Here is a 113,206-nt window from a genome sequence, read left to right on the forward strand (position 1 = left end):
TTATTAGTGGATAGGGACGATCCCAATAAGGTGGCAACTACTCCTCTCTTCCAGCATGTTCCATTTTCGACTTCAGATTTGTTGAATTGGAAATTCCACTATGGTCCTTATAGTGACAAACCCAATGAAGTGGCGGATCTTGTCAAAACAATCATTGACACTCACAATCCATCCTGGATGGATTTGCAACAACTTATGGGGACTTTGTTTAATCCTGAGGAAAGAGAGAAGAGCCGAGTTGCTGCCACCCAGATTTTAAAGCCGGATGTGCCAGTTCCGTATAATCTCATGGACTGGGTTGAGCGAAGGTTCCCGTCTGCCGACCCTAAGTGGGACCCGTATGACAACCGTCACATGGCTGAATTACAAGAATATCAGAGACTATTTGTTCAGGCAGTAAGAGCGGGAGGGAAACCGGCTACAAATATGTCAAAACCTTCCTTGGTTATACAGGAGCCCAATGAGAGTCCTGAAGCCTTTTACTCTCGTTTGATTGATTCTTACCGTATGTATACCCCCATTGATCCAATTCTGCCAGAAAATGCCAGAATGTTAGCAATGGCCTTTATTTCACAAAGCGCCCCAGATATTAGGAAAAAACTCCAGAAACTCGAAGGGGCATTGGGCAAGCCACTGAGTGAATTGATGGAGGTCGCTAGAAAGGTTTTTGTTAACCGGGAAGTTCGTGAAGAACAAAAGAAGGACCAGAGGATGCAAAAGAAGGCTGAATTGTTGGCGGCTGCCATGATGAGTGGACCCAGAGATGGCAGAGGTCTCCGGGGCCGAGGGACGGGAAGGACTTTGGGGCCTAATCAATGTGGCATATGTAAACAGGAAGGCCATTGGAAAGGTGAATGTCCCAATAAGGAAGATTTTGCCCGTCCTAGTAGCCGCCCCTGGAGTCCCCCTACTGGATTGCGAGGTGTTCGAAGAGGTCCTCAAAGGGGTCGAGGTCGCCGTGGCCTATTCCCGAGATCTCCCCTCCTCGGTTTGGCCGAGGCGGAGGAGTGGCAATGAGGCCGACCGGGTTTGGAGCGCCTCCCCGAACCTGTGGTCCGCTTGACAGTTGGAGGCAAGACGATCCCTTTCCTTGTCGATACTGGTGCGACTCGATCTGTTTTGACTCTACCCTTGACTCAGCCGTCCACTTCTTCTATCAATATCCAAGGTGTGAGTGGCGAGGCAGTTGAAAGACCTTTTCTACAGCCCCTTCATTGTGTTGCAGGGGGCCACACCATTAGTCATCAATTTGTTTATATGCCAGACTGCCCTATGCCTCTTTTGGGTCGTGACTTACTTTGTAAATTGCGGGCGCAAATCTCCTTCTCAGAAGATGGCTCAATGCATTTGAAATATGGCAAAGTTAATCTGGATATTCCCCGGGAGGAAGTGTGGAGATTGATGGTGGCCGTGGACGCCCCGCAGGGTGGGAAGTGGATGGACTTTGCTGTTCCCCACCTGTGGGCGGAAGATAATCCTCCAGGTTTTGCTGGCCACCATCCTCCTATTGTGATTGAGGAAATTCCCCGAAGGAATCCAGTCCGAATTCGTCAAAGAGCCTATCCCAGACACATTGTCGCGTCCATTCAGAAAGTTATTGAGACTTACCTTACTTACGGCATTCTGATACCAATAGACTCGCCATGGAACACTCCCATTTTACCAATCCCAAAAGGAGATGGCCACTTTAGGATGGCGCAGGATTTGAGGCGCGTGAATGACGCAACTGTTACCATCCACGCAACCGTGCCCAACCCATATGTTCTTTTGGGACTAATACCCCCTACTGCTTCTTGGTTTTCGGTCATCGATTTAAAAGACGCTTTCTTCACAATACCTATTCACCACCAATCTCAGCACTTGTTTGCCTTTGAATGGGAAAGCCCTATAACCGGACGGAAACAACAATATACCTGGACTCGTTTACCACAGGGGTTTAAGAATTCTCCCACACTGTTTGGGGCTGCACTTGCTCGGGATTTGGAGGCTTTGGAGATCCCTCCTCCTGATGTAGTCTTACAATATGTTGATGATCTCCTTGTGACTGGGACTTCTGAAGACGTTTGCTGGGAGAACACTTCCCTTTTACTACATCTTTTACAGGACTTGGGTTACAAGGCCTCCAAGAAGAAGGCCCAGTTGGTTTTACCCAAGGTCCGGTATTTGGGTTATGATATTCAGCAAGGCAGCCGCACCTTGGCCCATGAGCGAAAGGAAGCTATTTGTCAATTGCCAGTTCCTAAGAATCGCAAGGAGCTGCGGGGTTTTTTGGGGGCAGCCGGTTTCTGTCGAATTTGGATTCCTAATTTCGCCATTCTGGCCAAACCATTATATGAAGCCACCAAAGGGGCGGATAAGGAACCATTGAAGTGGGAGAAAGGGGAACAACAAAGTTTCACCAATTTGAAGCTCGCTTTAACTCAAGCACCTACTCTTGCTTTGCCTGACTTGGAGAAACCTTTTCAACTTTTTGTCGACACGAAACGAAACACGGCAGTTGGGGTGCTCACGCAGAGGATGGGGACATGGTTTCGCCCCGTCGCGTACCTGTCTAAGCAGTTGGACACTGTTGCGAAAGGATGGCCCACCTGTTTGAAGGCAGTTGCGGGGGCAGCCCTTCTCACGCACGAGGCCAATAAATTGACCTTTGGCCATGACTTAGAAATTCATACTCCACATACTTTACGTGCTGTGTTGGACAATAAGGGACACCTTTGGCTTACTGACCCCCGAATGTTAAAATATCAAGCTATGCTTACTCATAACCCTTCAATTCGCCTGGTGCATTCTAATGTATTGAATCCGGCCACCCTGCTTCCGGAACCTGACTCGCAGGCCTCCCATGATTGCCTGCAGACGATTGAGGAGACTTTCTCGAGTCGCCCGGACTTGAAAGATGTGCCCCTTGTTAATCCGGACTACACGCTTTACACTGATGGTTCAAGTTTTCTTCATGATGGTGTTCGGAAGGCTGGATATGCCGTCGTGACACTGGAGGATGTTTGGGAGGCTCAACCACTACCCCCTGGCACTAGTGCCCAATTGGCTGAACTACACGCCTTAACGAGGGCCCTTGAAATGTCCTATGATTTGCGGGTCAACATCTATACGGACTCTAAGTATGCTTTTCTAACTGTCCAAGTTCATGGGGCCCTTTATAAAGAGCGGGGAATGTTAACAGCAGGTGGCAAGGATATAAAATATGGATCTCACATTCTGCGGCTCCTAGACAGTGTATGGGCTCCCCGAGAAGTTGCAATAATGCATTGTAGAGGTCATCAGAAAGGGGTTTCTGATATTGATCGTGGTAATAATAAGGCTGATCGCACCGCCCGCTCTGTTGCTCTTGCATTTTTGCTATCTCAGACTCTTTGTCCCTTGTGGACGCCTCCGTCCACGACATCCCCGTCGTATACTCCAGTGGAAGTGACTCAGGCTAAATCGTTAGAGGCCTCCTTGGTTGACGGTTGGTTTATCCTGCCGGATGATCGTGTTTTTGTTCCCCAACAGTTGGCGTGGGACGTTGCTTCTTCCTTGCATCAACAACTACATTTGGGGAAGTCTGCCTTAGCACAAGCCTTGCTCGAGAGGTGTATATTGATAAGGTCCACAGTTTGGCAACTAATGTGGTTCTTCGGTGTTCTACTTGTGCTGCCAACAATCCTCGGCAGGGACCCTCTTTGCCCCAGGGCCACCAACCTAAGGGCTGTTATCCCTTTGAGTCCCTCATGATCGATTTTACAGACATGCCACGATCAGGGCCTTATACTGCTATGTTAGTTATTGTTTGTACCTATACCGGCTGGCCTGAGGCTATTCCCACTAGAACGAAAAAGGCGGCTGAGGTTACGAAGGCCTTACTTCAAGTTGTAATTCCACGTTATGGCCTTCCAACACGCATCTCATCTGATAATGGCCCTGAATTTATTCACCAGGCAACTCAGAAGATTTCTCGTATGTTAGGTATCAACTGGAGATTGCACTGTAGCTTCCATCCGTCTTCTGGAGGCTTTGTTGAAAGGTTTAATCGAACCATTAAGGATAAGGTAGCTAAAATTTGTCAAGAGACTCATCTTAAGTGGCCGGATGCCCTCAACATGGCCCTTCTTGCTGTTCGTTGTGCACCTCGTAAGACCCTCAATGTTTCCCCTTTTGAACTTTTATATGGCAGAATCCCGAATCTGGTTGCTCCTACAGGCCTTCATTTGACGACTCCTCAGTTGGGTGATACTCTCAAATGGAAACAATTGCAAGCCCTTAATGCCATGGTCCGCCGTTTGCAGACGTATGTGTTGTCTTGTCGTCCCCATGTTATTGTCACTCCAGTTCATAATATTAAACCTGGCCAAGAGGTGTGGGTCAAACATTGGAAGCAGGAGCCTTTGGCCCCTAAGTGGAAAGGACCGTATACTGTTGTCATGTCTTCTCCCCTTGCTGTTAAGGTTGCTGAGGTCAAGTCGTGGATCCACTGGACGCGCGTGAAATTGGCTGCTCCTGGTTCCTGGTCCGTCACCGCTGATCCGGCACATCCCTTGAAGTTGGCTTTTCGTAAGGCTCCCTCTCGCCCGGCTCGTCTTCGCCCCGGAGTTGACATCTCCCCTGTGGGTATCACTCCGGAAGCTGATACTCGCACGGGCCACTACAATCTTCGTTCCGGTGCTCGCTCCGGTGACAAACATGGACTCCGCTTCTAGATTACGGGACACTGCACGCATTAGGCGTTACCTTGTGCCTTCAGTATGGCTTATGACAGTACTTCTTTTCTTATGCATTGTTATTAATACTATGTATCTTTTTAAGGTTTTCTATTTTGATCGGCACCCGGGGTTGTCCCCTATCTCTGATCCGGTCAACCTTACTGGCTGGGATGACTCCTTTTCGCCTGGGGGGAATGGGGTCCCGGTGGATGGCCATGGGCCCTTTCCTCCTTGCTCCCAATGTTTTCTGTATCTCCCTAATTCTATTCACTTTACATATAGTCAAATGCGGATCCCAGACTGCCAAATGGAGGAAGGCCTCTCCCCGTGTGAACACGAGGGGCGGCGGTTTTGGCGTTGTAGGCTGCCCTTGAATGGGACCCTCTGGGATTCTTGGGATGGTTACAATTCTACCGTTATGTGCCATGTGCTTGACATCCCTTGGACTCCGAAACGGTCCCCACGGAGGGCGCGTTCAGTAAGTTTCACCTCCTCGGTGTCCGCTGTGTCATCACCCTTGACCCTTGCTTGGGACCGTAATTCGTATTTTTTGGACGTACAAAATATATCCCGTATAGTGAATAAGACGGATTGCTGGATTTGTATGCATGTTCCTCCACATGCAAAAGGGGGACTTATAATACATGCCATCCCATTTAATAAAACCATCTGGCTCCAGAACAATTGGAACTGGTTTCGGGGTAGAGCAGGTATTTTGCAAAGTGATGATGTTCCTGCTCCCGTTCTGGCTGTTGCCAGCAGAATCCAAGAGGAGGCAGCATTCTGTTGGGAATTTACTACTACTACGGGACTGCTTCGCTGGCGGTGGGAAAATACCCCAACTGTAGGACCACATTTGTACTGACTCCCATTATGTATAGAAACAACACCTATCTCAATGGCACATACACTGAATACCTCCATAACTTTACTGAGTTTGCCTGCACCAACCAGCTAACTGGTGGCTGCTCAATAAGTATAGGCTGTCCGAACTACCAAACATCCCGGGAGTTGGCTAAAGTCCGGACTTCCTTTCCCCTTTGTAATATTATAAGGGCCATGGTCCGACAGGTCACTGCGGAGCAGAATCACACAATAAATATAATAGGTGATTTTTGGATGTTGTGTGGGAGGAGGGCATACCAACGTATCCCGCCATGGTGGTCTGGTCGTTGTACTCTAGGACACGTTGCCCCGTCTGTTATAATATCTGACAGCCGTCCAAAGGGCCGGCTAAGGAATCGTAGAGATACAGATGTTCAACAGCCCATTAATTACTATCTTGAAACCCAACTTTCCCGAGCTGCTCTTCCCCCTTTGGGGGTGGCCATGAATTACAGGGATCTACATGCTTTGTCAAATTGGACTACTGTTTTGTTTAATGATACTATCAAGGCTTTGAAAATGATTAATGTGGAAATTGCACAAATCAGGGAAGTTGTTTTGCAGAACAGGTATGCTTTGGATATTATTTTAGCTGCAAAAGGGGGGGTCTGTGCTTTGATTCATTCTCATTGTTGTGTGTACATCACAGACTACAAGGTGAATATTTCCGCTACTGTGCACCACATGGAAACTGTGGTTGCTGAGAACCCTATTGATACTACTGTATTACAGTCCCCTTGGGATTGGCTATGGTCTTGGCTTCCTGATTTTGGGTGGGTGAAGCGTATTATACCCATTGCTTTTTCTATCATCATTGCTTTGGTGGGTTGCTGTTGCTGCATACAGTGTATCCCAGGTCTCTTATCTTTGTTCAGGCCCCGGTTCAGACTGAGGAAACGCCCCCCCTCAACTACTGTGTTGTATGCTTGGGATGTGGAAAGTGACTCTCCCTATGTTGAAGTTTCACGTGATTGGTCTAATTGAATCTTCAAAAGGGGGGAATGAGACGGGAATGGCCGAGTGATCCCTAAATCCATAAGTTGTTCTCCCTTTAATAGGTTACCTGTACTTTTTACCTATCTCTTGATATTCAATTGCCTTATATTTTATATACTTTATGATTAGCCGCTTTGTAACCTCAATATAAAAGAGGAACTAAAGGTACCAGCTGTACCGGAACATTTCTGAAACTTACAAGAAATGGAACATAACAGGAAGCCATGTGGGTGGTGTATGATATTTGCTCAACCGTTACCATGTTAGGATATTAGGTGCTTTTTGCTACACGCAATGTATTGTTTGACATGAAACTGTATTTTCTGTAATTTTCCATAGTTACTTCTGCTTTTTGAATTAAGGTCTATAAGAACACCTGCTCGGGCGTATCCTGGGCAGTCCAGATTTTGCTGTTTGAATGCACTGGGCTCTGATGCATCATTAAAGTCTGTTTCTCTCACCTTCCTGGTCTCGAGTCTTCCTATGGGTAACATGTGGCAGTGACTGGACACTTGGACTTTGCTGCTACAATCTGACTCGCCATCAGAGGATCCACCCAAATGAAAAAACATAGTTGCATGCAGTTTGGAAAGAGATTCACTGAGAGTAGTGATACTATTTGCTATCAAAGGATCAACAGTGGATAGATCATACAAATGCCTGGAGTGTGGAAAGAGCTTTATTGTCAAATGGCGCCTTACTTTCAACCAAAGGATGCACACAGAGGAAAGACAATATAAATGCAAGGAATGTGGAAAAAGCTTTCATTGGAACATCGATATTATCTCTCATGAAAGGATCCACACTGGGAAGAGACCATATATGTGTACAGTGTGGAAAAGCATTTACTCAGAAAAGTGGTCTAAGTCCTGAAAAAATCCATACAGGGGAAAAACCATTTCAAAATACAGAATGTGGAAAGAGCTTTGCTCAGAAAGGACACCTTAATTTTCATGACAGAATCAACACTGGGGAGAGGTGATATAAATGCATGGAGTGTGGAAAGCTTTATTAATAAATGGCGTCCTTGACTTTCCTCTCAATTTACCTAAAAACCTCTAAATAAATTAGAATTCAAATAAATTTATCAAATTTAGAAAGCATTTCAACCTACAGAGTTATGTTAATTCCCACAAAATGGTCATATTCTTTTCTTTCTTCTTAAGATTTATTTAACTAAATGTTTTCATTTCCATTTGTTATCTTCTGACCAGACAAAGAAGTGAGATCAGATCCAGAAAAAAAGTGCTGAGGCAATTATTCCTCACTACTTGAGCTTCCCAACATATTTTGAGTAAGAAACTCCTTATACTCTTACAGTTTGGAACATTAATAAACTCTTATGACCTGCAATTCTCCTTCCATGTATTCTTTTTTTCACTATCTTATCCTGTGAACATGACGAACAATACTGAGCCTCATGTTTGAGTCCCTCTACGGGACAAACACACTTCTGGATATCAGTTTCTCAGTTTTTTAATGTAACACAGCCCCCTTGAAACCAGATTAATTCTACAAGAATCTACCAGCCTGGAAAGATCAAACAAAGATGAACAGAAAGTCAAGACATCAACAGAAAAGAAATAGATACAAAACAGAAAAGCTGTAGGGGAGATTATACTTTATAGGAAAAGGGGGGGATTCCTTCTCAGAATCTGTGGAGATTCTCAATCCTCCAGCACAGAGGTTCCCCAACCTTTCCTACTTTGTGGCCAAGGGTGGGGGTGAGGATGGTTTTGCCAGAGCAGTGGGGAAGCTCGTGAACAGCTCCCTTTGCACTCGCCCACTGCTTGCGTAAGTGGGGATACAAGAGCACACTCGCCCGTCACTTCTGTGACCCAGTTCTGAACAGCTCAATTACCGGTATTAGGCCACAGCCCTGGGAGCAGGAGTGAAATGCTACCATTTTGGGCGGACCGGTAGTAATAAAAACTACTGGTTTGGGCGAACAGGTGGTGAAAAAAAGCTACCAGTTCCTCCAAAGGTATTTCTGATGATCAGCTGTGCTGCGCGGTTTAGCTTTGCTAGAAAGCAGGAAATCCTGCTTTCTAGGCCTAGCTGATCCGCACCTCTCGCTGATCTACTTACCTTCCAAGCCGCCTATTGGTATGTACTGCGTGTGCGCACAGTGCTGGTTTGGTGTGCATTGCACATGCGCACGCACCGTGTTTGGCGCACCACGCATGCACGCACATTCGGCACATTGTGCATGTGCAGCTAGCGAATCAGTATCAAACCGGTTCAGATTTCACCACTGGCTGGGAGGTTGGAGACCCCTTATCCAGGTCATGCTTGTTCCACAGGTCATCTTTCAAAAGGCAACTGGACTTTATTTTCGCTTCCCATCCCAGAAGCCGAGAACCGAAGCGGGTTCTGGGATGAGAAGCGAAACCACCTTCAACCAAGTTCAAAGCCCAGTTGTCTCTTGAAAAAGCACCTTTGGGAGTCCTTCCCTGAGTGGCCCTGCAGATAATACAGATAACAGGACGAGCAGACAGCTGTGAAGGAACCCCCAAAGCATGTACTGGTTGCATGTTTCTTTCGTAATAAATGTCGCCGTACGGCTTCCCTGCGCTCTTTCCTTTCCCCCCATTGGAAGCCTCATCCATCTCCTCTCCCTCCCCTTCTTCCACCTGTTCCAGGAGAACATCCACATTTCGAAGAGGATTTGCGGGAGAAAGAAATCCCAGGTGTCCAGAAACAACAATCCAACCAGGTTTTATCCAAAGGCGCTTTGCTCATTTCAGCCCCAGCTCAATCCTCCCCGCACCCATCAGTCTCGGTCCCTGTAGCCCGTCTCAAGGCTCGCATCCCCCGCCGCTCTCCCCCAAACGCCCCGCCACCAGCCGAACTCCCAGGGCGTCTTTTAAGCGTCGCTTTGGAACAGGGCATGCGCAGAAGAGCTTTGTCAGCCCTGGATGCCGGGAGAGGACAGGAGAGGCGGTAGTTGCCTTGCGAGACGCTCTAGCCAGGAGCAGTGAACGGGAGTGGGGTGGGGGCGCTTGTAAGGGTTTGCCTCTCTAGGAAGCAGCACTCGCTGGCTGGCAGAGTCAGGGAGATCGGGAGGGCGCGTGAAGTTTTGGCGGCAGCGACTTAACGGCTGCTTTTCTCCGCCTCAGGAGCCCTGAGGGAGCGGAGCCCCCCATTCTCCCCCCGCCCCCCCGTGACCGAAGGCGGCCTCTGAGGGAATTTCCTCCCGTTGGGGCTGCGCGGAAGCCGGAGAACGAATGGAGGCCCAGGGGTCTCCCCTTCAGGCGGGGAGCGGCCTCCCCGAGGAGCCCCGGCGGTTCCGCAGCTGCCGCTCCCTGGAAGCCGAGGGGCCCCGGGCGCTCTGCAGCCGCCTGCACGGGCTGTGCCGGGGGTGGCTGCGGCCCGAGCGGCGCAGCAAAGCCGAGATGCTGGACCTGGTGGTGCTGGAGCAGCTGCTGGCCCTGCTGCCCCCGGAGCTGTCGGGCTGGCTGAGGGAGTGCGGGGCGGAGAGCTGCGCCCAGGCGGTGGCCCTGGCCGAAGGCTGCCTCCTCGGCCCACCAGCCGCCCCGGAGCCCGCAAAGGAGTGGCAGGTGAGGGAATTTTCTAATTCTTCTTTTTCTTTTCTTTTCTTTTTTTAATTCAAAAAGTTTTACAAAAAATTTCCCCTTTCCCCCAACCCCTCTCCTTCACAAACCCTCCCCTCCCCTGACTTCCCGGAACAAGCACAAGGTATAGTTAAAATAAAACAAACATATGCTAAAAAAATTTTTCCCAAAACTATTATACCAATTTTCCCTCTCTAGCTCTGACTTCCTCCTTACATAACCAAAATCCTTCAAAAAATTAACACTAAACAGTAATAAAATATATAGATCAATAGAACAAATTAATCCTAAAGTATTTAAAACCAGCTAAAGCATAAAAATCCAATCCAATTCAGAGAATATCTCCTTATAGCTTCTATAACCATATAATTTTCCCCCGAAGTCTTTCTTACATAAGATCTTTCGAGAATATTCTATTTAAAATTCAAGACAACAGATTATAAAATTTCAATACAAGGAAATTACAATATCCATTCAATTTTAGTCCTTCCTCGTCAAAATCGAGTATAAATCCAAATTTCTAGTCTTTTATGATGGTTATAAAACATATAATCAACCCATTTCTTCCAGATCTTCCTCACGTATTGTCTTTCAGGAACGCTAATATCTTTTTCTGTTAATATTTCAAAAAAAAAAAAATTCTTTCAAGGATGATACTTTTGTCTCTTGCCATTTTTTTTGATGCATTAGTCTCTGTCTTTCCTTCATTACTCCTTTTGAAAAGTCAGTCACAATATTTCCTAATAGTTCCTTATGTCCAAGAATCCACGAGTTACTGCCGTATATTCCCTCAATCCGAAAAGAGAACTCTTGGAAAGCATTAACCCTGTGAATTTTTCCATTTCGGTAGACAGCCTCCTGTAGCACAAATTCAGGCATTTCATCCAAACTTTTTAAAAAAGGCTTCTTTACATCAACTTGTTTATTCAGGATCCTATCTTCATATTTATCCACTTTTGTTATCTCCTCCATTCCATATTCCAAGTCCTGATTACATTGGTTAATTTCCTCCAAACTCTCATCCAAAACGCCTCCATTTTTTTCCAATTTGTATTTTTGAGTAATTAAATACATTCTTTCTGTATAATCCTGTATAAAGTCACGAATCCATTCTTCTGAAAAAACCTTCATGGCAAAGTTCTTGCTGAAAATCCCCTTATAAAATACTTAAACAAACTAAAATAATCCAACAATCCACAGTCCAGTACAATAAGATAAAATCTCCATTCAGTTTCACTTTCTCAACAAGTAAATGCCTTCTTTTTCTTCTTTACAGATAATCCCAGACAAAATAGATCCAGACAACCCGTGTGGGGATGGTGTAAATAGTATGTGGGGATTGCTTTATAGGATGGGGACAAATCATAGACTGGATGCCATAAGTTAAAAGATAATCTCAATTCCCACATGGTGATGGAGGTGGAGGGGGTGGGGAAAAATTATAAAAAACCCTCCTAGCTTTTCTGCAAGTAAAAGGAGAGAATGGGAAAACATACTTTGAGAATCGCAATATTCTATTAATGTGACTTTATAATGAAGATAGAGATAATCTTCATTGTCATGGTTCTTGTCTGGACTATTTTGAAGGAAAATAGTGTTGTCCCCAGTTCAGGTCTGAGCCTGGTGCCAAGGCCAATGAAGGACGCCAGACATGAGGTGCAGGATTTGATTGCTTTTTATTGGGGTACCCCAAGGAAAAGGGCTCCTGGGCTAAATGCCAAGAACAAAGGATTAAGTAAACTTTATACATTTTCACTAAAGGAGAAGGCAGGGCAAAGTGAGATAAGAAATATCATCTAATAACCTTTTTAATAATTCTACAATTTGTTCTATTGGTCTCTAGCTGTCCCTATTCCTAAACCTTGGCTAATGAATGCCCCAGGAGTTACCTAATACACATTTTATTTGCTGCAGGCCATCTCTAGTCCTAAACTTTAGCTGAGTTCTGCAATGGAATTATTACAAGCTTTACAAAATATGCATATTTCCTGTGGATAAGCATTCTTTGTTCTTGCCAGACATACTCCACAATTACAGGCTTCTTGATTTACTTTCAAGTGTGTGCCATGACCTGGCTTTATTTTAGCAAACAGCCCATCAATAGGAAATAAAGAAACAATGAAATATTTCACAAAAATGGCAGACATTTATCCAGAAATAACAGCAACCTACAGAGTAGGAAATTTCAAGTTCTCCCATTTTGACTTAGGTTGCAAAAATAAAATTGGAGGGGGGAAAAGTAATGCAAGCGAGCTAACATGGTCACAGACATTTGAAAGTGGATCATAAAGCAGGCTATTCTTTCAGTTGCAGGAGCCATATATGGGGGAAATCTTAGCAGAGCACCAGGGAAGAGATCAATCAAGTCATTCAGTAGAGCTTTTTTTCAGGAGGATCCAACTGGGGACAGCTTGCCAGGTAAGTGTGGGTTTCTTGTGAAAAGTTCAAACTCCTTTAGTTCATGAGCCACTTTGAAAACTAAAACGCTGAGTCTGTGTGCATTTGAACTTGGTGTCCCCAAAGAATGACCCAGTGAGTCTCATTTAACTTTCAAGATTGTTCTGGGGATGAAAATGAAGGATAATTCTCAAGAGTCATGTATTAGGAAGTGCTATTTATATATTGAAAGACTTTAATCTTTCTTAACATTTTTTCTAAAGACTTTGGGAAAGCAATTAAAAAGTAGAAGCCATGAAGCGAAACAATATAAATTCCACAAATAGGCCAATATATCCACTTAAGAATAAATTATGGGAAGGACAAATTTCTCACATAAAAACCCCTAAAACTGACAGATAAGATGACAGGTAAGACTGATGGTCAAATGAGTTGATATTTCCAGGGTCATTTACAACATTTTGAAATAGGGCAGATAAAAAATTCTTAGTAAGCCTGTCCTGTTTTCTAACAAATTTGTAGTTTGCTTGGCAAGGGAGATGAGGCCATGGGATTCCTCTGCCCAAAACCTCCTTGGTGAGTTATTCCAGGCGAAGGGAGCGGGGTCCCCAAGTAGTGCCATTCTACCACTTGGATGCATGTAAGCTATGTTTCCAACAGGTGGACGAAGGAGGTGGAAGGAGGCTTCCCAGCTTTAAGGACCTTGTGACCTGCAGGACCTAAGCCTGTCCTATAAGAAAATGTCCATTTGATCTCTTGGAAAGCTCTGTTTTCTTTTTTGGAAGTAAGAAAGAAACTATAGGATTATCTACTAATGAAAATTTTTCCTTTCTAGAGCTATGTTCCCTTTGAGGAGGTGGCTGTGGAATTCACACAGGAGGAGTGGGCGCTGCTGGATTCTGGCCAGAAAGCCTTGTGCAGGGAAGTCATGCTGGAGGTTTCTAGGAATATAGCTTCTCTGAGTAAGGACCCCTTTTGCTCTCAGTGCTGTTCATTGGGCAAGGTGTTTCATAAGGAGGTAAACGGGGAAGATACCTGGACTAAATTGCATAAGAGACCTGACCACCACTTGTAAAACAGGGGTGAAATCTACTTACCGTCCTTACCGATTCGGAAGTGCACGCGCCATGGGCATGCCGACCCTCTGGGCATGCGCAAACCCTTCTGCGCATGCGCAGAGGTTAAAAAACAGGTATCTTCCAAGTTAAAACCAGGAAGTAACGACCAAGCGGGTGGCTGGAGCCTTGAGTTGCCATCACTACCGGTTCTCCGAACCACTGGCTGTCATCGCTAGTGGATCAGCCAAACTGTTCCGAAGCGGGAGCATTTAACACCTGCTGTAAAACCTTTCTAACCTCAGGAAAATCATAGTGAAAATACTTAGTGTATAACTAATATCCAGTTGAGGAGCCACTGCCGCAAAGAGCCCCCATACATATCCCCTTGATTCCCTTTAACTGCCAGGGTGGCCCCGTATGACAAACCAGCTGAGGTATTCCGTGAGCAGTTTTGTCCGAGGTTCTCATCACAGCAACTCTTCTAGAACACAACTAGAGCCTTGGCAGAAATGCTCACCATAGCTTTGTATAAGGCCTTAGATGCTCCATGGAAATGCCTGGGCAGTTTGACGTCAACAGCAAAACCTTAATCTGGTTCACGGATGAAAAATCTCTTGGCTACCATTAGAGTCACCTGAATAACAATTTCCACCTACCGTCTCCTAGATGATACATAGCTGGTGCCAAATCTGATGCTCTGATGGGCATATTTTTCACTGGGGAGGACCCCCCCCCTTTCTCCATTATTGTAAATTCTAATGAGAATTTATGTTTTCTTTTTTCTAAGCAGGTGATGGTGATTGTAATGGGCTAGAGAATAAGAAGGACGAGAAGCTATGGTTACTGAAACCGCAAAGAGGAGTAACTGCAGAGAGCCATTCCTTTTCTTTTACTATACCTGAAATACTGAATACGGAAGATAAACCACAAAGTTCTGTAAAATATGAGAGGGATTTCAGTCCAAGCAAAAAGTTGAAATTATGCATGAACTGTGGGAAGAGCTTCAGTAGCAAGAGTAAACTTCATTGCCATCAGAGGAGCCACATAGGTGAGAGGCTATATAAACGTCCAGAATGTGGAAAAAGCTTTTGTCAGAAAACAGAGATACTTTGTCCTAAAAAGATCCACATAGGGACCAGACCATATAATTGTCTGGAATGTGGAAAGAGCTTTTTTGAGAACAGTGATCTTACTCGACATCAAAGGATCCACACAGCAGGCGAACCGTATAAATGCCTGGAGTGTGGAAAGAGCTTCACTCAGAAAGGAAAACTTAATTCTCATAACAAGATCCACACTGGGGAGAGACCATATAAATGCTTGGAATGTGGAAAAAGCTTTGCTCAAACATCTCATCTTAATTCTCATAACAGGATCCACACGGGGGAGAAACCATATAAATGCTTAGAATGTGGGAAAAGGTTTAGTTGTAACAGAAATTTAATACATCATGAAAGGATCCATACTGGGGGGAAACCATACAAATGTGTGGAGTGTGGAAAAAGATTTATTTATAACAGAAGTTTAATACTTCATGAAAGGAGCCATACCGGGGAGAAACCATACAAGTGCGTGGAGTGTGGAAAAAGCTTTGCTCAAGCAACACATCTTAATTCTCATAACAGGATCCACACTGGGGAGAGACCGTATAAATGCTTGGAATGTGGAAAAAGCTTTGCTCAAACATCTCATCTTAATTCTCATAAAAGGATCCACACGGGGGAGAGACCGTACAAATGCACGGAGTGTGGAAAAAGCTTTCCTCAAACAAGACATCTTAATATTCATAAAAGGATCCACACGGGAGAAACCATATAAATGCTTAGAATGTGGGAAAAGGTTTAGTTGTAACACAAATTTAATACATCATGAAAGGAGCCATACCGGGGAGAAACCATACAAGTGCGTGGAGTGTGGAAAAAGCTTTGCTCAAGCAACAATTCTTAATTCTCATAACAGGATCCACACTGGGGAGAGACCGTATAAATGCACAGAGTGTGGAAAAAGCTTTGGTCGAACATCTCATCTTAATTCTCATAAAAGGATCCACACGGGGGAGAAACCATATAAATGCTTAGAATGTGGGAAAAGGTTTAGTTGTAACAGAAATTTAATGTATCATGAAAGGAGCCATACCGGGGAGAAACCATACAAGTGCGTGGAGTGTGGAAAAAGCTTTCCTCAAACAAGACATCTTAATATTCATAAAAGGATCCACACTGGGGAGAGACCGTATAAATGCACAGAGTGTGGAAAAAGCTTTGTTCAAACATCTCATCTTAATTCTCATAAAAGGATCCACACGGGGGAGAAACCATATCAATGCTTAGAATGTGGGAAAAGGTTTAGGTGTAACACAAATTTAATACATCATGAAAGGATCCATACTGGGGAAAAACCATACAAATGTGTGGAGTGTGGAAAAAGCTTTATTCATAAGAGAAGTTTAATACATCATGAAAAGAGCCATACTGGGGAAAAACCATACAAATGTGGGGAGTGTGGAAAAAGCTTTGCTCAAGCAAGATGTCTTAATATTCATAAAAGGATCCACACTGGGGAGAGACCGTATAAATGCACAGAGTGTGGAAAAAGCTTTGCTCAAACAGCACATCTTAACACTCATAAAAGGATCCACACGGGGGAGAAACCATACAAATGTGTGGAGTGTGGAAAAAGCTTTATTCATAAGGGAAGTTTAATACATCATGAAAGGAGCCATACTGGGGGAAAACCATACAAATGTGTGGAGTGTGGAAAAAGCTTTGCACAAGCAGCTCATCTTAATTCTCATAAAAGGATCCACAGAGGAGAAACCATATAAATGCTTGGTGTGTGGAAAGAGTTTCACTTGGAAAGTATGTCTTACTCGATACCAAAGATCTCACACAGGAGAAATGCACTTAGTGTTGTAAGAGCTTTGCTCGGTGCAAGAAATAAGAATTATTCCTGTAAAGAAAAGAGTGGAACCATATTTATTGTTTATGTAACCTAAGACTCCAGCAGTTAGACATTAGATATGGAGTTGGATAAGAAGGGACTTTAGTGGGTAAAAACAGAATTATAAATTGATTAGTACATTCTATGTCAGGAATGTACATTGGCAGGAAAGGAGAGGTCATGCTAAAATAGATAGTTGTTATGACCGAAGTAGGGCAGTTATCGGGAATGTGCTTGTCCAGGAAAAACAGCGGTTATGTAGTTATGTAACTTACGTAAGAAAATGAGCATTAAAGAGGAGGTGGTTTTGACTCTGAAACTGTATTTAAACTTGTAATCATGTATTCTTTGCTCTCTTGTTGCTCTACACATGAGCACAAGGGGGGTGTATTTTTGCAAAAGTTAAATAAAGCTGTCTTTATTGTTCATGTCTCCCCTGATGTTTAATTGAATGGTTTAAATCTCACAATTGGATAGGAAATGTTTATTCTCACAAAAGAACCCACGCAGAGGAGAGCCCATATAAATGCTTGACATGTGGAAAAAGTTTTAACTGGAACAGAGATCTTACTTGTCATGAAAGAATCCACACTGGGAAGAGATCATACAAGCGCACGGAGTGTGGAAAGAAATTCAATCAGAAAAGTGCTATTAATCATGAAAGAATTCATATGGGGAGAGACCATATAAATGCACTGTGGAAGAAACTTTGCTTAGTTAAAGGTAAAGGTTCCCCTCGCACATACGTGCTAGTCGGGTGCTCATCTCGGTTGCAAAGCCGAAGAGCTAGTGCTGTCCGAAATTACGTACCTTTGAAAGTGCTAGGTTGGCAGAAGCTGGGACAAGTTACACGGTAGCACTAGGGATTCGAACTGCTGAGCTGCTGACCCCTCAATCGACAAGTTCAACGTCCTAGCCCCTGAGCCACCATGTTTTGCTTAGTTAGATTAGTTTAGTTAGATTAAATTAGATTAGTTAGGTGCACTTAATTCCCATAAAACGATCTACAGAGATTTGGGACCATATAAATACACGTAATGTGGAGAAAGGTTTAACAATCACAAGACGCTCATGAAAGAATCCACACAGGGAAATTCCATATTAATGCATGGACTGTGGAAGTAATTTTGCTGCGAAGGAACATGTTAATTGTCAGGAAAGGATACATGGCAGGAGGAAACCTTTTAAATGGACAAAATGGAAAGGCCTCTAGAAGAAATTTATCTGACTTGCCATTAGAGGATTCACAACGCAGAGTACCGAAAAAGTTTTACTCAGGAAGGACACCATAATTCTCAAAAGAAAGCACCCACAAGAAACCATGTAAGTCCATGGAAGGAAGTTCAGAACAACCTTTCTGATCCCAGATACTGGAATTCATTCAGAGCAGCCAGCTCTTCTGCTCTCTAGTTTGACCTGCATTTTTCTTCTCCATGTGGAAAAGGATGCAGAATAGCAATGGAGCCCTTCAGTTTCCCCCGCTCCCCATCACTATCTTTTTCAACCAGAGGACTGATGGCTTAATTTCCTGGGGAAAAAAACCTATATAAAATAAAACTTGCATCATCATCATGCTAGCCTTTGTGTATCCACTGCAGGAAGGTGTCTTCTGCATTTTTTCCAACCAATATGGTCTTGAGCTTTCCTTTGCCAGCTGTGCCTGCAATACTTGCTGATGTCATCACTCCCTCCTGTTGTAGGTTTTTCATGGATGCCTTTTAACAACTGAAATCCAATCTATGTCGGCCTTAGTTTACCTGCCATCAGTTCTATTTGCTAGGTAACCAGCAAATAGATGTCAATTTGTTTTGATGGCATTGTACATTATATTTTCATTCGTTCTGTAATCTGGGCGCAGGTTATGAGAACTATCTTGTCTTGTGATGCTGAGCATGTATCTGAAATTGCCTAAATTATCTAAATTTAGAAAGGCTTTCAATCTGCAGATGTTAATTCCTGCAAAATAGTGCTAGGTTTTTTTTCTCCCTTTCTTTAGTTAAAGAAATCTTACGGTTTCCTTTTCTTATCTTCTGACCAGGAGAAGTTGAAGGAGTGAGATGAGCCCCAGAAATTCTGCCTCCTTTTGAGCAGTTGCCAAGGCAATTATTAACCACTTGAGCTTCCTAACCCATTTTGGAGCAGAAACTCTTTATACTCTTGGAATCAATAAACTCTAATGACGTGTAGTTCTTCCGTTGTTTCCTTCCGGGTGTTCGTTTTTTCATTTTCTGACCCAGTTGCCATCATGGCTAGTAATACGGAGCCCCAAACTGGAGTCCACCATGGGGGGAAACCAACTTCAGGAGGCCAATTTCTAGGGTTTTTTCTGTAGGGCAGTCCTTTGAAACCAGATCAACTTTCTAAGCATCAATCAATCAGGAAACAGCAAACAGAAAAGGTGAATAAAAAGTCAGGCCTTCAATAGAACATAAATAGCAACTAAAAAGATATTAAGTTTATACTCTGTAGAAAAAAAAGAGGGTCATTGTGGAATAGACAACATAGAGGACAAATAAAGTATCCTGAGGGAATCCCAAAGCATTTATTGCTTATATATTCCTTGAATAATATACAAATTTACTGTCGGGATGCCAGCCATAGGACTCCCCATCTCACCCCACCCCGCTTCTTCCACGGGTCCCATGAACGCATCCATATTTTCGAGAGAAATCCCAGGTATCCAGAAGCAGCAATCAAACCAGGTTTCAATCTAAGTAGGTTTGCTCATTTCAGCCCCGCTCAAGCGCCACCGCAGGCATCATTCCCGGCCTCCTCCCCCCTCGCAGCCCCCCCCCTGCTCCCGACTCAGTTCCAACTGAGCTTCCAGCGCTCTTTAACCGTCAACACGGAACAGGGCATGCGCAGAGCCCAGCAGAGGACTGCAAAGGGAGGGCGGGGGAACCTGTGGAGGGAGCGACTTGCAGCTGCTCTTCTCCGCCTCGGAAACCCTGAGGGAGCGGAGCCCCGCCCCCTTCTCCCCCCTCAAACCGGGAAAGGGGCGGGGCGACCGGGTGGGGGAGGGTCCGCCGTGACCGAAGGCGGCCTCTGAGGGAATTTCCTCCCGTTGGGGCTGCGCTGAAGCCGGAGACCGAATGGAGGCCCGGGGGTCTCCCTTGAAGGCGGGGAGCGGCCTCCCCGAGGAGCCCCGCAGCTCCGAGGCTGAGCGCTGGCGGTTCCGCAGCTGCCGCTCCCTGGAAGCCGAGGGGCCCCGGGCGCTTTGCAGCCGCCTGCACGGGCTGTGCCGGGGGTGGCTGCGGCCCGAGCGGCGCAGCAAAGCCGAGATGCTGGACCTGGTGGTGCTGGAGCAGCTGCTGGCCCTGCTGCCCCCGGAGCTGTCGGGCTGGCTGAGGGAGTGCGGGGCGGAGAGCTGCGCCCAGGCGGTGGCCCTGGCCGAAGGCTGCCTCCTCGGCCCACCAGCCGCCCCGGAGCCCGGAAAGGGGTGGCAGGTGAGGGACTTTTATAATTCTTCTTTTTCTTCCTTACAGATAAATACAGAGAAAATAGATCCAGAGAACACGTGTGGGGATGGTGTAAAATAGTATGTGGGAATGACTGCAGGATGGGGACAAGTCATAGACTGGATGCTGTAATTTAAAAGATAATCTCAATTCTTACATGGTGATGGAGGTGGAGGGATGGGGAAAAAAATCATAAAAAGCTTTGCTAGTTTTGCTGCAAGTAAAAGGAGAGAATGGGAAAAATTATATAAATTATATAAAAAAAAATACCTTGATGAACGTATCTTTTCTTTTATGTACACTGAGAGCATATGCACCAAGACAAATTCCTTGTGTGTCCAATCACACTTGGCCAATAAAATTCTATTCTATTCTATTCTATTCTAAAACGCAATATTCTATTAATGTGACTATAATGATGTTATAGCTAATATTCATTGTCGTGGTCCAACTTGAAGACCTGATAAATGGTTTCCGGACCAGGGACTCATTCCCCAATCCTGTACCCAACAATAAGGTAAAGGTTTCTCTCGTACATATGTGCTAGTTGTTCCCGACTCTAGGGGGCAGTGCTCATCTCCGTTTCAAAGCCAAAGAGCCAGCGCTGTCCAAAGACATCTCCCTGGCCGTGTGGCTGGTATGACTCAATGCCAAAGGCACACGGAATGCTATTACCTTCCCATCAAAGATCGTCCCTAATTTTCTAGTTGCATTTTTTATGTGCTTTCGAACTGCTAGGTTGGCAGAAGCTGGGACAAGTAATGGCACTAGGGATTCGAACCGCTGAATCTCTTGCCATCCTTTCCATAGACAAGGAAAGGCCACTATTGCTAAAGGGGAGGAGATAAAGAAGCAGCTCCTGTTCAGAAGGAAAATAGGAAATAAAAAAAGAAGCAACTCACAAAAGTGGCAGGCGTTTATCCAGAAATAACAGCAACTCACAGAGTAGGAGTACTCAAATTGTCTCATTTTGACTTTGGTTGGAAAAGTACAATTGGAGGGGGGAAATGTAAGCCAAGCGAACTAAGATGGTTAAAGTCATTTGAAAGTGGATCATAAGCCAGACTTTTCTTTCAGTTGCAGGAGCCGTTCATTGGGGAGATCTCAGAAGAGCTCCAGGGAAGAGGAGATGCATCCAATGATTCTGAAGAGATTCTTTTCAGGAGGATCCAACTGGGGACACCTTGCCAGTTAAATGTGGGTTTCTTGTGAGGTTTAAACCCCTTTTGTTCATCAGCCACTTTGAAAACCAAATGCTGAGTCTGTGAATTTGAACTTGGTGCCCCCACAGAATAATTCAGTGAGTCTCACTTATTCAACCTTCAAGGCAGGGGTGAAATCCAGCAGGTTCTGACAGGTTGTGGAGAACCGGTAGCAGAAATTTTGAGTAATTCGGAGAACCAGCAGATACCACTTCTGGCTGGCCCCAGAGTGGGGTGAGAATGCAGATTTTGCAATATCCTTGCCCCTGGAGTGGGGTGGGAATGGGGATTTTGCAGTATCCTTTCCCAGCCACGCCCACCAAGCCATGCCCACAGAACTGGTAGTAAAAAAAATTGGATTTCACCTCTGCTTCAAGGTTGTTCTGGGGATGCAAAGGAAGGACAATTCACAAGAGTCTTGTATTTGTAAAATGTAATTTACAAAGTTGAACCCGATTGGGAATTGGAGGTGAGAAAGAATGCCCTATCCAAATTGCCTTTTAATGACAGTAACAAAGTTTTCAGGGGGTGCATTTTACCCCCGAAAGGATCTCAGTGTTCATTCCAAGATCTCCCCCTGAAATGTCAGGTTGGTGGGCTCCTCACTGCAAGAGGCACAGAGAAGCCACTCCAAAACAAAGGGCGGATTGCTCCTGTCCCTGTCGGGAGATAAAGGCCTTGAAATCTAAAGGAGAAAAAAGAGGAGATTAGATTAGATTAGATTTATTGGATTTTGATACCGCCCTTCTCCCGAAGGACTCAGGGCGGTTCACAGCCAAAATAAAACAACAATTATATACACAATAAAACAATAGTTAAAAAACTTATTAAATATAAGGCCAAAATTAAAACCATTTAAAACCGTAAAAACCCCATAAAATTTATATCAAATATTAAAAACTATTAAAATTTCTATGCCAGTCCTGCGCGAATAAATAGGTAAGTCTTCAACTCGCGGTGGAAGGTCCGAAGGTCAAGCAGTTGACGAAGTCCTGGGGGAAGTCCTGGGGGGAAGTTCATTCCAGAGGGTGGAAGCCTTGCTTGGCGGACGGCACCCTGAGGAGTTCCTCTCTGTGCGAGCGCACGGGTTGGTGGGAGGCATTCGGTAGCAGTAGGCGGTCCCGTAAGTACCCCGGCCCTTAGCCATGGAGCGCTTTAAAGGTAGTAACCAAAACCTTGAAGTGCACCCAAAAGACCACAGGTAGCCAGTGCAGCCTGCGCAGGAGTGGTGTTACATGGGAGCCATGAACGGCTCCCTCTATCACCCGCGCAGCTGCATTCTGAACCAACTGGAGCTTCCGCGTGCTCTTCGAGGGGAGCCCCATGTAGAGAGCCTTGCAGTAATCCAAGCGAGAGGTAAGAAGAGCATGAGTGACCGTGCATAGGGCATCCCGGTCAAGGAGAGGGTGCAACTGGCGAATCAGGCGAACCTGATAAAAAGCTCTCCTGGAGACGGTCATCAAGTGATCTTCAAAAGACAACCGCCCATCCAGGAGAAAGCCCAAGTTGCGCACCCTCTCCATCGGGGCCAATGATTCGCCCCCAACAGTCAGCCGCGGCTGCACAGCCACTCCATCTTGGAGGGATTGAGCTTGAGCCTGTTTTTCCCCATCCAGACCCGTATGGCTTCCAGACACTGGGACAGTACTTCGACAGCTTTGTTGGGATGGCCTGGGGTGGAAAAGTACAGCTGCGTATCATCAGCGTACAGTTGGTACCTCACCCCAAAACCATTGATGATCTCACCCAGCGGCTTCATATAGATGTTGAACAGGAGAGGCGAGAGAATCGACCCCTGCGGCACCCCACACGTGAGGCGCCTCGCGGTCGATCTCTGCCCCCCTGCCAACACCGTCTGCGACCGGGCAGAGAGATAGGAGGAGAACCACTGATAAATGGTGCCTCCCACTTCCAAACTCCCCAGCCGGTGCAGCAGGATACCATGGTCGATGGTATCAAAAGCCGCTGAGAGGTCTAATAGGACCAGGGCAGAGGAATAGCCCCTGTCCCTGGCCCTCCAGAGATCATCAACCAACGCAACCAAAGCCGTCTCCGTATTGTATTCAGGCCCAAAGCCGGACTGGAACGGGTCTAGATAGACAGTTTCATCCAGGTATTGGGGTAATTGACGTGCCACCACACTCTCTACAACCTTCGCCACAAAGCGAAGGTTGGAGACTGGACGATAATTTCCCAAAACAGCTGGGTCCAGGGAAGGCTTCTTGAGGAGGGGTCTCACCACTGCCTCTTTCAAGGCAGCAGGGAAAACCCCTTCCAACAAAGAAGCGTTGATAATCCCCTGGAGCCAGCCTCGTGTCACCTCCTGCGTGGCCAGCACCAGCCAGGAGGGGCACGGGTCCAATAAACATGTGGTGGCATTCAACCTCCCCAACAACCTGTCCATGTCCTCAGGAGTCACAGGGTCAAATCCATCCCAAACAGTCTCAACAAGACGAGTCTCCGACCTCTCACCTGGATCTACCCAATTTTGATCCAACCCATCCCGAAGCTGAACGATTTTATCGTATAGATAACCACTAAACTCCTCAGCACGGCCCTGTAAGGGGTCCTCCCGCACCTCCTGTTGAAGGAGAGAGTTGGGTCACCCGAAAAAGGGCGGCCGGGCGGTTATCTGCCGACGCAATGAGGGAGGAAACGTAAAAACGCTTCACTTCCCTCAATGCCACTAGGTAGGGTCCTACTATAATCCCTAACTAGTGTCCGGTCAGCTTCGGAACGGCTGAATCTCCAGGCACTCTCTAGGCATCTTCTCCGGCGTTTCATCTCCCTCAGCTCCTCGGAGAACCAAGGAGCTGGTTGAGATCTACGCCGGGTTAGAGGCCGCAAAGGCACGACACGGTCTAGAGCCCCAGCCGCGGCCAGTTCCCAGGCCGCGACTAGTTCTTCAGCCGTGCCATGGGCCAGATCCTCAGGAAACGGCCCAAGCTTCGTCAGGAACCTCTCCGGGTCCATCAGGCGCCTGGGACGGAACCAACGTATTGGTTCCGTCTCCCTGCAGTGTTGAGTGGCGGTCCGAAAGTCCAGACGAAGGAGAGAATGATCTGACCATGACAAAGGCTCAGTAACTAAATCTCCTAAATCCAGATCATTTAACCACTGTCCAGAGATAAAAATCAGATCCAGTGTGCCTCCCCCAATGTGAGTAGGGCCATCAACTATTTGCATCAGGTCCAAGGCCGTCATGGAAGCCATGAACTCCCGAGCTACTGTCGATGACAAGCCGGTCGATGAAGTTGAAATCCCCCATGACCATAAGTCTGGGGGTCTCAACCACCACCCCGGCAAGCACCTCCAACAGCTCGGGCAGGGCTGTAGTCACGCAGCAAGGAGCCAGGTACGTGATCAACAAGCCCACTTGCATCCTATGACCCCACTTCACAAAGAGGGATTCACAGCCAGCTATCTGAGATACAGTGGTCTCCCTCGGTTCTAGACTTTCCTTAATAACAACCGCCACCCCTCCACCTCTACCTTGGGCTCTCGGTTGATGAAAAGCTCGGAAACCCGGTGGGCACATTTCAACAAGGGGAACTCCCCCTTCCGTGCCCAACCAGGTCTCCGTAATGCCCATAAGGTCCGTGGACCCCCCCTGTATGAGATCACAAATTAGGGGGGCTTTGCTAACCACAGACCGTGCATTGCACAGCATCAACCAAATGCCCAAGCTCTGAGGATCCTGGCCGCCCGGGGAACGGGAGAAGTCTGAAGGGCCGGGGTGCGCGATCGCTTTTAGACAGCGAGCACGCGCCCCCAGGGATCGATACGGCCCCTCACTTCCGCCATATCTGCCCCTCCCACTTACCGTGCAAATGGAACCACCCTCACAAACAGGAACATAATCCTCCCCCGTTGCCTTCGTACCTGTTGAAAAAACGCCACGAGCGCATGCAGGAACTGCCCCCCCCCCCGGCATGTTACTCCCGACACCCGCCCTTTCCCTCCCTCCCCTTAAAAATTCCCTATCTAAAAATCGCCACAGGTTCTTTCTGGACGCATGCCACCTCTGTGGGTCCCAAGACCCGTCATTGAGGCCGGCCCTAGGTAATGTGGAGGGCCATTCCTGCGAGGCGGGGGCACCTCGCAGGCGCAAGAGTTCACATGAAGAATATCGCATGAAGATAAGAATCGGCGAAAAAATGGCTCCATCTCAGGATTGGCAAGAATGTTAATACTAAGATGGTTCTCCAGTTAAGGACGGGCATAAGATGAAGAACAATGGAGAGTCTCGATGGTATAGTCCCGGTCAATTAATAGACCAAGGTCTTAATTAGGTCTAAATAATTATAAGGTCTTAAATCCAGGATAAAGTACTATTAATCTGTCCATAGCCAAGTCCAAAAATCATGGAGTGGGGTGGGGTGGGGTGGTGCTTCCGTTGCCGCCGTCGGTGTCCTCCGCTGTCCCCAAACGAGTCTCCCATCTGCTCCCAAATAGTCCAAAAAGGACCAGTAGCGGCCATAAGAGTCCCAAAAGACCAGGGAGAACCGCAGATGACGTTGCAATAATCAGGGAAAAGACAGGCCGAGATAGAATAGACATAAATACATTCACAAAGAAGGAAAGGCCATTATTGCCAAGTAAAGGTTAGGAGATAAAGAAGCAGCTCCTGTTCAAAAGGAAAATAGGAAATAAAAAAGAAGCAGCTGACAAAAGTGGCAGGCGTTTATCCAGAAATAACAGCAACTCACAGAGTAGGAGTTCTCAAATTGTCTCATTTTGAATTTGGTTGGAAAAGTACAATTGGAGGGGGGAAATGTAAGGCAAGCGAACTAAGATGGTTAAAGTCATTTGAAAGTGGATCATAAGCCAGACTTTTCTTTCAGTTGCAGGAGCCGTTCATTGGGGAGATCTCAGAAGAGCTCCAGGGAAGAGGAGATGCATCCAATGATTCTGAAGAGATTCTTTTCAGGAGGATCCAACTGGGGACACCTTGCCAGTTAAATGTGGGTTTCTTGTGAGGTTTAAATCCCTTTCGTTCATCAGCCACTTTGAAAACCAAATGCTGAGTCTGTGTGAATTTGAACTTGGTGCCCCCACAGAATGATTCAGTGAGTCTCACTTATTCAACCTTCAAGGCAGGGGTGAAATCCAGCAGGTTCTGACAGGTTGTGGAGAACCGGTAGTGAAAATTTTGAGTAGTTCGGAGAACCGGCAAATACCACCTCTGGCTGGCCCCAGAGTGGGGTGGGAATGCAGATTTTACAATATCCTTCCCCCAGAAATAGGGAGGGAATGGGGATTTTGCAGTATCCTTCCCCTAGAGTGGGATGGAAATGGAGATTTTGCAGTATCCTTCCCCTGCCACGTCCACCAAGCCACACCCAGAGAACCGGTAGTAAAAAAAATTGGATTTCATCACTGCTTCAAGGTTGTTCTGGGGATGCAAATGAAGGACAATTCACAAGAGTCTTATATTTGTAAAAGGTAATATGTTAGATGATTTTAATCTTTCTTAATATTTTTATAAAGACTTTGGAAAAGCAAAATAAAAGCCATGAAGCAAAACAATACCAATTGTACAAACACGGCTTCAGAAGTACCCCAAAGTCCCCACTGAAAAATAAATTACGGGAAGGACAAATTTCTCATATAAAAACCTCTAATTCAAAGTTGACACATTTTAACGGTAAGACTGTTGATCAAGTGATTTGATATTTCCAGGGTCATTTACAACATTTTGAAATAGGGCAGATAAAAAACACTTAGTAAGCCTGTCCTGTTTTCTAACAAATTTGTAGTTTGCTTAGCAAGGGAGATGAGGCCATTGGATTCCTCTGCCCAAAACCTCCTTGGTGAGTTATTCCAGGCCGAGAGGGGGGGGTCCCCAAGGAGTCCATTCTTCCACTTGGATGCATGTAAGTTATGTTTCCAACAGCAGCATAGAGGAGATGGAGTGGGGCTTCTCACTCTTCAAGACCTTGTGGATCTGCAGGGCCTATGCCCATCCTATAAGGAAATGTCCATGTGATCTCTTGCAAAGCTCTCTCTTCTCTTTTGGAACTAAGAAAGGATGCATGTAAGGTAAGATAAGGATGGATTGGTAAATAGATACCAATGTAAATATAAGCATGTAGAGGAACGACTGAATAAGAACAGAGAATATATATTTATGCCGATACGGCAAGCTGTAAAATATGTAACGTGTTTTTAATGTGCTTTGTTTTTTGTTGTATTTTTCTTTATTCTGTTTTTAAAAGTTAAAAGTTTAATAAAAATTATTTTAAAAAAAGAAAGAAAGAAAACATTAGAAAGGACTGTCTTATGGGGAAGGTTTTCTTTTTCTTTCTAGGACTCTGATCCCTTTGAGGAGGTGGCTGTGGACTTCACAGAGGAGGAGTGGGAGCTGCTGGATTCGGACCAGAAGGCCTTGTGCAGGGAAGTCATGCTGGAGGTTTCTATGAATTTGGCCGCTCTGGGTAAGAATCCTTTTTGCTCCGCGTTCCAATCATTGGGAAAGGTGTTTTCATTGAGTGGTAAATGGGGAAGTTACCTGCACTAAATTGCATAAAGCGGTTAGAACTCTACCTGGCCCTCACCTTTAAATCCTTTCCTAATTTCACAAAAATCAGAGTCAGAATGTTTAGTATGTAGCTAATATCCACTGGAGGAGCCACTGCCTCAGGCAGCCCCATTCAATTCCCTTTGGTTCCCTTTAACTGCCAGGGCCCCCAGATCATAATAAACCACCATTCATGGGCAATTTTGTCCAAGGTTGTCTACACAGTCACCTTCTTAGAACACAGCAAAGGCCTTGGCAGAAATGCTCACCACAGCTTTCTAAAAGGCCTTAGATGCTCTGTGGAAATGCCTGGCCAGATTGACCTTATCAGCAGCAAAACCTTCATCTGGTTCAGGGCTGAAAAATCCCCTGGATACCATTAGAGTCACCTGGATAACAATTTGCACCCACCATCTCGTAGCTGACACACAGCTGGTGCCAAACCTGATGCTCAGATGGGCATTTTTCACTGGGGAGACCCCCTCCTTTTCCATCATTGTAAACTCTAATGACAATTTCTTTTCATTTTTCTAAGCAGGCGATGGTGATGGTGATGGTGATGGTGATGGTGATGATCTGGGGAATGAGAACGAAAAGCAGCCACCATTATTGACGCTGCAAAAAACATCATCTGCCAAGAGTCCTTCCTCCTCTCTTACATTACCTAACATACCACATTGGAAACCAGAGACATTTTCAGAATATGAGGGCGAGTTCAGTCTAATTTGCACGAACTGTGGAAAGAGCTTCATTAGTTCGAGTAATCTTAATAGCCATCAGAGCAGCCACATAGGTGAGGGGCTATATACCTGTCCAGAATGTGAAAAAAGCTTTTGCCAGGAAACAGAGATGATTTGTCCTACAACGATCCACATAGAGACCAGACCATATAATTGCCTGGAATATGGAGGGAGCTTTTTTGAGAACAATGATTTTACTCAACATCAATGGATCCACACAGTGGATAAACCGTATAAATGCCTGGAATGTGGAAAAAGCTTCACTCAAGAAGGAAAACTTAATTCTCATAAAAAGATCCACACTGGGGAAAGACCGTATAAATGCTTGGAGTGTGGAAAAAGCTTTAACTGGAGCAAAGATCTTATTTGTCACAAACGGATCCACACTGGGGAGAGACCATATATATGCTTCGAGTGTGGAAAGACTTTTGCCCAGAAAGGATGTCTTACTAGTCATGAAAGGATCCACACAGGGGAGAAACCATATAAGTGCACAGAGTGTGGAAAAAGCTTTGCTCAAACAGCACATCTTAACACTCATAAAAAGATCCACACGGGGGAGAGACCATATAAATGCTTGGTGTGTGGTAAGAGTTTTGCACGGAAAGAATGTCTTGCTGGTCACGAAACAATTCACACGGGGGATAAACCATATAAATGCACGGAGTGTGGAAAGAGGTTTGCTCGGACAGAACATCTTTATTCTCACAAAAGAACCCACTCAGTAGAGAAACCATATACATGTTTGGAGTGTGGAAAAAGCTTTGCTCAAACAGCTCATCTTAATTCTCATAAAAGGATCCACACAGGGGAGAGACCATATACATGCTTGGAATGTGGAAAAAGCTTTGCTCAAACATCTCATCTTAATTCTCATAAAAGGATCCACACAGGGGAGAGACCATATAAATGCACGGAGTGTGGAAAAGCGTTGGCCAACAAGCACACCTTAATTCTCATAAAAGGAGCCACACAGAGGAGAAACCATATAAATGCTTGGTGTGTGGAACGAGTTTTGGTTGGAAAGTATGTCTTACTCGACACCAAAGATCTCACATAGGAGAAACCATATAAATGCACGGAGTGTGGAAAGAGCTTTGCTCGGTGGGAGAAATAAGAATTATTCCTGTAAAGAAAAAAGCAAGAGCTGAACTATATTTATTGTTTATGTAACCTATGACTCCAGCTGTTAGACATTAGATATGGAGTTGTGTAAGAAGGGATTTTGAATTATAAATTGATTAGTACATTCTATGTCAGGAATGTACATTGGCAGGAAAGGAGCGGTCATGCTAAAATTGATAGTTGTTATGACCGAGATAGGGCAGTTATCGGGAATGTGCTTGTCTGGGAAAAACAGCTGTTATGTACCCAAAACATATCTAAGAAAATAAGGGGCGCTAAAGAGGAGGAGGTTTTGACTCTGAAACTGTATTTAAACTTGTAATCATATGTATTCTTTGCTCTCTTGTTGCTGTACACATGAGCACAAGGGGGGATATTTTTGCAAAAGTTAAATAAAGCTCTTTTTATTGTTCATGTTTCCCATGATGTTTAATTGAGTGGTTTAAATCTCACAATTGGATAGGAAATGTTTATTCTCACAAAAGAACCCACGCAGAGGAGAGCCCATATAAATGCTTGGCATATGGAAAAAGCTTTAACTGGAACAGAGATCTTACTTGTCATGAAAGAATCCACACTGGGAGAGACCATATAAATGCACGGAGTGTGGAAAAATTCAATCAGAAAAGTGCTATTAATCATGAAAGAATTCATATAGGGGAGAGACCATATAAATGCACTGTGGAAGAAACTTTGCTTAGTTAAAGGTAAAGGTTCCCCTCGCACATATGTGCTAGTCGGGGAGCTCATCTCGGTTGCAAAGCCGAAGAGCTAGTGCTGTCCAGTACGTACCTTGAAAGTGCTAGGTTGGCAGAAGCTGGGACAAGTTACACGGTAGCACTAGGGATTCGAACTGCTGAGCTGCTGACCCCTCAATCGACAAGTTCAACGTCCTAGCCCCTGAGCCACCATGTTTTGCTTAGTTAGATTAGTTTAGTTAGATTAAATTAGATTAGTTAGGTGCACTTAATTCCCATAAAGCGATCTACAGAGATTTGGGACCATATAAATACACGTAATGTGGAGAAAGGTTTAACAATCACAAGGCGCTCATGAAAGAATCCACGGAAATTCCATATTAATGCATGGACTGTGGAAGTAATTTTGCTGAAGGAACATGTTATCATCACGAAAGGATCCATGGCAGGAGGAAACCTATGGAAGGAAGTTCAGAACAACCTTTCTGATCCCAGATACTGGAATTCATTCAGAGCAGCCAGCTCTTCTGTTCTCTAGTTTGACCTGCATTTTTCTTCTCCATGTGGAAAAGGATGCAGAATAGCAATGGAGTTTCCCCCGTTCCCCATCACTATCTTTTTCAACCAGAGGACTGATGGCTTAATTTCCTGGGGAAAAAAACCTATATAAAATAAAACTTGCATCATCATCATCCTAGCCTTTGTGTATCCACTGCAGGACGAAGGTGTCTTCTGCATTTTTTCCAACCAATATGGTCTTGAGCTTTCCTTTGCCAGCTGTGCCTGCAATACTTGCTGATGTCATCACTCCCTCCTGTTGTAGGGTTTTCATGGATGCCTTTTAACAATTGAAATCCAATCTATGTCGGCCTTAGTGTACCTGCCATCAGTTCTATTTGCTAGGTAACCAGCAAATAGATGTCAATTTATTTTACCCTTGATGGCATTGTATACATTGCCATGCATGTATACATGTATACATGTATACATGGCATTGTATACATTGGAAACTACAGCCACCTATCTCCACAACCCCCATTGCAGACACACCAACAACAGCCAAGCCTCCTACAACTGACCCCATTTCATTGGGTTCACAACCCCTAGTGATCACAGAAAAGGAAGTGCAGGACCTATTTCACAGACAAAAGTCAGGAAAAGCTCCAGGCCCAGACAAGATAATGCCTTCTTGCTTAAAAGTCTGTGCTGACCAATTGGCCCCCATCTTCACCCATATTTTCAATAAATCAGTAGAGATGTGCTATGTTCCTTCTTGCTTCAAACACTCTACCATCATCCCAGTGCCGAAGAAGCCCACCATCAAGGAACTGAATGACTACAGACCAGTTGCTTTAACATCTGTAGTCATAAAAGGTTCCACACTGAGGAGAAACCATATAAATGCACAGAGTCTGGAAAAAGCTTTGCTCAAACAGCTCATCTTAATTCTCATAAAAGGATCCACACTGGGAGAGACCATATAAATGCTTGGAGTGTGGAAAAAGCTTTAACTGGAACAGAGATCTTACTTGTCATGAAAGAATCCACACTGGGATAAACCATATAAATGCACGGAGTGTGGAAAGAGGTTTGCTCGGACAGAACATCTTTATTCTCACAAAAGAACCCACTCAGTAGAGAAACCATATACATGTTTGGAGTGTGGAAAAAGCTTTGCTCAAACAGCTCATCTTAATTCTCATAAAAGGATCCACACAGGGGAGAGACCATATACATGCTTGGAATGTGGAAAAAGCTTTGCTCAAACATCTCATCTTAATTCTCATAAAAGGATCCACACAGGGGAGAGACCATATAAATGCACGGAGTGTGGAAAAAGCTTTGGTCAACAAGCACACCTTAATTCTCATAAAAGGAGCCACACAGAGGAGAAACCATATAAATGCTTGGTGTGTGGAACGAGTTTTGGTTGGAAAGTATGTCTTACTCGACACCAAAGATCTCACATAGGAGAAACCATATAAATGCACGGAGTGTGGAAAGAGCTTTGCTCGGTGGGAGAAATAAGAATTATTCCTGTAAAGAAAAAAGCAAGAGCTGAACTATATTTATTGTTTATGTAACCTATGACTCCAGCTGTTAGACATTAGATATGGAGTTGTGTAAGAAGGGATTTTTGTGGGTAAAAACAGAATTATAAATTGATTAGTACATTCTATGTCAGGAATGTACATTGGCAGGAAAGGAGCGGTCATGCTAAAATTGATAGTTGTTATGACTGAGATAGGGCAGTTATCGGGAATGTGCTTGTCTGGGAAAAACAGCTGTTATGTACCCAAAACATATCTAAGAAAATAAGGGGCGCTAAAGAGGAGGAGGTTTTGACTCTGAAACTGTATTTAAACTTGTAATCATATGTATTCTTTGCTCTCTTGTTGCTGTACACATGAGCACAAGGGGGATATTTTTGCAAAAGTTAAATAAAGCTCTTTTTATTGTTCATGTTTCCCCTGATGTTTAATTGAGTGGTTTAAATCTCACAATTGGATAGGAAATGTTTATTCTCACAAAAGAACCCACGCAGAGGAGAGCCCATATAAATGCTTGGCATATGGAAAAAGCTTTAACTGGAACAGAGATCTTACTTGTCATGAAAGAATCCACACTGGGAAGAGATCATACAAGCGCACGGAGTGTGGAAAAATTCAATCAGAAAAGTGCTATTAATCATGAAAGAATTCATATAGGGGAGAGACCATATAAATGCACTGTGGAAGAAACTTTGCTTAGTTAAAGGTAAAGGTTCCCCTCGCACATATGTGCTAGTCGGGGAGCTCATCTCGGTTGCAAAGCCGAAGAGCTAGTGCTGTCCGAAATTACGTACCTTCGAAAGTGCTAGGTTGGCAGAAGCTGGGACAAGTTACACGGTAGCACTAGGGATTCGAACTGCTGAGCTGCTGACCCCTCAATCGACAAGTTCAACGTCCTAGCCCCTGAGCCACCATGTTTTGCTTAGTTAGATTAGTTTAGTTAGATTAAATTAGATTAGTTAGGTGCACTTAATTCCCATAAAACGATCTACAGAGATTTGGGACCATATAAATACACGTAATGTGGAGAAAGGTTTAACAATCACAAGACGCTCATGAAAGAATCCACACGGAAATTCCATATTAATGCATGGACTGTGGAAGTAATTTTGCTGCGAAGGAACATGTTTATCATCACGAAAGGATCCATGGCAGGAGGAAACCTATGGAAGGAAGTTCAGAACAACCTTTCTGATCCCAGATACTGGAATTCATTCAGAGCAGCCAGCTCTTCTGTTCTCTAGTTTGACCTGCATTTTTCTTCTCCATGTGGAAAAGGATGCAGAATAGCAATGGAGTTTCCCCCGTTCCCCATCACTATCTTTTTCAACCAGAGGACTGATGGCTTAATTTCCTGGGGGAAAAAACCTATATAAAATAAAACTTGCATCATCATCATCCTAGCCTTTGTGTATCCACTGCAGGACGAAGGTGTCTTCTGCATTTTTTCCAACCAATATGGTCTTGAGCTTTCCTTTGCCAGCTGTGCCTGCAATACTTGCTGATGTCATCACTCCCTCCTGTTGTAGGGTTTTCATGGATGCCTTTTAACAATTGAAATCCAATCTATGTCGGCCTTAGTGTACCTGCCATCAGTTCTATTTGCTAGGTAACCAGCAAATAGATGTCAATTTATTTTACCCTTGATGGCATTGTATACATTGCCATGCATGTATACATGTATACATGTATACATGGCATTGTATACATTGGAAACTACAGCCACCTATCTCCACAACCCCATCTCAGACACACCAACAACAGCCAAGCCTCCTACAACTGACCCCATTTCATTGGGTTCACAACCCCTAGTGATCACAGAAAAGGAAGTGCAGGACCTATTTCACAGACAAAAGTCAGGAAAAGCTCCAGGCCCAGACAAGATAATGCCTTCTTGCTTAAAAGTCTGTGCTGACCAATTGGCCCCCATCTTCACCCATATTTTCAATAAATCACTAGAGATGTGCTATGTTCCTTCTTGCTTCAAACACTCTACCATCATCCCAGTGCCGAAGAAGCCCACCATCAAGGAACTGAATGACTACAGACCAGTTGCTTTAACATCTGTAGTCATGAAAACCTTTGAAAGGCTAGTGTTTTCCTACTTGAAAACCATCACGAATCCGCTGTTAGACCCCTTGCAATTTGCATACCGAGCAAGTAGATCAACAGATGATGCTGTTAATATGGCTCCGCAGTACATCCTACAACATCTTGAGTCTCCAAAGACCTATGCAAGGGTCCTTTTTGTAGATTTTAGTTCAGCATTCAATACCATCATTCCAGACATTCTTCTAACTAAGCTAAACCAGCTACAGGTACCGGAACAGACTTATAAGTGGATCACAAGCTTCCTAACAAACAGAAAGCAGCAGGTGAAACTAAGCAAGATCACATCAAATACCTGTACAATTAGCACAGGGGCCCCCCAAGGCTGTGTGCTCTCCCCACTTCTCTCTGTATACCAATGACTGCATCTCCAACGATCCATCTGTTAAGCTACTGAAGTTCGCAGATGACACAACAGTGATCGGTCTCATTCGAGACAATGACTAATCCGCATATAGACGAGAGGTCGAACGACTAGCCTTGTGGTGCAACCAAAACAATCTGGAACTGAACACACTCAAAACCGTAGAAATGGTGGAAGACTTTAGGAGAAACCCTTCCATACTTCCACCTCTCACAATACTTGACAACACAGTATCAACAGTAGAAACCTTCAAATTTCTGGGTTCTATCATATCGCAAGATCTCAAATGGACAGCTAACATCAAAAACATCATTAAAAAAGGACAACAAAGAATGTTCTTTCTGCGCCAACTCAGTAAACTCAAACTGCCCAAGGAGCTGCTGATCCAGTTCTACAGAGGAATTATTGAGTCTGTCATTTGCACCTCTATAACTGTCTGGTTCGGTTCTGCAATCCAACAAGAAAGACACAGACTTCAAAGGATAATTAGAACTGCAGAAAAAATAATTGCTACCAACCTGCCTTCCATTGAGGACCTGTATACTGCACGAATCAAGAAGAGGGCCGTGAAAATATTTACAGACCCCTCGCATCCTGGACATAAACTGTTTCAACTCCTACCCTCAAAATGACGCTATAGAGCACTGCACACCAGAACTAGACACAAGAACAGTTTTTTCCTGAAGGCCATCACTCTGCTAAACAAATATTTCCCTCAACACTGTCAAACTATTTACTAAATCTGCACTACTATTAATCTTCTCATAGTTCCCATCACCAAGCTCTTTCCACTTATGATTATATGACTGTAACTTTGTTGCTGGCAATCCTTATGATTTATATTGATATATTGACCATCAATTGTGTTGTAAATGTTGTACCTTGATGAACGTATCTTTTCTTTTATGTAGACTGAGAGCATATGCACCAAGACAAATTCCTTGTGTGTCCAATCACACTTGGCCAATAAAAAATTCTATTCTATTCTATTCTATATTTTCATTTGTTCTCTAATCTGGGCGCAAGTTAAAAGAACTATCTTGTGTTGTGATGCTGAGCATGTATCTGAAATTGTGTAAACTACTCAAATTTAGAAAGGCTTTCAATCTGCAGATGTTAATTCCTGCAAAATAGTGCTAGGTTTTTTTTCTCCCTTCTTTAGTTAAAGAAATCTTGTGGTTTCCTTTTGTTATCTTCTGACCAGGAGAAGTTGAAGGAGTGAGATGAGCCCCAGAAATTCTGCCTCCTTTTGAGCAGTTGCCAAGGCAATTATTAACCACTTGAGCTTCCTAACCCATTTTGGAGCAGAAACTCTTTATACTCTTGGAATCAATAAACTCTAATGACGTGTAGTTCTTCCGTTGTTTCCTTCCGGGTGTTCGTTTTTCATTATCTGACCTAGTTGCCATCATGGCTAGTAATATGGAGCCCCAAATTGGAGTCCACCATGGGGAGAAACCAACTTCAGGAGGCCAATTTCTAGTGTTTTTTATGTAGGCCAGTCCTTTGAAACCAGATCAACTTTCTAAGAATCAATCAACCAGGAAATATCAAATAGAAAAGGTGAATAAAAAGTCAGGCCTTCAACAGAACATAAATAGCAACTAAAAGGATACAAAGTATATACTCTGTAGAAAAAAAGGGTCATTGTGCAATAGACAACAGAGGATAAATAAATTAGCCTGAAGGAATCCCAAAGCATTTATTGCTTATATATTCCTTGAATAATATACAAATTTACTGGCTGGATGCCTGCCATAGGATTCCCCATCTCACCCCACCCCACTTCTTCCACGGGTCCCATGAACGCATCCATATTTTCGAGAGAAATCCCAGGTGTCCAGAAGCAACAATCAAACCAGTTTCATTCTTTTTTTTTTATTTCTTTTTGTCACAACAGTAAACACAAACAATTGTCATAGATAAAACAACATATTTTGAAGAAAATATATACATATATGTAAAAAAATATATGCATCAACTATATCAATTTGATATGATGAAGGGAACAATAGGAAAGGAACAGTAGGCACTTTTGTGCTCTTATGCACGCCCCTTATAGCCCACTTAGGAATGGGGTGAGGTCAATAGTAGACAATTTTTGGTTGAAGATTTTGGGATTTTGAGTAGAGACTATAGAGTCAGGTAATGAGTCAGGTAATGCAATCAAGATCGAAGTGGTTACCATTAAGTTTAAATCTATTGTTTGCTCTTGTATTGTTGCGATTGAAGCTGAAGTAGTCTTCAACAGGAAGGACATTGCAATAGATGATTCTATGGGTTAAACATAGGTCCTGTCGAAGTCGACGGAGTTGTAAGTTTTCTAATCCTAGGATTTTAAGTCTGTTGGTATAAGGTATTTTGTTGTTTTCGGAGGAGCGAAGAACTCTTCTAGTAAAATATTTCTGGACTCTTTCTATTGTATTTATGTCAGAGATATGTTATGGGTTCCAGACGGATGAACTGTATTCAAGAATAGGTCTGGCAAATGTTTTGTATGCTCTAGTTAGTAGTGTAGAGTTTTTAGAAAAGAAGCTGCGTAAAATTAGGTTTACAACTCTTAGGACTTTTTTCGCTATGTAGTTGCAGTGGGCTTTGGCATTAAGGTCATTTGATATGAGAACTCCAAGATCTTTGACAGAGTGGGGGGTCATCAGTTAGGTAATGTCCATCAAGTTTGTACTTGATGTTAGGGTTCTTTTTTCCAATATGTAAGACTGAGCATTTGCTGGTTGAGATTTGGAGTTGCCAAGTTTTAGACCAATCGGAAATTAAGTTGAGGTCTTCTTGAAGGGTAGAAGTATTATTAGTGGTATTAAATAGTTTGACATCGTCAGCAAAGAGAACACAATAACTTGAGATGAGGTCGCAGAGATCATTTATGTATAGTATAAAGAGCGTTGGTCCAAGAACACTACCTTGGGGAACGCCACTTTCGACAGGAACAGGATTAGATATAGCGTTGCCAATTTTGACCACTTGTCTGTTTGACAGGAAGGCATTTATCCAATTGTGAAGAGGTCCCGAAATGCCGTAGGATTTTAGTTTGGGGAGTTTATCATGTACTACTGAATCAAAAGCTTTGCAGAAGTCTATGTAGATTGCATCTATTGCTTTTCCTTGATCGAGGTTGGTAATCCATATGTTTTTGCAGTGGAGAAGTTGTAGATTACAAGACATTTTTTTTCTGAAACCAATTTGTTTATTTGAGAGAAGATTGTTTGTTTCGAGATGGAGTGTAATGGATTGGTTTATGATGGATTCCATTACTTTGCATGAGACACAACATAAGAGAGATAGGTCTGTAATTTTCAACAAGGCTTGGATCTCCTTTTTTGAAGATAGGGATGACTGTGGCTAGAGACCAGAGTTTTGGAAGGGAACTAGTTTTGAAGGCTTTATTAAAGATAATGCTTAGGGATTCAGCTATATTAATTGAAAGTTTTTTTAAAAAAGTATGCACATAGTCCATCTGGTCCAATAGATAATGATGGTTTCAGGTTGTGAAGGGCTTTTTCAACATTATCTTCCGTAAAGTCTACGTGTGTTAGGTCATTGTTTTCTTCTGTGGAGTCTATATGTATTGAGTCGTCGTTAACATTTTTGATGTTAACAACATTCTAAGTAGCTTTGCTCATTTCAGCCCCGCTCAAGCTCCATCGCAGGCATCATTCCCGGCCTCCTCGGTCTTCTCCCCCCTCGCAACCCTCCCCCTCCCGACTCAGTTACAACTGAGGTTCGGTCGCTAGTAAACCATCAACATGGAACAGGGCATGCGCAGAGCCCAGCAGAGGACCGCAAAGGCCGTCGTTGCTTTAGGAGACGCTCTAGGCAGGAGCAGTAAAAGAGGGGCTCTAATAGGGCTTTGCCCCTCTAGGACGCAGCCGCGTCTGGGCGGGCGGGGGAACCTGTGGAGGGAGCGACTTGCAGCTGCTCTTCTCCGCCTCCGAAGCCCTGAGGGAGCGGAGCCCCGCCCCCTTCTCCCCCTCAAACCGGGAAAGGGGCGGGGCGGCTGGGTGGGGGAGGGTCCGCCGTGACCGAAGGCGGCCTCTGAGGGAATTTCCTGCCGTCGGGGCTGCGCTGAAGCCGGAGACCGAATGGAGGCCCGGGGGTCTCCCTTGAAAGCGAGGCAGCCTCCCGAGGCCCCAGCTCCGAGGCTGAGCCCGGGGGGTTCCGCAGCTGCCGCTCCCTGGAAGCCGAGGGGCCCCGGGCGCTCTGCAGCCGCCTGCACGGGCTGTGCCGGGGGTGGCTGCGGCCCGAGCGGCGCAGCAAAGCCGAGATGCTGGACCTGGTGGTGCTGGAGCAGCTGCTGGCCCTGCTGCCCCCGGAGCTGTCGGGCTGGCTGAGGGAGTGCGGGGCGGAGAGCTGCGCCCAGGCGGTGGCCCTGGCCGAAGGCTGCCTCCTCGGCCCACCAGCCGCCCCGGAGCCCGGAAAGGGGCGGCAGGTGAGGGACTTTTCTAATTCTTCTTTTTCTTCCTTACAGATAAACACAGAGAAAAGACATCCAGAGAACACGTGTGGGGATGGTGTAAAATAGTATGTGGGAATGACTGCAGGATGGGGACAAGTCATAGACTGGATGCCATAAATTAAAAGACAATCTCAATTCCCACATGGTGATGGAGGTGGAGGGGTGGGGGGAAAAATCATAAAAAGCTTTGCTAGTTTTGCTGCAAGTAAAAGGAGAGAATGGGAAAAATGCAATATTCTATTAATGTGACTATAATGATGTTATAGCTAATATTCATAGTCGTGGTCCAACTTGAAGACCTGATAAATGGTTCCTCCAGACCAGGGACTCATTCCCCAATCCTGTACCCAACAATAAGGTAAAGGTTCCCCTCGTACATATGTGCTAGTTGTTCCCGACTCTAGGGGGCAGTGCTCATCTCCGTTTCAAAGCCAAAGAGCCTGCGCTGTCCGAAGACGTCTCCCTGGTCGTGTGGCTGGTATGACTCAATACCAAAGGCGCACAGAATGCTATTACCTTCCCATCAAAGATGGTCCCTATTTTTCTAGTTGCATTTTTTATGTGCTTTCGAACTGCTAGGTTGGCAGAAGCTGGGACAAGTAATGGGAGCTCACCCTGTTACGCGGCACTAGGGATTCAAACCGCTGAATCTCTTTCCAACCTCTCCATCGACAAGGAAAGGCCACTATTGCTAAAGGGGAGGAGATAAAGAAGCAGCTCCTGTTCAGAAGGAAAATAGGAAATAAAAAAAGAAGCAACTCACAAAAGTGGCAGGCGTTTATCCAGAAATAACAGCAACTCACAGAGTAGGAGTTCTCAAATTGTCTCATTTTGACTTTGGTTGGAAAAGTACAATTGGAGGGGGGAAATGTAAGGCAAGCGAACTAAGATGGTTAAAGTCATTTGAAAGTGGATCATAAGCCAGACTTTTCTTTCAGTTGCAGGAGCCATCCATTGGGGAGATCTCAGCAGAGCTCCAGGGAAGAAGAGATCCATCCAATGATTCTGAAGAGATTCTTTTCAGGAGGATCCAACTGGGGACACTTTGCCAGTTAAATGTGGGTTTCTTGTGAGGTTTAAACCCCTTTTGTTCATCAGCCACTTTGAAAACCAAATGCTGAGTCTGTGTGAATTTGAACTTGGTGCCCCCACAGAATGATTCAGTGAGTCTCACTTATTCAACCTTCAAGGGAGGGGTGAAATCCAGCAGGTTCTGACAGGTTGTGGAGAACCGGTAGCAAAAATTTTGCGTAGTTCGGAGAACCGGCAAATACCACCTCTGGCTGGCCCCAGAGTGGGGTGAGAATGCAAATTTTGCAATATCCTTGCCCCTGGAGTGGGGTGGGAATGGGGATTTTGCAGTATCCTTTCCCAACCACACCCGCCACGCCCACCATGCCACGCCCACAGAACCGGTAGTAAAAAAAAATTGAATTTCACCTCTCCTTCAAGGTTGTTCTGGGGATGCAAACGAAGGATAATTCACAAGAGTCAACAAAAACAACAACAGAGTTGGAAGGGACCTTGGAGGCCTTCTAGTCCAACCCCCCAGGCAGGAAACCCTACACCATCTCAGATAGATGGTTATCCAACATTTTCGTAAAAATTTCCAGTGTTGGAGCATTCACAACTTCTGCAGGCAAGTCGTCCCACTTTTTAATTGTTCTGTCAGGAAATTTCTCCTTAGTTCTAAGTTGCTTCTTTCCTTGATCAGTTTCCACCCATTGCTTCTTGTTCTACCCTCAGGTGCTTTGGAGAACAGCCTGACTCCCTCTTCTTTGTGGCAGCCCCTCAGATATTGGAACACTGTTATCATGTCTCCCCTAGTCCTTCTTTTTATTAAACTAGACATACCCAGTTCTTGCAACCGTTCTTCATATGTTTTAGCCTCCAGTCCCCTAATCTTTGTTGCTCTTCTCTGCACTCTTTCTAGAGTCTCAGCATCTTTTTTACATCGCGGCGACCCAAACTGAATGCAGTATTCCAAGTGTAGCCTTACCAAGTCATTATAAAGTGGCATTAACACTTCACATGATCTTGATTCTATCCCTCTGTTTATGCAGCCCAGAACTGTGTTAGCTTTTTTGGCAGCTGCTGCACACTGCTGGCTCATATCTAAATGGTTATCCACTAGGACTCCAAGATCCCTCTCACAGGTACTACTATTGAGCAAGGTACCACATATACGGTACCTGTGCATTTTGTTTTTTTGCCTAAATGTAGAACCTTACTTTTTCACTGTTGAATTTCATCCTTCAAGGTTGTTCTGGGGATGCAAACGAAGGATAATTCACAAGAGTCAACAAAAACAACAACAGAGTTGGAAGGGACCTTGGAGGCCTTCTAGTCCAACCCCCTGCCCAGGCAGAAAACCCTATACCATCTCAGATAGATGGTTATCCAAAATTTTCTTTAAAATTTCCAGCATTGGAGCATTCACAATTTCTGCAGGCAAGTCGTTCCACTTATTAATTGTTCTGTTAGGAAATTTCTCCTTACTTCTAAGTTGCTTCTTTCCTTGATCAGTTTCAAATCATTGCTTCTTGTTCTACCCTCAGGTGCTTCGGAGAACAGCCCGACTCCCTCTTCTTTGTGGCAGTCCCTGAGATATTGGAACACTGCTATCATGTCTCCCCTAGTCCTTCTTTTTATTAAACTAGACATACCCAGTTCCTGCAACCGTTCTTCATACGTTTTAGCCTCCAGTCCCCTAATCATCTTTGTTTTATCTTCTCTGCACTCTTTCTAGAGTCTCAGCATCTTTTTTAGATTGCGGCGACCAAAACTGAATGCAATATTCCAAGTGTGGCCTTACCAAGGCGTTATAAAGTGGTATTAACACTTCACATGATCTTGATTCTATCCCTCTGTTTATACAGCCCAGAATTGTGTTGGTTTTGGCAGCTGCTGCACACTGTGGCTCATATCTAAATGGTTGTCCACTAAGACTCCAAGATCCCTCTCACAGTTACTACTATTAAGCAAGGTACCACATATACGGTACTGGTACATTTTGTTTTTTTGGCCTAAATGTAGAACCTTACTTTTTTCACTGTTGAATTTCATTTTGTTAGATAGCGCCCAATGTTCAAGTCTGTCAAGATCCTTCTGTAACCTGAGCCTATCTTCTGGAGTGTTGGCTATTCCTGCCAGCTTGGTGTCATCTGCAAATTTGATGAGTTCCCCATCTATCCCCTTGTCCAAGTCATTGATGAAGATGTTGAAGAGTACTGGGCCTAAAACAGAGCCTTGGGGTACTCCACTGCATACTTCCCTCCATGTGGATGTAGTTCCGTTGAGGACTACACGTTGAGTGCGGTTGGTCAGCCAGTTACGAATCCATCTGGTGGTGGTGCTGTCTAACCCACATTTTTCTACTTTATCTAGTAGTAGGTTATGGTCTACTTTATCAAATGCTTTACTGAAGTCCAAGTAAATTATATCGACAGCATTCCTCTGGTCTACTAATTTTGTCATTTTGTCAAAGAATGCAATAAGATTAGTCTGGCATGATCTGTTTTGACAAACCCATGTTGGCTTTTTAACAGCTGCTGCACACTGCTGGCTCATATCTAAATGGTTATCCACTAGGACTCCAAGATCCCTCTCACAGGTACTACTATTGAGCAAGGTACCACATATACGGTACTGGTGCATTTTGTTTTTTTGGCCTAAATGTAGAACCTTACTTTTTTCACTGTTGAATTTCATTTTGTTAGATAGCGCCCAATGTTCAAGTCTGTCAAGATCTTTCTGTAACTTGAGCCTATCTTCTGGAGTGTTGGCTATTCCTGCCAGCTTGGTCTCATCTGCAAATTTGATGAGTTCCCCATCTATCCCCTCGTCCAAGTCATTGATGAAGATGTTGAAGAGTACTGGGCCTAAAACAGAGCCTTGGGGTACTCCACTGCATACTTCCCTCCATGTGGATGTAGTTCCGTTGAGGACTACACGTTGAGTGCGGTTGGTCAGCCAGTTACGAATCCATCTGGTGGTGGTGCTGTCTAACCCACATTTTTCTACTTTATAGTAGTAGGTTATGGTCTACTTTATAGTAGTAGGTTATGGTCTACTTTATCAAATGCTTTACTGAAGTCCAAGTAAATTATATCGACAGCATTCCTCTGGTCTACTAATTTTGTCATTTTGTCAAAGAATGCGATAAGATTAGTCTGGCATGATCTGTTTTTTTCCTTTTGTGTAAAGACAGATGCAAAATATGAGTTAAGTAGATCTGCTTTCTCCCAGTTGCTTTTCACCTTCTTGCCATTTCCTCCCAGCAATGGGCCAATTGTTTCCTTGACTTTTTTCTTGTTTTTAACATGTTGGAAGAAGCTTTTTTTGTTATTTTTTTACTTTTGTCACTAGCCTTTGTTCGTTGTGAGCCTTAGCTTTCCTCGCTTCATCTTTACAGGCTCGGGCTTTTTGCTGATATTCTGCCTTAGTTATTTGCCCCTCTTTCCACTTTTTATACTTGTCCTTTTTGTCTTTCAATTTGTCAGATAGTTCTTTATGCATCCATGCTGGTTTCTTTTGAGATCTATTATTTTTCTTCTTCATTGGTATTGTGCTAGACTGCGCTTTTATAATCTCACTTTTCAAAATTTCCCAAGCTTCTTGAGTTGTTTTCCCCTTGAGGATTCTCATCCATGGAATCCTTCTCAAGCTCTCTCTAAGTTTATTGAAATTAGCTCTCTTAAAGTCCAAGACTCTAGTTTGACTTTGTTCTACTACTTGTATTTGCTTAATGTCGAATTCCAATACTGCATGATCACTTGCCCCCAAGGTTCCTGTAGCTTCAACACCTTCTATCATTTCATCTCTGTTAGTGAGAATTAAGTCCAGTATGGCTGATCCCCTTGTTCCCTTCTCTACTTTTTGGGAAACAAAGTTGTCTGCTAGGTTTGTTAGGAACCTGTTGGATCTTCCACTTGGTGCAGAGTTTGTTTCCCAGTTGATGTCAGGGTAGTTAAAATCCCCCATTACTACTGTGATGTGCCTCCTACATACCTTAGTTAGCTGACTAGCAAAAAGTTCATCTACTTCCTCTGTTTGGTTGGGTGGCCTATAGTATAGACCTATGACAATATCATTTTCCCCCTTTTATATTGACCCAAATGCATTCAAGATGATTTTCATCATTGTTGTCCTCTATTTCTGTAGAGATGTAGTTATTTCTTATATATAGTGCAACTCCACCTCCTCTTTTATTTGGTCTATTTCTTTTAAATAATTTATATCTCTCTAGCTGTATGTTCCATTTGTCAGTTTCATCCCACCAAGTTTCCGTAATGGCAACAATATCATATCTGCCCTCATTTACTTGAATTTCTAATTCACCCTGTTTATTCCTCATACTCTGTGCATTGGTGTATAGACATTTGAGTCCATTTGGATTGACCTTGTGTTTACTCTCTACATAACCTGTGTTGTGCCTGACTGCCCCTACTTTCTTGCCACCTGTTGGATTAGTGCACATGGTATGGCACTCACTATTAAATGCTTGGTTTTGCTTGATAGCGGGGCTGATAATCTTACCCACACAGACATCTATGTTACTTGCACTGATAACCCTATTAATTTTGGATTGCTGGGGACAGAAATTTTCTGTATCAATTAATTCTCTGTCCCCACTGTTCAGTTTAAATGTTTATCCAGAAAATCTGTGAATTTATTGCTAAGTAACTCAGTTCCTTTCTTTAATGGATGCAATCCATCTCTTTTGTACAGTTTTTCATTGGACCAATTGCAGACATTGTGACTAATAAAACCAAAGCCTTCCCTTTTGCACCACTCCTTTAGCCACACATTAAACTCTACTACACGCTGGCCTGCCTTTACCTTTTTGTTTCTTATATACTGGTAAAACCTCTGAAAAGATAAGCCTACAACCTATACTATTAAGTTCATACCCCAAGCTCTGGAAATCATTCTGCACAGAGAGTATATCCTTTTGGGACAGATCATTTGTGCCAAGATGTATAATAGCATCAACATCAGAATCCTTACTGGCATTCTTGACTATCTTAAGAATACACCTCTTGTCTCTGCTGGCAGTAGCACCAGGTAGACACCTGACCTCTTTCAAAACCTCCATATCCTTTCCTAAATTTACATCCCTTATAATTGAATCACCAATCAGAAGGTGGCTTCTCTTTTTGGGTACCGTGCTCTTCTTGTGTGACCGACCTGTAATACCTGATTCACACTTTTCCAAAGTAAGTTCTTCATCTCGGACCATGATCCCCTGCTTGTTTGAGTTATCAGTATCACAACTACCTTGATCTGTCACTTTAGTGTCCCTATTAAGGTCAGCAAGGCACTATATTATTATACTGGGACACTGCAAGAGCTTTGTTTTTATGGTTCACAGTTCTCACCCTGCCAGATCCCACGGTTGTCCATATTGCCCTTCTCCTGCAGGATCTTTGTGGTAGAGGGGGCTGATGGCATGGCAGCTGGAATGGCTGAATTGGGCACCTAATTTCTGCTTGGAGAGCAAGATTAGAGATTCTAGATAGGTAATCTGTCCACGTAGACTGCTAATTTGTTTACAAAGAGGACAGTACCCAAATTTGAATAGAGTACTGCGAAAGACAGCTGCAAAACAAGTGTTGCACTGAACTAAGTCAGTCATTTTGAAATAGGATAAAATCAGAATCTCAAGTGGACTAACCCTGAATATATTATTGCTACTTTTGATTTATAGTGATTAGATTAGATTAGATTAGATTCGCGCGCTGTTAGAGAATGAAATGGAGGCTTTTTTGTCTGAACTCAACCCCAATCTGTCCTCACAACAGCAGCTTCACCCATGTGCTTTTACAATTCACGAGTCTTGTATTTTACAATTACATGAGTCTTGTATTTGTAAAATGTAATTACTATGTTAAACGATTTTAATCTTTCTTAATATTTTTCTAAAGACTTTGGAAAAGCAAAATAAAAGCCATGAAGCAAAACAATACCAATTCTAAAAAAACGGCTTCAGAAATACCCCAAAGTCTCCACTGAAAAATAAATTACGGGAAGGACAAATTTCTCATATAAAAACCTCTAATTCAAAGTTGACACATTTTAACGATAAGACTGTTGGTCAAGTGATGTCTGTTACGTGTTTTTAATGTGCTTTGTTTTTTGTTGTATTTTTCTTTATTCTGTTTTTAAAAGTTAAAAGTTTAATAAAAATTCTTTTAAAAAAAGAAAGAAAGAAAACATTAGAGAGGACTGTCTTATGGGGAAGGTTTTCTTTTTCTTTCTAGGACTCTGATCCCTTTGAGGAGGTGGCTGTGGACTTCACAGAGGAGGAGTGGGAGCTGCTGGATTCGGGCCAGAAGGCCTTGTGCAGGGAAGTCATGCTGGAGGTTTCTATGAATTTGGCCGCTCTGGGTAAGGATCCTTTTTGCTCCGCGTTCCAATCATTGGGAAAGGTGTTTTCATTGGGTGGTAAATAGGGAAGTTACCTCCACTAAATTGCATAAAGCGGTCAGAACTCTACCTGACCATCACCTGTAAAACCTTTCCTAATTTCACAAAAATCAGAGTCAGAATGTTTAGTATGTAGCTAAGATCCACTGGAGGAGCCACTGCCTCAGGCAGCCCCATTCAATTCCCTTTGGTTCCCTTTAACTGCCGGGGCCCCCAGATCATAATAATCCAGCACTTCCTGGGTAATTTTGTCCAAGGTTGTCCACACAGTCACTTTCTTAGAATACAGCAAAGGCCTTGGCAGAAATGCTCACCATAGCTTTCTGAAAGGCCTTAGATGCTGTGTGGAAATGCCTGGCCAGAATGACCTTATCAGCAGCAAAACCTTCATCTGGTTCAGGGCTGAAAAATCCCCTGGATACCATTAGAGTCACCTGGATAACAATTTGCACCCACCATCTCGTAGCTGACACACAGCTGGTGCCAAACCTGATGCTCAGATGGGCATTTTTCACTGGGCATTTTTCTCCATCATTGTAAACTCTAATGACAATTTATTTTCATTTTTCTAAGCAGGCGATAGTAATGGTGATGATCTGGGGAATGAGAATGAAAAGCAGCCACCATTATTGACATTACCTAACATACCACATTGGAAACCACAGACATTTTCAGAATATGAGGGCGATTTCAGTCTAAGCAAAATGATGGAAATTTGCATGAACTGTGGAAAGAGCTTCATTAGTTCGAGTAATCTTAATTTCCATCAGAGCAGCCACATAGGTGAGGGGCTATATACCTGTCCAGAATGTGAAAAAAGCTTTTGTCAGTCAACAGAGATGATTTGTCCTAAAAAGATCCACATAGGGACCAGACCATATAATTGCCTGGAGTGTGGAAAGAGCTTTTTTGAGAACAGTGATCTTACTCGACATCAAAGGAGCCACACAGTGGACAAACCGTATAAATGCCTGGAGTGTGGAAAGAGCTTCACTCGGAAAGGAAAACTTAATTCTCATAAAAAGATCCACACTGGGGAGAGACCGTATAAATGCATGGAGTGTGGAAAGAGATTTATTGACAGCTGGCACCTTACTTTTCACCAAAGGATGCACACAGGGGAAAGACCATATAAATGCTTGGAGTGTGGGAAAAGCTTTAACTGGAGCAATAATCTTATTCGTCACGAACGGATCCACACTGGGGAAAGACCATATAAATGCTTGGAGTGTGAGAAAAGCTTTAAATGGAGTAATAATCTTATTCGTCATGAAAGGATCCACACTGGGGAGAGACCATATAAATGCGTGACGTGTGGAAAGAGTTTTGCTCAAACAGTACATCTTAATAATCATAAAAGAATCCATACGGGGGAGAGACCATATAAATGTTTAGAATGTGGGCGAAGGTTTAGTTGTAGCAAAAGTCTAATACATCATGAAAGGATCCATACTGGGGAGAAACCATACAAATGTGTGGAGTGTGGAAAAAGCTTTGCTCAAGCAACACATCTTAATTCTCATAAAAGGATCCACACTGGGGAGAGACCATATAAATGCTTGGAATGTGGAAAAAGCTTTGCTCAAACATCTCATCTTAATTCTCATAAAAGGATCCACACGGGGGAGAGACCATATAAATGCATGGAGTGTGGAAAAAGCTTTGGTCAACAAGCACACCTTAATTGTCATAAAAGGAGCCACACAGAGGAGAAACCATATAAATGCTTGGTATGTGGAATGAGTTTTGGTTGGAAAGTATGTCTTACTCGACACCAAAGATCTCACACAGGAGAAACCATATAAATGCACTGAGTGTGGAAAGAGCTTTGCTCGGTGAGAGAAATAAGAATTATTCCTGTAAAGAGAAGGAACCGTATTTATTGTTTATGTAACCTAAGACTCCAGCTGTTAGACATTAGATATGGAGTTGTGTAAGAAGGGACTTTAGTGGGTAAAAACAGAATTATAAATTGATTAGTACATTCTATGTCAGGTATGTACATTGGCAGGAAAGGAGCGGTCATGCTAAATTTGATAGTTGCTATGACCGAGGTAGGTCAGTTATCGGGAAAGTGCTTGTCCGGGAAAAACAGGTGTTATGTAGCCAAAACATATGTAAGAAAATAAGCAGCATTAAAGAGGAGGAGGTTTTGACTCTGAAACTGTATTTAAACGTGTAATCATATGTATTCTTTGCTCTCGTTGCTGTACATATGAGCACAAGGGGGGGGTATTTTTGCAAAAGTTAAATAAAGCTCTTTTTATTGTTCATGTCTCCCCTGATGTTTAATTGAGTGGTTTAAATCTCACAATTGGATAGGAAATGTTCATTCTCACAAAAGAACCCACGCAGAGGAGAGCCCATATAAATGCTTGGCATGTGGAAAAAGCTTTAACTGGAACAGAGATCTTACTTGTCATGAAAGAATCCACACTGGGAAGAGATCATACAAGCGCACAGAGTGTGGAAAGAAATTCAATCAGAAAAGTGCTATTAATCATGAAAGAATTCATATAGGGGAGAGACCATATAAATGCACTGTGGAAGAAACTTTGCTTAGTTAAAGGTAAAGGTTCCCCTCGCACATACGTGCTAGTCGGGTGCTCATCTCCGTTGCAAAGCCGAAGAGCTAGTGCTGTCCGAAATTACGTACCTTCGAAAGTGCTAGGTTGGCAGAAGCTGGGACAAGTTACACGGCAGCACTAGGGATTCGAACTGCTGAGCTGCTGACCCCTCAATCGACAAGTTCAACGTCCTAGCCCCTGAGCCACCATGTTTTGCTTAGTTAGATTAGTTTAGTTAGATTAAATTAGATTAGTTAGGTGCACTTAATTCCCATAAAACGATCTACAGAGATTTGGGACCATATAAATACACGTAATGTGGAGAAAGGTTTAACAGTCACAAGACGCTCATGAAAGAATCCACACAGGGAAATTCCATATTAATGCATGGACTGTGGAAGTAATTTTGCTGGGAAGGAACATGTTTATCATCACGAAAGGATCCATGGCAGGAGGAAACCTTTTAAATGAACGAAGTGGAAAGGCCTCTAGAAGAAATTTATCTGACTTGCCATTAGAGGATTCACAAGGGGGAGAAATCATGTAAATGCAGAGTACCGAAAAAGTTTTACTCAGGAAGGACACCATAATTCTCAAAAGAAAGCACCCACAAGAAACCATGTAAGTCCATGGAAGGAAGTTCAGAACAAGCTTTCTGATCCCAGATACTGGAATTCATTCAAAGGAGCCAGCTCTTCTGTTCTCTAGTTTGACCTGCATTTTTCTTCTCCATGTGGAAAAGGATGCAAAATAGCAATGAAGCCCTTCCGTTTCCCCCGTTCCCCATCAATAAGCTGGCAGGAATAGCCAACACTCCAGAAGATAGGCTCAAGATACAGAAAGATCTTGGGCACTATCTAACAAAATGAAATTCAACAATGAAAAAAGAGGTTCTACATTTAGGCCAAAAAAACAAAATGCACCAGTACCGTATATGTGGTACCTTGCTTAATAGTAGTAACTGTGAGAGGGATCTTGGAGTCTTAGTGGACAACCATTTAGATATGAGCCACAGTGTGCAGCAGCTGCCAAAACCAACACAATTCTGGGCTGTATAAACAGAGGGATAGAATCAAGATCACGTGAAGTGTTAATACCACTTTATAATGCCTTGGTAAGGCCACACTTGGAATATTGCATCCAGTTTTGGTCGCCACGATGTAGAAAGGATGTTGAGACTCTAGAAAGAGTGCAGAAAAGAGCAACAAAGATGATTAGGGGACTGGAGGCTAAAACATACGAAGAATGGTTGCAGGAACTGGTTATGCCTAGTTTAATGAAAAGAAGGACTAGGGGAGACATGATAGCAGTGTTCCAATATCTCAGAGGTTGCCACAAAGAAGAGGGAGTCAAACTATTCTCCAAAGCACCTGAGGGCAGAACAAGAAGCAATGGGTGGAAACTGATCAAGGAAAGAAGCAACTTAGAACTAAGGAGAAATTTCCTGACAGAACAATTAATCAGAGGAACAACTTGCCTTCAGAAGTTGTGAATGCTCTAACACTGGAAATTTTTAAGAAAATGTTGGATAGCCATTTGTCTGAAATGGTGTAGGGTTTCCTGCCTGGGTAGGGGGTTGGACTAGAAGGCCTCCAAGGTCCCTTCCAACTATTATTATTATTATTATATTATTACTATCTTTAGTAATTACTATAATATTATTACTTTATTACTATAATATTATTACTTTATTACTATATTATTATTATTATTATTATTATTATTATTATTATTATTATTATTATTATTATTATTATTATATTACTATCTTTTTCAACTAGATGACTAATGGCTTAATTTCCTGGGGAAAAAAACCTATATAAAATAAAACTTGCATCATCATCATCCTAGCCTTTGTGTATCCACTGCAGGACGAAGGTGTCTTCTGCATTTTTTCCAACCAATATGGTCTTGAGCTTTCCTTTGCCAGCTGTGCCTGCAATACTTGCTGATGTCATCACTCCCTCCTGTTGTAGGGTTTTCATGGATGCCTTTTAACAAGTGAAATCCAGTCTATGTCGGCCTTAGTTTACCTGCCATCAGTTCTATTTGCTAGGTAACCAGCAAATAGATGTCAATTTATTTTACTCTTGATATATTGTATATTTTCATTTGTTCTTTAATCTGGGTGCAAGTTAAGAGAACTATCTTGTCTTGTGATGCTGAGCATGTATCTGAAGTTGCGTAAGTTACCCAAATTTAGAAAGGCTTTCTAAATTTAGAAAGGGACCGATCTCCCTTTGCTGCGTCACCTGCAAAGTCATGGAATCTATCATCAACCAATCCATTACCTCACACTTAGAAACTAACAACCTACTCTCCAACAAACAATTTGGTTTCAGGAAAAAATTATCATGTAACTTACAACTTCTCCACTGCAAAAACATATGGACTTCAAATCTTGATCAAAGCAAATCAATAGATGCAATCTACATAGACTTCTGCAAAGCTTTTGACTCAGTAGTACAAGATAAACTTCTCCTAAAACTAACATCCTATGGCATCTCAGGACCCCTCCACAAATGGATATCTGCTTTTCTGTCTAACAGACAACAAGTGGTCAAAATTGGCAATGCTTTATCAAATCCTGTTCCTGTCAAGAGTGGCGTTCCTCAAGGCAGCGTCCTTGGAGCAACACTCTTTATACTATACATTAATGATCTCTGTGACCACATCTCAAGTAATTGTGTTCTCTTTGCTGACGATGTCAAACTATTTAACACCACAGACAATACTTCTATCATTCAAAACGACCTTGATCATCTAACCGCTTGGTCTAAAAATTGGCAGCTCCAAATTTCAACCAGCAAATGCTCAGTCTTACATATAGGAAAAAAGAACCCAAAAGCTAAATACATACTAGATGGACATTACCTTACAGACGACCCCCATCCCGTTAAAGACCTTGGAGTTTTCATGTCAAATGATCTAAGTGCCAAAGCCCACTGCAACTACATAGCAAAAAAAGCTCTAAGAGTTGTAAACCTAATCTTGTGTAGCTTCTTTTCCAAAAACACCACACTACTAACCAGAGCATATAAAACATTTTGCTAGACCAATTCTAGAATACAGCTTGCCTGTTTGGAACCCTCACCACATCTCTGACATCAATACAATTGAACGTGTCCAGAAATATTTCACAAGAAGAGTTCTCCATTCCTCTGAAAACAATAAAATACCCTATCCCACCAGACTTGAAATCCTAGGCTTAGAAAACTTGGAACTCCGTCGCCTTCGACATGACCTAAGCTTAACTCACAGAATCATCTATTGTAATGTCCTTCCTGTTAAAGACTACTTCAGCTTCAATTGCAATAATACTAGAGCAACCAATAGATTTAAACTTAATGTCAACCGCTTTAATTTAGATTGCAGAAAATATGACTTCTGTAACAGAATCATCAGTGCTTGGAATATTTTACCTGACTCTGTGGTCTCTTCCCATAATCCTAAAAGTTTTATCCAAAAACTCTACTATTGACCTCACCCCATTCCTAAGAGGACCATAAGGGGCGTGCATAAGCGCACAAACGTGCCTACCGTTCCTGTCCTATTGTTTTTCTTTTCTTCTTCCTATATATATACTTATACCTCCTTATATTTACTCATATATGTGTTTATATACTATATAATCTTTTGTATGATACCTACATATATTGTTGTGACAAATAAAATAAAAAAATCTGCAGGTGTTAATTCCTGCAAAATAGTGCTAGGTTTCTTCCCCTTTTCTTCTTTAGTTAAAGAAATCTTGTGGTTTCCTTTTGTCATCTTCTGACCAGGAGAAGTTGAAGGAGTGAGATGAGCCCCAGAAATTCTGCCTCCTTTTGAGCAGTGTTCGTTTTTTCATTATCTGACCCAGTTGCCATCATGGCTAGTAATACCGAGCCCCAAATTGGAGTCCACCATGGGGGGAAACCAACTTCAGGCGGCCAATTTCTAGGGTTTTTTCTGTAGGGCAGTCCTTTGAAACCAGATCAACTTTCTAAGCATCAATCAACCAGGAAACAGCAAACAGAAAAGGTGAATAAAAAGTCAGGCCTTCAACAGAACATAAATAGCAACTAAAAAGATATTAAGTTTATACTCTGTAGAAAAAAAAAAGGGTCATTGTGGAATAGACAACATAGAGGACAAATAAAGTATCCTGAGGGAATCCCAAAGCATTTATTGCTTATATATTCCTTGAATAATATATAAATGTACTGTCGGGATGCCAGCCATAGGACTCCCCATCTCACCCCACCCCGCTTCTTCCACGGGTCCCATGAACGCATCCATATTTTCGAGAGAAATCCCAGGTGTCCAGAAGCAGCAATCAAACCAGGTTTCAATCTAAGTAGCTTTGCTCATTTCAGCCCCGCTCAAGCTCCACCGCAGGCATCATTCCCGGCCTCCTCGGTCTTCTCCCCCCTCGCAACCCTCCCACTCCCGACTCAGTTCCAACTGAGCTTCGGGCGCTTTTTAACCGTCAACACGGAACAGGGCATGCGCAGAGCCCAGCAGAGGACCGCAAAGGCCATAAATGCTTTAGGAGACGCTCTAGGCAGGAGCAGTAAAATAGGGCTTTGCCCCTCTAGGACGCAGCCGCGTCTGGGCGGGCGGGGGAACCTGTGGAGGGAGCGACTTGCAGCTGCTCTTCTCCGCCTCGGAAGCCCTGAGGGAGCGGAGCCCCGCCCCCTTCTCCCCCTCAAACCGGGAAAGGGGCGGGGCGACCGGGTGGGGGAGGGTCCGCCGTGACCGAAGGCGGCCTCTGAGGGAATTTCCTCCCGTCGGGGCTGCGCTGAAGCCGGAGACCGAATGGAGGCCCGGGGGTCTCCCTTGAAAGCGGGGAGCGGCCTCCCCGAGGGGCCCCGCAGCTCCGAGGCTGAGCGCTGGCGGTTCCGCAGCTGCCGCTCCCTGGAAGCCGAGGGGCCCCGGGCGCTCTGCAGCCGCCTGCACGGGCTGTGCCGGGGGTGGCTGCGGCCCGAGCGGCGCAGCAAAGCCGAGATGCTGGACCTGGTGGTGCTGGAGCAGCTGCTGGCCCTGCTGCCCCCGGAGCTGTCGGGCTGGCTGAGGGAGTGCGGGGCGGAGAGCTGCGCCCAGGCGGTGGCCCTGGCCGAAGGCTGCCTCCTCGGCCCACCAGCCGCCCCGGAGCCCGGAAAGGGGCGGCAGGTGAGGGACTTTTCTAATTCTTCTTTTTCTTCCTAACAGATAAACACAGAGAAAATAGATCCAGAGAACACGTGTGGGGATGGTGTAAAATAGTATGTGGGAATGACTGGAGGATGGGGACAAGTCATAAAGCTGTAATTTAAAAGACAATCTCAATTCCCACATGGTGATGGAGGTGGAGGGATGGGGAAAAATCATAAAAACCTTTCCTAGTTTTGCTGCAAGTAAAAGGAGAGAATGGGAAAAATACAATAGTCTATTAATGTGACTTTATAATGAAGATAGAACTAATATTCATTGTCATTGTCTACCTTGAAGACCTGATAAATGGTTCCTCCAGTCAGGATTCTCAGACCAGGGACTCATTCCCCAATCCTGAACCCAACAACAATCCAACATATGTGCTAGTTGTTCCTGACTCTAGGGGGCGGTGCTCATCTCTGTTTCAAAGCCGAAGAGCCAGCGCTGTCTGAAGACATCTCCGTGGTTATGTGCCCAGCATGACTAAACGCCAAAGGCGCACAGAACGCTATTGCCATCAAAGGTGGTCCCTATTTTTCTACTTGCATTTTTTATGTGCTTTCGAACTGCTAGGTTGGCAGAAGCTGGGACAAGTAACGGGAGCTCACTCTGTTACAGGGCACTAGGGATTCGAACCGCTCAACTGCCGACCTTTCAGTCAACAAGCTCAGCGTTGTAGGCACTGAGCCACCAGGTCCCTTGAATCCAGCAATAGCTCTTTTCAAATATCCCACCCACTTACAAAAGCATGTGTCTATATCTAAGTTGGAACATCCCTGTTTTCTGGTCCTTTTAGAAATTTTGGTTAGTACAATTAACATTGAACATAAGATGAGTGAACTCTTTTCTCATGAACAGGACCTCTTAACCAAACTGAACGCAACAAATTAAACATACCTTTATATTTTACAAACATATGCATATTTTGTGATCCACATCCCCCATGTTTTGCAATTTATTACCTAAAAATGTTGAATTGTAACCTGTTAGTTTTTAATCAGTCATTTTTTAAAAAAATTTATATCCCGCCCTTCTCCGAAGACTCAGGGCCGCTTACATTGTGTTAAGCAATAGTTTCATCCATTTGTATATTATATACAAAGTCAACTTTTGTTGCCCCCAACAATCTGGGTCCTCATTTTACCTACCTTATAAAGGATGGAAGGCTGAGTCAACCTTGGGCCTGGTGGGACTTGAACTTGCAGTAATTGCAAGCAGCTGTGTTAATAACAGACTGCATTAGTCTGTTGAGCCACCAGAGGCCCAAAATATGTCACAGAATATTATTCCAAAAAACAGTTTAGGAAACAGTCTGCTTATGGGCAGTTTCGGTTACGGAAGTTCCTGTCATGATTTTCATTACTTTTCATTAATTCTAGTTTGATCTATTCCCAATTTGTGGTACGTCATTCTTTCAGTCCACCTTAGAATAATATTGCACTCTGTATTGTCCCTGTGCTTTGATACAGAGAATATATCATTCTTTAAATATACTTCAGAATTATTTTGCAAAAGTGATTTATTGGCCAAATCTGTTGAAAGGTTACATTCCATTGCAACAGAGATTCTCCGTAGTTCAGCTTTTGCTTTCTATATTTTCAAATTTGTTTTAAAACATTTCTCATTAGAAGTTGAACCTGATTGGGAATTGGAGGTAAGAAAGAATGCCCTATCCAAATTGCCTTTTTAATGACAGTAACAAAGTTTTCAGGGGGTGCATTTTACCCCCCAAAGGATCTCAGTGTTCATTCCAAGATCTCCCCCTGAAATGTCAGGTTGGTGGGCTCCTCACTGCAAGAAGCACAGAGAAGCCACTCCAAAACAAAGGGCGGATTGCTCCCGTCCCTGTTGGGAGATAAAGGCCTTGAAATCTAAAGGAGAAAAAAGAGGAGATAGAATAGACATAAATACATTCACAAAGAAGGAAAGGCCATTATTGCCAAGTAAAGGTTAGGAGACAAAGAAGCAGCTCCTGTTCAGAAGGAAAACAGGAAATAAAAAAGAAGCAACTCACAAAAGCGGCAGGCGTTTATCCAGAAATAACAGCAACCCACAGAGTAGGAGTTCTCTCATTTTGACTTTGGTTGGAAAAGTACAATTGGAGGGGGGAAATGTAAGGCAAGCGAACTAAGATGGTTCAAGTCATTTGAAAGTAGATCATAAGCCAGACTTTTCTTTCAGTTGCAGGAGCCATCCATTGGAGAGATCTCAGAAGAGCTCCAGGGAAGAGGAGATCCATCTAATGATTCTGAAGAGATTCTTTTTAGGAGAATCCAACTGGGGACACCTTGCCAGTTAAATGTGGGTTTCTTGTGAGAAGTTTAAACCCCTTTCGTTCATCAGCCACTTTGAAAACCAAATACTCAGTCTGTGGGAATTTGAACCTGGTGCCCCCACAGAATGATTCAGTGAGTCTCAGCAGCATGGAGGAGGTGGATGGGGCTTCTCATCCTTCAAGACCTTGTGGACCTGCAGGGCCTATGTCTGTCCTATAAGAAAATGTCCATTTGATCTCTTGCAAAGCTCTCTCTTCTCTTTTGGAACTAAGAAAGAAAACATTAGAGAGAACTGTCTTATGGGGAAGGTTTTCTTTTTCTTTCTAGGACTCTGATCCCTTTGAGGAGGTGGCTGTGGACTTCACAGAGGAGGAGTGGGAGCTGCTGGATTCGGGCCAGAAGGCCTTGTGCAGGGAAGTCATGCTGGAGGTTTCTATGAATTTGGCCGCTCTGGGTAAGGATCCTTTTTGCTCCGCGTTCCAATCATTGGGAAAAGTGTTTTCATTGAGTGGTAAATGGGGAAGTTACCTGCACTAAATTGCATAAAGCGGTCAGAACTCTACCTGTAAAACCTTTCCTAATTTCACAAAAATCAGAGTCAGAATGTTTAGTATGTAGCTAATATCCACTGGAGGAGCCACTGCCTCAGGCAGCCCCATTCAATTCCCTTTGGTTCCCTTTAACTGCCGGGGCCCCCAGATCATAATAATCCAGCACTTCCTGGGCAATTTTGTCCAAGGTTGTCCACACAGTCACTTTCTTAGAACACAGCAAAGGCCTTGGCAGAAATGCTCACCACAGCTTTCTGAAAGGCCTTAGATGCTCTGTGGAAATGCCTGGCCAGATTGACCTTATCAGCAGCAAAACCTTCATCTGGTTCAGGGCTGAAAAATCCCCTGGATACCATTAGAGTCACCTGGATAACAATTTGCACCCACCATCTCGTAGCTGACACACAGCTGGTGCCAAACCTGATGCTCAGATGGGCATTTTTCACTGGGGAGACACCCCCCCTTTTCCATCATTGTAAACTCTAATGACAATTTCTTTTCATTTTTCTAAGCAGGCGATGGTGATGGTGATGGTGATGGTGATGGTGATGATCTGGGGAATGAAAACGAAAAGCAGCCACCATTATCATCTGCCAAGAGTCATTCCTCCTCTCTTACATTACCTAACATACCGCATTGGAAACCAGAGACATTTTCAGAATATGAGGGCGAGTTCAGTCTAATTTGCACGAACTGTGGAAAGAGCTTCATTAGTTCGAGTAATCTTAATTGCCCTCAGAGCAGCCACATAGGTGAGGGGCTATATACTTGTCCAGAATGTGAAAAAAGCTTTTGCCAGGAAACAGAGATGATTTATCCTACAATGATCCACACAGGGCACAGACCATATAATTGCCTGGAGTGTGGAAGGAGCTTTTTTGAGAACAGTGATTTTACTCGACATCAAAGGAGCCACATAGTGGACAAACTGTATAAATGCCTGGAGTGTGGAAAGAGTTTCACTCAGAAAGGAAAACTTAATTCTCATAAAAAAATCCACACTGGGGAGAGACCGTACAAATGCATGGAGTGTGGAAAGAGCTTTATTGACAACTGGCACCTTACTTTCCACCAAAGGATGCACACGGGGGAAAGACCGTATAAATGCTTGGAGTGTGGGAAAAGCTTTAACTGGAGCAAAGATCTTATTCGTCACGAACGGATCCACACTGGGGAGAGACCTTATAAATGCTTCGAGTGTGGAAAGACTTTTGCCCAGAAAGGATGTCTTACTGGTCATGAAAGGATCCACACAGGGGAGAAACCATATAAGTGCACAGAGTGTGGAAAAAGCTTTACTCAAACAGTACAACTTAATGCTCATAAAAGAATGCACACGGGGGAGAGACCATATAAATGCTTAGTATGTGGGAAAAGCTTCAATTGGAGCAGAGGTCTAATACATCATGAAAGGATCCACACAGGGGAGAGACCATATAAGTGCACGGAGTGTGGAAAAAGCTTTTCTCAAACAGCACATCTTAATACTCATAAAAAGATCCACACTGGGGAGAGACCATATAAATGCTTGGTTTGTGGTAAGAGTTTTGCTCGGAAAGGATGCCTTGCTGGTCACGAAACAATTCACACAGGGGATAAACCATATAAATGCACAGAGTGTGGAAAGAGCTTTGCTCGGACAGGACATCTTTATTCTCACAAAAGGACCCACTCAGTAGAGAAACCATATACATGCTTGGAGTGTGGAAAAAGCTTTAACTGGAACAGAGATCTTACTCGCCATAAAAGAGTCCATACAGGGGAGAGGCCATATAAATGCATAGAGTGTGGGAGAAGCTTTGCTCAAATAGGGGCACTTAATTCCCATAAAAGAATCCACATGGAGGAGGGACCATATAAATGCATGTAGTGTGGAGAAAGCTTTAACAATTACAAGACATTTACTCATGAAAGAATCCACATAGAAATTCCATATTAATGGAGTGTGGAAATAATTTTACTGGGAAAGAACATCTTGCTCGTCATGAAAGGATCCACGCTGGGAGGAAACCTTCCAAATGGACAAAGTGGAAAAACCTCCAGTAGAAACTCTTTATCTGGCTCACCATTAAAGGATCCACGCAGGAGAAAAATCCTGTCAATGTAGGGAGTGTAGAAAAAGCTTTTTTTGGGAAGGATATCATAATTCTCAGGAAAGAATGCCCACAGAAGAAATGATATAAATCAATGGAGCAACCTTTCTGGTCCCAAATACTGGAATTTATTCAGAGCAGCCAGGTGTTCCCTTTCCAAGTTTGACCTGCATTTTTCTGGAAAGACTGATGCAAAATGGGAATTAAGCCCTTTAGTTTCCTCCTCATTGCCCATCACCATCTTACTATCTTCCAACCAGAGGACTGATGGCTTCTTTGACTTCCCTCTTAATTTATTGGGGGGAGGGAAAAAACTGTAAAACAGAAATGGAATCTTCATCATTATTCTAGTCATTGTCTATCCGCTGCAGGATGATCTGTTCTGCATGTTTCCAAACCAATATGGTCATGAGATTTGCTTTGCTATTTGGGCCCGCAATAGTTGTTGATGTTGTCACTGTGTCTTGTTGTGCCTCTCTATTGTGGACACTTTTTATCACGTGGAATCCATTCTATGACTGCCTTTATCCACCGGTTCTTGCATTTCCATTTCTATTCTTTTACTCTTTAGAAGGCATCGTATATTTATTCTCTAGTCAATGTCTTTCTATGTTGTCTTGTGATGCTGAGCATGTATCTGAAATTGCGTACATTTACCAAATTTAGAAAGGATTTCAATCTGCAGATGTTAATTCCCACAAAATAGTGTTCGTATTTCTTCCCTTTCTTCTTTAGCTAAAGAAATATTGTCATTCCCTTTTGTTATTTTTTGACCAAGAGAAGTTGAAGGAGTGAGGTCAGCCCAGGAAAGATCACCTCCTTTTGAGCAGTTGCCAACGCAATTATTCTTCACCAACACATTTTGGAGAAGAAACTTTATATCCTTGGAACCTTATTAATAAACTCGTATAGCATGTAATTTTCCCCGCTGTCTCCTTCTGTGTATTCCTTTTTTCACTATCTGACCCATTTGTCATGGTTAGCAATACAGAGCACGATAATTTGAGTCCATCAAGGGCATGGGAGTCAAACTCGATCCCATCATGGATGGAAATTTTTTGCCTTTGCAGAGCTGGGGTGGATGTGGGCTGCGTGTGATGTATCCAGTCTGAGGGGTGCCAGTTTGACAGGCCTGACCTAGGGGGGAAAACCAACTTCAGGAGGTCAATTTCTGGATTCTTTTAAGGTAGTGCAGCCCCTTGAAACCAGATCAACTTTTTAAGAATCTATTCAGCCAGGAATCCTCAAGCAAAAAAGATAAGATAAAAAGTGTAGACTTCAACAGAACAGAAGCGGCAACTAAAAAGATACAGAGCAGATTGTACTCTAGAGCAGGGGGTCTCCAACCCTGGCAACTTTAAGATTTGTGGACTTCAACTCCCAGTCAGCTTTGCTGGCTGAGGAACTGAGAGTTGAAGTCCACAAGTCTTAAAAATTGCCAAGGTTGGAGACCCCTGCTTTAGAAAAAAAGAGGGTCATTGAGGATCGCCACAGGAATACAGGAATACAGATAACAGGAGAAATAAAGTAGCCTGAAGGAATCTCCAAAGCATGTATTGCTTATATATTTAATTATATACAAATAAATTTACTTCCTAGATGCCTGCCAGAGGATTCCCCATTTCTCACATTTGCAGCTCCCTTCCTCGAGTCTCTTTCCCCCTCCCCCTAATTTCTTCCACGTGTCCCAGCAATGCACCCACATTTCCGAAAGGATTGCGGGAGAAAGAGAAGTCCCAGGTGTCCAGAAGCGGCAATCAAGACAGGTTTCATTCAATCTCCATCACTCCCTGCTTTCTAGCATCCCCTCCCGCTCCCGACTAAATACTTCCGCAGCAACTGAACGCGGGCGTCCTTCAAGCGTCAACCTGGAACAGGGCATGCGCAGAGGACCCTTTCCAGGCCGAGCCGACGGTAGTTGCAGTAGGAGACGCTCTAGACAGGAGCCGTCTAATAGGGCTTTGCCCCTCTAGGATGCAGCCGTCTCTGACCCAGTGTCTGGGCTGGCAGGAGGACCCTGTGGAGGGAGCTGCTCTTTTCCGCCTCGGAAACCCTGAGGGAGCGGAGGCCCCCCCCCGCAACCGGGAAAGGGGCGGGGCGACTGGGTGGGGGCGGGTCCGTCGTGACCGAAGGCGGCGGCCTCGGAGGGAGTTTTCCTCCCGTTGGGGCTGCGCTGAAGCCGGAGACCGAATGGAGGCCCGGGGGTCTCCTTTGAAGGCGGGGAGCGGCCTCCCCGAGGGGCCCCGCAGCTCCGAGGCTGAGCGCTGGAGGTTCCGCAGCTGCCGCTCCCTGGAAGCCGAGGGGCCCCGGGCGCTTTGCAGCCGCCTGCACGGGCTGTGCCGGGGGTGGCTGCGGCCCGAGCGGCGCAGCAAAGCCGAGATGCTGGACCTGGTGGTGCTGGAGCAGCTGCTGGCCCTGCTGCCCCCGGAGCTGTCGGGCTGGCTGAGGGAGTGCGGGGCGGAGAGCTGCGCCCAGGCGGTGGCCCTGGCCGAAGGCTGCCTCCTCGGCCCACCAGCCGCCCCGGAGCCCGCAAAGGGGCGGCAGGTGAGGGAATGTCATCCTCTTCGATGCCTCTGGTGTCTCTTCCTTACAGATAATCACAGATAATCACATCCAGACTACACGTGTTGGGATATAAATAATAAATATGTGGGAGTAACTTTGGAGAATGGGGACAAGTCATAATTTAAATCAGGGGTCTCCAACCTTGGCAACTTTCAGACTTGTGGACTTTGCTGGCTGAGGAATTCTGGGAGTTGAAGTCCACAAGTCTGAAGGTTGCCAAGGTCGGAGACCCCTGATTTAAAAGATGTTTCCTTTCTCAAGTTCTCTGACTTGGATTGGGGGAGTACAAGTGGAGAGGACAAATGTAAGGCAAGTGAACTGTCATGATTACAGTCCTTTGAAAGTGGATCATAAATCAGCTGTTCTTTCAGATGCAGGAGCCATTCATGGGAGAGATCTCAGCAGAGCTCCAGGGAACAGGAGATCCATCCAGTCCTTCTAAAGAGCTTTTCAGAAGGATCCAACTGGGGCCACCTTGCCAGGTAAGTCTGGATTTTTTACGAGAAGTTTAAATTCCTTCCATTCATGAGCTCCTCTTACAACCAAATGCTGAGTCTGTGTGCATTTGAACATGGTGTCTCCCCAGAATGGCCCACTGAGTCACATTCGTTCATCTTTTAAGATTGTTCTAAGAATGCAAACAAAGGACTATTTATAAGATAGTAAAATAAGATAAGGTAAGGTAAGGTAGGGTAGGGTAATAATATATTATAAAAAAAGATGTTGGGACTCAGGATAAGAGTGCAGAAAAGAGCAAATGATGATTAGGGGGCTGCAGCTGAAAAGATATAAGCAACATTGCAGGAATTGGGTATGTCTAGCTTAATGGAAAGAAGGACTAGGGGAGACATGATAGCAATGTTCCAATACCTCAGGGGCTGCCACAAAGAAGAGGGGGTCAAGCTATTCTCCAAAGCACCTGAGGGCAGGACAAGAAACAATGGATGGAAACTAATCAAGGAGAGAAGCAACCCTAAAATGAAGGAGAAATTTCCAAGCATTGAGAACAATTAACCAGTGGAACAACTTGCCCGCAGAAGTTGTGAATGCTCTATCCCTGGAGGCTTTTGAGAAGAGAATCGACAGCCACTTGTCTGGAATTGTATAGTATGTTCTGCTTGAGCAGCGGGCTGGACTAAAAGACCTCCTTCCAACTCTGTTATTCTATATTAGGAAATGTAATTTATGTGTTAGAAGAGTTTCATAATGTTTTTCAAAACAAGTTAAAAAATAAAAACCATGAAGGGAAACAAGAAAAATTGGATTAAAACTGCTTCAGAAATATGTCAGCACACATCCACTTAGAAATGTGTTACAGCCCCTAACCTATTTTCTAAGCAATTTGCTCAACCAGACAGGTGAGGCGAAGGATACTCTCCCCAAGTTCTTGCTGAATTATTCTGGACCAGGGAGAGGCTCCCCATTCAGAGCAATGTTGTCATTCTATTACTTAGATGCACTTAAGCCAAGATTGTTACAGCCAAAGCAACAGCCTGAACTTGGGAATTTCACAGCCACAAGAATTACGGGGAGAAGTAGACTTAAGCCTGCTTTGCCATAAAATGTCCATTTGGTCTCTTGCAAAGCTCTTTTTTCTGGTTTGTGCCTGAAACATATAAGTGTTTCCTGGGATTATCTAATAATGAAGATGTTGTTTCTCTTTCTAGAGTTCTGCTCCCTTTGAGGAGGTGGCTGTGGACTTCACAGAGGAAGAGTGGGCACTGCTGGATTCTGGCCAGAAGGATTTATGCCGGGAAGTCATGCTGGAGATTTCTAAGAATATGGCCACTCTGGGTAAGGACCCTCTTTGCTCTGGGTCCATTCATTGGGAAAGGTGTTTTCAGTGGGAGTGAAACAGTGAAGGTACCTGCACTCATTTGCTTAAGGTGGTAAGGACTACCAGGCCATCAACTGAATAGTAGCACATCTTTAGAACCTTTTCTAATCTCAAGAAAACAATCAAAGTGACACATGTTTTGTAGTTAGCAAATATCCATGGAAGAGTTACTGTAGGAAAGAACTCCATGGATTTCTCCTTGATTCATTTCAACTGTCAGAACCCTGCTGGATCACAGTTCAGGGGCAGAGACAATTTAGGGGCAATTTTGTCCAAGGTTCTCATCACAGCCAAGGCCTCGGCAGAAACATTGACGGTAGCTTTGGGGAAAACTTTAGATCCTCCATGGAAATGTTTGGGCAGAATAACAAATCAATCAGACTCCTAACTAAAAATTTCTTGGATTCCATTAAAATTCCTAGACAACATCTTGCAGCTAAGGTCTCCTAGCCAAACACATGGCATGTATATGAGAAAAGGAATTGCCTCTCCTTGACAGTTGTAATGTAGCAGAGGACCAAGCTGAGCCCGAGGGAGGGATCAAATGTGTCATCAGTCATGAGTCCCTTTAAGCCCACCTAGAATTCCTTCGGCTGTTATCTACCGCCAGTTGCTTGAACCATTAGTAGTTCAGATTCTTGTAGATAGCTTAAGTTTGCAATAAATTTTTATACCCATTTGAACTGCCTGGATCTCCAGATTTCTCTGCTGCTTGACATCTAAATTCTAATAGGAATTTCTATTTTCTTTTCTTCAGCAGGTGATGGGCTGGAGAATGAGACTGACAAGCAGCCGAGGTTAATGCAAATGCAAACAGCAAAGCATGAAATGGAAGAAATGGTGTTTGGCCATCAAAGAGACCCACAAATGCAAGTGAGAAGCCCCTCAGAAGATGGAGAGGAGATCTCCTCCATTTCTCTCCCTATTGAAATCCATGACTTCCTTACCCAGCAAGGTCAGAAAGGGAAGAGAAAAGAAAAATATGGCAAAAGAGAGCAAAGTGAATTTGACTTAGGGGAATGCGGCAGAAGCCAGAGCACAGGAAAAGAGTATGGCACCAAACAGTGTGGAAAATATGTCAATCAGTTCTTCTCTCTTGCTTTACATACAAAACTCTACGGGAAACACAAAGCACATACTTTTCTAAAATTTGGGAGGGATTTCGTTTTGGGCAGAAAGATAAAACTCTGCATGAGGTGTGGAAAGAGCTTCAGTAGCAAAAGTAATCTCAATCGCCATCAGAGGGTCCACACCGGTGATAAACCACATAAATGCATGGAGTGCGGAAAGCAGTTCAGTCAGAAAGGACACCTTACTCATCACAGACGGATCCACACAGGGGAGAAACCATATACATGCACAGAATGCGGAAAGAGCTTTGCGCAAAAAGGACAACTTAGTTCTCATAGAAGGATCCACACAGGCGAGAGACTATATAAATGCATAGAGTGTGGAAAGAGGTTTATTGAGAACAGAGATCTTATTTGCCGTGAAAGGATCAATATAGAGCGGAGTCAATATAGGTGCATGGAGTGTGAAAAAAGCTTTACTGACAATTTTACCCATCATGAAAGGATCCACCCTGTAGAGACGCCCTACAAGTGCACGTCGTGTGGAAAAGGATTTACTCAGAAAGGACATCTTACACGTCATGAACGAATCCATTCAGGGGAGAGACCATATAAATGCAGAGAATGTGGAAAGAGCTTTGCTGAGGAAGGGCGACTGAATTCTCATAAAAGGATCCACACAGGAGAAAGACCATACAAATGCACAGAGTGTGAAAAGAGCTTCACTCAGAAGGAACATCTTACTTGTCATGAAAGGGTCCACACAGGGGAGAAACCTTATAAGTGCACAGAGTGTGGAAAGGGCTTCAGTAGAAACTCTTATCTCAACCGTCATCAGAGGATCCACACAGGTGAAAAACCATATGGTTGCAGGGAGTGTGGAAAAAGATTCATTGAGAATAGAGAGCTAACTTCCCATCAAAGGATCCACACAGGAAACCGACCATATAAATGCCTAGAGTGTGGAAAGAGCTTTTTTGGCAACAAAGATCTTATTCGTCACCAAATGATTCACATTGGGGATAAGCCATTCAAATGCCTTGAGTGCGGAAAGAGCTTTACTGAGAAAGGAAAACTTATTTCTCATAAAAGTGTCCATTCAGGAGAGAGACCATATAAATGTCTGGAGTGTGGAAAGAGCTTTATTCAGAAAGGAAAACTGAATTCTCATAAAAGGATCCACACAGGGGAGGGACCATATAAATGCATGGCGTATGAAGACAGCTTTATGGACAACAAAGACCTTAATCGCCACCAAAGGATCCACACAGGAGAGAGTCCTTATAAATACAGTGAGGATGACAAAACCTTTTTAACGACTACGGGACCTTTATTTGTCATGAAGACATCCATACAGGAGGAAATGATAAATGCATGGAATGTGGAATAAGCTTCATTGAGAATACAGGTAGCCCTCGACTTACACCCACAATTAAGCCCAAAATCTCTGCTGTTAAGGGAGACATTTAATTGAGTTTTGCCCCATTTTATGACCTTTCTTGCCACAGTTGTAAAGTGAATCACTGCAGTTGGTAAAGTTATTACACGGTTGTTAAGTGAATCTGGCTTCCCCATTGACTTTGTTTGTGAGGCCTCAAAAGGGAATCATGTGATCCCGGGACACAACAAGCGTCATAAATATGAACCAGTTGCCAACTGTCTGAATTTTGATCACATGATCTTAGGGATGCTGCAAAGGTTGTACCTGTGAAAAACAGTCATAAGTCACATTTTTCAGTGCTGTTTTAACTTTGAACAGTCGCTAAATGAACTGTTGTAAGGCGAGGACTATCTGTAGTGTGCTTCTCATTAAAAGAGGCACATAGGAAAAACCATATATAGAAAGTCCTTGACTTTCAAGAGTTCGTTTAGTGATTGTTCAAAGTTAACAATGGCACTAAAAGTGACTTCTGACTATTGGAGCATCCCCATGGTCACGTGATCAAAATTCAGATACTAGGCAATTGACTCATATTTATGATGCTTGCAGGGTCACGTGATCCCCTTTTGTGACCACACCAAAAATGTCAATGGGGAAGCCAGATTTACTTTACATTTTGACTAATTTAAGGCTACTTTTGCTGACTGCCAGCTAACCGCAATTTGGCAGATCGAATCTCACCAAGCTCAAGGTTGATTCAGCCTTCCATCCTACCCAGGTGGGTAAAACGAGGACCCAGATTGTTGGGGGCAATATACTGACTCTGTAAACCACTTAGAGAGGGCTGCAAAAGCACTGTGAAGCGGTATATAAGTCTAAGTACTATTGTTATTGCTATTAACACAGTGGTTCACTTAACTATGGAAACAAAGGTCATAAAATGGGACAAACTCAATAAATGTTTATTTAGCAACAGAAATTTTGGGCTCAATTGTGGTCATAAGTTGACTATAACTCCATGAAATTGTTGTTTAATTCAAAACAATCAACTTTTTCATCATCAAAGGACGCAGACACAGGAGGAAACATTTTATCGCATGAAACCAGCAGAGATATTTGGTTTGTATAAATTATATAAATAAATTTGTTCCATTATTTCGCAAAAGGATTCGGGTGCTTCCTCTATCCGTGGCAGTTGATCAGAAAAATAGTCAGGAATTCAGATTGGAAGAGAGAAGAAATATTAACTCTCTCTAGGAATAAGGGTAGTTCACATCCATCACTTGTATCTTTATTTGTATTCTAGCAAGGCTTCCTCCATGCAATCACTGAATGCTCCCTAAAAAGCCTCTAACCTGCCAGTCCCGTAAAGTTCAAATTGTGCTCAAACTGGGGGTTCAGCAAGACAATCCCCTTTTCTGAACTGCAGTGCTGAACAAGCCTTGTCAGAACACAAGATGAAAACATTTGTGCTTGGGTGCCCATACTCCTAAACTCAGAGAACTCCACATACAGGAGACTCTCTTTTACTATTTTCATTTTTTTTGGCCCCATCTTTTTCTGTTTCTCTTGCTTTCTTTTCCATGCAGATATCTTCCCAGATTATGCAATCCAATTTTGAGAGGTTGTACAACTTCCTGAACCAAATTACTCGCTCTTGTTCTCTCCCACTGATGTTCTGACTTCCACTCTTTCTTTCTTTCTTTCTTTCTTTCTTTCTTTCTTTCTTTCTTTCTTTCTTTCTCTTTCTTTCTCTTTCTTTCTTTCTTTCTTTCTGTCTGTCTGTCTGTCTATCTATCTATCTATCTATCTATCTATCTGTCAATCATATATAAGATAACAGATAAAAATATAAACATAATTTGGATACATGAAAAGAGTAAGTGTAAAAAGGAATATTAGGACAGAGATGGTAGGCACGCAGGTGCACTTATGCACGCCCCTTAAAGACCACTTAGGAATGGGTGAGGTCAACAGTAGACCATTTAAGCTTAAAGTTTTGGGGGTTTGGGGAAGAAATTTCAGTCAGGTAGTGCATTCCAGGCATTGACCACTCTTACTGAAGTCATGTTTTTGGAGGGGTTTACCTTGAGTTTGTATCTATTACTTGCTCGTGTATTGTTGTGGTTGAAGCTGAAGTAGTCCCCTTTTTTGTTGTTAGTTGCGAAGTTGTGTCTGATCCATCACAACCCCATGGATCACATTCCCCCAGGCCTTCCTGTCCTCTACCATCCTCTGGAGTCCATTTAAGTTCACGCCTACTGCTTCAGTGTCTCCATCCAGCCACCACTATCTCTGCCTTCTCCTTTTGCCCTCAATCTTTCCCAGCATTAGGCACTTCTCTAGTGAGTCCTTCCTAAATATCTTTGATGAAGGTGAAGGTTTGTTCTCTGAGCTTGTGGGTTGGTTTCCAAAGAATTCCTTACCAGGCTGGGTAATATCTTCAGCAGTTTACCCTAAACTCCACTTGAAGATAGTTACCTACCTAGCCTGGTAACACACACACACACACAGACACACAGACACAGTTTAACAGTATATATCAGTGGCCAGTTTCAAAAAGTTTTACTACCAGTTCTATGGGTGTGGCTTGGTGGGCATGGCAGGGGAAGGATGCTGTAAAATCTCCATTCCCTCCACAATCCTGGGGAAGGTTACTGCAAAATCCCCATTTCCTCCCAATCAGCTGGGACTTGGGAGGCAGAGAATAGATGGGGTAGGGCCAGTCAGAATTTTTACTATGGGTTCTCCGAAATACTCAAAAATTTCTGCTACCGGTTCTCCAGAACTGGTCAGAACCTGCTGAAACACACCTCTGGTATAGATATACTTTATATAATTTATACTGTATACTTTATATATAGTTGTTTTCTGAGGTTTTATATATAATATATATATACTATTAAACTGTCTCTGTGTATATGTGTGTGTGATATATATATTTTACTATTTTTTTATTATTTTTTACGAATATATATTATATATATTTTACTAACTGTATGGAATGCATCCACTTTTCAAAGGGAATTCCGAGACAAAAAGAAATCCCAGACCCAGACAAAGCTACAATTAAACCAATTTTTAGCCAAAGCCGCCTTCATTCCAGCCCCCGCTCAGCGTCTGTCGTGCCCCTCATCCCCGCCCTTCTCGCACCTTCACACACTCCCGCGTTCTCCCCTTCCCCCGCCTGTTCCCGAATACCGAGTTCCAACGGCTTTCAACGGTCTGCAACGAACGGAGCACGCGCAGAAAGTCCCTGTCAGTGCTCGCTGCTCTGGAGACGCGGGGGGGGGGTTTGCACAGGCGGGACTTTCTCTCCCAGGGCAGGAAAGGAGGGTCGCGTGCAACGGTTGTTGTTGTTTTTTTGCCTCTCTAGAAGGCAGCGCTGTCTGACCCAGCTTCTGATTGGCCGGGGAAAGTTTTGGCGGGAACGATTTGCAGCTGCTCTGCTGAGGTGAAGAAACTCTGAGGGAGCGGAGTCCGCCTTCTCTCCTTCTGGAACCCGGGGAAAGGGTGGGGAGTGGGGGTGATGGGACTGCCGTGACTGAAGGCGGCCTTGAAGCGAGTTTCCCCCGTTTGGGCTACGCTGAAGCCGGAGACCGAATGGAGGCCCGGGAGTCTCCGGGAGTGGGAGAAGCGGCAGCCTCCGCTGCTCTTCAGGTCGGGTGCGGCGGCGGGGGAAGCGGCAGCGCAAGCGGCCTCCCCGAGAGCTTTGCAGCCGCCTGCACGGGCTGTGCCGGGGGTGGCTGCGGCCCGAGCGGAGCAGCAAAGCCGAGATGCTAGACCTGATGGTGCTGGAGCCGCTGCTGGCCTTGCTGCTCACGGAGTTGGCGGGCTGGCTGAGGGAGTGCGGGGCGGAGAGCTGCGCCCAGGCGGTGGTCCTGGCCGAAGACTGCCTCCTCGGCCCCGCAGCCGCCCCGGCGCCCGGAAAGGGGCGGCAGGTGAGAAGAGTACACCGTGGGACACTGATCTATTTCGCAGCCTTTGTAAGAAATCGCAGACATGAAGTAGTCAGGGCACGCTTTTCTTGAAGTCCTAATAGTTTGGAACACATTTCCTTTTGAGGCAAATGCATCTGTTTCACGTTGGTGAAAATCCCATGGTAGGAATTAGATGAGATACTGAAATATTCCTTTATTATATTTATATATTTTGTTTTGTTTTGGAGAAAGCAGCAAGCAAGGAAGGACAAGAATATTAGCTACCATTTGGTACAAAAAAGTGATAACCAATGACAAAAAAGTTATTAAAAGATGAAAGTTATGTTTAGATCGTCCAAATCTAGCTTCCCTGGTATTTGAAAACATGTTAAGGGGCAAAAAGATGGAGAAACTATATAAATGCTTTGTATGGAAAAGGCTTTAATGTGTATAGGTCCTTTACTTGTCATAAAGGGATCCACAAAGGAGAAAATGATAATTCATAGAATGTCAAAACAAGCATTGAGTGGCGCGCACTTCTTATAAAAAGCTGCTTATAGGAAAATCTAAGTTCATGGAATAAGCTTAATTTAGAATTAATTTAGATCTTACTCATCAGAATGGATACAGACATGGGAGGAAGTTTATCATTTCATGGAATAAGCTTAATTTAGAATTAATTTAGATCTTACTCATCAGAATGGATACAGACATGGGAGGAAGTTTATCATTTCATGGAATATGTAAGATCTGTGGTTTGAGCTGGGATCTTATTTACCATCCAAACATCTACACAGGAGAAAAGTTTTAAGTGTTCAAATGTGGAAAGAACTGAAGGTGCATCTGTGACCTTACTTGTAGGATGACCCATCCAGATGAGTTACCATAAAAATGTATGAGAGAATGGGCTAATGACTAAAGTGCATCATTATCCCATTCATCTTACACTTTTGGCACATATTATATTCCTAGATACGGGAAACGTTTCTCTTTGAAAGGTAGTTACCTCAGTAGGGCTTGAACACTAGGTCTGCAATCAAAGGAAATTAGGGCTGGATATGATAATCTGTCAATCGTGGAAGATGGGAAAAAGAGTAATTGAGAAGCTAAAAATTGCAGTTTCATGTGTTAGTTTGCCCATTGGATCAGCAGGTTCTGCTTACAGTCTCATGTCTTGGACAACTCCCAGGTGAAATACTGTAATGTGCTCTACATGGCACTGCCCTTGAAGAATGTAATACAAAAGACAGGGATGTGGCAGTTATGTTAACTCACATATGTTATAGCTCTACTCTGCAAGCTACATTGGTTGCCAGTTTGCTTCCTGGTCCAGTTCAAAGTGGTACTTTTGACTTGTAAAGCCCTTAATGGTATGTAACTAAGTAACTTGAGGGACCTCTTCTTAAACACAGATTTCAGAGGATAATTAGAACTGCAGAAAAAATAATTGCCACCAACCTGCCTTCCATTGAGGACCTGTATACTGCACAAATCAAGAAGAGGGCCGTGAAAATATTTACAGACCCCTTGCATCCTGGACATAAACTGTTTCAACTCCTACCCTCAAAACGACGCTATAGAGCACTGCACACCAGAACAACTAGACGCAAGAACAGTTTTTTCCCGAAGGCCATCACTCTGCTAAACAAATAATTCAATCAACACTGTCAAACTATTTACTGAATCTGCACTACTATTAATCTTCTTATCGTTCCCATCACCAATCTCTTTCCACTTATGACTGTATGACTGTAACTTTGTTGCTGGCAATCCTTATGATTTATATTGATATATTGACCATCAATTGTGTTGTAAATGTTGTACCTTGATGAAGCTATCTTTTCTTTTATGTACACTGAGAGCATACGCACCAAGGCAAATTCCTTGTGTGTCCAATCACACTTGGCCAATAAAAAATTATATTCTATTCTATTCTAAAAAATTGCACCTGTCCATCATATCAGTTCTGTCAAAACTTTCCCTTTGTTACCTTCCCATGGGGCAGAAGTGGGAGGAAGGAGTAAGGGAATATCAGATTAACCTCATAATAAGTAAGTAAAGGTAAAAGTTCCCCTCGCACATACGTGCTAGTCGTTGCCGACTCTAGGGGGCGGTGCTCATCTCCGTTTCAAAGCTGAAGAGCCAGCACTGTCCAAAGACGTCTCCGTGGTCATGTGGCCAGCATGACTCAACACCAAAGGCACACGGAACGCTGTTACCTATTTTTTATTACCTGTTACCTACCAGGGAACGCTGGTCCCTATTTTTTCTACTTGCATTTTTATGTGCTTTCGAAACTGCTAGGTTGGCAGAAGCTGGGACAAGTAACAGGAGCTCACCCCGTTACACGGCAGCACTAGGGATTCGAACCGCCGAGCTGCCGATCTTTAGATTGACAAGCTCAACGTCCTAGCCCGAGCCACTGCATCCCTTAACCCCATAATAGCAACCTCTATTTGTGCAGTTACCATGGCAATTGTTCCTTACCATTCCTGTTTCTGGAGGCAGCTGGACTTCTTGTTTTTTCTTTTGAGACATTTCATTTCTCATTAGTGGTGAAATGTAAAATTTGTTACTACCGGTTCTGTGGGCGTGGCTTGGGGGGTAATGTGACTGGGTGGGCGTGGCCATTTTTTTGCCGTTACAAAAAAAAAAAGCCTCTGATGATCAGGCAACTGAGCTGGGATCGCCAGAGCCTTTTAAAAGCATTTTTTCGGGTGAAGGAAAAAGATCTTTTTTGGTGACAGAGACCTTAGTCGTCGCCAAAGAATCCACAGAGGGGATAAACCTTATAAATGCCAGGAGTGTGGAAAAAGCTATTTTGGCAATATTGATTTTATTCGTCACCAAAGGATCCATACAGGAGAGAGATCTTATTCCTGCATAGAGTATGGGAAGAGCTTTACTCAGAAAGGACATCTTTTTTATCATGAAAGGATCCACACAGGAGAGGGAACATACAGATGTGTGGAGAGAGTTTTATTGACAACAAAGATCTTACCACCAAAGGATCCACACTGGGGAGTGACCATATAAATGCATGGAGTGTGAAAAGACCTTTACTCAGAAAGGACATCTTACTTGCCATGAAAGGATCCACACAGGGGAGAGACCTTATAAATGTTTGGAATGTGAAAAGGGCCTTACTAAGAAAGGACGACTCATAAAATGATCCACACAGATGAAAGATGATATAAAGGCATGTAGTGTAGAAAAAGCTTTATTGACAAAGAGACCATACTGTCACCAAAGGATCCACATGAGATAAACTATATAAATGCTTTGTATGGAAAAGGCTTTAATGTGTATAGGTCCTTTACTTGTCATAAAGGGATCCACAAAGGAGAAAATGATAATTCATAGAATGTCAAAACAAGCATTGAGTGGCGCGCACTTCTTATAAAAAGCTGCTTATAGGAAAATCTAAGTTCATGGAATAAGCTTAATTTAGAATTAATTTAGATCTTACTCATCAGAATGGATCCAGACATGGGAGGAAGTTTATCATTTCATGGAATATGTAAGATCTGTGGTTTGAGCTGGGATCTTATTTACCATCCAAACATCTACACAGGAGAAAAGTTATTTCACTTGTGTGTGAAAAGCTGAATAGCAATAGCACATAGAATTATATACCACTTTATAGTGCTTTACAGTCCTCTCTACATTGCCATCAACAATCCAGGACCTCATTTTTTTGATCTCGTAAGGATGGAAGGCTCAGTCGACCTTCAAGATCGAACTCCTAGCAGTGGGAATGCAGAGTTAGCCTGCAATACTGCATTCTAACCATTGTGCCACCACAGTTCTTAGATGATGAAGTAGTGGCCTTATTTATCATATGATAACAGACACAGGAGTTTCCGAGGAAATTATGAGTAAGTCAGTACACCACTGTTTTGCTCATCGTTTGTTTTCTACACCTGTTTGCAGACATGGGGAACATAGCATCTGTTTGGAAGGTTCACAACACAGACCTTACTTGCCACCATATAAATGTGTGCAGTATGTAAAAGCTTCAGAGTATATAGTTGGCTTACTTGTCATAAAAGGATGTACAGTGGAGAAACCATATAAAACTGAATGATGAAAGACTCAAGCAGCCAAGAAAAAACAAGCAGAAAAGATTTTTTAAAAAAGCCAAGAGGGTCAACATGGGAGAAACATTAAAAATGCACTGTGGAAAGGACTTCAGTGCAAACTACTATGACTCACTATCAGAGAATCCATACAGGGAAAAAATGATATAAATGCCTGGATTGTGGGAAGAACTTTACTCAGAAAGGACAACTTAATTCTCACAAAAGAATCCACGCTGGGCAGCAACCATATAAATGTATGGCGTGGAAATTACTTAAGATATCTTATGAGTCAGGAAAGGATTCACACAATGGAGGAACCATATAAATGTAGTGTGGAAACAGCTTTGCTAAGAAAGGACTTGGATCCACACGGGCGTGACCATATAGATATGGAGTGTGGAAAATGCTTTAATTACAGCACCTTTACTTTTTACCAGGGGATCCATAGAGGAGAAACCATATAAATCCATGCAATAAGTTTAATTCAAAACAAGTTACGCTTCCAGAAGTTGTGGGTGCTCCAACCCTGGAGGGTTTTAAGAAAAGATTGGCCAACCATTTGTCTGAAATAATGTAGGGTTTCCTGTCTGAGCAGAAAGACCTCCATGATTCCTTCCAACTCTGTTATTCTGTTAAGTTACTTAAGGATTCAAACATGGGGAAAAGTTTATTGTGTGGAACAGGCAAAGATCTTTGGCCTGGAATCTTATTTACCACCCAAGCGTTAATTACACTGAGACATGGATAATAACAACCTGGAATCTTTAGAAAGTAAATATTTGGGTCTTCTTAAGATTAGAAAGGAAGTCTGAAGTTGGGAGAAAAAAGACATACACTTAACTTTGATGTAAAAAGATCAGATCAATTCTTCCTGCCTCATAAAACAAGAACCAAAATGAGGGATCCACTAGAATGAAATGGAAATTCTGGATAGACAGACCCACTACTTAGTTGTCACAACACAAGGTTAGACTAAAATGGGTTTGGCTGATAGCAGCTGCCAGAATTGAAGACATCCAGTATTCTTTTCCAGGAACAGAATGACGCTGAAAGATGCAGCAGACCATATTTTGGCAATTTCTTTTACTCCAGTGAAGGTTTGTTTTTTGTAGCCTTGCTTGCAACTACTGTATATTCTTGTTGATTACAGTGTATAATTAGAAGTAACTATTACTTTGCTGAACATATTGTTTCAACTACCCATTGTTTCATTGTCTTCCAATCCACGAATCCCTTGCTCATGGTTTGCTGCCTCAAAACTGAGTGTGACTGGGAAGCTGAAAAAACTCCTCTGAAAGGAGTAATAGCTAACCTACTTTCATGTTATTGCTGAGAAAAACTGGTTTGAACTAGTCTAGTGTATATAGATGACTGATTGAGTGCCCTCAAGTCAGTGTCAACTCTTAGCATCCAGATACCTACCTGGATCTTCAGGGCTTCCCTTCACTTCAGTAACTCAATCCATTCCCCTTGCACTGGTCATCCACTTCTCTTTCCGCCTTTTCCCCCAGCCCTTCTCTAGAGCTGGCTCTTTGCATAATATGTTTAGTATGCCTTCCAGTAGTACAAATTTGAATGATGCAACCATTCTGTAGGATTCTCTGACCTACCTATGCGACTTGTCCCCACATGCAGATTTGCTAGAACTAAAAGGGATTACACAGAGACTTTATTTTGTTAAATAAAAGGGAAGTAAAGTTTCTGCAACTAATATTAAAAAGTGTGACAAAAGAGCAGGTTGTAAAAAAGATCTCACATATTAAATTTAAACAAAGGAAAAACTGGGGCATTGGTGTATTTGCTAAACAAAACAGTTGCTTGAAACGGGATTGTGCATCTTTCACTACGGAGTTTCCAGGGCCCAAGTTGCTACTTAACTCCACATGAATTGTGCCAAGATGAGAAAGACAGCCTCCTTTTCCAAATGGCTGCAATTCAGCAACCCTTGACTGGCCAAGAGCTGCTAAACAGGCCAGCTTCTGGGTCACACACTTTCCCTAAGAGAGTGCTGTTGTCTATTTCCCCAGTCAATCATGCATTTGGCATCTACAAAAGCAGTGGATCCTGTGGCTGACCATCTCCGTTGCAACTCTGGAAGTCACTCTGCCTGGGTCCTTTCCACCAGTCTGTAGTAGGGGCCTTGTCGGCCCATCAGCTCCGTGTGAGTCCCCTCCTCCACAACCTCTCCTCCTTCCAGCACCACAATCTTGTCTGCGTTCTCCACCGTCTGCATCCGGTGAGCAATCACCAGCACCGTCCGGGTCCCACTGTTCTGCACAGACCGCTGGATCTGGAAAAGGAAGCAATGATCCAGAGGAAATCCTGAGCTCCTTAGAAACGCTAGATAGAAGCCCCCTCACATTTCCACTGAAAAGTGCTTCTCCAGCACTGCAATACAATTTGGCCCCAAACATTTCGTAGTCTGGAAAACAATGAAAACCACCCAAATGAAGGCAAATATGTGTGACCCAGGAGAATGTTGCAAGACCCACTCTGGGTCGGTTACTGGAACCAGAGATTTAGTAAATTTGGAAGAAATTATGATAATTCCAGTCAAATAAATCCAGTTTTCCTATGCTGTCACCTCACAAAAATTCAGATTAAGCCTTTAAGCGCCCTGAACTACTCCAGCCAAGGTTCACTCCCAACCTCCTCGTGGATCCCCCACACTCACTGCAGCGTCACTCTCGGGGTCCAAGGCACTCGTGGCTTCATCCAACACTAAGACCTTTGGGTCACGGATCAGGGCCCGGGCGATGGCCAGCCGTTGCTTCTGCCCGATGGAGAGCTGGCCCCCTTTCTCCCCCACCTCTGCAATAAGGCAAGCAAGAAAGACAGAAGAGATCAAAAGCGAAGTCAAGGCCGATCAAATCTTGTTCTCCTAAAGGGATGGCAAAGCCATCAACCAGTGGTGAAATGCTACCAGTTCGCACTGGTTCAGGTGAACCGGTAGAGGCAGCAGCACATGGTTCAGCAAACTGGTAGCGAGGCTCCACCCACCTGCCCGGACATCGCTACTTCCTGGTAACCTGTTTTTGACCCTCTGTGCATGTGCAGAGGTTCCAAAATAGCACATGACGGTGCGCACACTACCGAATCGGTAGGGAAGTTAAGTAGATTTCACCCCTGCCATCAACTGAAGAACAAGGCAAAACTTGAAGCCCAACACTCTCTGAAGTGGGAGGGACACACCCGAGTCTTTTGTTTTCAGTGCAAAAGGCCTAGAGGAGGGGAAAAGACCCCTGCACTTTTTAACAACAGTAGAAGAGATTTTAGGATTAGTGATTTTTGAAACAGCACAACAGTGCATTCAGCTCTTTGAATTCTCTTTTCTGCATTAGTGGTTTAATGATATTGCTACAATTAGAATCATCAGTGTAATCTGGAGCTTTACAGATAGTCCTAAAGTTACAAGAGCAACTGTGTCAGGAATTTTCATTGCTAAGCAATGTGATTGTAAGGTTGATGTTTCATGACCGCACTGCTTAGTGAAGACAATCCACGCATTCCCAACTACCACTGTTAACTTAATCCCACTGGTCATTAGGCAAGGATCGCCTTGCCATTACCTGACAGTTTCTCACAAAGTCAGGAGGCTGGCTACAGGTATTTGCAAGTCCCAGGAGGCTCGCGAGCAAGCTGGCAGGCAATAAGTGCCTGATGTCAGGGGTTGAGGGAGGATTGCAGCAGTGCAGGTGAAGCTTTTTGGATGCGGGTTGGTGCAGGAAGAAACACAGGCAATCTCAGAGCCATACTACACTTTTTGTGCCCCAGAATGTCTGCTGCCTGGGAAGGTAGAGTGGATGTATGGTCGAAGCAGCACATGCATCATTTTATGGGTACTGGAGTCATTCCTGCCAAGTGGGGGAGACTTACCCCAGCAACTTGTGACCTTCCTTGCAGCTTCCCCATTGACTTTGCTTGTGGGAAGCTGGCAAGGATGATTGCAAATGGTGATGCAGTGCTTGTGGGGCACTGCAACTGTTGTAAGTGCAGTGGTGGCCAAACCAGATTGAGATCACGTGACTGTAGGGGAGGGGGCAAAGTCAAAACTTCAAGGACTGGTTGCAACCTCCATTTGTTCGGTGCCACTGTAATTTGGAACGATAAGTGAAGGAATGGTCCTAACACAAGGACTACTGTATATATTGCAACAAAGCAAGCAGGATTTTTCAGAAGAGTAAAAAATTAAGACCAGTGGGTTTACCGGGAGGAAAGTGGGGTTTTTATGGGATGAATCAAGAAGGGATGGATTTTGCCCACCTGCATCAAAGCCTCCTTCCAGTTCACGGATGAATCCCAAGGCATCAGCTTCTTCCGCTGCTCTGCTCACATCTTCCTCTCTGCAGCCTTGTAGGCCATAAGTGATATTCTCCCTGATGGACCCAGAGAATAGGACGGGTTCCTGGCCCACCAGTGCCACCTGCAATTGGACAGGGAGGCCTATCAGGATAGCGCTGGGCTGAGGGAAAAACACCACTTTCCAAGGTGGGGCTGGGTGACACTCAAGGTGCAGCTTTTTCAGACATAAGATTCACTACGTCTCCCAAATGCAGACCCTGACCTATCTGCTCTTCTTTGGAGGCAAAGCAACAACATCCAAACAACCTCACTTGGTTTTGCAAACTAATTAGGAACAAACTTGGTTGTCACCTGGATGAATTCCAGGTCCATGGCTAGACCAGGAAGGTCACCAAAAACATACCGCATCAGGGTGTGTGTGTGTGTAACCTTTACACTATTGCCAGAGACACTGTATGGCCACATTCATAGATCACAGGAGATTCTAATCTTTTATCTCAGGATATAAACCACGTATGCAGAATATCCTGAATGTTGCACCATTTTTACCTATCGAGGAACATAAGAAATCAAAAGCCTTTCATTCCAACCATCTTTTACTATCTTCTGCACTGAGCAGATTTGTGCAACTTTGGAGATTCCGAGCCCCGATTTGGTGGCTTCCAAAGTTGCCTTAGTGGCACTGCATGTGGCGATATGGACAGCAAACTAACAACTAAATAAATGCTCTTAAACTCCAGATAATTCCAACCATGACCTTCTAATATTATGTGGTCCTGGCTACTCTGCATTGTCCCTCTCCCAAAGCCTATTGATATAGATAGATGATAAATGGATGACATAGATCAGGGGTGTCAAATGTCGTCATGGCGGTGTCACATGACGTATTGGGACTTTTCCCCCTTTTGCTAAACTGGGCACAGGCGCATGACACATCTGGCCCGCAACCCGCACTGGTGTGGCCAGTGCGTGACACATCTGGCTCGCAGGCAGGGAGTTTGACAGCCCTGATGTTGATATGCTTAAACCCCAGACAATTCCAACCATGACCTAATATTATGTGGTCCTGGTTACTCTCCCAAAGCCTATTGATATAGATAGATGATAGACAGACGATAGATGGATGATATAGACCAGGGGTGTCAAACCGTCATATTGTCACAGCGGTGTCACATGACGTATCGGGACTTTTTTCCCTTTTGCTAAACTGGGCACAGGCGCATGACACATCTGGCCCGCAGCCAGAGAGTTTGACAGTCTTGATGTAGATGTGCTTAAACCCCAGACAATTCCAACCATATCTTCCATATCATGTGGTCCTGCCCAATCAGCATCACATCTCTCCCAAAATCTCCCCAAGTGTAACCTTTCAACCACCAAAGAGACCTAGGCCTCATCCTGCAGGTGATAAGGACTCCCTCACCTGCCTATGGAGATACTTGTGCTCATATTTCCCAACTGGGACTCCATCCAACAGGACTTCCCCGGACTGGGGTTCGTAGAAGTGCTCTAGGAGGACAACACAGCTGCTTTTTCCGCTGCCATTCGCTCCCACCAATGCCGTCACTTCCCCAGGACGGAGCTCGAAGGAGACATTCTATTACAAAGAAATGCAGATGTGAAATAAAACAGGAATATGCAGTGTTAATTAATGTTATATTCAAATCCCACAGTCTCAGTCTCGTACAGTACAGGTAGTTCTCGGTTTACAACCGCAATACAGCCCCACATTTTTGTTTCTAATTGACAGTGTTGTTAAGTGAGTTTTGTCCTATTTTACAATTTTTCTTGCTTCAGTTATTAACTGAATCACTGTTAGTATCAAGGTTGTTAAGTGAATCTGGCTTCCCCACTGACTTTTGTTGTTAGGAGGTTGCAAAAGGTGATCACATGACCCCGGGACACTGCAACCGTCCTAAATGTGAAACTCATCGAGTTTCTGAATTCTGATCATGGGGATGCTGCAACGGTCCTAAGCGTGAAAAACAGTCATAAGTCACTTTTTTCACTGCTTGTATAACTTTGAACAGTCACTAAATAAACTGTTGTAAGTTGAGGGGTCACCTGTACAGAAACTTACTTCATTTTTCTAAAGACCTTTAAAGTCTTAACATTCTTTCTTCCAATGTTCTTTATTAATGTTAAAGGAATTGTGATTACATTTGTAGAACACAAAACCGATTTAACCAAGCTAAAGCTTTAGCAACTGCATTTGAGTGATGTGCTGTACTGGTGGCGTGCTGGCACAGTGATTAGAATGCAGTATTGCAGGCAAACTTTTCCCACAGCCAGGAGTTTGATCCTGACCATCTCAAGGATGACTCAGTCTTCCATCCTTCCAAGGTTGATAAAATGAGGACCCAGATTGTTGGGGGCAATAGGCTGTAAACCGCTTAGAGAGGGCTGTAAAGCACTATGAAGCGGTATACAAGTCTGCTATTGCTACTGTTAGGGCGTCATGCAAAGCAACTCGGTGCCTCCCAGCTTCCCGTAAGGTACCTTCAGGACCTGGATCTCAGGGCGGGAGGGATAGCAGAAGGAAACATTTCGGAAGGAGACACGTCCAGGGAGAGATTTTGGAGACAGCTTCCCTTCTGTGCGGACAGATGGCTCCCGGTCAAGATATTCAAAGACTTTCTCTGCAGCGCCCACGTTGCTCAGGGCATCCCCGTAAGTGTAAATCAAGGCCTGTGGGAGGAACAGGAAGACGCAGCAACGTTAAGGACGTGAGAGCATCTGCAAAGGGAGGAATGCAGCAGGCTACTCTGAGCATCAAGGATAGCAGTATTCCAGAATTTGACAGGCTGCCACAAAGACGACAGGGTCAACTTGAGCTGCCTTGAGGAGAGGATCAACTTTAATGATATGCACAAGTCCAACCAGACTCCTGCTGACCACATAGATGCGTCCTTGCAGTTTTCTTCACAACAGTGCAAAAGAATCCAGCCGGTGTCTTTGGTGGGAGGTTTGTAAGGACTTCCCAGTCCAGTTCATTATCTCGGGATCCCTAGATGGTCTCCTCTCCAACTAACCAGACCCAGCCCAGCTTTCTGAACACACAGAGCAGATGCTGCCTCCTGCTGCATGAGAAAATCCAGTGGGGGAAAGGGAAGGAGGGAAAAAAAGTTTCCCTCCTTCCCATGACATAGTGTATGTCATGTTTCAAGCACTTTTTGAAAGCAACAGAATTCTAGAAAATAATTGCTTTGCTCCCTGAAGATGAGCCTCCAGTTTCAACCTAGACTATCTTCAATTTTTAATCTGCAACTTTGTGCAGATTACTGGTTTCTGTTCCCAAATGGTTTCAAGTGGCAATAAATTACTTTTAAAAGAGAACCTATGGAAATCTGATTTGAAATCTGGAACGTCTTCCCACTCCTTATAGAGATTTCTTTTCTAAAAACTCTACACTACTAACTAGAGCATACATAACATTTGCCAGACCTATTCTTGAATACAGCTCATCCGTCTGGAACCCATACCACATCTCTGACATAAATACAATAGAACGAGTCCAGAAATATTTTACTAGAAGAGTTCTTCACTCCTCCGAAAACAACAAAATACCTTATACCAACAGACTTGAAATCCTGGGATTAGAAAACTTACAACTCCGACTGACATGACCTGTGTTTAACACACAAAATCATCTATTGCAATGTCCTTCCTGTGAAAGACTACTTCAGCTTCAATCGCAATATTACAAGAGCAAAAAATAGATTCAAGCTAAATGTCAACCGTTTCAAACTTGATTGCAGAAAATATGACTTCTGTAACAGAGCTGTTAATGCTTGGAACTCATTACCTGACTCCATAGTCTCTACTCAAAATCCCAAAATCTTCAACCAAAAACTGTCTACTACTGACCTCACCCCATTCCTAAGAGGACTATAAGGGGCGTGCATAAGAGCACAAAAATGCCTACCGTTCCTGTCCTATTGTTCTATTCATTATATCAATATATATTCTTCAAAATATGTTGTTTTATTTATGACAATTGTTTATGTATACTGTTGTGGCAAAAGAAATAATAAAAAAAAGAGATTCCCAACAAAATCAATTCCTATTTTGGGAAAAACAGCATTTCTGAGGACAAGTAACTTAAAGGGATGGAAATAATAAGAACAGAAGCACCAACCAAATTGATAATGTAGACAGTCATTTCCTCAATAAAAAAGCAGGATTTTTTTTCAAAAAAAGAATGTTTCTATTGGTATCTTTTTTTTGTTTTCATTAATTTGCTCCTTGATGATTTGTGCAAAGCTTTCTCCAAAAAAGGAGGAGGACCATGTTAGCAAAATAGAAGCGTAGAAGGAAATCTGCTAATTGTGGCAACCTTCAAGTTCCTAGTCCTGATTAAACTTTATCAAAATTTTTATGGCACCATTACTGATACTTTTCTTTCTATTTTAGACAATTATTCTTTCTTGAGGACAGTGGCAGCCGAAGAGCAGGGAAGTAACTTGGGTTTCCGAATTATGAATATCTATGGTGTCATCTGTTACTTAAGCATCTCTGACTATTATTTTCTCCTTTCCTGAATTCTATAAACACGAACGCATCCTTCCGACTGTAGGTGTCTCTCCCATTATTCTCTGGTGGGAATCCCTCCAGTGGCCACTGTTAAATAATTAAATAAATATTGCACCGAGTCTTGATTACTTTTGGCTATTGCGTCCTGCATTTGATTCCACAACAGCCACCGAAGAACCCAAAGTGCTACAGAAGAAAACATTTTCAAATCAGAAGTGTACACCGACCTGCACGTGCCACCCCACGTTTGCCTGGTAGAGGATGAAGGAGACCAGGTTTCCTTTGGTCATGAGACCGTTGCGGATCTGCTGGTAGCCACAGAAGAGCAGGATGAACTTCAGGCTCAACTGGAGGACCTGGAGTAGGAGAAACGGTAGGGCAGCCATGAATGGAAAAGATATTCAAATGCCATGATGTGCTTATGCCTACAAAGTTCATACGAGCCCTGTGCTTATGCCTACAAAGTTCGTGGTTATTCCCTATGACATTCTATGGAAGTGAAAGGTGGAAGAAGAAGAATGGGAAGAGTATTGACAGTCTTAAACTTTGGTGTCGGAGAAGGCCTCTGTGGCTCAGACTGCTAATGCAGTCTGTTATTAACAGCAGCTGCCTGCAATTACTGCAGGTTCTAGTCCCACCAGGCCCAAGGTTGACTCAGCCTTCCATCCTTTATAAGGTAGGTAAAATGAGGACCCAGATTGTTGGGGGCAATAAGTTGACTTTGTATATAAATATACAAATAGAATGAAGACTATTGCTAACATAGTGTAAGCCGCCCTGAGTCTTCGGAGAAGGGCGGGATATAAATGCAAAAAACAAAAACAAAAGACTCCTCAGAATTATTTATTTATTTATTTATTTAATCACAACAATATATATAAGCATCACACAAAAAGATTACCGTATATACTCGAGTATAAGCCGAGTTTTTCAGCACATTTTTTGTGCTGAAAAACGTCCCCTCGGCTTATACTCGGGTCTATACGGCTTATACTCGAGTTGTTTTTTTTTTTAAGCCCCTCGGCTTATACTCGAGTATATACGGCTTATACTCGAGTGTTTTTTTTTTCTTTTTTTCACATTTTACCGGACTGAAGCCCTGCCGGTGCAGTGAGAGGGCGGGGCGGGGGAGCCGCCAGCCTTCTCAGCTGAGGGAGGGAGGGTTTCCCCAACCGGTAGGTGCCTCATTTCCCACCCTCGGCTTATACTCGAGTCCCCAGTTTACCCCAGTTTTTGGGGTAAAATTGGGGACCTCGGCTTATACTCGGATCGGCTTATATTCGAGTATATACGGTATATAGTATATAAACATATATATGAGTAAATATTAGGAGGTATAAGCATATATATATATATATATATATATATATGTAGGTCTTTGGTTATTCGGGTTTTCTCCCGCGTAAAATTGGAAGTGTCTTGGCGACGTTTCGACGAAGTCTCATTCGTCATCTTCAGGCTTCAGCTTCGTGCTTCTGGGAGCAAAGTGTGATTGCCGCTGTTTCTTCCTTTTAACTGCTAGTGGGGTTTGAACTGATTGGGTGGGAGCTTGGCTGTGCTCTGATTGGATGTGGGTTTTTGTGCTCTGATTGGCTGGGGTGTGTCCTGTTTGGGTGGGGGCTTGGTTGTGCTCAAATTAGACTGAGTTGCAGGGGATCTGAGCTGGTGAGCTGCACTGCTGCTGTTTGGCTTCGTGTTCGTGGTCGTGCTACATCTTCGTAGTGGGTGTCAGTCTGCTGCATGTATGGATTGGAGGGGTTTGAAATGGCTAATGTTGCAGCTGCGGTCTGGCTTCTGGTCCTTGGTCGTGCTTCCTGATCAGTGTGGGTTTGGGTGTGCTTTCTGGGTGGATGTGTGGTGGTGACATCCTGTGTGGACCTCATGAGTGTGGGTCTGGTGTCATTCCTCGTATTAGGGACACGTTTGTCAATGGGCAGGTTTCCAAATGGCTGGTAGGCGGGAGGTATCATCTCGTTTGTTCATGCTGTGTGGGCGTTTTCTATCTCGATGGCTTCTCTGATTATTCTGTTGTTAAAGTGTTCAGTTTTGGCGATAGTTCTGGTCTTTTAAAGTCAATATCGTGTCCTGTGACTTTAAAGTGTTGGACCAGGAAGAAGTTGGTTCCTCTTTTGAATGAGTTCTTGTGTTCTTCAATGCGTGCACTTATTCTTCTGTTGGTTTGTCCAATGTATGTGGTGGGGCAGGCGGTGCATGATTTCATATACCTTGATTTTCTAACTCAATTTTGTCTTTGGGGTTTCTTAGGATGGTGGATATTTTTGGTTTGTGCAGAATGCTGTCTTGATGTTATGTTTGTGGAGGATCTTGCTGATTCTGTCTGTGGTGCCTTTTATATATGGGAGGAGGGCTGTGCCATTTTCTTGCTCTCTGTCTTGGGTTTTAGTGGGGGTTCTTTTGGATTAGTTTGGTAATCTTATTTCTCTGAATCCATTGGATGTTAGTACGTTTGTGAGAGTGTGTAGTTCGGTTTTAGGTGTTGTTCGTCAGCTAAGCATTTTGTTCTAGAGATGAGTGTCTTGGCTACGGAGTTGATCTGTGCTGGGTGGTGGTGTGAGAGTGCATGCAGATAGCGGTTTGTGTGTGTTTTCTTCTGGTAGATGGTGTGTCCTAGGGAGCCATTGGGTTTCTTGTAGACTAAGACATCTAGGAAGGAAGTTGGTTGTTAACTTCTGTTTCCATGGTGAACTGTATTTTGGGGTGTAGGCTATTGAGGTGTGTGAGGAAGTTTTCAAGTTTTTCTTTCCGTGTGGCCAGATTATGAAGGTGTAAGTCTCACGATCTGAGCCAGAGTTTGGGTTTGTGATCAGATTTTTCTAGTGCTTGGGTTTCAAAGTGTTCCATGTAGAGGTTGGCAATGACAGGTGAGAGGGGTGATCCCATGGTGCGCCTTCTATTTGTTTGTATTTTTGTCCGTTATAGATGAAGTATGTGTTGATAGGCAGTGGTTGGTCAGATCTAGTATGTGCTTGGGGGTTATATTTGTTTTGGATAGCTGTCAAGGCTTCTTTGATTGGCACTTGGGTGAAGAGGATATGACATCAAAGCTCACAGTAGGTCGCTGGGCTGTAAGTTTTGTTTCTTTATGATCTCTATGAACTGGAATGAGTTTTTACGTGTGGTGATGGATTCTGCATAGGGCTGTAGTTGTTTGGCGAGAAATTTGGCTAGGTTTTGTAGAGGTGAGCCTATGGAGCTGACTATGGGTCTGAGTGGGGGTTCCTTCTTTGTGTATCTTGGGAGGCCGTGGGAGCTTAGGGCATCTGGATGATTTCTCTCTGGGAATGATTCTTTGTTGGATTTCTTCGCTGATGGGGAGGCTTTTATTTTGGATCTAGTGGTTTTTCTAGGTAGGTGGTGGGGTCTGTTTTAGGGGCTTGTATGCAGGGTCTTGGAGTAGGTTGTTAATTTGGTTTGGTAGTCAGATGTGTTCATAACCACCTGGCGTTGCCCTTGTCTGCTGGTAGGATTATTATGCTGGTATCTTTTTCAGGTTAAGTAGTGCTGTCTGTTCCTCTTTGGGTAAGTTGCTTTTGGGTGGCTTGCTGCTGAGAGGATGTTGGTGATTTCGAGTCTGATTTTGTTAGCGTCATCGGGGTTGATTTTGGTCAGGCTGGTTTCAACTCCGCATATAATGGTCTCAGTGGGATGTATTTGGGAGTGACTGCAAAGTTGAATCCTTTGGAAAGGACATCGGTTTCAGCTTTGGTGAGGATCCTATCTGAGATGTTATGCACTGTTTGTTTCATGTGTTGCTGTGAGGGTGGAGGGGTTTGTTTCTGGCGTTTTTGTAGTCTTCGGCGGTTGGTGGTGTGCGTGGCTGTCTTGGGGGTGGTCTGTGTTTGACTCTCAGACGGCAAGTTGTTTGGATTTGTCCCAAAGTGCGGGTGCATCTTGTTGCTGTGTTTCAGGTGATGTGTGACGAGAACTTTCATGATTTGATCTTCGAGGAATCCTTTTGTGTCGAGTTCTTTTCTGATTAAGGCCTTTTCTGTTCTTTTAGGATGCGTTTGGTGGCTGCAGGTTGGAGTGGAATTTCAATTGGAAGCATTTGGGGATTAAATTTTCATCGCGGCAGTTTCGTAGGAATGCGAGGTCACATAAAATGGAAGCTCTTTGGACTTCTAGTTTTTCATAGGTCCTGGTCAGATGGTGGATTCAGTTCTGCCGCGATGAAAATTTAATCCCCAAATGCTTCCAATTGAAATTCCACTCCAACTCTGCAGCCACCAAACGCATCCTAAAAAGAACAGAATTGGCCTTAATCAGAAATGAACTTCACACAAAAAGATTCCTCCTAGATCAAATCAACAAAGATCTCCTCACACTTCACCTCAAACTCAGCAACAAGATGCACCCGGCACTTTGGGACAAATCCAAACAACTTGCCGCCTGAGGTCAAACACAGACCACCCTCAAGACAGACACGCACACCAACAAACTCCGAAGACTACAAGAACGCCGAAACAAACCTCCACCCTCACAGCAACACATGAAACAAGCAGTGCATAACATCTCAGATAGGATCCTCACCAAAGCTGAAACCGATGTCCTTTCCAAAGGATTCAACTTTGCAGTCACTCCCAAATACATCCCCACTGAGACCATTATATGCGGAGTTGAAACCAGCCTGACCAAAATCAACCCCGATGACGCTAACAAAATCAGACTAAATCACCAACATCCTCTGCAGCAGCAAGCCACCCAAAAGCAACTTACCCAAAGAGGAACAGACAACTACTTAACCTGAAAAAGATACCAGCATAATAATCCTACCAGCAGACAAGGGCAACGCCACGGTGGTTATGAACACATCTGACTACCAAACCAAATTAACCAACCTACTCCAAGACCCTGCATACAAGCCCCTAAAACAGACCCCACCACCTACCTAGAAAAACCACTAGATCCAAAATAAAAGCCTCCCCATCAGCGAAGAAATCCAACAAAGAATCATTCCCAGAGAGAAATCATCCAGATGCCCTAAGCTCTCACGGCCTCCCAAGATACACAAAGAAGGAACCCCCACTCAGACCCATAGTCAGCTCCATAGGCTCACCTCTAAAACCTAGCCAAATTTCTCGCCAAACAACTACAGCCCTATGCAGAATCCATCGCCTCACGGAAAAAACTCATTCCAGTTCATAGAGATCATAAAGAAACAAAACTTACAGCCCAGCGACCTACCGTGAGCTTTGATGTCATATCCTCTTCACCAAGTGCCAATCAAAGAAGCCTTGACAGCTATCCAAAACAAATATAACCCCCAAGCACATACTAGATCTGACCAACCACTGCCTATCCAACACATACTCATCTATAACGGACAAAATACAAACAAATAGAAGGCGCACCCATGGGATCACCCTCACCTGTCATTGCCAACCTCTACATGGAACACTTTGAAACCCAAGCACTAGAAAAATCTGATCACAAACCCAAACTCTGGCTCAGATACGTAGACGACACTTCATAATCTGGCCACACGGAAAGAAAACTTGAAAACTTCCTCACACACCTCAATAGCCTACACCCCAAAATACAGTTCACCATGGAAACAGAAGTTAACAACTAACTTCCTTCCTAGATGTCTTAGTCTACAAGAAACCCAATGGCTCCCTAGGACACACCATCTACCAGAAGAAAACACACACAAACCGCTATCTGCATGCACTCACACCACCACCCAGCACAGATCAACTCCGTAGCCAAGACACTCATCTCTAGAACAAAATGCTTAGCTGATGAACAACACCTAAAACCGAACTAGACACTCTCACAACGTACTAACATCCAATGGATTCCAGAGAAATAAGATTACCAAACTAATCCAAAAGAACCCCCACTAAAACCCAAGACAGAGAGCAAGAAATGGCACAGCCTCCTCCCATATATAAAAGGCACCACAGACAGAATCAGCAAGATCCTCCACAAACATAACATCAAGACAGCATTCTGCACAAACCAAAAATATCCACCATCCTAAGAAACCCCAAAGACAAAATTGAGTTAGAAAATCAAGGAGTATATGAAATCCCATGCACCGCCTGCCCCACCACATACATTGGACAAACCAACAGAAGAATAAGTGCACGATTGAAGAACACAAGAACTCATTCAAAAAGAGGAACCAACTTCTTCCTGGTCCAACACTTTAAAGTCACAGGACACGATATTGACTTTAAAAAGACCAGAACTATCGCCAAAACTGAACACTTTAACAACAGAATAATCAGAGAAGCCATCGAGATAGAAAACGCCCACACAGCATGAACAAACGAGATGATACCTCCGCCTACCAGCCATTTGGAAACCTGCCCTTATTGACAAACGTGTCCCTAACACGAGGAATGACACCAGACCCACACTCACGAGGTCCACACAGGATGTCACCACCACACATCCACCCAGAAGCACACCCAAACCCACACTGATCAGGAAGCACGACCAAGGACCAGAAGCCAGACCGCAGCTGCAACATTAGCCACTTCAAACCCTCCAATCCATACATGCAGCAGACTGACACCCACTACGAAGATGTAGCACAAACACGGCCAAACAGCAGCAGTGCAGCTCACCAGCTCAAATCCCCTGCAGCACAGATTAGACTGAGCACAACCAAGCCCCCACCAACACAGGACACACCCCAGCCAATCAGAGCACAGAAAACCCCAGCCAATCAGAGCACAGCCAAGCTCCCACCCAATCAGTTCAAACCCCACTAGCAGTTAAAAGGAAGAAATAGCTGCGATCACACATTGCTCATAAGCACGGTTGAAGCCTGAAGATGACGAATGAGACTTCGTCGACGTCCGCCAAGACACTTCCAATTTTACACGGAGAAAACCCAACAACCAAAGACCTATATACAAACACCGTGAAAACCTCAGAAAACAAATATTGCACCTCACGGGAGGAAATCCACCATCTGACCAGGACCTATGAAAACTAGAAGTCCAAAGAGCTTCCATTTTATGTGACCTCGCATTCCTACGAAACTGCCGCGATGAAAATTTAATCCCAAATGCTTCCAATTGAAATTCCACTCCAACTCTGCAGCCACCAAACGCATCCTAAAAAGAACAGAATTGGCCTTAATCAGAAATGAACTTCACACAAAAGATTCCTCCTAGATCAAATCAACAAAGATCTCCTCACACTTCACCTCAAACTCAGCAACAAGATGCACCTGCACTTTGGGACAAATCCAAACAACTTGCGTCTGGAGAGCGAAACACAGACCACCCTCAAGACAGACACGCACACCAACAAACTCAAGACTACAAGAACGCCAGAAACAAACCCTCCACCCTCACAGCAACACATGAAACAAACAGTGCATAACATCTCAGATAGGATCCTCACCAAAGCTGAAACCGATGTCCTTTCCAAAGGATTCAACTTTGCAGTCACTCCCAAATACATCCCCACTGAGACCATTATATGCGGAGTTGAAACCAGCCTGACCAAAATCAACCCCGATGACGCTAACAAAATCAGACTCGAAATCACCAACATCCTCTGCAGCAGCAAGCCACCCAAAAGCAACTTACCCAAAGAGGAACAGACAGCACTACTTAACCTGAAAAAAGATACCAGCATAATAATCCTACCAGCAGACAAGGGCAACGCCACGGTGGTTATGAACACATCTGACTACCAAACCAAATTAACCAACCTACTCCAAGACCCTGCACAAGCCCCTAAAACAGACCCCACCACCTACCTAGAAAACCACTAGATCCAAAATAAAAGCCTCCCCATCAGCGAAGAAATCCAACAAAGAATCATTCCCAGAGAGAAATCATCCAGATGCCCTAAGCTCACGGCCTCCCAAGATACACAAAGAAGGAACCCCACTCAGACCCATAGTCAGCTCCATAGGCTCACCTCTACAAAACCTAGCCAAATTTCTCGCCAAACAACTACAGCCCTATGCAGAATCCATCGCCCACACGTAAAAACTCATTCCAGTTCATAGAGATCATAAAGAAACAAAACTTACAGCCCAGCGACCTACTCGTGAGCTTTGATGTCATATCCTCTTCACCCAAGTGCCAATCAAAGAAGCCTTGACAGCTATCCAAAACAAATATAACCCCCAAGCACATACTAGATCTGACCAACCACTGCCTATCCAACACATACTTCATCTATAACGGACAAAAATACAAACAAATAGAAGGCGCACCCATGGGATCACCCTCTCACCTGTCATTGCCAACCTCTACATGGAACACTTTGAAACCCAAGCACTAGAAAATCTGATCACAAACCCAAACTCTGGCTCAGATACGTAGACGACACCTTCATAATCTGGCCACACGGGAAAGAAAACTTGAAAACTTCCTCACACACCTCAATAGCCTACACCCCAAAATACAGTTCACCATGGAAACAGAAGTTAACAACCAACTTCCCTTCCTAGATGTCTTAGTCTACAAGAAACCCAATGGCTCCCTAGGACACACCATCTACCAGAAGAAAACACACACAAACCGCTATCTGCATGCACTCACACCACCACCCAGCACAGATCAACTCAGAGCCAAGACACTCATCTCTAGAACAAAATGCTTAGCTGACGAACAACACCTAAAACCGAACTACACACTCTCACAAACGTACTAACATCCAATGGATTCCAGAGAAATAAGATTACCAAACTAATCCAAAAAGAACCCCCCACTAAAACCCAAGACAGAGAGCAAGAAAATGGCACAGCCCTCCTCCCATATATAAAAGGCACCACAGACAGAATCAGCAAGATCCTCCACAAACATAACATCAAGACAGCATTCTGCACAAACCAAAAATATCCACCATCCTAAGAAACCCCAAAGACAAAATTGAGTTAGAAAATCAAGGAGTATATGAAATCCCATGCACCGCCTGCCCCACCACATACATTGGACAAACCAACAGAAGAATAAGTGCACGCATTGAAGAACACAAGAACTCATTCAAAAAGAGGAACTAACTTCCCTGGTCCAACACTTTAAAGTCACAGGACACGATATTGACTTTAAAAAGACCAGAACTATCGCCAAAACTGAACACTTTAACAACAGAATAATCAGAGAAGCCATCGAGATAGAAAAACGCCCACACAGCATGAACAAACGAGATGATACCTCCCGCCTACCAGCCATTTGGAAACCTGCCTTATTGACAAACGTGTCCCTAACACGAGGAATGACACCAGACCCACACTCACGAGGTCCACACAGGATGTCACCACCACATCCACCCAGAAAGCACACCCAAACCCACACTGATCAGGAAGCACGACCAAGGACCAGAAGCCAGACCGCAGCTGCAACATTAGCCACTTCAAACCCCTCCAATCCATACATGCAGCAGACTGACACCCACTACGAAGATGTAGCACGACCACGAACACGGCCAAACAGCAGCAGTGCAGCTCACCAGCTCAAATCCCCTGCAGCACAGATTAGACTGAGCACAACCAAGCCCCCACCAACACAGGACACACCCCAGCCAATCAGAGCACAGAAAACCCCCATCCAATCAGAGCACAGCCAAGCTCCCACCCAATCAGTTCAAACCCCACTAGCAGTTAAAAGGAAGAAACAGCTGCGATCACACATTGCTCCCAAGCACGAGCTGAAGCCTGAAGATGACGAATGAGACTTTCGAAGCGAAACGCCAAGACACTTCCAATTTTACACGGGAGAAAACCCGAACAACCAAAGACCTACATATATATATATATATATATATATATATATATATATATATATATATATATATATATATATATATATATATATATATATATATATATATATAAATATATATATATATATGAAGAAAAAAAAACAATAGGACAGGAGAGGTAGGCACGTTTGTGCTCTTATGCACGATCCTTATGGTCCTCTTAGGAATGGGGTGAAGTCAATAGTAGAAAGTTATCACGCACAGTAGAAAATATATAATATATAAAAATATATAATATATAAAAAATAGAAAATTATCACGGACAGCCAAAAAAACAAACCGATGGGTCATTGAACAAATGAAACCAGCATTCTCACTCAAGGCACAAATGACGAGGCTCAAATTATCCGACACATTATGTGAGGACCTAGCTTTCTTAAGATAGATACAGATTAACAGAGTTGGAAGGGATCTTGTTGATCATCTAGTCCAACCCCCACTCACCCAAGCAGACCTACACAGGGGTGAAATGTAAAATTTGTTACTACCGGTTCTGTGGGTGTGGCTTGGTGGGGGGGGAGTAATGTGACTGGATGGGTGTGGCCAACTTTTTTACTTTTAAAAGCATTTTTTCTACAACCTCTTCGGCCAAAGAGGCTGTAAAAAAAGCTTTTAAAAGGTTCTGGCGATCAGGCAACTCAGCTGGGATCGTCAGAACCCTTTAAAAACAGTTTTTCTACAACCTCTTTAGCTGAAGAGGTTTTAAACGGCTCCTCTGGTGTGAGGCCTGGCTGCAACTGTCCAAAGGTAAGTAGTAGGGCAGCTCCACCCGCCCATCCCCACCCTAGCTTAATTTTTACCCGTGCACCCTGGAGCGGGCAGGGTCTTAATTAGGGCTTTTTTGGGGGGGGGAGGGCTTATATTGGGCACACATGCAAAAATCAAGCTAGGACTTATTTTGGGGTAGGTTGTATTTTTGAGGAAACAAGGTAACAAACACTTCATGAGAGCTTGGTTCTATCTCTTTTAAAACCAGGGTTTAAAACTGGGGTTTCACTGGATTGGAGATTGATTTATGGTTTGATTTTTGGCAGAAATGTCTACTATTGACCTCACCCCATTCCTAAGAGGTCTGTAAGGGGCGTGCATAAGAGCACAAACGTGCCTACCGTTCCTGTCCTATTGTTTCCTTTCATTATATCCAATTAATATAGTTATTACATACTTATGCTTATATATATGCTTATATATTATATAGTTACTTTCATGCTTATGCTTATATATACTGTTATGAGAAAATAAATAAATAAAATAAATAAATAAAAATAAAAACATTCCTGATGAGAGGTTAATACTAACAATTGCTATGATACAGAGTACATAAAATTTTGTGAGATTGGGGACAAAGAAAGCAAACGTTTGCAACCTTTGAAGCAAAGTACGAAAAGCTTCCAAGACTTGGCAATCTCCCAAAATCTGAGCCATCATATTTCAAAATTGTTTTCTTTTTTTTTTTTTTAATTTTGATACCTGAACAGAAATCCCCACAGATTAGGAATCACTCACTTAAAGAACCTAGATCAGGGATCACCAACCTTGGCAACTTTGTGGACTACAACACCCAGAATTCCTCAGCCAACATGGCTGGCTTAGAAATTCTGGGAATTGCAGCCCACAAGCCTTAAAGTTGCCAAAATGGGAGACCCCAAAGTCCCAGAGGACTTACCCGTACAACAAATAAGTAAATGATCCTTTCCAAGTCCCTTTGGTTCTTCAGCCGACAGGTGTCCCCCAAGGATGCCTCGTATCGCTGTGACTCCTTCTCCTCGGTGGCAAAGCTGCGCACTGTCTCCATGGATGAGATTACCTCACGCACCACTTCCTCTGAGCAGGCCATCGAATCTTGGATCTCCTTCAGTAAAGCCTGGATGGGCCATGAAGGAAGTGGCAAAGTGAGCTTCCTGAAAGCTGCCTTGGACCGGGCATCTTGCTGGTGGTAGGATACCCAAACCTGTTCTGTCCCCCTCGCCTCAGTCCGAGCGATGACTTAATTAGCCGGCACTATCAGCTCTGGCAGCAAACTAACAAGCGTCTGCCAAGTGTCTCCCTTGATGCCGATGAGATTATCTCCCTTGATGCCGATGAGTCAACAAACAGTACTTCAGCTCTAGTCAAGCAGTTGATCTGCCTGCTACGAAGAGGCATAGCAGCCCTCACTGCTTTTATATCCTGTGGGGTGTGGCTCCATGACTCAGCACTTCCTAGGCCTGCCCCACCCCTGCTTCTGTTGTTCCCACCTCTCCTGCCTACGAAACCTAGGGTCCAGTCAGTCCTGATTGTCATCAGCTGGGTCTGGAGGCGTGGCCTGGGGGGGGAAAGAGTCAGAGGACGGAGGCCTCGTTATCTCCTCCACCTGGCCTGCCTCTGGCTCCTGGAGCTGAGCCAGGGAAGCCGGTGCTCCCAAGGTAAGTCCTGATGGCCCTTCCCCCTCACTGTCCAAGTCACTTTCTGGCAGGGGGCCCAGCTCGGGGGGCACAGACACAACAAAACCAAAGTCCAATGGCTTCATTTGGAGGGGAGAGACCCCAAAAATGCTTTGTTTTGTTTACATTTATACCCCGCCCTTCTCCGAAGACTCAGGGCGGCTTACAGTGTATAAGGCAATAGTCTCATTCTATTCGTATATTTTTACAAAGTCAACTTATTGCCCCCCCAACAATCTGGGTCTTCATTTTACCTACCTTATAAAGGATGGAAGGCTGAGTCAACCTTGGGCCGGGCTCGAACCTGCAGTAATTGCAGGCTACTGTGTTCTTAATAACAGGCTTTACCAGCGTGAGCTACTCCCCTCTATTTTATTTCAATTATTTCTCACTTGCAGCCAACTGGATGCCAGAGTGCAAGCCAGAGAGAGATGTACCCTGCCGTTATTATTTCGGGGGGTGGCTGGGTTGTTTCATTTATTCTAATTAAGAGTTGGGTTGTCTATGGAGATTCTCAACCACCCAGGTCATGGCTGTCTCAAAGGTAAAGGTAAAGGTTCCCCTCGCACATATGTGCTAGTCGTTCCCGACTCTACGGGGTGGTGCTCATCTCCGTTTCAAAGCCAAAGAGCCAGCACTATCCAAAGAAGTCTCCGTGGTTATGTGGCCAGCTTGACTAAACGCCAAAGGCGAACGGAACGCTGTTACCTCCCCATCAAAGGTGGTCCCTATTTTTCTACTTGCCTTTTTTACGTGGTTTCGAACTGCTAGGTTGGCAGAAGCTGGGACAAGTAACGGGAACTCACCCCTTTATGCGGCACTAGGGATTCGAACCACTGAACTGCTGACAAGCTCAGCATCTTAGCCACTGAGCCACCACATCCCTTGTCTTAAAGGTACTTTTATCCAAAAAGCAACCAGATTTTCTTGTTGTTGTTTTTCCTTTGAAAATATTTCACTTCTCATCCACAAAGCTTCTTCAGTTCTAACTGATTGGTAGGTCATTCCCCACCAGTCAGTTAGAACTCAAGAAGCTCCTTGAAGAATGCATCTTGCTTAAGGATCATTTTACTTAATGACCAAGATTGCATGATCCAGCCGAGATGACAGAGTCACGCCTTGTTGAGGTTATTTGGGATGAGTTTGATTCTGTGGCTCGAGGACATGGACAGGTTGCTGGGAGGTTACATGCAACTACATGTTTATTGGACCCGTGCCTTCCTGGTTAGTGCTGGCTGCTCAGGAAGTGACACGAGGCTGGCTCCAGGGATTATAAATGCTTCTTTGATGGAAGGGTTTTCCCGCCGCCTTGAAGGAGGCGGTGGTGAGACCTCCTCAAGAAGCCTTCCTGGACCCAGCTATTTTGGGTAATTATCGTCCAGTCTCCAACCTTCGCTTTGTGGCGAAGGTTGTAGAGAGTGTGGTTGCATGGCAGCTCCCCGCACCTGGAGGAAACTGTCTATCTAGACCTGCTCCAGTCTGGCTTCCGACCCGTTATAGCACGGAGACGGCTTTGGTCGCATTGGTGGATGACCTCTGAGGGCCAGGGACAGGGTTGTTCCTCTGCCTTGGTCCTATTAGATCTCTCAGCGGCCTTCGATACCATCGACCATGGTATCCTGCTGCGCCGGTTGAGGGATTGGGAGTGGGGGCACCGTTTATTGGTGGTTCTCCCCCTATCCCTCTGACCGGTCACAGACGGTGTTGACAGGGGGGCAGAGGTCGTCCGCGAGGCGCCTCACTTGTGGGGTGCCTCAGGGGTCAATTCTCTCGCCTGCCCTGTTCAACATCTATATGAAGCCGCTGGGCGAGGTCATCAGTGGTTTCGGGGTGAGTTACCCCGGGGTGATGATACTCAGCTGTACTTTTCCACCCCGGACCACCCAACGAAGCGGTCGAAGTGCTGTCCCAGTGCTTGGAAGCTGTACGGGTCTGGATGGGGAGAAACAGACTCAAGCTCAATCCCTCCAAGACGGAGTGGCTGTGGATGCCGGCATCGGTACAGTCAGCTGCATCCGCAGCTGACTGTTGGGGCGAGTTAGTGGCCCCAAAGGAGGTGGTTCGCAACTTGGGCGTCCTCCTGGATGGACGGCTGTCTTTGATGAACATCTGGCGGCCGCCGCCAGGAGGGCCTTTACCAAGTTCGCTGGTTCGCCAGTTGCGCCCTTCCTTGACCGGGATGCCTTATGCACGGTCACCACGCCTGGTTACGCCTAGGCTGGATTATTGCAATGCTCTCACATGGGCTGCCTCTTGAGGTGCACCCGAGGCTGCAGTTAGTCCAGAATGCGGCTGCGCTGAGTAGTAACGGGAGCCGCCGTGGCTCCCACGTGACATCGCTGTCCGTAGCTTGCACTGGCTTCCTGTGGTCTTTCGGGTGCGCTTCAAGATTCTGGTAACTATCTTTAAAGCGCCCATGGCTTAGGACCCGGTACTTACGAGACCGCCTGCTGTTACCCTTTGCCTCCCACCGACCTGACGCTCACAGAGGGTCTCCTCAGGGTGCCGTCCGCCAGTGTCGGCTGGCGGCCCCAGGAGTAGGGCCTTCTGTGGGGCAGTGACGCCTGGAAACTTCCCCTGGCCTGCGCCAAGTGCCTGATCTTCGGACCTTCCGTCGTGAGCTCAAAACATATTTATTTATTAAAGCGGACTGGCATAATTATTGAATTTTAATTGGGTATTCTTAATATTTTTTAAATTTTAAATCTAAATTTTAATAATCAGCCTTTAAAATTTGCTCTTTTTAAATGTTGTTTTAAATTGTATATATTTTGTTCTTATTCCGGCTGTACACCGCCCTGAGTCCTTCGGGAGAAGGGCGGTATAAAAATCTAATCAATCAATAAATAAATAAAGAAGCTTCTTGGATGAGAAGCGAAATGTCTTCAAAAGAGAAAAAAAACAAGAAAGGCCAGTTGCCTACTGAAAAAGCATCTTTGGGACAACTATGACCTGGATGACTGAGCATCTCTACAAACCAAAAGTGGCTGCCATTCCCTCTAGGCCAGGGGTCTCCAACCTTGGCAACTTTAAGCCTGGCGAACTTCAACTCCCAGAATTCTGGAAGTTGAGGTCCACCGGGCTTAAAGTTACCAAGGTTAGAGACCCCTGCTTTAGGCCACCATCTGCCTCCATGATCCCTACCTGGTGACGGGCATTGTAGACCTTCTGGACAGCCATCATGAGCGGGGTCTCAATCAGCATCAACAGCGTCAGGCGCCATGACAGGCCAATCATGAATATGTAGAGCCCAATGGCCTTGATCAGGTTGCGTAGGAAGATGTTGGTGTTGAGCGGCACCGAGTGGCTCATCATGGTTGTGTCTTTGGAAAGGCGGGAGGTCAGCGCCCCTGTGGACAAAGAGAGATCACTTGACAAATACCACACTGGCAACACAGGAAGGGAGATCATAGGGAACAGTCCCCCCTGGGAAGGAAACAGCTTTTCCTTTACACCGTTCCAGAAACAGCAGCTTCCTGTTTGGGGTCTCACCTGTTTTCACCTCCTGGAAGAAGGCCAAGTCTTGCCGCACCAGAGATGAGAAGAGTAAGTTGCGAGTCCGGATGACCATCCGGGAGATGGTGAACATGAAGAGGCCTCCACGGCAGCTGGCAAAACCGGAGCTAGATGGGAAACGGTGTGGCTCAGGCTGTAAGATAGCCTGTTATTAAATACAGCTGCCTGCAATTACTGCAGGTTCGAGTCCCACCAGGCCCAAGGTTGACTCAGCCTTCCATCCTTTATAAGGTAGGTAAAATGAGGACCCAGATTGCTGGGGGGGGCAATAAATTGACTTTGTATATAAGTATACAAATAGAATGAGACTATTGCCTTACACAATGTAAGTCGCCCTGAGTCTTCGGAGAAGGGCGGGATATAAATGTAAATAAAATAAAATAAAAAAAACAGCAGGGGGATTGGCTCCTGCTCCACCAATGGAAATGGAGTCACAGCTCCACGTATGAGCACATCCTGGATTTGACCCAGGTGCAAACAAACTTTTACACAGACGAGTCTATTCCGCTGTTTGAGATTAAATTGCTTCTGATCGACGCTCTTCCTCCATTTTGAAAAAGCACCAGACTCGTTTTCATTCTGAATTAAAACCAGCCACAAGATCTCTGATACAAGCCTAAGCTCTGATACAAATAAAACACACTTCTTGCTGGCCACTGCCTGCTCCCAAAGGTGCCATTAATTAATGGGTTAATCCAGGATCCCCCAACCCACAGTGTCAGCTTTGGAAGCCATATTAGGCCCGAAACTTCCATGCTGCCAATTTCTCATGTGTAGGAAAGTAGGAGGGGAGGGGGATTTAGTAGAGGGGTTGTCTTTAGGCATAATAGCATTCTTCCTGTCAGTTAAGGTCAGGCCGATCCTGCATCTGGAGAAGGAGTGGTTGGAGTGCTGTCTTGAGATGGGACGGATGGTGATTGGAGCATGGGAGTGACTAAGGAGTGAGGGGATGGTTTTGGGGGTTTTGATTTACTGAGGGGAAACCTGGACCTCTCAGATTCGAGTTTTCCCAGATGTGCCTGTTTACCTATTCTAGTAAATAGAACTTTGAAAAAATGCTTGCTTCAGAGTCTTTAGTTGGAGTTGGGTTTTTTTCCTGGAACGCTGACATTAACCCGAATCTGAGAGGCCCTGGCACTGTGCCGTAGCATGCCGGCAACTGGGGCCGCGCAAAACAAGCAAAGCCCCAACCACGGGATGCAAGCAGCATGCAAAACCATGCCTTCTCTGGTCCTCGAAAAAAATCTCTCTCCATGGAATTGGCCCTGGTGCCCAAAAGGTTGGTGTCGTGTCCCACTCCTCCGCTGATGGCCGGGTCAGGGAAATCTGAATCAGGTGTGCCTCTGCAGCTCTGCCAAAGTCCTAGCAAAGTCCTCAGGGCAGGCAGGAGACCAGAAAGTGACTTCAGCAAGATATGTTTAGACTTTGCCTGACTCAGAGAATGCCAGAAAGCAGATCCTTTATATAGGCCATGGGGTGTGGCTCCATGACTCAGCACTTATCCAGGCCTGCCCCTCCCTTCCTTTTGTTGCCTCCGCCTATCAAGTCTTCTGACGCGAGGGTCACTCCAGTCGGCAGCTGTTGGTAATAGACCTTCCTCAGGCTCACATGCTGTGGAGGAGGGGGAGGGGTCTAGTTGCTCCATTTGCCTGGGCATGGAGCCAGAGCTGGGGGCTGGAGGTATTTCTTCCTCTTCAGCCTGTCTGGGCATGGAGCCAGGGCTGGGGCCGGGAGGCATACTAGAACATTCCTCCGTGTTCAGAAGCAGATAAGAAGACCCCGGCTGAGGTGAGATTGGACAAGACACAACAGTTGGGGGGCCATTGGATTAATCCATCAACAACGGATGTCCTTTCAGAAAGCTTTTTTTTTTTTTTGAGATTCGTTATTTAAGTGAAAGCTAGAGAAAAGTCACAAGCTTCAACTGCTTAGACTTCTATCGGATTTTAATAAGGGCAGCTAAATGGGAACCTGCAACACCAACCTTGGTTTGGTTGCCAGAGAGATCTTAAGTCCAATTCAATAGCTGCTATAACAATATTGTCGAATAAATAGTCCATAGAGGCCCAAGGACTCCAGTTCTTAAATGCCTGTTTCCTGGAATATCAACCAGCCCATATGTTGAGAACACTGGGGAGGCTGATGTCACCTGCGATGCGGTGACAAGCTACAGGACCCCCTTAGAGATGACTCCCCAATTGTGGAATTTTTTTCCCCTTTCTCTATTACAGACAAGCCCATTCACTTGGACATCCATGGGGAAGCAGCAGCTGTGGGCCCAAACTCTTCCAAAATATTAATTACACGTCAGCAATAGCACTTAGACTTATATGCCGCTTCATAGTGTTTTACAGCCCTCTCTAAGCGGTTTATAGAGTCAGCCTCTTGGCCCCAACAATCCGGGTCCTCATTTTACCGACCTCAAAAAGATGGAAAGCTGAGTCAACCTTGAGCCGGCGAGAATCGAACCCCTGGCAGCCAGCAGAATTAGCCTGCAATACTGCATTCTAACCACTATGCCACCACAGCTCCTAAATTTAAGCTCATTATTTATTTGGGTCTTAATTATAAATTCTTTTATGTTTATTTTTTTATTCTATTTTTTAGTGCAAAGCTCTGCACTCCTTAAAAAGCTTGAGAAACAAAGAAACAACAAAATAACAATAATTATTTAATAAGTTTTTTAGTACTATTTTTATTTATATTGTATCCATTGATTGTTGATTTTATCTGGCTGTGCACCGCCCTGAGTCCTTCGGGAGAAGGGCGGTATAAAAATTAAAATATTATTATTATTATTATTATTATTATTATTATTATTATTATTATTATTATTATTATTATTATTATTATTATCGTCATCCGATTCCTGTGAAGAACTAAACTGGAAGGGACTTTGAACTGTGTGCATTCCAGAGCCATAACATCGCAGATAAATTACTCCAGAAAAGCAGAGAAGGCTCCATTGTCTGTGACTTTCAAAGAAACCAAAGTCAAGTTTTGCTTCAGGAGAACAAACTGATTTTAGATTTTTCCTGCAGCCTGAGTGACAGGCACACCCAGCTTCATTTAAGCCCCACTTGGTCTTTGATTGGCAGCTGAAGTGGGAAGAGGCAACTCCCCCAAAGTAGGTGGCTCTGGGACCATAACATGTGTGAAGCCAGCATCAAAACCATAGTTGCAGTAGGGATCTGGCAGAGCTTTTTTGATCTTAAAAAGCTAAGCAACATCAACTTGGCCGGCATTTGGATGGGAGGCCACTAGGAAATCCCAGAGCAGAGATTACACTGGAAAGTCAAAACTCCAAATCTCCAAAGAAGGCAACAATCAGTAGCTTCTTTAGAGCTGGCAAGAAAAAAAAAATACCCCATCCAACATGATCACTCCCTTGTACCAGCATGTGGTCATAATGCCGGGTGATAACAGAATCATAATTCCAGGCCTTCTTTACATATTTAAAGGCAACTGCAACAAAGATCCTGATGGGGCCTGGAATAAGCTCACCTTCCAAATGAAACCAGGCAGAGAAGAAAGATGGCTGTCGAAAAAGCTTCTGCGTCATATTTGGTGCCCAGGATGTCAATCAAACGCCCGGTGTAATAGGGCAGGAACGTTTCGCCTGCAGGGGAGCCAAGAACAGGAGATGGTGATGTAGGACCTCAATCAGGGAAGGCAGCTCACCTCCCCCCAACCCCCAAAAGCAGTACAAATTTCCTCTGAGCATCCATTCTGTGAAATGCAAAGAAATGTCGAGTTGTGCTGCACCATTCCTGCTCCAAGAGGGAGAACAATGGAAAGGGTGAAACAACCACACAGAATGGGAGGGGGGAAAAAAGGGGGAGATGACGAATAGATGCTTGAATTGGACCCTGAAAGGGTTGAATGGGGAGGATTTCCTAAGATCCAGGATCTGTCTGTGTCTCTTTTCATCCTGGGACAACCGACACAGCCTTGGGAAACCAACCAGCAGGTACAAAGAAGGAAAGATCTCCGAGGAAATGGCTGAAATCTCCAGAGATCCTGCTCAATGGCAGGAGGCAACCCAAAGGCTTGGATTCAGGGAAAACATCAAAAGGAGCAGCAGGATTTCAAAAGGCTGAGATCAGATCTGCTAAAGACCTTCCAACGACCATCTCACAACGGAGTTATTTTCTTGTCTTTAATGTATGGTGTGATTCCAGCCCTGGTGACTATTTGCACTACATTTATCATGCAACATAGAGAACGATTTAACTCGGCACCAACTCACCAATCACTGCCAGGATGAGGAACAAGAAAGCGCCAGTGAGATACAGCTTGTCTGGACCGAAAAGTCTGAGCATCTTCCAAAGGGTGGCCTTGTCTTCCTTCCGGGACTCCTTTGTGCTTTGCCCTTCTAGCAGGATCCCCCAGAGGAGCTGGGAGAAGCCCACCGCCCCATAGATTGCCAGCCACCAGGACCAAGCGGCCGAAGAGACCAGGAGGGGAGGGTCCCCAAGCCAGTGTCCCACCAACAGGTACAAAGGGGGCAAGATGCTGACAGCAGCAACAGTGGAACAGGACATCGGGGAGGTCCCACCCACAGAGAGCAGGCCCCTGGCCCCACAGAGAACCACCAGCCGTAGAGCGGCCTCCAGCCAAGCCGCTGTAACCCCCAGGGAGTCCATAGAGGGGCCCCAGCCAGCCAGCAAGGAGAGCAGGATTCGGTCGGTGAGAAGCAGAAGAGCCTGAAACACGACAGGGACCAGCATCTTGCTGACGGGCTCTGGGGAGAGAGGGAGGGATTACTGGTTATTGGAATCAGAGGATTATGGATTTAAGAAGAGGAGGAGGAGGAGAGGAGAAAAAGAAAAAGAAGAGAAAAGGAGGAGGAGAAGAAATAAAAATCGAAATAATTTAAGAGGAGGGTCACTGCAATAAGACCTTTGGCTCCTCGATCAGATTGTTTCCTGATTGCTTATTTGTAGCCTATGACTATCATTAAGTGTTGTATCATTAAATATTAAATTTGTACCCTATTATTATTATTATTATTATTATTATTTATTTGATTTTTATACCGCCCTTCTCCCGAAGGGCTCAGGGCGGTGTACAGGCAAAATAAAACAAACAATACAAAGTACAATTTAAAATGCAATTTAAAAAACTTATTTAAATTAGCCTGGAAATTTAAAATTTACCATACATTAAAAATCCCATTTAAAATTGATAAAAATTTGACATTAAAATTAATTCAAGCCAGCCCTGCTGGATAAAAAGGTGTGTCTTCAGTTCGCGGAAAGTCCGAAGGTCAGGTATTTGGCGTAAACCCGGGAAGCTGCCCAGAGTGTGGAGCCCCACAGAGAAGGCCCTTCCTGGGGCCGCCAGCCGACATTGTTTGGCGGACGGCACCCTGAGAAGTCCCTCTGTGAGAGCGCACGGGTCGGTGGGAGGCATGTGGTAACAGCAGGCGGTCCTGTAGTACCCAGGCCCTAAGCCATGGAGCGCTTTAAAGGTCGTAACCAACACCTTAAAGTGCACTCGAAGGCCACAGGTAGCCAGTGCAGTCTGCGCAGGAGCGGTGTTACATGGGAGCTACGAGCTCCTCTATCACCCGCGCAGCTGCATTCTGACTAACTGAAGCCTCCGAGTGCACTTCAAGGGGAGCCCCATGTAGAGAGCATTACAATAATCCAAGCGAGAGGTAACGAGCGCATGAGTGACTGTGCACAAGGCATCCCGATCAAGGAAGGCGCAACTGCGAACCAGGCGGAACCTGGTGGAAGGCCCTCCTGGAGACGGCCGTCAAATGATCTTCAAACGACAGCCGATCATCCAGGAGGACACCCAAGTTGCGCACCCCATCCTTTGGGGCCAGTAACTCGCCCAACAGCAGCCAGCGGCTGCAGCTGACTGAATCGGGATGCCGGCATCCACAGCCACTCCGTCTTGGAGGGATTAAGCTTGAGCCTGTTTCTCCCCACCCAGACCCGTACGGCTTCCAAACACCGGGACAGCACTTCAACAACTTCATTGGGGTGGCCCGGGGTGGAAAAGTACAGCTGGGTGTCATCAGCGTACTGTTGGTATCTCACCCCGAAGCCACTGATGATCTCACCCAACGGCTTCATGTAGATGTTGAACAGCAGGGGCGAGAGAATCGACCCCTGTGGGACCCCACAAGTGAGGCACCTCGCGGTCGACCTCTGCCCCCGTCAACACCGTCTGCGACCGGTCAGAGAGATAGGAGGAGAACCACCGATACACGGTGCCTCCCACTCCCAATCCCCCCAACCAGCGCAGCAAGATACCATGGTCGATGGTATCAAAAGCCGCTGAGAGGTCTAATAGGACCAGGGCAGAGGAATAACCCCTGTCCCTGGCCCGCCAGAGATCATCCACCAATGCGACCAAAGCTGTCTCCGTGCTGTATCCGGGTCGAAAGCCGGACTGGAACGGGTCTAGATAGACGGCTTCATCTAGGTATTGGGGTAGCTGTCGCGCCACAGCACTCTCTACAACCTTCGCAACGAAGCGAAGGTTGGAGACTGGACGATACTTACCCAAAATAGCTGGGTCCAGGGAGGGCTTCTTGAGGAGGGGTCTCACCACCCTATGACCATCATTAAGTGTTGTACCTTGATGAAGGTATATTTTATGTACAGTGAGAGCATATGCACCAAGACAAATTCCTTGTGTGTCCAATCACACTGGGCCAATAAAAATTATATTCTATTCTATTTTAAACTGCCTCCCAATGCTGTACCACCCAAGATCCTGCATCTAATCAGCTGACTTCCCAGCAACGGATTCCTTGGCTGCAGCCTAACTATTCCTTTGGGAAGGATCCAATTCACAATAACGGAGCCTTCTTTGGTTACAGGACACTTTTCTGCTTTTTTACTCTGCGTTCTCCACAGGCACCCCAGCACCACTCGTGAAAGCCAAAATCTTCAGTGACTTTTTCTCGGGAAGAAAGCATTTCATACTCCAGATCGGTTCTTTAGGCTAGAAAGGATTTGAACCCCGCTCCCATCCTCCCGAGTAAGACTTCAGACTTACTCCGGAGGATGTAAGACTTCAGACTTCAATCTGACCTAAGCATAATACATAAAATTATCTGCCCCAATGTCCTACCTGTCAATGACTACTTCAGCTTCAACCACAACAATACACCAGCAAATAATTGATGCAAACTCAAGGTAAACCCCTCCAAACTTGATTGCAGAAAATATGACTTCAGCAACAGAGTGGTCAATGCCTGGAATGCGCTACCTGACTCAGTAGTTTCTTCCCCAAACCCCCAAAACTTTAAGCTTAAACGGTCTACTGTTGACCTCACCCCATTCCTAAGAGGTCTGTAAGGGGCGTGCATAAGAGCACCTGCGTGCCTACCGTCCCTGTCCTAATATTCCTTTTTTACTTACTCTTTTCATGTATCCAAATTACGTTTATACTTTTACCTGTTATATATGATTGACAAAAATAAATAAATAAAAAAAGAGGGGAGAGTAGAGGACCCCAAAAGTTTAAGATCCCGCGCAAAGCAGGACCAAACGCGTCCGGGTTAGTTCTCGGCAGGGAAAGGAAATCGGGGATCGCTACGCAGCTACTGAAAAGGAGGAGGTGGGCTGCGCTCCCCATAATCCGCACCCAACATGATGGGATGGGAATGATGGGGAGTGGAGTCCCCCGCACCTCCGGAAACCGCTCGATCGTCCAGATCAATACAAACCCTCCGCTTTTTTTCGACTTTCTTACCTTCCTTCCGCGGCCGGGAAAGTCCTTCCAATCGCGGCCGTTTGGTCCTTCTCGATCCGAAGCCTCGTTTTAGGCTGGCCGGGCTTGGCTTCCCTCCGTCCCTAAAATTCGCCGCACCCACCACCTCCAACCTCCTCCGCAGAGCCAAAAATCCCCCCAACGCGCCTCTTTTGCTTTCGATTTCCAAAGGGAAATTCCACTTTCCTCCAAGCGTCTTCCAGCACAGTGGCCGCCAGGTGGCGCCCGCGTTCCGCTATGCAAACCTAATAGCGGCCGACCTCTTTCTCTCTCTCTCTAGTTTTCCCTTCACACACGTGATTTCTTGAAATCGGAGTGGGTTGAATAAGGCAGGGGTCTCCAACCTTGGTCCCTTTAAGACTTGTGGACTTCAACTCCCAGAGTCCCTCAGCCAGCAAAGCTGGCTGAGACTCTAACTAATCTCAGACAAATTGAAACAAACAGGCAGTGGCCGTTTGTTTACGTGACATATTGAGTCTTAAACCCTGACTCTGGCTGAGTCGTATATTGCGGTATTCCTTACAGAGAGTCCTTGACTTTATTTTATTTTATTTATTTTATTTATTTATTTTGTCACAACAATATATGTAGGTATCATACAAAAAGATTATATAGCATATAAACACATATATGAGTAAATATTAGGAGGTATAAGCATATATATATATATAGGAAGAAGAAAAGAAAAACAATAGGACAGGACATAAACATTTAGCCTTATGCAATATGGTCCTCTTAGGAATGGGGTGAGGTCAATAGTAGACAGTTTTTGGTTAAAGCTTTTAGGATTATGAGAAGAGACCACAGAGTCGGGTAAAGTATTCCAAGCACTGATGATTCTGTTACAGAAGTCATATTTTCTGCAATCTAGATTAAAGCGGTTGACATTAAGTTTAAATCTATTAGTTGCTCTAGTTTATTGCAATTAAAGCTGAAGTAGTCTTTAACAGGAAGGACATTACAATAGATGATTCTGTGAGTTAAACTTAAGTCTTGTTGGAGGCGACGGCGTTCCAAGCTTTCTAAGCCTAGGATTTTAAGTCTGGTGGGATAAGGTATTTTGTTGTTTTCAGAGGAATGGAGAACTCTTCTTGTTATGTATCTTTAAATATTTAGGCGGGAAACAAGCACGTTGCTGATTGGTTGAAGCCGCCGGTTAAACAGTATATAAAGGGTTGTTTTTCCCCAGCCAGGTTGCTGGGTTCACCATATATTAAAGAGCTGTTGTCACTACCCTGGTCTCCAGCCTCGTTACTTCCCGAACTTAACACTGGCGACGAAGGTGGGATCTCGAGGCTAAGGAGCACCAGAACCGAGCTGAAGCACGAAAGAACCGAACCCAGCAAACACAGGGCAGAAAAGCGGAGATGGCCAGTTACACTCCGCCCGCACCGTTTGACCCGGCTAGAGAGAAATGGGGAACGTACATGACCCGTTTCGAAAGCTTTCTAGAAGCCAACGAACTGCAAGGAGTTCCGGACAACTGCAAAAGGGCATACTTCTTGAGCCACTGCGGTCCCAAGGTCATCGACATCGCGGAAGCCCTGGCAGAGCCAACGCCGATACAATCGGTATCGTGGCAAACTCTGCAAACCCTGCTAAAAAACCATTTCGCGCCAACGCCGTCCAAATACGTGCGGCGTTTTGAATTTGGAGAGCGCCGACAGCTAGAGGGCGAATCCATCGGCGACTACATGGCTGCCCTGCGGAAAGCCTCCAAAGACTGTGGGTACCGAGACCTGGACGAGGTGCTGCTGGAGCAACTCATCAGGGGGGTCCGAGACATGCGTTTGCGGAGGCGACTGCTATCGAAAAGCAATCTGACGCTGGCAAACGCCCTGGACGAAGCCCGAGCGCATGAAATGTCCACCCAAGCGGCGGAGACACTGCAAAAGCCTCTCACACCAAAGGCGAGCACAAAGTCAACCCCGGTGCACCAAGAAGAGATCCAGACCGAATCCGACGGTGAGGATGAGGAAGGGGTCTGCCGAACCGAGAAACGCGGCAAAGAGGACCGGGACGAATGCGGAAGTTGCGGAGGTCAACACCAGCGCCAACGCTGCAAGTTTAAGGACGCAACATGTCGGCGGTGTGCGAGAAGAAGGGCACCTAGCTCAAGTCTGTCGAGCTCCCCAACCTTCCCCCGAAAATTCAAATCGCCAATCAGAGCGCTGGATCGGCAAGGCGACCCGCGATTGGCTCAAACAAAAAGGCGCGGATTCAAACCAAACGACTGTGGTCATAGGTCACCAACCCGAGTGGAGAAGAAGATCTTCACCAAACCCAAAATAGAAGGAGTGCGGTGCCGACTCAAAGTGGACACCGGGTCAGCGATCACCATCATGTCCTGGGACACTTTGGCGAAGTCACTGCCATCAGTCGCGGCGCCACCTGCAAACACAACGGCCACGAGTCCACGACTACCAGGGAATCGAATCCCTGTTCGAGGGACCACCTCCGTCCGAGTCGAGTACGGACCACACAAGAAGACCCTGCCCATCACGATCGCCGAAGGGACCCTGCCCAGTTTGTTGGGACTAGACTGGTTTTGCACTGGGCATGGGAGTGACTGGCATCTACAGAAGTGACTGTAACCTGAAAGACATACTCATGAACGAGTTCAAGATGTCTTCAAGGACTGCCTGGGCAAGTACAAGGGGACCCCTATTTCCTTCAACTTAGACCCCAGGTAGCTATTAGGTTAAAGGCAAGGAGAGTCCTTTGCCCTTAAACCTAAAATTGACAAGGAGCTAGATAAGCTCATAAATCAGGGATTTTGGTGCCAGTCGATCACGCAAAGTGGAGACGCCAATCGTCACCCCAGTAAAACCAGATGGGTCAATTAGAATCTGCGCTGACTACAAGGCGTTAAACAAAGCCTTACAGAAAAGCGCCACCCAGTTCCTGGTGCAACACTTGCTGCACTCTTTGGGGCAAGGGCAAGTCTTTGCAAAGTTAGACTTGGCTCAAGCCTACCAACAACTGCCCGTAGACGCCAACACAGCCAAGCCCAAACGATTGTAACTCACAGGGGGCCTTCAAGTGTACCCGATTACAATTTGGGGTGAGTGTGGCACCGGGCTGTTCCAAAATTTGATGGAACGACTTCTGCAAGGGCTCCCAGGGTAGTTCCTACTGATGATGTATTGATATCAGCGAACGTAGAGGAATTGGGGAGCGTTTGAGAAAGTTCTGGGCATTTTCCGGTCAGCCGGACTAAAGGTTAAAGTGAACAAATGCCAGATAGGGTAGAATCCGAATTCTTGGGCCACCGAATAGACAAGAAAGGAATTCACCCACTGAGAGCAAGGTCAAGGCAATCAGAAAGGCTCCAGCGCCCAAAAACAAAACAGAGCTACAGGCATTCCTAGGGCTAGTGAATTTTACGCGGTCTTTTAAAAACAAAGCGACCGTTGCTGAACCGCTGCATAAGCTTCTAGGAAAAATACTGTTTGGTCTTGGGGAAAGTCGGAAAGTAGGGCTTTCAAGCAGTAAAAACCTGCTCTCGAGCGACAGCCTGCTCATCCAGTATCATAGCTCATTGCCACTAGTGCTGGTTTATGCGCCTCCTTACGGGGTGGGAGCTGTACTCAGCCACAGACTGCCAAACGGCACAGAAGCCCCTATAGCCTTCTACTCCAGAACGATGTCCTCCCAGAGAGGAACTATAGCCAGTTAGATAAGGAAGCGCAGCAATTGTGTCAGGGTGAAAAAATTTCACGAATATGTTTTTGGGCGAGACTTTGAAATTGTGACTGACCACAGACCGCTGTTAGGAATACTGGCTGGCGACCGCCAACGCCTGTGGCACTTTCGCCACGATTGACTCGATGGACTATTTTCTTAGCCGCTATTCTTACAAGCTGCAGCATCGACCAGGAAAAGAAGTGGGGCATGCGGACGCTAAGCTACAGATGCCCACTACCAGGGCGATCAAGATCCCACTCCGGGACGCCCATCCTGCTGATTGACTCTTGACTCTGGCCCAGTCACATCTAAGGAAGTGGCTCGGCATCATACCGACATTATGTTAAGGACTGTACTCGGTTGGGTACAAGAGGGTGGCCAGCGCCCTAACGGTTTAAGGAATTTGTAAAAACGTGATGAGCTCTCGGCTCAAGGGGGTGCCTGTTATGGGGTGATCGTGTGGTAATCCCGGATAAATTAAGGGAAAGGTATTGGACCTCCTCCACGAGGTCACCCAGGGATCGTAAGGATGAAGGGGCTAGCAAGAAGCTATGTGTGGTGGCCACTCATGGACTCAGAGATTGCTGAGAGGGTAGGAAATGCCAGGCTTGCCAAGAGTCCAGACCTCTACCCCAACGGCCCCAGTCAGGGAATGGGAAAAACCCCAAGGGCCCTGGTCAAGAATCCACATTGATTTTGCTGGCCCCTTCCACGGCCAAACCTTCCTCCTGGTTGTCGATGCATTCTCTAAATGGTTGGAGATCAAACTCATGAAGTCCACCACGCCGAGGCAGTAATCGCAGCCCCGCGCCACCTATTCGCAAACTCCACGGGTTGCCTGACACCTGGTGTCCGACAACGGCCCGCAATTCACGGCAGCCCAGTTTGAGGAATACTTGGCAGAGGAGGGCATCCGACATGCCCTCTCTGCGCCTTTCCACCCCGCGCCGAATGGCCTTGCAGAGCGTTCCGTCCGGAGCGCTAAGGAGGCATTGTCCAGGCTCAAGCCAGGGGACTGGCAAACAAAGATAGATTTCTTTCTGGCCGTTCAGCACAGAACCCCAAGCACTGCTACAGGCAGAAGCCCGGCCGAATTATTGATGGACGGAAACTGGTGCCCACTTGACTGCTTGAATCCCTAATTACACACCAGAGGGTTACAAGGGGAACTAGAAAACGAGAGAAATGGGCATAGGCGATCAGTGTGGGCCCGCAACTATGGGGACGGCCCAAGTTGGCTCGCAGGGCAAATCATAAAAGCAACCGTCCAAAGTCATACTTAGTAATTACAAGACAACCGAGTATGGAGGCCACATAGATCCAGATAAGGAAACGAATAGCTGAACAACCTGAGCTAGCTGAGACAGACAATGACCACTCCTTATTTGAACCACAGCTGACCATAACCGGGAGGCGCAAGACTTAGCTGAGGTCCCGGAGGTCCAGCGACGCCATCAGGTTCCCGATGGAAACAGCAGGAAAACTCAAAGTAATCCAAGGCCGGAGGGCCAAGAAAAGAGACTGCCAGTAATCCAGGGCCCATGGCCTAGAGAAAGAGCTGGGAGGAGAAAAGCCCCTCCGACCAGCTCAAAACACCACCCAGGACTGAACCGCAGGTCCGAAAGAATTAGAGACGCCCAGGTTATTTGCGTGACTACGAAAAATAACATGTAAATAATATGTAAATAGTGGTAAAGTGTTTTCTGGGAGGAGGAGTGTTATGTATCTTTAAATATTTAGGCGGAAACAAGCACGTTGTTGATTGGTTGAAGCCGTTAAACAGTATATAAAGGGTTGTTTTTCCCCAGCCAGGTTGCTGGGTTCACCATATATTAAAGAGCTGTTGTCACTACCCTGGTCTCCAGCCTCGTTACTTCCCGAACTTAACACTTCTTGTAAAATATTTCTGGACACGTTCAATTGTATTGATGTCAGAGATGTGGTGAGGGTTCCAAACAGGTGAGCTGTATTCTAGAATTGGTCTAGCCAATGTTTTATATGCTCTGGTTAGTAGAAGAAGCTACGCAAGATTAGGTTTACAACTCTTAGAGCTTTTTTTGCTATGACTTAGGACCAAAACTGAGCCCACATTTTCGGCTGCTAAAGGAGACATTGGTTAAGTGGGGAAAAATGCACAAGTACCGTATATGTGGTACCTTGCTCAATAGTAGTACCTGTGAGAGGGATCTTGGAGTCCTAGTGGACAACCATTTAGATCTGAGCCAGCAGTGTGCAGCAGCTGCCAAAAAAGCCAACACAGTTCTGGGCTGCATAAACAGAGGGATAGAATCAAGATCACGTGAAGTGTTAATACCACTTTATAACGCCTTGGTAAGGCCACACTTGGAATACTGCATTCAGTTTTGGTCGCCAGGATGTAAAAAGGATGTTGAGACTCTAGAAAGAGTGCAGAGAAGAGCAACAAAGATGATTAGGGGACTGGAGGCTAAAACATATGAAGAACGGTTGCAGGAACTGGATATGTCTAGTTTAATGAAAAGAAGGACTAGGGGAGACATGATAGCAGTGTTCCAATATCTCAGGGGTTGCCACAAAGAAGAGGGAGTCAAACTATTCTCCAAAGCACCTGAGGGTAGAACAAGAAGCAATGGGTGGAAACTAATCAAGGAGAGATGCAACTTAGAACTAAGGAGAAATTTTCTGATGGTTAGAACAATTAATCAGTGGAACAACTTGCCTGCAGAAGTTGTAAATGCTCCAACACTGGAAATTTTTAAGAAAATGTTGGATAGCCATTTGTCTGAAATGGTGTAGGGTTTCCTGCCTGGGCAGGAACTAGAAGACCTCCAAGGTCCCTTCCAACTCTGATATTATTATTATTATCTAAACCCTTCTAAAAGTCCAAACGTTAAACAAAGGACACAGGTGTTACAGTATTTATTTGTTTGCTCCATTCAGATATCCTGTCACAATTCGAAGTGTTTCCTTAATAAACCTGCCATTGAAATTCCCGGAAGAGAATTGCAGATCTAGTGAGCGTGAACTCCGCCCCGTCAA

The 113,206-nt window shown here is 44.6% G+C and overlaps 5 protein-coding genes and 1 pseudogene across 9 annotated transcripts; 5 read left to right on the forward strand and 1 right to left on the reverse strand.

The window, feature by feature from the left end:
- Window positions 1-9,543: 9,543 nt before the first annotated feature.
- On the forward strand, window positions 9,544-16,980 carry LOC131191773 (zinc finger protein 420-like; annotated as a pseudogene).
- Window positions 16,981-19,436: 2,456 nt separating this feature from the next.
- Window positions 19,437-30,170, forward strand: LOC131191778 (zinc finger protein 436-like). Of its 2 annotated transcripts, none has more exons than XM_058170238.1 (5): window positions 19,437-19,994; window positions 21,084-21,203; window positions 26,053-26,172; window positions 27,519-27,645; window positions 28,264-30,170. In XM_058170238.1, the coding sequence occupies exons 1-5, from the start codon at window positions 19,641-19,643 to the stop codon at window positions 29,526-29,528; spliced, it is 1,986 nt and encodes a 661-aa protein (XP_058026221.1). In that variant the 5' UTR covers window positions 19,437-19,640; the 3' UTR covers window positions 29,529-30,170. The 2 variants fall into 2 exon arrangements, with proteins under 2 accessions (XP_058026221.1, XP_058026222.1); XM_058170239.1 differs by having other exon boundaries at window positions 19,439-19,994; window positions 28,267-30,169.
- A 6,055-nt stretch (window positions 30,171-36,225) lies between these two features.
- Window positions 36,226-51,085, forward strand: LOC131190457 (zinc finger protein ZFP2-like). Its single transcript, XM_058167781.1, has 6 exons — window positions 36,226-36,232; window positions 38,693-38,831; window positions 38,941-39,259; window positions 40,231-40,344; window positions 46,549-46,675; window positions 47,288-51,085. Exons 1-6 carry the CDS (start codon window positions 36,226-36,228, stop codon window positions 48,517-48,519), a joined length of 1,938 nt encoding a protein of 645 aa, XP_058023764.1. The 3' UTR covers window positions 48,520-51,085.
- Window positions 51,086-53,809: 2,724 nt separating this feature from the next.
- On the forward strand, window positions 53,810-60,299 carry LOC131191779 (zinc finger protein 883-like). Of its 3 annotated transcripts, none has more exons than XM_058170242.1 (4): window positions 53,810-54,435; window positions 56,644-56,757; window positions 57,060-57,186; window positions 57,796-60,299. In XM_058170242.1, the coding sequence occupies exons 1-4, from the start codon at window positions 54,082-54,084 to the stop codon at window positions 59,151-59,153; spliced, it is 1,953 nt and encodes a 650-aa protein (XP_058026225.1). In that variant the 5' UTR covers window positions 53,810-54,081; the 3' UTR covers window positions 59,154-60,299. The 3 variants fall into 3 exon arrangements, with proteins under 3 accessions (XP_058026225.1, XP_058026223.1, XP_058026224.1); XM_058170240.1 differs by having other exon boundaries at window positions 53,812-54,435; window positions 56,638-56,757; XM_058170241.1 differs by having other exon boundaries at window positions 53,814-54,435; window positions 56,638-56,757; window positions 57,799-60,299.
- Window positions 60,300-61,296: 997 nt separating this feature from the next.
- On the forward strand, window positions 61,297-67,926 carry LOC131191774 (zinc finger protein 436-like). 2 transcript variants are annotated; one of them, XM_058170232.1, is made up of 4 exons: window positions 61,297-61,920; window positions 62,313-62,423; window positions 63,609-63,735; window positions 64,539-67,926. In XM_058170232.1, the coding sequence occupies exons 1-4, from the start codon at window positions 61,351-61,353 to the stop codon at window positions 66,236-66,238; spliced, it is 2,508 nt and encodes an 835-aa protein (XP_058026215.1). In that variant the 5' UTR covers window positions 61,297-61,350; the 3' UTR covers window positions 66,239-67,926. The 2 variants fall into 2 exon arrangements, with proteins under 2 accessions (XP_058026215.1, XP_058026214.1); XM_058170231.1 differs by having other exon boundaries at window positions 64,536-67,924.
- A 5,425-nt stretch (window positions 67,927-73,351) lies between these two features.
- TAP2 (transporter 2, ATP binding cassette subfamily B member) lies at window positions 73,352-106,663 on the reverse strand. The gene is made up of 12 exons (XM_058170237.1): window positions 106,484-106,663; window positions 103,014-103,508; window positions 102,269-102,383; window positions 98,741-98,871; window positions 98,393-98,598; window positions 94,492-94,689; window positions 83,294-83,422; window positions 81,033-81,221; window positions 79,957-80,130; window positions 78,495-78,654; window positions 76,906-77,042; window positions 73,352-76,521 (listed from the first exon to the last, which is right to left on the reverse strand). The coding sequence occupies exons 2-12, from the start codon at window positions 103,492-103,494 to the stop codon at window positions 76,330-76,332; spliced, it is 2,112 nt and encodes a 703-aa protein (XP_058026220.1). The 5' UTR covers window positions 103,495-103,508; window positions 106,484-106,663; the 3' UTR covers window positions 73,352-76,329.
- Window positions 106,664-113,206: the final 6,543 nt, after the last annotated feature.

The sequence above is a fragment of the Ahaetulla prasina genome, chromosome 2 (genome assembly GCF_028640845.1).
Source record: "Ahaetulla prasina isolate Xishuangbanna chromosome 2, ASM2864084v1, whole genome shotgun sequence".
In the NCBI taxonomy this organism is placed as follows: Eukaryota; Metazoa; Chordata; class Lepidosauria; order Squamata; family Colubridae; genus Ahaetulla; species Ahaetulla prasina.

What these genes read in the sequence shown, in the direction of transcription:
- LOC131191778 (XM_058170238.1), top strand. Translation starts at nt 19,641, where the DNA reads ATGGAGGCCCGGGGGTCTCCCTTGAAGGCGGGGAGCGGCCTCCCCGAG. An exon ending in GGACACCTTGCCAGTTAAAT is followed by an intron (nt 21,204 to 26,052) that starts GTGGGTTTCTTG and finishes CTTTTCTTTCAG; the next exon opens with TTGCAGGAGCCGTTCATTGG. An exon ending in GGACACCTTGCCAGTTAAAT is followed by an intron (nt 26,173 to 27,518) that starts GTGGGTTTCTTG and finishes TTTTCTTTCTAG; the next exon opens with GACTCTGATCCCTTTGAGGA.
- TAP2 (XM_058170237.1), bottom strand. Translation starts at nt 103,494, where the DNA reads ATGCTGGTCCCTGTCGTGTTTCAGGCTCTTCTGCTTCTCACCGACCGA. An exon ending in TCTACAATGCCCGTCACCAG is followed by an intron (nt 94,690 to 98,392) that starts GTAGGGATCATG and finishes TGGCCCATCCAG; the next exon opens with GCTTTACTGAAGGAGATCCA. An exon ending in ACAAGTATCTCCATAGGCAG is followed by an intron (nt 78,655 to 79,956) that starts GTGAGGGAGTCC and finishes GTCCAATTGCAG; the next exon opens with GTGGCACTGGTGGGCCAGGA.
- LOC131190457 (XM_058167781.1), top strand. An exon ending in AGCCCGGAAAGGGGCGGCAG is followed by an intron (nt 39,260 to 40,230) that starts GTGAGGGACTTT and finishes TTTCAGTTGCAG; the next exon opens with GAGCCATCCATTGGGGAGAT. An exon ending in TATGAATTTGGCCGCTCTGG is followed by an intron (nt 46,676 to 47,287) that starts GTAAGGATCCTT and finishes CATTTTTCTAAG; the next exon opens with CAGGCGATAGTAATGGTGAT.
- LOC131191779 (XM_058170240.1), top strand. Translation starts at nt 54,082, where the DNA reads ATGGAGGCCCGGGGGTCTCCCTTGAAAGCGGGGAGCGGCCTCCCCGAG. An exon ending in AGCCCGGAAAGGGGCGGCAG is followed by an intron (nt 54,436 to 56,637) that starts GTGAGGGACTTT and finishes CTTTTCTTTCAG; the next exon opens with TTGCAGGAGCCATCCATTGG. An exon ending in GGACACCTTGCCAGTTAAAT is followed by an intron (nt 56,758 to 57,059) that starts GTGGGTTTCTTG and finishes TTTTCTTTCTAG; the next exon opens with GACTCTGATCCCTTTGAGGA.
- LOC131191774 (XM_058170231.1), top strand. Translation starts at nt 61,351, where the DNA reads ATGCAGCCGTCTCTGACCCAGTGTCTGGGCTGGCAGGAGGACCCTGTG. An exon ending in AGCCCGCAAAGGGGCGGCAG is followed by an intron (nt 61,921 to 62,312) that starts GTGAGGGAATGT and finishes CTGTTCTTTCAG; the next exon opens with ATGCAGGAGCCATTCATGGG. An exon ending in TAAGAATATGGCCACTCTGG is followed by an intron (nt 63,736 to 64,535) that starts GTAAGGACCCTC and finishes TCTTTTCTTCAG; the next exon opens with CAGGTGATGGGCTGGAGAAT.